Source organism: Thamnophis sirtalis, unplaced genomic scaffold, assembly GCF_051295495.1.
Source record: "Thamnophis sirtalis isolate CommonGarterSnake01/CBP01778 unplaced genomic scaffold, rThaSir2_p1.2 scaffold_2, whole genome shotgun sequence".
Lineage (NCBI taxonomy): Eukaryota > Metazoa > Chordata > Lepidosauria > Squamata > Natricidae > Thamnophis > Thamnophis sirtalis.
Genome location: NW_028261382.1, coordinates 124,383,880 through 124,502,509, shown reverse-complemented (window position 1 = coordinate 124,502,509; position 118,630 = coordinate 124,383,880). Strand labels below are relative to the sequence as shown.

At 37.7% G+C, this 118,630-nt stretch overlaps 5 protein-coding genes and 1 non-coding gene across 7 annotated transcripts; 3 read left to right on the top strand and 3 right to left on the bottom strand.

The window, feature by feature from the left end:
• The first annotated feature begins 3,329 nt into the window (after positions 1 to 3,329).
• On the top strand, positions 3,330 to 30,364 carry MATN2 (matrilin 2). The gene is made up of 18 exons (XM_087706828.1): positions 3,330 to 3,470; positions 4,558 to 4,721; positions 7,315 to 7,884; positions 8,661 to 8,783; positions 11,712 to 11,834; positions 14,398 to 14,520; positions 15,563 to 15,685; positions 17,101 to 17,223; positions 17,740 to 17,862; positions 18,623 to 18,745; positions 20,061 to 20,183; positions 21,614 to 21,736; positions 23,214 to 23,627; positions 24,392 to 24,544; positions 25,490 to 25,549; positions 25,906 to 26,013; positions 26,533 to 26,631; positions 29,521 to 30,364. Exons 2-18 carry the CDS (start codon positions 4,607 to 4,609, stop codon positions 29,571 to 29,573), a joined length of 2,679 nt encoding a protein of 892 aa, XP_087562954.1. The 5' UTR covers positions 3,330 to 3,470; positions 4,558 to 4,606; the 3' UTR covers positions 29,574 to 30,364.
• An 834-nt stretch (positions 30,365 to 31,198) lies between these two features.
• RPL30 (ribosomal protein L30) lies at positions 31,199 to 35,842 on the bottom strand. Its single transcript, XM_087706829.1, has 5 exons — positions 35,709 to 35,842; positions 35,545 to 35,595; positions 33,709 to 33,854; positions 32,719 to 32,849; positions 31,199 to 31,296 (listed from the first exon to the last, which is right to left on the bottom strand). The coding sequence occupies exons 2-5, from the start codon at positions 35,563 to 35,565 to the stop codon at positions 31,247 to 31,249; spliced, it is 348 nt and encodes a 115-aa protein (XP_087562955.1). The 5' UTR covers positions 35,566 to 35,595; positions 35,709 to 35,842; the 3' UTR covers positions 31,199 to 31,246.
• LOC148049149 (small nucleolar RNA SNORA72) lies at positions 31,437 to 31,570 on the bottom strand. Its single transcript, XR_015695746.1, has one exon. It is a non-coding gene; the product is annotated as a small nucleolar RNA SNORA72 (small nucleolar RNA).
• A 5,532-nt stretch (positions 35,843 to 41,374) lies between the features above and the next one.
• ERICH5 (glutamate rich 5) lies at positions 41,375 to 53,880 on the top strand. 2 transcript variants are annotated; one of them, XM_087706826.1, is made up of 5 exons: positions 41,375 to 41,589; positions 41,725 to 41,920; positions 44,659 to 45,150; positions 46,337 to 46,453; positions 52,938 to 53,880. In XM_087706826.1, exons 2-5 carry the CDS (start codon positions 41,830 to 41,832, stop codon positions 52,955 to 52,957), a joined length of 720 nt encoding a protein of 239 aa, XP_087562952.1. In that variant the 5' UTR covers positions 41,375 to 41,589; positions 41,725 to 41,829; the 3' UTR covers positions 52,958 to 53,880. The 2 variants fall into 2 exon arrangements, with proteins under 2 accessions (XP_087562952.1, XP_087562953.1); XM_087706827.1 differs by lacking the exon at positions 41,375 to 41,589 and having other exon boundaries at positions 41,657 to 41,920.
• A 4,419-nt stretch (positions 53,881 to 58,299) lies between these two features.
• Positions 58,300 to 72,031, bottom strand: RIDA (reactive intermediate imine deaminase A). The gene is made up of 6 exons (XM_014068329.2): positions 71,866 to 72,031; positions 65,530 to 65,635; positions 62,967 to 63,021; positions 61,419 to 61,487; positions 60,818 to 60,873; positions 58,300 to 58,889 (listed from the first exon to the last, which is right to left on the bottom strand). The coding sequence occupies exons 1-6, from the start codon at positions 71,928 to 71,930 to the stop codon at positions 58,818 to 58,820; spliced, it is 423 nt and encodes a 140-aa protein (XP_013923804.1). The 5' UTR covers positions 71,931 to 72,031; the 3' UTR covers positions 58,300 to 58,817.
• A 173-nt stretch (positions 72,032 to 72,204) lies between these two features.
• Positions 72,205 to 97,722, top strand: POP1 (POP1 ribonuclease P/MRP subunit). Its single transcript, XM_014068326.2, has 16 exons — positions 72,205 to 72,329; positions 73,354 to 73,500; positions 74,709 to 74,780; positions 75,298 to 75,473; positions 76,330 to 76,578; positions 78,517 to 78,604; positions 79,070 to 79,257; positions 80,839 to 81,089; positions 81,552 to 81,645; positions 82,262 to 82,373; positions 83,331 to 83,447; positions 88,441 to 88,553; positions 90,261 to 90,452; positions 91,773 to 91,927; positions 93,171 to 93,506; positions 95,999 to 97,722. Exons 2-16 carry the CDS (start codon positions 73,356 to 73,358, stop codon positions 96,651 to 96,653), a joined length of 2,943 nt encoding a protein of 980 aa, XP_013923801.2. The 5' UTR covers positions 72,205 to 72,329; positions 73,354 to 73,355; the 3' UTR covers positions 96,654 to 97,722.
• The last annotated feature ends 20,908 nt before the right edge of the window (positions 97,723 to 118,630 follow it).

Below are 118,630 nucleotides of genomic sequence, written 5' to 3'. Positions count from 1 at the left end.
TATTAAATACATACAAGTGAATGTCAATATCTATCATGTGATGACAGCCATGGCATATGTAACTTGGAATTTAAAGGAGGATAAATAATAGAGTATTAAACAAAGGAAACATAAGAAAAATAGATATTGTTTATGATATAATAAATATGAATAAAGGTAGTCCAAATCTTGTGAAATTGAAGTGTGCATGCTTGAAAGTGAAAGTACAGTTGAAAAAATTAAAATGGAGGATACCCTGATGTTTAGAAAAAAAAGAGGCTAACAAAAGACATGTTGAACACAATGCTGACTGATGACATGAACTAAGCTTCGAACTCAAAGATGTAGTTAGAACAATCCTAGAGAAAAAATGCTCATCAGGTCATGAGATGGAAGTAACTGAACAACACTTCTGGTTCACTGACTGGATTAGTAAGTTCATGAGTTCACATAAAATGCTACCTTTGATTAACTGGCATATTAGCATGCTATTTTAGTATTTCCTTAGTCTCAATTTTTTTATATTTTTATAAATATTATAAATTCCATTTCTCTTAATAAATGCATTTGCTACTATTTTCTTCTTGCTTACTGATAAATTGTATTGGTAATTATTGTAGCATATAGTAATTATGAACCAGTTGGCTTCTATACAAAAAACCTGTTTGTTGCAGCCACAGGCTCTACCTACAAACAATGTAAGAAAAGACAGGAAAGACGTTATCATTTATATTATCAACATTTATTCACTGGAAACTGTTAGACTTTAGCAGAACTGCTTTTCATAAAAAATTAAAAAACAAGATAAAATACAGGATCACAAAGAGACAATCTAATTTACGAATCACCATTTAAAATTTTATTAAAACAAGCACACGAACGCTTAATCAGTTAACCAGAAATGTTTCACACAATAGTTTTATGAACTTCTAACCTATAACCCATTATTATTAGAAAGCAACATTTCAAAGGCTCATGTTTTAAAGCTCTATAATTTATTGTCTTTTTAGGACAGGATAGTATTTTGAAGATGCTACTGCAAATAAAAGTGCTGTTTGTAGAAAGTAATCCCAATGTGAACCAACTTATACATACACAAACACAGACACAGACACACACACATATATATACACACACACATATACATACATACACACACAAACACAGAGAGATATCTATCCCAAGTTGATTATTTTCTAAACAATATTTGTATCAGGTTCAGAACTATAACATTTCTGACAAGAAACTATATTGAAATATGTAATCTTAGTTTAACATTAATGTCTGAATGCACGTGAAAGCATAAATCGATTTCAATATTGGAATATATTTAACATATTAGTAACCCAAGGTTACAAATAGGAAATGTAGATACTGGTACTAAATCTATTGTGCACAGTAATACTAAAATCCATGAAACAAAATTTTATTTTGTTAACCCGGGATCATTGAAGACTTGAAATGCTTGAGAGTTTTAACAATTAAAATTCTATATATACATATACATATGTGTGGTGTGTGTGTGTGTGTGTGTGTGTGTGTGTAAAATTTTAGTTGTTAACACTCAAGCGTTACAAGTCTTCAATGTAATATGTATACATATATAATAAAATAAACTGTATTTTTCATCTGAATGGCTGGAGCAGAAAAAATAAAATCAATATAGTCCTCATTTGTGGAAATGCTCAAATGTCTCTTGAGAGACAAGAAGCAAACTTGTAAATGTTTCATAATTGACAAGAAAAATATTTGGAATTATAGTTAATTCTGTTTTAGATGACCCACAAAACTAGTTTCTACAGACAGGAGTCCAATGATGAAGTATCCTTCTTGGCCCAAAAATATTAGCAAAAATTGTAACTTTGCATTCTACAACTAGTATGTGAGAACTAAATCATTATTAGGGATAATGGAAGCAAGGTAAAGGAAAAAAGAGGAAATCTGTAGATATCTCCATCACTCTTATAACATTCTCACTTGGAAAATACTACTTCAAGAAAATAAACAGTGACCACTTATCCAGTCTGAGAGGCTCCATTAGGCCAGTGGTTCCTCTCATATTTTCTTCTAGTAGTGTCTACCTCAAAATAGAAGAAAGTATTTTCCTAATGGAAGTGGAGATTAAGATAGATATCAATGGCAGTGACCATAGAGATCAAGGGGAGTAGACTGTGACATTTTTGTTATCTTCTGCAGTTATAACTTGAGGACAGAAAGAGTGAGTACCGGTAATCTGTTTTGCTAGACAACAGACTGGGAAGCAGGGAAGAAAAAAGTAAAAAGGAGAATCTGCATGGATTTAAGCCTAATGTTAATTGTAATGAAAAATAGAAACACCTCAAGATTATAGCTATTGTGTTGAAAGAAGGCTATGTTTCTTATACATATTTTCCAAAGGGAAATTCCTTAGGGTGCTGCTAATAAAACACCAAGAGGCTGAAAATGAACTGTCACACCCTATGAGCACCTGAATAAATAAAGTAGAAAACGAAGAATTGGCTCTGTTTTTTTGTTTTGTTTTTTTCAAAATGGTTGACCATTTAAAATAAACATATGTTGTTTCATTTCAGACAGCCAAAGTACTTGCTAACATTAGAACATAGGCAACTACAATAAATAAAAGATTTGGGAGGTTGCCATCTGTAGGATCGCTTTCTTCAGTAGGCTCTTCTTAGATTCTCTGTCCAAATTGGAGGTCTCTTCCAGATCCCTCAGATATAGGGACGAAGGTAAGGACCAAGAAGCAAGGCCTTTGTGGTGGCAGCGTCCCCTTTCCATGCAAAACCCAGGAGATCCCTTCACTCTTTGCTTTGAGTTGTGAAATGTTTCTTCCTCTGAGATATATCCCCAAAGCACCTGAGGATCTCTGGTTTAATGTCTGGTTGTTCTTTAGTTCTGCCCTCCTTTCCCCCCCCCCCACCCCCCCCAAAAAAGAATCCTAGATCTCATATCACTTGGTATTTCATGGTTGCCAGTAATCTTGGTTTCCTCTTGAAGAAAAGTCTGGATATTATTTTTCTGAAGAAGACGAAGTAAATAAACAAGAGAAGACTTAGCATCGCTGGATCGTAGCCTAGGAGCAGGGGAGTAAACGTCCCTTCGACGACAACCGACAGGCTCAACAGAAATCGAGAAGCCTCCGTAAAAAAATAGGACTCAGTCGGGCTTTAAATTCTTTAACGGCGAGTCTCCGCCGGGACATAAAAGAGAGGCAGGGACAGCAGGCCGCGCGGTTCTGGAGTTGCCTCTCCTCCCGTTTTCCAGCTCCCTGAGGTAGCGGCGCTACCCTTCCGCAGAGCCTCCCGGCGCGGCGGGGCTTGACCTCCGGCCGTCTCTCCTCCCCTTCGCTCAGATAGACAAGGGCTCAACGCCTCTCTTCGGATGGGACGGGGAAGGAATTGTGTCCCCGGCTCTGCAGGCGCCGTCAACCGGGCCGCGTATCGCCTCACCGTCGCCTCAACTCGGGAGCCGGGACCCACCTGGCGCGGCAGGTAAGAGAGGCGCGCGCGCGAAGAGAAGGGAAGAGATGTTTTGGCGCCAACTCCTATTCTTGGCGCTGGGACTTGGCTTTCCCGCAAATGTGGTTCCCTCTGGCCTGAAGGGGCACTTCTGGGGGTTGGAGAAGGGGTCCGTTGTCAGTGACAGAATAAAATCCGTCTAGTTACCCCAGCATAGGGGAGGCGGCAAATCAGATCCCGGAATGAATCCTAAACTGAAGGGAGAAAGGTTTTATGGGGTCGGTGGCCACTCCAGTCCCCCCCCCTCCCGCAATACCTTAAATCGAATCTGCTTAGAGAAGGGACAAAGGGAGGAAATGCCAAGATGGGAAAAAAATCAAGAGGAAAAGAATGACAAGGAGTATTATTACTGAAGCGGAGCAGAAGTGGAACTCGTATGAAACTTTAATATAGGTGATTCAAAGCGAAGGGGTAAATGAGAGTGGGTGGTATTTGAGGGGGGGGCTCTTCATTTGCTGCCATATCCTTTAAAACTAGCTTTGAATTGTCTTCCCTCATCCTCCAATAGGTAGTCCTGCCAGACTGTCCTAAAGGGATCTTGGCACTGTTCAAATATTTCCACTTACAGCACTCATTCCCACAGCCTTGTATCACTTATCTCATGTAAGAAGAATCATTTATTTCATTTAAAAATCTTCATAGCAGGAATAAGGACATGATTCTCCAACAAAGTTTTTAACCTCTCATATGGAAACAGTGGCATTTGTTGCTGCCTTATCTAATATTGAATGCCTAGTACCCAGTGCTTTTTTTCAATGCTGCCAATCAGCCTCCCAATGTATGTTTTTCAGTTTATTTTTTGATATATATTAGGTGCTGTCTCCAGAATCAAGAGTGGATCTCTTAATGAGATCAAATGGGTAGATACATGAATGAGATGTGAAAGGATCAGAGTCCCCAAATATCTGTAAAAAAGTATTTTTCTAATTCATTCTAAAGTTTCTGCTAATGTTATTAGGATGGTATATATGTTAAAAGAGAATGAGAAGCAAGGTTTATTTTGTTCTTCAGGCATCAGTGGTTTGGTGAAAAAGTTCATAATTTCTTTATCTTGTTACAGAGTTCTGCCCTGATTATACCTATTGCTCCATTCTTTCCTATTCTTGAAAATGAAAAGAATGATTTTATATTTCTTTTTGCTGGTTGGACTTTTTCCTGTTTCAGCCAGGGAACGACAGCTTCCAAGAATACCTTTAAGTCAAAGAAATGATGCTACTTTTCATGGTAAGTTGCTGTGAGTTTGTAAAGCAAAGAAATGTGTATAATTTAATTTTCCTAATCTTTGCAGATGAGAGGCATAGGGACTTAGCCTATATGTATGTGGAATAACTGATTTCAATAGAAAAAGGAATAGCAAATGAAAGGGAAGTTAAATATTTTACTGGACTGGTGACTTATTTTGAAATAAATCAGTAAAACATAGCAAATAATAAAGTTAGAGTTAGGATTTTGAGGAAACAAATTAAGAAAAAACTATATTGCATATAAATTCCTATAATATTTAAAATAAAAACCACTTCTGAAGAAGACATTTGAGTTTACAAAAATGTGTACATGACCATTTTCTTTACTATTGTTTTTCTTTTCTATATTTCAAAACAGCTTTTCTTCTCTTAGTTTTACAATAAAATTTAGAGCAGGAAAATAGGCAGAAAAATAGTTAATTTCCTCCATTCCTTCCACTGCCTTTTCAACCAAAATTTCTTTCCGGAAGTAGCTTTTATAATATAAAAAGTCATATTGGGATAATGTTTTGTTCATCTGTATGTAATTTATACATTTGGACTTCTAATGCAGCATGCATATTGGAAAATACTAGTCTCAGTAAGATTAATTGTCTATTTGTATTAAGTCTGAAATATATAACAGTATCTTGGAGTAAACTAGGATAACAAATCTCTGTTGGAAGCTTAACTGTATGACATAATGCATAATTTTTCTTTCCATTGCTTATGTATAATAAACGCTTGATTCCCAGTAGAGGTTTGGCCTCCAAATTACAACATAAACACTATTTTTTCCTCCTTCACCCTATTTTTTCCTTTTGAAATCTAGATTTAATGCACCCTATTTGGTGAAACTCCATTGAAATGGATCAAAATTCTATCAGGTGTCCCTGTGAAATAATAGATATGTTGTATCTAAAATAATGAAGCAGATATTATTAATTTTACATTAATATGTCATTTATGATAATTCACATCATTTATATAATGAATCAAAGCAATGGAAATTTAATTTTGTTAGAGCGGAAATATCAATAATGTATGTTGTCATTCTGTGTATTATGAATTAAATTGAACTGAAAGAAAACACTTCATGTCAGATCTTCTACTGTGGACAAGAAATCAGAGAAGAAATGGAGTAGTCAGTCCTTATGATTTATGCTCCAATTACAAATGCAGACAAAACAGAAATTAATAATTCTGTGGCAATTTGTAATGTAGAGGAACTGGAAATGTTGGCCTCCCATAAATGAGAGGGAACTGGTAGGTGGCAACAGTTTGTATCTTCCCTGCTGGGTTCCCCAAGGGACTTCCTTAGGAAACCAGGAGAGAAGATTGCAAATGGTGATCACATGATTATAGGTGCTTGGCAAACAATTGTAAGTCTGAGCAAGTTACCAGGCAGCCAGATCACAATTTCATGACCACCAGGGGAGGGAGTGAACAATGCTTTGTGATGGTCAGAAGCGCTTTATATGCCATAAAGCTGCCTTTCCAACACCATTGTTAATTTTAAAGGGAACAGCCATAAGTTGACTACCTGTACTATTTTTGTCAATGCAGAATTGATTGAGGCTAGTCCTTAATATACTGGGCCATTTGGTTATATGACAACTAAGAAGCAACAGTTAGAGTAGAACAACTAAATGGTGCAGAATTAAGAAAAAAAAAATATCCAGACTGTATATTACAAACATGACCTGGATGATTAAGAATCTATAGACATCAAGATTGTGTATTATATCTTCAATCGTTAGTTTACATGCAAGATATATTATGAGAAATGCTGATCTAGGGAAAATATACATTTTAATTACACTTGATAGGGAAAAAAAACCTAACAACCTTTGACATGCTGATGATGATTTTATAGTTGAAAGCAATGGATTTATTGTTGAAATTGAAATAAGAATGAGGCTTTTCATTTTCTACATCATATTTAAAAACAATTAAGATTATGCCAATATCAATCCAATGGATACAGGAAGAGAAAAACTAAAATAATAAAAGGGCTTTATCTTGCTGGGCTCAGTAATTCACAATGATGGTGAACTTTAAGAAAAAAATGAGAGAAAAATTATGACAGATTTGAGTCAGACATTAAAATGTAGAAACAAAGGTATATATTGTTTCCTTTTCTTTTTTTGACCATGTATTATTCAAGATAAAGCTGTTTAGAGGCCAGGGAAACTATATAAAAAATAGAAGGTAACTGGCTCCTTCAGTGATGTGGCTACGAAAATTCTTTATAGGCTTTTTTCAGTAAATTGTTGAAATATGTGACTTCTTAAAAATACGACACATACATAAAATACATAAATGATGGTGCAATGTTGCTTTTAAGAACAAACCTGTTTTTTAAGAACAAATACTTATCACTAGTTAGATCTATTTTTTAAAATACTAGCTTACAATATTCCATTCTAGTTCTATAACCCATATTAATTCTTTTGTGAAGAAATCCATTTATATTTTAATATTTTCTACCTGGAAATACAACTTCTTACACTTTTTAGACACTTTTATTTTGAAGATGTTTTGCTTTATAAAGCTGATTATATATATTTTATCTTGTTTTATTCTCATTCCAGAAAATGCTTGCAGTAATAAACGTCTTGACCTTGTGTTCATCATTGATAGCTCTCGGAGTGTTCGCCCTTATGACTTTGAAAAAGTGAAAGAATTTATCTTAACCATCCTGCAGTTTTTGGACATTAGTCCCGATAACACTAGAGTGGGATTAATCCAATATGCCAGCACAGTCAAAAATGAATTTTCACTGAAGACTTTTAAGAAGAAACAGGATGTAGAGAGTGCAGTAAAAAGGATGATGTATCTTGCCACTGGAACCATGACAGGATTAGCTATTCAATATGCAATGAACATTGCATTTTCAGAATCTGAAGGGGCTCGGCCACTCAGGGAGAATGTACCTAGAGTTATCATGATAGTGACAGATGGGAGACCACAGGATCCAGTTGCAGAAATTGCAGCAAAAACCCGAAATTCAGGAATCCTCATATTTGCTATTGGAGTGGGAAGGGTAGATATGAACACACTAAAATCAATTGGGAGTGAACCGTATGAAGAACATGTTTTTCTGGTTGCAAACTTCAGCCAAATTGAATCACTGACTTCTGTGTTCCAAACCAAAATCTGTGGTAAGGTATTAAATTATATTTAAAAGGCTGTGTTAGACATAATGATTTGGGGGCTGCTTCCTGTCCCACAAAGTAGGGCGCAAGGCGGACAAAGAGGCAGGGAGGAGATAGGTAGGTAAGGAGAGTTGGAAGCAGTCCCTTATTTTATTGAGGCTTGGGACTGGAAGGGACCAGACCTGGAATGGCTTGGATTGTGATGGTTGTTCAGCTAACAATGGCAATGGGGATTGTAAGGATTGCAGTTGCTAAGAGGTGTGGTCATATGATATCTCGCTCTACAATTGCATCACTTAGTGAGCAAAATTCTGGTCCTAGTTGTGGTCTTAAGTTGAAAACTACCTATAGAGAAAGGATTATAAAGTGATGAGATTACAGGAAGAAAAGTCAACATGAATGGAATGAAAATCATAAATGGGTGTTTAATTTAAAAAAAACATTTAATGCATGGAATTGGGAAATACATAATAAATTAAGCAAATCCTGCTGTGTTCCTGAAAGTGTAGGCCATTTCTTAGTTTCCCTACTCTTAAGAAATTGTAGTGCTTATCAATGGATTGATATTTATGCCTAAAATGTACAGATTTATGAAACTTACAATATATATATATGAAGTATCAAAATCAGTTTTGATCAGTTTTGCATATTTTATCACTTTAACATGCATATTTTCTATTCTGTTGATATTTTGGGGAGACATTCTTATGTGTTCATACATTGGATTTTGAAGTCACTTTTTGTGCTAATTTATGCATTGCTTCCCTCCCCCCCCCCCACAGTTCAGCATATGTGTAGTATAATTCAACATGGCTGTGATCATTTCTGCATCAACATTCCTGGCTCTTATGTATGCAAATGTAAACATGGATATATTCTGGACTTAGATCGGAGAAGCTGTAGCAGTGAGTTTCATGTATTACGTCTTTTATAGTTCACTATATTATAAATAGGACATGGTGGGAAGATGCAACATTTTGACCCAAGGACTGCATTACTTGCAGATTAGAGGTGTGCAAATATACCTACTGTATTTTTCAGAGTATAAGACACACCTGTTTCCCTCAAAAAAGAGGCTGGAAATCTGGGTGCTTCTTATACACTGAATACAGTATTTTGGCCTCCCAACCCCCCCCCCTTTGCAAAAATAGCCATGCACAGCCTTTAGGAGGCTTCCAGAGTGCTCCTGGGGCCTGGGGAGGGCAAAAATGAGCGAAAAATGGGCCATTTCCCCCCCCCAGCCCCCAAGAGCACTCTATAAGCCTCCTAAAGGTTATGCATGCTCTTTTTTTTTTCTTGACAAGAAAATGGGACCGTTTTCGTGAAAAACAGGCCATTTTTTGCTAGGTTTTTTTGTGGGGGGGGGCAGTCCCCAGAAGTACTCTACAAGCCTCCTAAAGGCTATGCATGCCCTTTTTTTTTTTTGACAAAAAAGGGCCCATTTTTGCAAAAAACGGGTCGTTTATGGGAGGTCTGCAAAGTGCAAAAACTTTTTTTTTATTTTGCCTCTTCAAAATCTTGGTGCGTCTTATACTCCAAAAAAAAAAACAGTAGTCACATATAATATACACACTTTAAAACAGTTAATAACCATAATATTTGCACCCATTTTCCCTCTTTCCAATATGTATGCTTCCAATTATTAGTTTCCATCTGCGATTATGAGCCACATTAATGGGTTAAAATAGAAAGTATACTACCTTGTCTCCTAATCAGTTTTATAATCTTTATGGAGTAATACCTTATTTATCACTTTCAAAAATATGATGTCTACTTAGACAAAGTATTTAACACAGATGAACATGGAAAATTGGACATTCTGTGGCCCTTGAAATGTTGCTGAACAACTACATTCTTTTACTATGGATTGGGGCTAATGGGAATTGACATTCAGCAACAATGGAAGAGTCACAGATTTCCCTACTTATGCACAGATTTTGATTTACAGATATTTTTATAGGTATAAAATATTTATTACCTACCTTAGAAATTAGAATAGATTTATATATTTGTTCTGTGCACTAATAGTTGAAAGTATTGACAAAATTTCACAGGGCAGAATTACATATTGCAGAAACATATTAGGCATATAATCGATATAACCATCAAGGTTCTCCTTCAGTAATGTCTATTAAAATATATCTTATGTCTTTTTTCTTGTTCCACATCACTGACTGCTTGGCAGCAATGCTGCAGTATGTGTTAGAGAGTTGACTTTAAGATCAGTGTTCTTTGTCCAGTGTGAATTGAAGAGCATTGTGCAAGTTTTATGTTATGTCTTGAATTAAGTTTTTTTTTGTAGACAAATGTTTAACTCAATTCTTTTCCTCTTTCTTCCCCAATTTTCATGCTCCTCAGCATGTTATTTATCTCAAAATAATAAATATCTAAAGAAAACATTGATTATAGACTCTAAATGTCACATTTATTTTGATATATAATTCTAAACTTCATATAATACCTATCACTGATGATTATATATAAAATGTAAATATATCTGAACCTAAATTTATAGTTTAAATAACTATACATGCGTTTGTAAAACAGCACTACAGCTGTTTTCTTTCCTTTTGCCATTCTTGGATTCAATTAAACTATACTCATACTGAAATCTGAAACTGCAATCCAATTATCTATGAGGAAATCCAAACAAACTCAGTTGGGTTTCCTGTTTAGTAGATTTGTATAAGATAAAGCAGTAAATAAATGAAACAATACTGTATACAGAACAGTATGCTAAATATTGATAGTACAGTGTTGCAGTTTCTTCTAACAGTAATGTTGTGAAGCTTATCCTTGCCTAGTGAATATTATTAGAGATGGCTTTGCACCTTATTAGTTAATTTAATTTGCAGCTGACTGACAAATGAAATAGTAAAGTCTAAGAATTTATTCAATTTTTATTCATCTTTGCTTTGAGCATTTTATAATAATTATGTTTTGCTTTAAAATGAACATTCAATATTTTAAATAATCTTGCTTCTGTCATTCAGTTAAAAAAATAATCCCAATCCCAGTTTGTGGTAACATCTGTATTTTGAAACTCTTTTCTTTCCAGTTTCTTCCCGTCTGGTATTTCACTCTAAAACAGGGGCAACCTTAACTGTTTTGTTACAGTTGATTTTTTCCAATTCCTCTGCTTAATCTTCGCAGTTGCATTGTACACCTCCTTTTGCATGTTTGTATTTGTATTCTGTACCTCTGTCAGTTGACCCAAGTGCAATTGTGATATGCAGTCTTGTAATGAAGTAGTTTTCAGGCTTTTTGCATTTGAAGAGCCAACCCTACATAAACTTAACTAATCAGCAATTCCTGTAGAGGCAGAAGACAAAAACAATTGCTACTGTGACACTGGCTTTGTCAGAGCAATTGAGAGTTAAATCCAAAGTACTGTCATATGAAGGGTTTTGGGATCAGTGTTCATAATAGACTTTACAATGTAATTCCAGATATAAATAATAATGACATCTCCAAGTTTTTGCTATGGAGCAAAAAACTATACAAACACTTTGGCTTTAAACCAGCTGATCTGAAATATTATCTCATTATAATATTTGCTGCAGATGGACAGAAATTATCAAAGGGTATGCCAACAAACAAAAAGTACAACAAAACATACAAAAATATGCGTATGTCCAGTGTTTCATTTTCTGAATAAAATGTTACCACTCAAATTTAATCCAGAAGCTAAAAGATTTATATTTATATACTAATATTATATATTTCTTATTATTTCATTATACTTTCTTAAACTCTCCTAGCTATCCAAATGAAATAATTACCAATTTCTTGCTTTATATAATAATATTTGATTGTTTTTATAACATTTCTAGTCCAAGATCTATGTGAAACTGAAAAGCATGAATGTGAGCACATATGTATAAATACACCTGGATCCTATGTCTGCCAATGTTATGATGGCTATGAACTTGAAGAAAATGGGAAGAATTGTTTCAGTATGTATTTGTTTTCAATTGCACTAATTCATAAAGTAGCTGACGGTTTCTGTTATTTCCCCTATATAATCCTGTATCATTTGAATTATTTGCTGTATTCAAATATTTCTGGTGAGAATGTTGACTTCTTGCTTTACCATAGTAAGTTCTTTATATTATATAAAATGTTGATATGAATGTCATTGAATATTTCAAAATAGCTTAAAATGGAATAGCATAGTTCAGAGAAGGAAAAAAGAATGAGACAAGGAGGCATGCTTTCCTTACGTTTGTTTAACTTCTACAATGAATATTTTATAAGAATGACAGGATTGGAAGAGATGATACTAGGAATCAAAATAGGAAGCTAAAATAATAGAGATATACCAAATCCTATCTCTTCCCTCATATTCTCTATGTACAGTTTTGTTCTTCCTTTTTTTCCCCTCTGCCTTTCCCAGCATAGCTTTATCTTCCTTTTGTCTCATTTTCTTATTGTACTTTTTTTCTGCTGTTTCTGGAAAGAGAGTTGCAGGAGGAGAGAGAGAATGGGTGTAGTCATGTATACTTCTGTGTATCTGTACTTAGTCATTCAATTAATATATTTTTGTCCCACCTTGTTCCTTTTAAGAGTGTGGTTGCTGGCAGGTATAATACAGACATGCATATATGCACATATAATATGCTGTATACACATATTTATTGAGAAGGGAAATAATTTCCAACCCTTTTTACTCCTTAATTTGAGGTAGAGTCGGGATGACTGGTTGGAACTCAGCATTTACTGACCGGATAGCAATAGCACTTAAATTTATATACCACTTTAGAGTTCTTTCCAGGCCTCTCTAAGTAGTTTACAGAGCCAGCATATTGCCCCCAACAATCTGGGTCCTCGTTTGACCGACCTTGGAAGAATGGAAGGCCGAATCAACCTTGAGCCAGTAACAATTGAACTGCTGCCAGTCAGCAGAATTAGCCTGCAATACTGCATTCTAACCACTGTGCCATCACGACACACCACCCTGCGTGACAGCAGGATGCCTTCCTGACATAACGCAGAGTTCGCCACAGGTATTTTTTTTTTGTGTCCTAGGAGAAAAATATCTGCCATTACCTAGGATTGTACTCTTAACATTTCAAGTAGTAGGCGAACATCTCTGCCACCACACCGCTCAATTTATTGAGGAGGGAAAAACCTCCAAGAATTATTTCAGCAGTTGACAAATTTAAAATATAAAGCAAGGTGCTGCATATGACTTTTTTCCTTATTATAATTAAACTCTTTCTCTATTCTTCCTGTATTGCTGTTATTAATTGCTTACTTGGAGGCAGAACTAGTGATATATTTTCTGTTAAATAAGTCTGTGTATAAATGAAGTACACAGATTTGTTTAAAATTGCATTACAATTTACTGTTTGTATTATTTCTAAATTATTTCTGTGATAATATGTTTTCCTATTGATTGGAGCTTTATTACTGTAACTAATCAATGAATCATCTCCTAAAATGTGGTGATCATAAAAGATTTGTGTTAATATTGCATCTCATGAAGCAATTGAAAAGGAATGTTGTTTAAGAGAAATTTGATTTGATTTGTAATTTCCATTAAATAATCCACATTTCTTCTGCTTGAGTATAACACAACAAGCTTGACATAAGAAACTGATGAAAACCTTCCAAATATTGTTCAGTATCAATTGCTGCTGTTTTCATGTCAGAAGCACCAAGGCACTTCTGAATTGAAAGAATTAGATGGTAATATCACTGTTGCCAGGCGATGCCCGGTTGGGGGCTCCTTTCATGCCCTGTTAATTGCCCACCAAAGTAGTACCGTACCTATTTATCTATTCATGATTATGCTTTTGAACTGGTAGGTGGGCAGGAGCTGGAGCAAATGACAGAGCTCACTCATCGCATAGCAGCACTCAGGTTTCAAACACAGGCTTGCAGTGTTTTATTCAGTTGAGCCACCACACTCTGTACTGTACGTTGTTTTGTGAAATGATGTAGGGAACTTTAATACTTAACTCTATTTTTTTCTGTAGTGTCATATTCTGATTTGTTAAGAATGAGTAATTTCAGTTCCATTAATTGCAATAAGATTATTTTAAATCAAAGTTCAGACCACACAATATGTGCCTTTATAGACTTCCAGTAGCGAGCTTATCTATTGCTCCATTTTTTTTTCTTGTTGTATGTATCTGTTTAACAGAAGTAGCAAACATACTGGGCTGTGTAGATTTCAGACAAACACTTAGGTTTATTGTAGTTACAGCATCTGATTTACAACAGTCCATGGTAAATTGGTAACGTGATAAGACTGTATTTTGGTTGAAGAATTACATTTACCTGAGTATGTTTTGGAATAGGTTGTTTCAATTCTTGATAATGACAATAATATAGGAATATGGATACATTTATAAATATACAATGCTTTTTTATTATGCCACTGAAATTTATATAGAACTTGGTTGGTATGTCAGCAGTAGGTGAAGAACTAGATACTATCAACATTCTATGCATTCAATTTTAAAATTCTGTATCAAAGTAGCTTGTCTTAAATTTATCTTGCTTGTGCTTCAGTTGTGGACTATTGTGCTTCGAATAACCAAGGCTGTCAACATGAGTGTATCAATACTGAAGATTCTTATTATTGTCAGTGCCATAATGGGTTCGTTCTAAATCCAGATAAAAAAACTTGCAAACGTAAGTTATCCACATCTCAATTCTGCTATTTAATACTTCAAAAGTTATATGTACCATCTTGCACACAAAGCAAGAAGATTACTCAGTATTTCCTTTGCATGCAGAAGGTTCATCCCATAACATCTCTAATAATTTCAGGTACCCTTTCCTAGGAAATACTTTTTGCAGAGTAATTTCTAATTCAGTTGATTTAGCAATAAGAAAAATATCAGGTGTCCAAATTGGACGTACAGAGCAATACTCATCAAGAGAACAAAGTCTGATATTCCTGACACTCAGGAGGATACACCTGAGTGTCAGGAGAGTGATAGTCCTGAGTGGCTATGAAGGCAGTGCCAGCAACTGGATGGACACAGACATGCCAACAGGAGATTTAAGCAACTAATAATACCTGGGAACATCTCTAACTCAGATTGTTCATACATAAAACTTGTGTCAGGAAAAGAGGGAAACAACCATTTTAGTTTTAGGGATGGAAGTTGTGAGTGCATGTTCCTGAGAATGAAAATTTAACCTGAGCAAATATTAAAGAAGTTTTATATGTGTAACAGAAAGGAGACTTAATTACAGGAAAAAATAGGAATAGAAAAAAAAAAACTAGTATCGACTAGCAACATCCTGTCAGGAGATTCAAAGAGTGTACGTTGCCTTGAGGAAAAGACAAAAGGATTTGTCTCAATATCTCTTAGACAGAGTGATGGTCAATAAAATGACATGCAGTAAATCCACAAGCCCATATCTACATTACTTTACATTATGATCCATGAAATGCTGAAGAGTCAGTTTTTGAATAAGATGCCCTTTTAAAATGTTGAGGCATGGTTGGAATATGCGGCAGGGGGAGTGAAACAACATATTCCTATGTTTCTAGGAATGCCTGTACATTTTATATTATGTAATTTTTATATGAAGAAAATGTTCTACCTCCAAATCTCCAAAGATAAAAAGTGTTCACTAAAGCCAAGGTGCTAATCTTCATTACATTCTGTATATTTGGTACTTTCCAGTACTGTTCTTCTAAGAGTTTATTCTCAATCTTCAGGACCAGACCATTGTGCTTTGAAAAATCATGGCTGTCAGCAGGAATGTGTCAGTACAGATGAATCCTACTTTTGCCAATGCAAGCAAGGATTTACTCTTAATCCGGATAAAAGAACTTGCAAAAGTATGTTGCCCTAAAAGTGTATAGTAAGTTCATCTGCTTTTATTTATCAACACATTGCTGTCATAACATATAATTTATAATCACTTCAATTATAACTTTAGAACATGCATATAAAACCTCCTCCTTCCTACATTTCTCTAAAGTGCTGAGTTCAAATAGTCATTCCTATCTACAGACAATGTTTATTCATTCAAGTACATGTGTATATACCTTTTTATTTTGTCAAAAGCTGTGTGCCAGTTAGAGTACAACATGTGCATAAGAAGGCTTCATAAGGAACAATTCCCATTTCTTTTGGAGTTCTATCCAAACCTAAACCTAAACACTTATGGGGGAAAAGTAAGTGTGATAGCCAAGGTCTGGATGATTAGAACAGATTTTACATTTCTTAAATAGGAAACTGATGCAACACCATGTAAATAAAGCTGATTGCCAGAGATGTCACAGACTTATATTAAATTGAAAACTCTAATAGGGTGAGGGGAAAGTGGGTCTTAAGACTATCTGTGACCCTCAGTCTAATTTATAAGCAATTAAAGCTCTCAGAAGAATTAACTATTCATTTTATACCTGTTTGTTTTTTAGAGGGAGAAAATAGAGTATTGAAAAGAACTCAAGTGCGATAAAAACAAGAATATGAGGAAGAAAATCTTAGAAAGATTAAGTCCCATTTATTATTTGCTATAGACCTGTTCATTATTTAAATGTTACTTGAGTCAGATTACTTCTGAGAAAGTGCTCTCAATAGATAAAAAATGCCTGCTCTTTTCTGTACCATATAAAAGTATTCCAAATTAAAAATTGTTTAAGTTTTGAATGGAGAACAGAAGCATATAATCTCTCTAATATTTTATACTGAAATATTTTCATAATCTATCTTACTTTTTTTAAAGTGTCCCAGTTCTAATTACTTATGTAAACAAAAACAAGGTAACTGCTACCGTATTTTAGTACTAAATCCAATATAGGCTTAACCAAGGTAGATTAGAGTAATGGATTTCCCAAGCCAAGGAATTTGGGACAAATAAATAGCAATTGTGGCCACTAAGGGCCTGAAGCAGGGCTGTCATCATGCCAATAGGCCTTATCACTAGCTATGAGTCAATTAATCACGTTCACTACAGTGCCAGCCTGCCAACCTCGGTAAAAAACTCAATTTGAAAGCCAGGCCTCAACTTTAAATACCAATCTCCAAAGTTTTGAAAACTCTAGTCCTCTTGATGCTCCTTCTTGCACAAACACAACTGTCATCAAGAGCCTAGGTAAATTTTTAATTTTGCTTTTGCTTTCTGGGAACATAAATGAAAGGTGCAGTTTTTAATAGCTATATATGCTGATTATTAATCAGTGTTTTAAAAATTATATTATTTTCCAGCATTTTTACCTGACATGTTATTAGTTTTCTCTTTCCATAGGAATAAATATCTGCAGTTTAGGTAAACATGGCTGCCAACATGAATGTGTTACCACTGAAGAATCATATATGTGCAAATGTCAAATTGGATACATTCTAAACCATGATGGCAAAACATGCAGAAGTAAGTTAGATTATTTGAAGGAGTAAATTGGCATATCAGAAATAATTTTCATATGAACAGGTGTCCCCTAGGAATATGTTGGCTATAACAATATTATGCCTTTAAAATTAACTTATTAAGTGACTTAATAAGTTTGCTTATTCCATATATAACAGATTTGCTACAAAGCCCCTAAAAAGAATAACACATTAATTCTAGGAACCTTATCTTTATTTTTCAAATATAGATGGTTGCCAAAATAGTGAGAATGCCTACAACTTTTTTGTTATTTATGTGCATCTACATTTAATTTTTTGGAATATCTCTGATACATAAAACTCTCTTGGTTTATGTTTGCAATTCTATATATTATTGGTAAGAAAGCTTTTTCATTTGTGACAGATGTTACTACCTGTAGAAGAGAAAATATAAAAACTATTTTGTATCTGGTTCTGCTTCTGAAGTTTTCATATCTGGATATTTTATAGCCTGAAAATTCAAGTGTTTTCTCTTTTACTGCTCAACACAACAATTCAGGAATAGATCACTGTGCTGAGTTCAATCATGGATGTGAACAACTCTGTCTAAATACCAGAGAATCCTACATTTGCCAGTGCTCTGAAGGATTCATCATTAATGAGGATCTGAAAACTTGTTCACGTAAGTTTCTTGCCCAAGATAAAATTAAACAAAATAATGCTTACACTGTTTTCCATAGTTTCTAGCAAAGCTTTATTCAAGTAGAATTTCACGCTAATTAGCAGTGATTGGATTAAATGGCCAAGAAAAGCATGTGTTGGCAAACTACTCAGAAAAGCAAAGGCACTGAGACATAGGGAGAGAGATTTTCCACAAAATGTGATTCCATTAAGAAAACACATCAGTAAATTTCAGTTTCATAGAAAGAAGTAAAATAGAAGAAAATAAATAGAAATAAAAAAGAGGAAGAGTGTATTTCAAAACAAAGAGTAGAAGTATTACTATTCGCTTTTGAATTATTGTAAGGAAGCCTTGTCACAGGTGTCAGTAAGTGCAGCTACTTGTGGACGTTTAAGCATACGAAACTGAGTGGTGGGTTGCTATTTTTTTTTACTACTGGTTTGCGTTTGTTTTCTTTTGTCTTCCCTAGGAATTTGTCTCTTTTTTGAACCAGAAAATGATAAACAAACCTTCAATAAGAGTTTAAGAGGAAATAGTTCACAGAACAATTACTTTAGCCCCAAATAAAGCAGGTCTGTTTGTAGCTACAATAAAGAAATATTATTACACCACCCCCCAACTCCCATTCCCACCCCAATCAGTTGTCTTTATTGTTCACATAACAAATAGGGACAATTAAACCAACATTTTTTAAAAAAATAGCATATTATATATTATGTACCTATATAAATTAATTAATTATGCTTAAACTGGTCCTCAGGAGCAGATTATTGTTTGCTGAATGACCATGGCTGCGAACATTTATGTGTGAACACTGGAACATCTTACATTTGCCAGTGCATTGAAGGATATGTGCTTCAAAGTGATGGGAAAGCCTGCAAACGTAAGCTTGCTTTTAGTTGAATGCTTCTGTATCTTTTTGCCCTTAAATATGTATTGCACAAAATAAATTAATAAACTTGTAGCATGGGTGAATTTACACAGTAAAAGTCTGAAAATTTCAAACATATTCTCCCAGAATACCATTGAGAATACTCATCCTTGTCCCACCTCTTATTCTGTTCTTCAAAGCTGCTTGATAATTACCACTGCTGCCATCTACAAAATCTTCTGGGGGTGCCATACTTGGCACTGGTTTCCCAGTGTGTGTATCAATATATCTCAAATTGATAAAATAGCAGTGAAAAAATAAAAATCAGAAAAAGAAAGAAAGAAGTGAAGGTAAGTAACTAGAAATACCAGCTCTTCAATTTACTTACATCACAGATAAACGAAATAAAACTTTATTTAAAAAAAATAGGTGTCTTTTTAAAAATTCAATCACTAAGGAAAAGAAAGGTTTTTAAAGCATGTCCAATGTTCCAGTTAGACCTCTAGATGGTACTGATCCCCTAAAGACTAGTTTACTATCCCATAGACTCCATAAAAAAGAGATGGATTATAAATGAAAGAAATTAAAAACTCTCATGCGAAATCTGAGGATACGCATAAAAGACTACCTGAAATACACAGAATTCCTGACCTTGAATAGAGAGATATTAGTAAAGACAACAAACATTAACTAACAATAGGAAAAATGTCTTATACAGGTTCCTGGCTGAAATGTTCATTTTTTTTCTTAAAAATAAATAGCATTCTTAGAACAAATGTTTTTATTGCTTTTCTTTATGTGGATTTTTCTTTCTTCCTGAAAATTTGAATTAGTTGATTCTCAGGCCTTGAAAAAATATGAAATTCCAATTTCTGCCTTTGGTGAACAATTTCTTTCTTTGTTTCAAATGGACTCAAATCTCCCAAATTCAACAGAGAGAAGAGTTTGGGAAATTTGATTTTGAATGTGACCAAGAAAACATATCTGTGCTTGTAAAGGTTGATAGAACTTCTGAGCCTGTCTGGCATGGAAATGTGTTGACTGTGAATGTCAGTGAAGCCTGTTGTTCATAACAAAACTGCAGTTATTGAATAACTACAGCCCCTATATAAATTAAACAGTATCTTATTGGCAGGAAATAGATTTTGACTTGGCTAAGGTTTTGTTTTGTTTTGTTTTGCTTTGCTTTGTTTTTTTGAGATTTGTGAAATAAGACAAGGAATAAAAATAGGGATTATGAGGTAGGAGCTGTTGGGAAGCAGAGCAATAGATGCTTATTTTAACATTTTTTGTCAGTTTAAAACATTGCATTGTCAATTGTTTTCAGGTACAGATCTTTGTAAGCTGGCGGACCATGGATGTGAGCAACTTTGTGACAGTGATGGTGAATCATATGTCTGCAAGTGTCATGAAGGATTCATACTAAACAAGGATAGAAGAACCTGCAGAAGTAAGCAAGCATCCCTGAAGATAATTTATCATGCTAAAAAAAGGAATGAATAATCAGCATCACTGATTAGGTTTCATGCCCCTAAAGAAGTCTATTTCACGGTTGAACAACTTTTACCAAAAACATTAAAGTCCAATCAAAATCTACTTCCTTAGGATTTAAACCCATCTTTTCCTTATCTGTCTTCTGGACTAACTCTGAACAAGTCTTCTCATCTTACGCATGTCATCCCTTCAAGAACTTGAAGAATGTTACTATATCATCTTCTAGTCTTCTCTTCGCCAAGCTAAACATACCCAGGATTTCCAAGCTTTTCTTATTGCTTTTTCTTTCCAGCCCCTTCACCATTTTGTTGCTCACCATTGGACACTTTCATTTTGTTTATGTCTTTGTAATGCCCAGAAATTGATACAATATTGTAGGTGCATATTATAATACAATATGTTAAGTGTACTCTAATCAACACAGTATGTAGAAGAAAATACTTTTATCTCTTTTAAATGCTTACAAAATGACTGCTTAATTATTTATTTGGTATCAGAAGTTTTGTTCAGTATTAGCAACAAGCCAACTTGCCTGTAGTTACCCAAATCCATTTTCCCCTTTTTTGAAGAAAGCAACAAGATTTGCTTTTTTCTATGACATTACATACCTCGGTGATTGCTCAAAGATCACACAAAAGGGCCCTAGGATAACTTCTTCTGTTTCCTTTAGGACAGTTAGGTATTAATCTGGTCTAGGAGATTTAATATCATTTGTGGTAGTTGAGTGCTACCTAAATGTCTCGTTATTTGCTTTCACTTGTTTATTCTCTCTTTGTGTCAATTGTTCTACTTAGCTTTATTTGAATACTTTTTCTTTTGGGAGAAGAACAAAGAGTTGAGGAGCTTTTTTATTATCTCCTTACATGTTATACCATTTTCTACAGATCACTGCATTGCTTCTTTTTTCTTTTTCTTTTACTACAAATATACCAAAAAACCAAAAACCACCCTTTGTTTAGCTTTGCTTTCAAGCCTAAATTCCTTTTATACTTTTGAACTTTTCTGGGAACATAGGCTACTTGCTGGTTTGCTTCCCTGGTGATCTTCCATTTCCTTTGCTTGGCTCTTTTGATTATTTAGGTCAAAAATTTCCTGTCCCTCTGAATTTCCTGTTTTCCATCCCATGTTTTTCCCATTAGCATGCTATATGATTATACACTCAATATCTTATTTTTGAGAAATTTCCAAGCCTCCCATGGCTTCCTTTGATCTGACAATTTCTGTCCCCAGTACTGGGCCTCATATCTCTCTAAATTTGTAGAAATTGACTTTCTTGAAATCCAGCTTCCATATACAGCTAAGAAGTGAAGTATTATAGAAAATAATACTTTTAGTATATTATATCCTTAGAAAGTTTTTACCAGAAATCTCTTTGATTGTAACCAGATCGAGATGTCTGCAAGTCCATTGACCATGGGTGTGAACATATCTGTGTTAATATTAATGATTCATATGTCTGTGAATGCCATGAAGGATTTATATTATGGAATGATGGGAAAACATGCAAAAGTAAGTAATTTATATTTATCACCCCATTATTATTTATTTTATTATTGGAAGAAGTCTCTCAAAAGACATCCTGACCATATTCAGATATTATAAAAGCTCAATGCACACATGTGCAACTTTAAGGAGAAAAAGAACTGCACTTGATATTTAAGTAATATTCTAAGAACTCTAGTTCCAAAAATAAGTAGAGCTAGGGGAAAAGAAGCAATACTAGGACTAAGTTGGAAACTGAAAGTGATTTTAATGAAATTAGAATTAAGTTACAGTAAGGTACGGTAATTTCAATTAACTTAGAACTAGTTAACATCGTTATTGTTGGCACTACCCATTCTTTAAAAAAGGAGCCCAAATAGCAGTTGGTGAGATGTGGCAGTGAAAGGGTTCATCGTGAAGCATCGGAGATTTCACTCTGCTACTGTATGAATAAGCCTTCACTAGTGGTTCGGTGCTACTTGGATTGAACCTTCTTTCAAAGCCATCTCTCTGAGCTGAGTTGCTATATATGGCAGATCTAAGAAGAGAGCCTATCTTGAAAGAGTCAGATTTTCTGACTGTCCAAAGCAGAATTATTCTGGAAGTTGACCAGAGGGAGGAGCTGTACTTGCAACACCCTAAAGCCATGATGGTGAACCTGTGGCATGTGTGCCACAGGTGGCACACAGAGCCCCCTCTGGGGGCATGTGAGCGATTGCCCTAGCTCAGCTCCATCGTGTATATGGGTGCACCTCCCACCGGCCAGCTGGTTTTCTGGTCTCTGCCACGCATACATAAGGGTGGGGCGCAGGTGGGAGACGTGCATGCATGTGCAAGGGGAATGCAAGGGGGTTGCGTGCAGATGCATGAGGTGGGATGTATGCGGGGGTCACGCATGCATGTGCAGAGGCCACATGTGGGGGGTTGCACTGGGATGTGTGTGCATGCACAGGGTGAGGCACAATTAGGGGGCATACATGAATGCGCGGGGAGGCACACGGGGTTTTGCACACATTGTATTATGTGTGTGTGTGTGCATGCGCTGTTGTGTGTGTGCGTTTGGCACGTGGCGATGTAGCTATCACTGCCCTAAAGTAATCATAGTAAAGCAATGTTGTAAGGTTAAAAAAAAAGTGTTGTGAAAACCCAGTTATTTCTTGCTAGATAGGCAACTATATAAATTTGATTAATAAATGAATAAATACTGCTTAAGCATGTTTTTCCTGTTGAAAGTATAAATGAGGAAAGGCTTTTCATTCAGCCTGATCATTTTTTTCTCCAGTCATCAGATTCTCATTGCAGAGATTAAAAAACAAGAACTTGTTTTGATGTTCCATCATTTTTAGCAAAAATATATTGATATTGATAACTTTTAATTTATTTTTATGTAAGTACCATTGCAACTCCATTGGACATTATGAATGTGATAAATCCTTAAGTTGGAGAAATAGATTCTTTCACTGACAATATTCCACTATTTCATTTGTTCATTTTATTTTAACAGGATGTAATGAAGGCCCGATTGATCTGGTATTTGTGATAGATGGATCAAAAAGTCTAGGAGAAAATAATTTTGAAATTGTCAAGGAATTTGTCTTGGGAATTTTGGACTTTCTTACAATATCTCCCAAAGCTGCACGTATTGGTTTGTTGCAATATTCCAGCCAGGTTCGCACAGAATTCACACTGAAACAATTCAACACAGCCAAAGATATGAAGAAAGCAGTGACACAAATTAAATACATGGGTAAAGGCTCCATGACCGGGCTTGCACTGAAACAGATGACTGAGAGAAGCTTTACTGAAGCAGATGGAGCCAGGCGCATCTCAGCAAATGTTCCCAGGGTGTCAGTTGTGTTTACAGATGGACGTGCCCAAGATAATGCTTCTGAATGGGCCGCAAAAGCAAAGCAAAGTGGTAGGATGAATATTTATTAGAAGTGTAAACAGTAAAAGAAATACAAAAGAAAGCTACAAAAGCAACACTGCTTTTACTAAGTTATGTATGATATTGTTTTTTTTAAATCTAGAGCTTTTTATTAACTTTTAGAAGAAGGATTCTGGAAAATTTCTAGGAGTGAAATACATAATACTTGTCTGATGTTAAGGAAGGTTTGTAAATCTTACACTGGACTCAATATAAATTTTCCTTTTCCAAAGCCACATTTCTGGGGATTTTTAATTCAAATGTATTTAGAGGAAATTAATTTGTAGAATACAGTGATCTATAACAACTAATTCAGATAAATATTATAAGCATGAGCACTTATGAATAAATGTGTCCATAGAATGCTAGTCCAAATTTCTTTACATTTGAGACTCCAGACTATGATTCTGCAATCATAGTAACAATAATAGGCAATGATTAAATACATACTTTTACACCAAAGCAATTAGATGTAATCAACTTGTAAGAAATGTGAGGGACATTATATTTTGGTTTTGATCATGATAAATAAAAATTATAGGACTTATCTTAATCAGAATTAATTTACCCAGTTGATTTCTGTGATATTAAATGTAACTCGTCTCATCTGAATTAGAACTCTTGCATTTTATTGTTGCTTTTGAAATACTCTAGATAAATTTTTGAATACAGTTCTTTTCTATTAATTAATAGTGCTTAAATGCTATATCTCATTCTTGAACTATATTATGAAATTAAACTTGTTTCATTTTTAGGAATCACTATATATGCTGTTGGAATAGGGAAATTGATTGAGGAAGAATTACGAACAATTGCTTCTGAACCTGTTGAAAAACATATTTTTTATGCTCAGGAATTCAAAGCCATGGAAGAGATCACTGAAAAACTGCAGAAAAGCATCTGTGAAGGTACTAAGTAAGCACCACATGATATTCTACACAAGGAACAATATAAAACTAACACAGATAGAAATTTGGGGATCCATTGGATTTGGATGACTAAGACATTAAAATAAATAATTCTGCCCATTCTTTCTGAACATCTGCATAACTGCTGGAATATATATAAAACGCAATGAGCAATACACTAGTAGGACAAATAATATTTCTGTAATCTATCACTTAAGAAGTGTATAACTTTATTTTAAGGCCAAAGTCATAAATTAAAGTATCTACTACTTCACTCACTTTAACAAAAATGACATGTAGAGCTCAAAACTCCATGAAAATCCTTCCCTTTTTACACACTGCATTATGATATATTGCTAAAAATTATCTAGGACTATTTATAAAAGTATGTGGGATGGATATTCATTAATAAAAAGAAACTTTCCATACACTCCATTTGTGCAAGTTTCTATGTTCTCAAAGCCATCCTTGGTCTAAAAAAGATTCATTTGCTTACTGAAGTCAGCATCCATCATCTCTGATCGTTGGTCATTCAAGCTGGAGCTAATGGGACACAGTCCATCTCCATGGACTGTCTTCTCATTCAATAAATACTAGAGTTATGGACTCTCTGGTCCTTCAGATTATTTCCTGTGTGCTTCCAAAGAATCATGAGGCGTTGTTTTTTTTTAAAGTTGTGTTACATATTTTCCATAAAGCTCTGTGATCCTGGAAACATTTTCCAATATCTAAGATTATAAAATCAATATGAATGACTCAGTTCACATCTGAATAGCTAAACATACAAATAACAAACCAACTATCCCTAATTTTATTCATATTCAAAACTTATTCTAGCAACAATTTTTAAATTATAAAATCTGTTGCAATATCTGGCTTGTTTGTAGCTCACTATTATGATCTGACTGCATTTGGCAATGTCTTATTTTATTTCATTTTTTCTAGATCTAAAGGATTACCAGGAAACAACAAATCGGCTTCATTCAATGAATTTACTTTCTGAAGGTTTGAAATTATCACTGTGCATGATGTTTTATTTAGTTTGATTCTTTTACACTCTGCCCTTGCCAGAAAAAGCTAACGTGTCATTTTTATTGTAATAATACTTCTTCATTGCAGAATGTGTAGAGAAGGTTAACAGTTTTAGTGACACTTTAAAAGCCATATTTACCACACATGTACTAATTCTACCCTGTCCAGGTTAATATTTCTAATCCAGAAATAATTATGCAAATCTTTATATTGCTTAATATCCATCAATGGGGGCAGGGGGGTTTCTTTTTGAAAACATACACACAAAGAAACCACTTCATAAGAGGATGAAATATAATCTCACTTCTGGTCTGTGTTGTCCTCTGTAGAACCTGAAACATCTACCTTAGCAATTACAGATGTTCTTTCCTGTTCCAATTTTGCTGTGCATCATAAATATCTTTTTAAAGAAAAGCAGTTATGGACAAAAGCTTCAGGTAAAATTTATTCCATTTAGACCATCCATTACTTTGTATAGCTATAATTTATTTTCTGTCATATTAAACAGTTGTACTATGCATCCACTTTGATTCCCTGGGATTCTTGGGATATATGTTGTAGAAAAAGGCAGTTTCCCACTTATTATGTGTCTTTTTGAGAAATGTGAAACCACTGAAATTACATTTAGTAATTTGAAACACTTGTTTATAATTAGTCTTCTTATCTAAACCTTGGGCAATTGCATTTTTATTATAGTGGTTACCATAACTCAGTATTAAAATACATGCATTGCATGGAACAATCCTCATTTTAATCTCACATGGTTCTGTTTCCCTACAGCAATTAAAAAGACAGAAACTTCTAAAATTATTTTGTCATTCATGAATTCAATATTTCCAATGAGTTCAATAGACTAAAAACAAAATTGTTTTGTAGTGATTGTGTTCTTTCAATGAAAATATATTTCTCCTTACTACTGTATTTAACCAAATACACTCCACTTGTTTTTTTCCCAGCAAATCCTTCAGATGACAAGAAAGACCTATGCAAATGTGAGAATCTTACGAATTTCCAGAATTTCGCAAATACTGAATTTAGGAAACTAATTCAGCAACATATCCTTTCTGTATATCTATTAATTTTTCATACAGATTTTCAAGTCAATATATTTGAAAATAAACTATATTTCTATTTCTGTATAGAGAAATAAAGTTGATTGCGAGAGAGGGGAGGGGGGAAAGAGAGAGATAATGTCTAATCTTTGTTACTCCATAGTGCAGTTCTCCCCATACCTGGCAGTTATGTTCCAGATTACTGTAGTTTTTGCTGGAATTCTGTGACCAAAAGAAGCCCAACTATCTGCTGATAGCAGGGCTGTCTTTGAATACAGGCATACACATTTCCTCAATCAATTTTAAAGTGCTAGTCTAGTCATCTGTCCAAACACACTTTGTCCCTAAACCCAATCCTGTTCCATGGAAAAGAGATTAATTAGTGGTGGTTACCTTGCCAGCTATTAATTATATGTAAGTGTGTGTGCCTTCAAAGTGTGTGTGCCTTCGACTGCCTGACTTCTATGTAACACAATACTTAGGTACTTACTCTATCATCTGTCTGTCTGTCTGTCTGTCTATCATCTACCTATCTATCATCTATCTATCACATTAATACCTACTGCAATTATATAGGAAGTTTAAGCAGCTGACAGAGCTAGTCTGCTATATTGATTAAGTACCAGGGTAGAAACCAGGAGACTGAGTTCTAGTCACAAAGCCAACTCAGTGGTCTTGGCTTAGTTACTCTTTCACAGCCCTAGGAAGGCAACAAAAAGCCATTTTCAAAGATCTTGCAAAGACAACTGCAGACTTATCCAGGCAGTTGCCAGGTATAAACAATGATTTGAAGGCACATATCCACAAAAAGGCAGCTCACAACAGAAGCAATTTAAATGTAATCCTAAGAATAAAAAATAGACAAAACTGTTTTAGAAAATGCACCTCCTGTAGGTTTAAATCTTAAAATGTTTTATAGAAAAGTTGTTTCGTTCTGATGGGTGGCTAGAATTGAAGCCAAGCATGCTTCTCATACAAAGCTGTTCCAGAGGGCTGGGCTAGCAATGGAAGTTCATTACTCTAACTTCTGAAAAATGGAACCACCAGCTGCTTTTCCTGGCATAATCAAACTGATCAGGCCCATTTCAGTGGATATGAAATTGGTCTTGAAGGCTTCTGTTGCCAAGCCAAATATAGTACTTTCTGCTTAGTTATTTGAAAATTTCTTGCAGAATTTGTCTGCTCGAGTCCAGTTGACCACTAGATGGTAACAAAGAGCTTATTTCTTTGCAATTCACTGGATTTTTGCAGCCCAAATTTGGCATTTCTAATTCTGCCCGCTGGCAAACTTTATATGGTTTATGTACAAATACCCCACTCATTTTCTCATATTCTGTTCTTGTTCCAATCTATTAGTGTTTTAATACATAGAGGGAATTATGATGATGAATAATGCTAAATCTCAGGATTGGTTTTGTTGTCTTTTCATGAATGGCAGTGCCATAAGTATGTGGCCTACTAGTACACTATAGCTAATGATTACTCTTTAAGAACATTAATGATGAAGCTGATGCACAGGCCCCCTCTAGCTGCAGTTTCAAAATACAGAACATGGATTTCACACTGACATCAAAAATATGTATTATCAAGACTCTTTATTTTTACAATTAGGCTTTAAAAGCCTGAATTTCCCTTCATAAAATATGAAACAAAATGCCTTAGAATTATGGTATCTGGAAAAAATGGTTGGGAATACTTTGGACATGTAATGTTAGGGCCATGGCCATCTAAGCCATCAAATTTTAGGAAGTACTAATACTGCCTCTTCTTTGTAAATCAATCTAAAAATACAAATCTCCACATGGATGGGAGGGGTCACCATCGGTCAATATTGCCGAGGGACACTATATACCTTTAAGCCCACACTGCAGCAAAAATCACTGGAAAACATTCCAAACATGATTCAGGCAGTTGAAATTGGCTAACAGAAAATATGTTGGGTAGATACTGCCAATGACAATAATGAGCTTATTTAAAGAAATAATAATTGGTAATCTTAATGATACCCATCAGGTTGCATAAGGAACCAAGTGAACAACAAACCATATTATATAAACTGCCATTTTATATTTGATCTAGAACAGCCAGACTCTCCCAAGTAGATATCTATTTTATGGCTAGACGTCAGCTCTGCACCGCCTCCAGTGCTGGCCACCCTCTCCCTGGCTTATGAAAATCTTCACTAAAGCTTATTTTTAGGCACACTTAAAAATCAGAGTAGGGTTTATTTTCAGGTTAGGTCTTATTTTCAGGTAAACACACAATTATAAAAAGTTGCTGGCCTAAATATGCCAAAAGGAATCTGCAAATTTCTTTTTCACAGTGATTTTATGTTCTTAAGAGAGACATCTCAGTCTAAGCCAGTTCTGGTTATTTTATAAGTACAATTAAAACCATTTAACTGCCAACATAGAAATGTAGAAAAGTGGTATTTGCAAGAACTTTTACAATGGGTTGCATCATAATTCTTTAGCATTCATTCCACAAGCCTAATTTTGTGTGTTTGTTTCATATTGAACATGACTGGATGTTTATCTTGTGTCACTTGATGCCTTTGGAAAAACCACAAACAGGGTATTACTACTGATGCGACTTGTACCATTTATTGATCATCATTAGCTCAGTAGGGATTTCTAACTCTCAGCTGTTTATTAAAAGCAAGAACAAAACACCTTCCCATTGCCAAAATGAAATATCCAAGAACTAATCAATACTGGATTTTTGGAAATACAATTATAGATACACAGCTAGCTTTGACTCTGACTCATTTCAGGGTTTTTCATTTTAAAAGAAGTAACTGTAGATTTCCCAAGCTTGTCCATTATATGTGGAGATATTCTTAATATTAAATATTGAAGCAGTTTAAAATTGTTTTCCTTAACTTGAAATTACTGGAAGAAATGTCAAAAAGAATAGAAGCATTGGAAAATCGATTAAGATACTAATAAAATGTCCTTAGCAGCAATATACCTTTGTTGGATAATTACACACAAGAAAATGTATCAAAGCTATGTAGGTAGGTATGTTTTGCACAAAAAGGAGAATTTATAACTTCAGTAATACAGTACCATGTAATGGTGTATTTTTGCATTGACTAAGATAAAATTACAAACTTTTTAGAAAACTATATTTTTTTCAATTGAGCAGCTGTATATTGTAAAATATTAGTATATAAAAGACAATTTTTACTATTCAGAAATTTGGAAAGGCCAAATATTGTTCACTATTCATTGTAATAATGTACTGAATGGATGTAGTCAAACGTTACGTTACAATGGTGTTCTTGTGCTTCTCATGTAGCGGTAATGCTAATATCCATAGTAATAGCAAATAATTTCTCTATGCTTAAAACTTTTCCTACAGCCAGCACTTCTTCCCATATGTGATTGATGATAGGGAAATTGGGTAGTAACCAACATATTTAAGGCACATTCCCTATGTTCATGTTAACCCTCTAGGTATTTATATGTGGGATAGGGTTTGTGGAGATAATGTATAAAATGTTATTTTATTGCTAGAATTATATACCAAAAAATTGAATATTTTTATAAAACAATTCTCAAACAGATGTTATCACACAAGTATTTTAACAGTGTTGGCCAACAGATACTTGGAAGAATGGATAATCATATGGGAAAATTAATTCATTACAGAATGAATTATAGTATTATTTCAGAACAAATTAAGAAGTGCCTTAGCTGAATTATCCCAAAAATAAATTATGTTCAATAATTTTTCCCATCATCTATTGTTTTTCTTTCAGTTGTTCATAAGTTATTCTGTTTGGCTTTCTTGCTCTAAATAAAAGGCTGAATTTGCTTAACTATATCCTTATTTACTATTAATGTGTGGAGGTTCCCCCAAGTAAGGTAAGGTCACCCTTACTGATAATACAGAATGTGGTTGCTTGTTAAATTTCACTTTTTCTATAGTATTTAAATAGAGCTTTTCTTTTTGCCCTCGCTTCAGCCTCAATTTTGTTTACTTTTTCTCTCTCTCTTCCTAGCACACTTATCATTTCCTTTTACCTATCTCTAGCCTAGCATTTTTTCTGCAACAGTGTTCCATTTTTCTGCAACAGTATTCTTCAGCAGTAGCAGCTTCTACAAAGAGTTGCAAGTCTCTCAGCACATTCAGAATTTTCCATACTGAATATGAAACACTTCATAGTCCTAATGAGAAGATAGTTGGTTGGTTCCCTCCTTCCTGCATTTATACAATTAAGTGACTCTAGATGGTTTCTAATCACAAAATTAACCATGTTTAAAAACTTGTTTTTCAAATGTGCTGTACAATATTAATATGTTTACATATGCACATACATATTTATGAAGTAGGTAGTTGATGAGAAATCTGGATATTGTAGATTGAATTTGGTGTTGTTGTTGTTTTTGTTTTGTTTTTTGCTATATCTCCTTTTCAGATAAATACAGAACTCAATCAGGGGAGCCAACTATGGTTATATTATTTAATCCCATTGATCCAATTTTATTTAGACCTTAACTATTTTATTTCTCCATCAAACTTTGAACAACTTGTTGTGTCTTACTTATAAAAACTCATACCAACAACAGATGTAAAGCCAGTTTTATTACACAAAATGTAAAGTTTATTAAGTTTACTTCTCACTGGTTTGTTCTGGCATGCTTCTAATGATGTCAGAGTCACCTGTTGGGGAAAACATACTTCAGTATCAAAATTTCATAAACACCATTGTCATGTACAGTATACTGTATTACAAAAAAATTCTTGATAACCTTATCTGAATATATTCCCAATGATAAATCATATTACAAAGTTCAATCAGTTAATGTAACTTGCAGGTAAAAATCAGAACTAGGAAGACCAACTAGTCCTGAGGACACAGTGCAAAGTAGTAATATAGCGAATGTCTAGCCTGCCCTGATTATTGTACAAACCAGAACAGCGAGAATATTCGCATTTAATTTTGCATCAAGATAAATTGACTTCTCAAATCCTATACATATAGTTTCAATCCTTAGCCTCTGATAAATTACTTTCTAATGCACTTTAAGAACCCACACAGTAAAGAATGAATTGTATTAGTTACCAGATGCTTAATTCTAAAATTATTTGCACCACTAGACCTACATACAGGTCAGGTATCAATTTCAATGTCCTCCTAACAAACATATTTTCTTCTGATCAGGAGAAAGTTTATTCTAGTGAGAATATTTTTTAAATATTTATTACATTTTAAGATGTTGATATTAGTTTATTAAAGTTTAGGTTACAAACTATCATGTTCTCATCAAAGTCACGAGTTAAGATTAGCAGGGAAGAATCTAATGGCATTGCAATTATAGCAAGTGTTCAAGGGGCAACAGCCAGAAGGTGACCTTTCCCAATGAAAATGCCTTAGTTATGGACCTTTCTCTCTAGTGTAGTTTGACAGTTCTCACTTTTTAGAAAACAATTGAAGAGATGCCAGGTATAACTACTACTCTGAGGCCATATTATCTTTAAGACTGCCTATTAAGGTTTTGTACAGGCAGCCCTCCACATATGCCCATAATTGAGCCCAAAATTTGTTGCTAAGCAAGATAGTTAAGTGAGTTTTGCCCCACTTTACTCTTTCTTGCCACAGTTAAATTAACGACTACTGCTGTTAACAACATGGTTGTAAAGTGAATCTAGCAACCGACGTAAATATGAGTCAATTGCCTAGCATCTGAATTTTGATCACATGACCATGGGGATATTGCAATGATTTTAAATGTGAAAAGTGGTATAAGTCACTTTTTTCAGTGTGGCGGTAACTTTGAATGGTCACTAAATGAAGTTGAACACTACCTGTATTTACTGATTCACCCATCATTTACCTGACAGGTGTACTGACATTTTACAAAATAACCCACTATCACAACATCTTATTTTATAGTTCTTAAACCACATGTGAAATAAGATTATACGATTTTTGCTTTACAAACACTACTGATTTTGTATTAGTGCAGAGTTTTCAATTCAATAAAATTGATAAGAGAATCCTAGTAAATAGACAAAGATAAAGGCAAATCCAATTTTAACAGTTTCATCCAGACACTGAAATATTAAATACTACATACATACCTGGGTCAATAATAGCAAGTGTACATACTCTGTAGTACTTTCCACAAGCTGTTCCCAGTTCAATATTGTTGCCACTGTAGTGATGCACACCAGTTTTGGCCAACATAGCATAGTACTCAATTTCTGATTTTCTAAAGGTACAGAAATAAACATAGTGTACTTATTTGGCTTTGTTCCACATTAAGTCACATTTTACTTCTATGGAATCTCCTGTTAGGATATTAACAATTAATTTTTATTCATTTCATTTATTTATTAAAACATACAGCCACCAGTTTATCAAAAGGAAATCTGTACAGTGAACAAAATAAACACGCAATACAACTATTTAATTTAATCTCAATTTACACTGCATTAATTTTTATGGGACTAATGTATTATGAAGACTAGATTTTATTTTAACATGCAATACAGGTAGAAACTTAGATTTGAGGAGTAAACTGAGTTTCTCCCAATTATTAACCAGACACCACTGGTGCTGGCAATATTTGTAATATTTTTGCAAAACAGAACCTCATAAATGCTTATACATTATATATCCATAATTTCTATATGCAAGCAGAACATACTTTATAAATTCTAATACACGAGTATAATACATTTCCCAGGAGCATATCAACCTACAAAGGGATCATAGTTTTCTTCCATTATATATATTCAGAACTTTTATCTTCACATTACCCTATTACATATAGTAGTCTTCCTGCTTTTTTTTCAAAATCAAATTAATAACATACAAGATCACAAAACTACAGTGTTGGAATGTCTCATCCAACCTCCCTTCATTGTTGAAATCTAATTTCAGCAAAAAATTGATATCCAGTATCTAGTTGATTAATATATTTGAAAACCTATATAAAAAAGTAAAAAATATCTGTAAGTAGATTAGATTTTTTGCATTTGATGGTAAAACATTTTCATTAATACTATAAGAAAACAACTTTTATGTGATCCTTTAATAAAACTACTAATCAAAAAATGCACACTTACCTCAAAGCAGGACAGTTATTGGCTAGGATAACCAACTTGGCTTTGCCCTGTCGAATCATTTTCAGAGTTTGTTTATATCCAAGTACATATTTACCACTTTTCATAACCAGCTGAAGTCTAGAGTTTATGGACTCTAAAGACTTTTTCTGTTTTAAAAAAAAACAGTGAATGAAGAGAGCGTTTTCTGCATTCCTTAAATTTTTATGCTGCCCATCTCACTGCAACATTGAGCAGCTTACAATATAATAAAAAGTAAAAAAGATTACAAAAGGCAATTAAAATTAGGATAGTTAAATGGGAAAGCTAAAACCCAAGATGATGGGCAACCTGCAGTTTGGGATCTTCTCTATGCCATCAGCCACCCTCAACATAGCACACTCCATTGGGGCCCTAGGTCAGACAGCAGAGCCCAAGTTTTCAGGCTCTGGGAAGAGCCTGAAAACCTGGGCTCTGCTGTCTGACCTAGGCTTCACCTCCAGCAGAACATTCCAGAAGCCAGGAGTCATAGCAGAAAAGGCCCTTCTCCTGGACCCTGCCAATTGAAATTCTTAGGCAGAGGGCATCAAAAGTGGGCTCCTACTGAACCAAGCAGGGTGGGCTATTCCCATCTGGATGACATGGCTCTTCAGAGACCCTGGAGCCATTCTCATAAAGGGCTTTAAGTATAATGATCAACATCCTGAATTAGACCAGTGTACTATATGCAACTGACAACCAGTGTAATATATGAAACAGCAGTATCCCATGTGCTATTAAAGAGGCCTCCAGAAGTGTCCAGTGCCGCATTCTGTACCAGTTGTAGCATCTGAACCCTCTTCAAGAGTAGCCCCACGAAGAGCATGTTGCAATAATTCAACCTAGAGAGGATCAGAACATGAGTGACAGGCCACAGGGCTCATATTCCTGAAAAGGATGCAACTGGCACACAACACCAAATTGTGCAAAGACTCTCTTAGCTCTTCTATTATACATAATGTATCAAAATACCTTGTCTACTTTCTCCTAGATCCTGGCTCTGTATGTTGACATCACCACAAAATGTAACATTTTATTCAATATTAATAGTTAATAGAACTAGAATGCAACCAAAATATCTAAAAAGAACCCCATTTAAAACACAACTAATATTTGTTGAATTTTCTTTCTCAAAAGCTCAGTCAAAAGTTATTAGAATACAATTGTATCTTCCAGCCTTAAAAATTAAGTGGTTTGGGAGCAAAAGCTAATTATGTGTATAATTCTATTTGCCACTACACCCTTATTTTAGTTGACTATTGATTATACATATTTTAGGACATTTTAATGTATATTTTACCTTTACATTATGCAAAGACTTAAGCAATCCAAATTTATTTAAACAGCGGTGGCAAAAAACCCGGCAACAAACATTTCTCACAACTGCCACAAAGCTGCGATCTTCCATATAAATCCTGTCAGTATGTGCGCATACTCAGCACAGACGGTACCAGCACGCAAAACCTACGGCCATCACCCAAAGATCTACAAAGTGATTCTTACATGATTCTACATCTCATAGCATCTGTCTTTGCCACTCCATAAGACACCCGGCATGGGAGCAATAACTAGGGCAGAAAGCTCCGGAATGGACCGCGCCTTCTAGGAGGCTGAAGAAGGCCCAATCGCTATTGCCTAGGTGTTATCCGTGCCTCATCCGATGAGCACCCCTCCACCCCGTTTGATCAGAAATTTGCCGTCTCAGGTCAGAGGCCTCTCCAATCGTTGGAGCGCTGCTATCCCCCTCCACAAGCGCTTGTCTCTGGCCTCGGGATCCCCTTTTATCGCCAGGTCAGCCGGCTGGCTGGCACGCTCACTCACCGTCTTCTTGGCGGCCACCATCTTGCCGGCTCACGTCGGCCCTGCCGTTGCCTGCACAAAAGGAAGAGAGTCAACAATGCGGCCGAGCACAGCCGTTTCCCACCCGCCAAATGCACCTCACCCTCAAGGCGGCCCCCTCCTCCAAAAGCCCAAATCCCGCTCACCAGAGGAGCCCCTCCAAGATGGCCGGGCAACGAGGAAAGGAAGGAAGTCTCTCGCGGCAACGCGGAGGACCCACGCGGGTCAGCGACTCTCGCGAGAGCAAACAACTCACCCCTCCCCGTCCGAAAACCCTCGCGGCTTTCTCGCTTACATTGAGGATGCGCGCGCAACAATGGCGAGACTGCCGCGCTTCATAAAAATAGCGACTTTTCATAGGTTTATGCGGGGCGGGGGTTTTATCCTGGTTCGCAGTATAAAGGGCAAAGCAGTGTTTCTCAACCTTGGCAACTTTAAGAATGGACATTAAGAAGAATGAATAATCAGAGGATGTCAGTTTGGCTGTAGAGAACTGCTGCATAAAATTTTAGGGTTCATTAGCATTTTAGCATAGCATCTTTGCGTCCTTTTTAACTTTAGGAAACCATGCTTTTCCTTTGAGCAAAGCAATGTCCTTTAATGTACAAAAACTAGCCCTTTCAGGAACTGTTAAGCAATAGGGCTGTACTGTATTCTGAAGTCCTTCATTACAATTGCAAGCTTAAAGAAATAGATGGGAAAGGAGATGAAACATTTTAAGTGTGGCTGTCTTTTCTCAAGTCTTACAAAGGAAGGTCTTTATTGTACATCAATGTCTTTTATAGCTTGATTTGTTTCTTTGACACATTACCTACATTTCTCCTGCTTGAACAGGGGGCTTGGACTAGAAGATCTCCAAAGTACCTTCCAGCTCTATTCTATTATAAATCTAATGTGTTTCATTTGTTTCTATACCGTATAAAAAGACTTCACCTCCTTAATGCCTTTTGCTTTGCCTCAAGCACTTGTGGTTTGTATGGTAGGTGGTGGTGATGGAAAAGCTACTTTACAAAGATACTGGGTGTATTTCTAATTCTGAGACTAGGTACTTTTTAACTCCACATGAACTTGCATGCCTGAGTTTTATGGGTAACAATTGCAGGTAGAGAGTTTTGTCTTTGGAGGAAGGAAAGTCCAAATTGATAATGCTGTATTTGGAATCCTGAATATTTTCAAATGAAAATTAGCGCCATACTCTTACTTGGATTATTATCCCAACAAACTGGGTCAATTAACATGCAAAATGTAAATCTCTTTAAAATCTTTAATTTGCAAAATAGAGAGCATTTGGATTGAGGGACACGTGCATGGATTTATTTTAAAGAGTGAGTTTTAAAGCATTGCAATGGGAAAATTGTGACATTAACAAGTACTGTATAATTTCATTGGTAAACAGTTAAAAACACATCCAAAATGTGGATACCACCATATAAACTGAAAGGTAAACATACAAGATGGGCGTTGTGATTGCTAGGAAAAGATAATCCCAGTTTCTCTAACTTTCATTGATAAGGCACAGTTTTTAGGGGAAAGGAATTTCGGTAGCAAAGTCTCTAATTTAATTACCGGTATCTGCTATGTTCCCTATCTGCTTTGATCTCAGCAACTAGGGAAAGTCCATTCTAGATCCATACATTTCTGATGCCTTCTTCAAATTAAGCTTAAAATTACCATTCCACCAGGCTCTTACCTTGAGTAGAACTACACAAGTTTTTGTCTCAACAAGTGTTACCATGTTGGAGCTTTTGACCACGGAGGCTAAGTGGGACCAGCTTGGTAAAGAAACAATGGGTAAACAGCAGTTTTCCAGACTGGATTGAACAATGAAAAGATAGAAAAAGACAATGGCAAATCTGTGTCATGTTGTTCCAAAAACTGCATGTTTGTGATAGTGTAGAAACAAAATTATATTTTGGGGTGGGTGGGTGGAGGGAAGGATAATAGGGATGGACTAGAAAAAGTATTTGGCAAGTTTCATGAAAATCAAAGAATGGAAACATAATGGGGAAGGTAGATGAGCCACTTTGAAGAGATTATTGTACTAAATTGAAGAATAAAACAGTTCTCTATGAAATAGTGAGAGCTGAGTTAAAGAGATCCATCAAACTTTGGTCCTAGAACATATTATTTTTATAAAATAGGGATGAATAATAGATAACTTCGACATTTTGGAATGTAAAATTTGTATTGTCCAACTTATCAAAGAAGCACCTTTGAACATAAATGCTAACCACCATCCTATTTTGTAATCCATCCTGGATTAACAATGTGTCTTTCCCACCAGATTTTTTGCTGTTCACTTTGATTTAGGAAATAATCAGTGGATCATAGCTATAAATATTTATATGCAGAGGATTTCTAGACATAGCTTAGCTTTTTGAGATCAGCCAGGTGTTGGCTAACTGCTGCCCTCTAGTGGGCACTGATTTCTTAATATAGGAAGATAAATGTCTTACCAGTATGTCAGAGACCTGATTGATAACTCCCCTTATTTGATTGTAGTAACTGAATAATGAATAATAAAGTTTGATCAAGAGGAATAGAATAAATATACATGTCCAAAGATTGCCTTGTAATTTTAACTAAAGCTAATATAATGGATCTGTTCAAAATAAAGAAAACTGCTAAGTGAAAATGGCAAAATGCTAAAGGATGATTCATTTGGATTCCTGCACAAGGATGGTAGTTTGGACTCAGTCTAAATACCTTCCACTAAATGTATTAATGCATATCCTGTCCTGGTCCTTCTACAACAGGCTACCACATCTAATAGTGTGGCAGATATTCTATTATCATCAAAGTAACAGTAAGGTTTGATGATCAGTCTACTCAACTTTTATATATAAAAGGGGAAGAATCTTTTTTAAAAATTCAGGCAACAACATATCTTCATTCTATTAAGACAGTTGCATCTGCACTGAGAAGATGAGGCTATCAGGTTATTTTTCTCAAATCTATGAGACTCTGAAGTCTGTTAGTTTGCAAATGGACAAGTATGTTGGTGGTGGAACCAAAAGGGCTGTTTAAGTTAGTTGTATTATTTATTCATTTGATTTACAGATAGTCCTCGACATTTAATCATTTATTTAATATCAATTTAAGGTTACTATGACACTGAAAAATGTGGCCTATGACCAGTACTCACACTTATGGTTGTTGCAGCATCCCCACATTCATATGATCAGAATTTGGGTGTTTGGCAATTGTCATGTATTTATGATAATTGCAGTGTCCTGGGGTCATATGAACCCCATTTCCCAGCCAGCTTCCAACAAGCAAAATCAACAATGGAAGCAGAATCCATTTAACAACTGCATGATTCACTTAACAACTGCCTTGTTTAGAACAGAAAGTTTGGTCCCAATTGGGCTGCCTGTACATTTACCTTACTTCTGCTCCTTTTCAACTCAGCTTGGTATTTTATCACTGTGAACATTGTTATCCTAATACCATAGTCAGAACCTCTCAAACACTCTGTAAAAGTAGCAGACGTTGGACATTTCTTTCATGCATTTCTATCATCAAACAAGCCAAAGGGCTTTATTAAAATTCCATTTTGGCAACCACACTAATTAGTTTTCTTCCTATAGGATTAAAAGTGGCAGACTGAGGTTCATGATAAATTATCATTTATAAAAGAAGTGTAAACATGCTCATTCAATTACCTCTGATGCATGTACTGCTCTATTCACTTAGGGTCTAGAAACCAAATAGACTTCATTGTTCCAAATAGAACACAATGAGAATTTTGGAAGGTTGCAATCTGCTGAATCAACACTGACATTTTTGTCATTCTATCACCAGTCAGGAAACAGATTTTAAAAAACTGATAAAACAAAGACTGCAGAAGTAGAGACAAAATCTACAAAAAATATTAATCAACTGCTAGTGCCTATCTCAAAACATACATATAAAATTTGATATAGCAGTTAAAGTGTTGGACATGAAACTAACTGTTCTTCCTTTGGCATGGAAACCAGTTAGTGACTTTGGATCAGTGACTCTCAGCCCAACCCATCTTAATAGGATTGTTGTTAGGAAAATAAAAGGAGTCAACATTATGTACATTGCAAAAAATAATAATGTGAAATACAAATCAAATAAATAAAATACCGTCAATAGATGGATAATGCAACCTAACAAATACACGTTCATTTATTTAGAGCATATTAAACCTCTTCTAATAGCTTCTGGTGAACTTCTAGAATATAGAAGTCACCAGAATATAGAAGTCCACAAGTTAAAAGCATTATTAAACCAAAACAATGTATATTTTCAAATAATTAAATTGTTTTGAAAAGTTAAGCAGTTAAAAAATTAATATATTTTGAGCCAATTTGTAAACTCTAATTAAAGGAAAGGACTTGTTGGAGTTCCAATGCCAGTTTGTTCCACAGTATGACCTACATAATGAATCAAGCACAATTAACAACTGATGTCAGATTTATCCAAAGGAAGGATCAGCAAAATGTGTTCCATTGAATTAGAGGTGCAGAGTGAACACTATAAAATTGGTTGGTCTGTTACCCATGAAAAAACTATTATGAGCAACTATTTGAAATAGGCTTCAAATTCACCTCGCAACATAGGAAGTCAACTGTGGCCTTCAGGAACACACTCGCAGTCTCAAAAATCACTTTTTAGCTCCCTATAGTAGAAATATAATGAATTATATCAGTCAACTTGTAGAATCCAACAGATATTCAGTAGATATTTAGATAACTTCTGTTACTTTTTATGTTTTTGACTACATACATCTGAAAGAGCAGTGTACTTTGTACAGTATTCGTAATGTTTGCATTGCATGTGAATGTTTTGTAATCAAAAACAAAAACTGTTTGCCTTGGATTAACTGTTTTGTACAAACTTGCTTCCAGCTCGTGTGTTCTACACTTCCCATCTGTTTGCCTGATAAGTAGCTACTGTTCAGAAGGTTAAACAATGACTAGCTGCATCACCCACATGGACCACCTGATGCAACAAGCTATTTAAGATAATTAAAGAACCTGAAATATTTGATTTGCTTTTCTTTCATCAGGAAATAAACTAGTTTTCAAAACCTAAATCATAATGGTTACCATGCCTGAGCAATGCAGACCAAGTCACCAAACAACCAAGTAAATGTGTAACTCTTTAAATCAATAGGCCTATTGTCTGAATCAGGGGCAAATGGCATCCCACCACAGGCACTTGCCATCAAAATATGATAGGGAAAAAAAATAAGGAAAGAGGAAAAGTAACAGTAAAAGGTAGTATTGGCCTTGCCAAACATAACTTTTATGGGCTCCCCAAGTATCCTTTGTTGCTAGTTAAGGATTGCACTACCCACATGCAGGTCAGCCCCAAATAATTTGGGGCGTTTTTTGAACTGCATTCACCACCATGGCAGCCAGGGGCGTGCATAAGCGCCCTACTGTCCCCATTTATTTGTACTCATTCCCTTCGTTCATATCCATGTTTATATTTATACCTGTTATCTTGTACACGTGCGACAAACGAAATAAAAAGGAGGACGTTTGGCACTTCGGCATGCGCCCTTCCAGGCTGAGGAAATACAGGCCCACCTATGTGGCAGAAAGTTGGGTTATAGCTATGGAGGCATAAGAGCACACGGACTGAAGGGACGGTTAATTCAGATTATCTGAGGCGTTATGAAAAGGCAGCGAAGAGCTGTTGAAAATTACCCCCGTCGGGTCAGAAAGGATTTGGGGATTGTGTATGCCTCGATTGGAAGAACCCACACAACTTGGATGGGGGTTAGAGGAGGGGCCGCTTGGCGAAACGTCCCAGGCAGGGTATAAGCTGCCTTCAGCCCATTTAGCAGAACCGCCGCGTGTCGCTCCCATTAACCCCCTCGCTCTCCTGCCGTCCGGTCTCTGGCCCGCCGCAGACGCGCCTGCGCCCCGCACCAAGGCCGGGTATGCCAAAAATCTGAGAGGAGGCTTGTTGGAAACTACCCCTCACTGAGCCGTTCTTATGGCAACCGAGCCGGAGCGATAAACACTCTCCCGCGCGAGCGGACACGGGGTGAGTTGCTCTGCCTGCGCAACGCGGGAGGGGAAGGGAGGGAGGGAGGGGTGCGCTTTGGCTGGGCTTTTCTTCTTCTTCTTCTTTTTTACGGGTCAGAGGAGGAACCACCTGTGCGTTTTCCTTCCCTGGCAGGAAGCGGAGAGCGGAGCTCGCCGGGGTCTCACCTGTAGCCACAGCCGAGAACGACTCACCTGGATACCTGGCGCCCTTGGGAGCCGCCGGTGCTATAACCACGCCATGGGGTGCTCGAGCAGCGCTCAGACCAAAGTCAAGGAGTTCGGCCGACAAACTCCCAAATCCCCGGAGGCCAACGGGCTGCCCCAGTGCGGTGAGTTGCTCGGCGGTTTTTTTTTAACGTGCGCCCGAGTGGAGGAGTCGCCCTCGCAAGCGCCCTCGCCGCTTCAAGAAGTTTGAGGGAAGGGGTGTGTGTGTGTGTGTTAGGCATTCAAGGCTGGAAAAGAGATAATCTGAGAAGAGCTTATTCTGGCCGAAGAGAGAGCTAAATCAACGCGGAGAAAGTACGATTTTAGGAAATGCAGCCTCCCCCCAACGTCTGCAACTGAAGAGCTGCTTACGTCGCCTTTATTGCTTCAGAGTAGCCTGTACTTGGCTGCCCTAGTTGACTTCCCCTTTGTGTATCCCATTCCATCATCGGAGGGCAGGTAATTTCCAGGCCCCCATATTGCAAAATTAAGCCTTGCTCTGCTCCCTTCTCTGTGGCACATAGAAGAAATCTGAAGAGGAAACCATTTAATCATTCGTTATGGGTGGACCTAGTCATAAAATGCCATTCTAGAAGAAACGTGCAAGACCCTGAGGAATGAATGCTCTTTTGATTGAATTGAGTCTATTTAAACCACTTAGCATAGGGCTGTTATCCTTATTTCTCACTAATCAATAATGACATATTGCTCTCTTGCAAAGTTGGTTTGTCCTTGAGTGTTTGTTTTCAGCATTTTCTGCCAAATCAAGAAAAACAATGGTTGAATTGGAATTGCTAAAATGTTGAGATGAATTGTGCTGAAACTAATGAGGATTATATAATAGTTTTAAAGATAATTATGTGAAGATATGCTTTCTTCAAAATCGACTTGTGTAGAAAATGTTGACAAAAGCTGCATTTTTGTGTGCAGCTTGATGTGACAAATTTTAAGTATTTCTAACTAATTTTAAGGTGGTACTTTGAAACAAACATTCCCCACTTTTGTATTTTAAAGTCTTGAATCAGTTTTGTCATTTCTGTTTTTGAGGAACTATACAACTAGTAATATGTGACAATTTTAGTAAAGTTTTTAAATGATACCATATTCTAACTCTTCTAAATTATCTCTTAATCCATCTGACATGCTTTGATAATATATTACATGAAGGACCAGTGTTACAATATATGCTGTTAGGTCTAATCATATTTTTATAATTGTATAGTCAAGAAAACAGCAGCATTGAAATGTGAAGCAAAGTCTGCTAACCAGTGCAGTTTTTTAATGCTGATCTCAGAATGGTGGCTATGCTACAGGCGACTGGGCAGTTTACAAGCCAGTAATCATTGAAATGATAAATTGAAATAATAATAAGGTAGTATTTGAATATATATATATATATATATATATATATATATATATATATATATATATATATACACACACACACACATACATACATACATACATACATACCCCTGGTATGCCCAAATGGTATGCCCAAATATGGGAGGAAGTTCACTACTTCCATTCTCTGTCCATCGGCTCGTCATAAGAGACCATACAGACAGAAACCCAATATTTTTACTATTGCCTTTGTTACATTTGTGTTGTATTTGTGCTGATAAATAAAAGGCTTAATGGTTAACACATCTGCCTAAGATGCAATACAGCACAGGTTCCAATCCCAGTAAGGGTATGGCTAGCTGATGATAGCTAAATAGTTTGAAATAGATCTATACTAGTCTCCCTTTATTTATTTATCAGCACAAATACAACACAAATGTAACAAAGGCAACAGTAAAAATATTGGGTTTCTGTCTGGATGGTCTCTTATGACGAGCCGATGGACAGAGAATGGAAGCAGTGAACTTCCATATTTGGGCATACCAGGTTGTTTAAAGGTTGTGATTTTTTCCCTGATTTTGTATTTTGTGGGAAATGTAAGATTCCTCCATTATATCCCACCACAGTGAGTGAATGTATGTATGTATGTGTGTATGTGTGTGTGTATGTATGTGTATGTATGTATGTATGTATGTATGTATGTATGTATGTGTATACCGGTGTGTATGTATATATATATACATATATATATACAGAAAATAAACCTGCTCATATGGGACCTGCAATAAAATATTGGGCTATTAAGTGATTTTGATCAGCTTTCAGATAATTTAAGTATCTCTTCTCTTAAGATAGTTGATTCTGTTTCTTTTATTATTTGGATTTCTATCCACAGCAGGTGATAACTTATATGTATGAAAATTCTCTTTAGGTTGCTTTTTTGCCTCTCCTCTTCAAGGATTTTTTCCCTGATTTTGTATTTTGTGGGAAATGTAAGATTCCTCCATTATATCCCACCACAGTGAAATGGCTTTTGGTAGTTAACATGATATAAAGAAAAACTATAAGTAGGGATAAACACTAGATAACAGGGAAATCAAAGATAAAACAAACATGAAAGCACAGATGGCCGAATATTCCTTATGGAATAGTTTCGGCATTTTTCTGAACATAGGAAGAGGATCAGCCTGATGTCCTCAGAAAAACCTAGCCTTAGCTCATTTACCTATTTGTAACCACAGTGATATACATGTATTTAAAATACATACAGTTCTGTCTGTATTATTTCTCAGTGATTATGGCAACATGTGGTACCTTAAAGAATAACCATTTCATAAGTTTCATAATATATCATATGGGTAGGATGAGAGGTGAGTAAATAGCAAATTCAGAAGGAAACAAAATGCAAAAAAAATTCATAGAAAGATAACTTCATTATTAAAAATGGACATGAATATTTATTTCTGTTTCTCTCTTTTTCTTCTTTAAAACACACATTTGATCAATACTGGGAAATCAGATGACAGCTTGCCTATCACAGATAAAAATGACACAGGATCTGACCAGACTAAACTTGAACCCCTAGAGGAGGTGAAGCTTGGATCTTCTTGGAAAAAAACAGATGAGGATCTCTGTAAAGAGGAGTCTGATGCTTTGATTCAGGAAATAACAAAATGTGACCTTTCTACTTGTCACAGAGTAGATCCTGAGGGTACAGAGCCTCAGCTAATGGCACCAGAAGAAAAGATTGACAGAAGTCAATGCTTATCTTTAGACTTCCTTGAAGCTGGTGGGCCTCAGGCTGTGGAGTCAACAGAGTTGGCTAGCAATCCTCAAGTTGCCGCAGAAGCTGCTGGTTCTTCACCTTCAGAATCTCTCCATGATAAGAAGCCTGAACCTAGCGAAACCTCAGAAGGGGGCACACCTGAGCCTTCAACAGAGGAAATTCGATGTTTTGTAACAGAAATTGTGACGGAACTGCTTATGGATGAAGAGGAACAGCTAACAGATGGTAATAAATATTCCTTTGCAACAATTTCAAGGGACAGGTTCAAACAATTATTTTTATGTGTGAATAGCAATAGTGCTTACACTTATATATTTGCTTCACAGTGCTTTACAACCCACTCTCTAAGCAGTTTACGGAGTCAGCATATTGCCCTTAACTTTCTTGGTCCTCTGCTTGGGAACAGAAAATTTTGCTCAGTGGATTTGAGCAAGTATTTGAGTATTTGAAAGTAATAACAATAATTTATCTTGGAAAAGTAATATAAAGGTATAATAGCTGTTCAAGATTAAATGACCACATGCTATCAAGTATTAATTTTTCCTTGTTTGTTCCTCCCTCCAATAACTTACCAGATAAAGTGGTAATTAGATAGTAATTTTAGGTGGGAAAGCTCTATCTAGCAGTATATTTAGCAAATATATGCAAATAGGAGTAACCATCTCTAATATGGAAATGGATTTGCTCATTGCTAAGGATAATATTGTATTACAGGTCAGATACAATTATTCCCATGCTTGTATGAATTGTTGACCCAAAATATATGTGTTGTTTCGTTTAGACTACTGGAATCTATTTTCCTCCAAAGTCCCATATTGCATTGATTTATGGTACATCTTGTTCACTCTAAGAATGCATAGAAATTGAGATGATCATGGAAAGGAGGAAGTAATAGTGATCCTGCATTTTTACATAAGACCCAACAAACTCTTTTTTAAAGATAATTGTGGCCTACAAATATAGATTCTTATACTGTATCAGTATGGCTGGATCTATGAAAAATGTGTTCTGCTGGAAACAGCATCTGTAGTATTTTATTGAATTACTTTAACAAAGTAGATACTTTTTTAGGGAATGGGAATTCCATCTATATGTATTTACATATTTTGACTTAGAATGCCAATAAATCAAAATGGTTTAATATAGCTTTAGTAATTTAATTTCTAAGTAGTTTTACCAATTTTTTCCAGCCACAAAAAAGCTAAATGAAGGATACAAATAGTTGCAATGATAAAAAAGAGCCTTTCATGACTGAATTTCTAAAAAACAAATACCTATATCTCAGCAGCAATACTAGGTATCTCTTGTACTTTTTCCTAGTTAAAGAAAATCTATAGCTGACAGAGTAACATCTGTAGTTTGTTGAGACATTTAGTGCTCTTTTCAGTGTTCCTTGCCTTGATCTCTATAGTTACTGTACCAGGTGAAGCAGGAGAAAAGGTGGAAACTGAGACGCACCATGAGATAATACCTGGGGCTTCGGAAACAAAAGAAGAAACCAGAGAAGCTACACTGGTCACGGAGATAGGTATGTTGATGGAGAACACAAAAAATGTAATACAATGTAATATATTACGAACGCAGTATATTGTATTGATATTCTCGTGTGTTCTACAGCAGATAGTCAGGTAGCAGCCTGCGAATTGATATGTACATTTGCTGGGAATTTCTTTGAGAAAGTGTTTCAGAAGATATGATAAATAAGCATATTCAAAAGAGAACTAGAGATATAGGATGAATCATAGATGGAGATGACCTTAAAAGTCATATGGTCTCACCTCTTGTTCAGAGCACTACAAATATATCTTTTTGCCCTGTTTAAAGACCTCCAGCAAAAAGATCATCACTTTATGTGATAGCCCAGCAATGGCGAACCTTTTTTGGCTTGCGTGCCATAAGTGGGGGGAGCGCAGGGGGGGGGTGCTACCCCCCATTTTTTGCATCCTTTTTTCGCCCTCCCCAGGCTCCAGAGGCTTTATAGGAGCCTGGGGAGGGCAAAAAAAGCCTCCCCCGCCCCCCTGGAGACCCTCCAGAGGCTTCGGGGACCTTCAGGAGGCTTCCCTAAAGCCTCTGAAGGGCAAAAAAAAGACCCTACGAGCAATGTTTCCTCTAATTTTTTTTCAGTGTGTGTGGAAAAGTATAGTGTTTGAGCGGCACATTTTCATGCCTGAGCACCTGAATTTTTTTTAGCCATAATTGCCATCAGAGCAGATGTTGGGGAGGGGGGCAAGGAGGAAAAGGGTCCCCTCTCTCTCCCTCAGATCCCCAGGAAGGAAAGGAAGGGAGGGGGAGGGAAAGGAAATGGGAAAGAAGAAAAGGAAAGGAAAAAAGAAAGGAAGTGGAAAAGAAGGAAAGGAAATGGGAAAGAAGAAAGGAAAGGAAAGGAAAGAGAAAGGAAAGGAAAAAGAAAAGGAAATGGAAAAGAAGGAAAGGAAAAAGGAAAGGAAAGAAGAAAGGAAAGGAAAAGTGAAAGGAAAGGAGAAAGAAAAGGAAATGGAAAAGAAGGAAAGGAAAAGAGAAAGGAAAGGAAAAAGGAAAGGAAATAAAAAAGAAGGAAAGGAAAAAGGAAAGGAAATGGAAAAGAAGGAAAGGAAAAGGAAAGGAAAAGGAAGATAGAAGAAGGACAGAAAGGGAAAGGAAAGAGTGGAATGGATTGGTACTGCTCAAAAATCAAGTCTCAAGATCCCATGGACCCCTTTGGCTCAGGCAGTCCAACTCCACGCTGCTTCTCTCTCTTCCCAAAGCAACGGGATCGCAGAAAAACTGCTGAGCCCAGAACGGGGCTTCAGATGACGCAATGCCTGAGAAATCCCGGATGTGCAGAGAAACGCAGGCTACAACCAGCGAATCCCATTTTCCCAGGAACCGACGAAGCCCTAGAGGACCAATGGGAATTCTTCCTTCTGCAATGTCATTGGTCTCCGGGTAGAGTCTTCCTTGATTTCACCAATCACCAGATGGAGGAGAGAGTTCAGTGCAGAGAGAGAGAAGGGAGGAAGGGGGGATAGTTTCAGTCACATTTAAAGACATTAAAAAACACTGCGCTGCAGTTTGAAACTTGTGCGCAGTGTTTTCTTGTTACCTGCGCGGCCGCACAGGCACGCAGCTTAGAGGGTACATTGCCTATAAGCAAACTGGAAATGATTTTGAGCACTCCGGAAGCTTCAGGGACCTTCAGGAGGCTTCCCTGAAGCCTCAGGGGCACTTAAAAAGATCCTCCGAGCAAACTGGAAGTCCGTTCCCGAACTTCTGGTTTGCCCATAGGGTCAGTTTTTTGCGCTCCGGAGGCTTCAAGGAAGCTCATGAAGGGCCTTGGGGTGGGGGGAGGATCTTTTCACCCTCTCCAGGCTCCTATAAAGCCTCTGAAGCCTGGGAAGGGTGAAAAATGGCTTTAAAAAAGGCTGAACTCAGCTGGCCAGCGTGCACATGCGCGCTGGCCAGCTGACAGGGCAGCGCCTCGTGCGCCATAGGTTTGCCATCCCGGTGATAGCCTATGTACATTCAGAAATAGCCTTTTCATATCTGGTTTGAACCTCTTTCCTTGTAGTTTTAACTTACTAGTTCTGGTCCTGCCCTCTGAGGCTAGGGAGAACAGGTAGGCCTCAACTTGTGACTGCTTGCTTAGTGACCATTCAAGTAAGTAGCTCGCAGACTAGTTACAACCTAGATTCAAAGTTCTAACAACTGCCATTCATCCCACTAACTCCAGTCACATGACTATTCTGGGCACTCAGTAATTAGTCCACATGTATAGATTTTGCAGCGTCCTGCAGTCCTCTGATCACAATTCACAATTTATTTTTTACCAGAAACTGGCATTTACTTTAGGTTTCTGGCAAAAAATAGGTTAACTTTCTGACTGCAGCATTTGTTTAATGACTGTCACAAAAGAAGTCATAAAATCAGTCACGGTCACAATCTGCTTAATGACCAGCACAACGCAATAATCATAATTCACTCAACGCTCAGTAACAGTCATAAGTCAATAGCTGCTTGTATAAGTCCATTACCTCTTCTGTGTGACAAGTTTTTATTTGAAGACTGCTGTCATATTTTTCCTAATCTATTTTTTCTGTAACCTAAACATTCCCAGACCCTTTAACTCAGAGTTGTCAAACTCGCAGCTTACGGGTCGGATGCATCATGCACTGGCCATGCCTAAGCCCATTTTAGCGAAGGGGGAAAAGTTGTGATATGTCATGTGATGACACCGTGACAACATGAGTTTGACACCCCTGCTTTAACTGTTCCTCAAAATGCTTGGTTTCAAGACTCCTCACCATTTTCGTAGCCTTTCTCTGAATTCATTTTTTTTTAACTGGGGTATCCAGAACTAGACAAAAATTCTAAATGATGTCTGAATAAGGTAACGTAAATGCTACAATTAAATCCCAATGATGTAAGCTTTTAATGCTCCTGTTAACACAGGAATTGCTTTTTTTTAAAGCAGTGCAGAAGACTGCTGGTTCATGTTTGACTTGTGACTTGTTAGCCCCTTCAGATTTCCACCTTCCTTTACTCGTGTCATTCCTTTCACCCCCTATAATCCTCCTAGTTACTCCCCTCCAAAGATCATTGTTGAAATTTTTTAGCTTAATTTTCTGCACTATAGGAAAGAAATACTGTAATGGGTATTGGGGAAAGGCTGCATCAAAGCAAGCTGCAAATTGGACAGATTTAGCATTTGGTTCCTACACCTTTACACTATTGTTCAGTTCAGGATGCTGTTTTAAAAGTGAAAGCATAGTCTTCTGATGTAAACCAACTAGCTGATAATAATAGCGGGAAGTACTTGGAAAATGAGATGCTTAATTAAACACTCTTAATTCCATAGTTACTATTTGCCAAACTTGTTTTAGAAAGAATCAGATTGTTGCTATAGCTTTGAGATTTCCCATTCTCACTCATCTGACTACCTGGAAGTCAAAGCAAATAAAGACAAACAAAAAAGAACAAGCAGTTCTTGTTCTTTAATATCTTTTTATTGCTTCTGACAGCAAAGGTTTCCTTCCTTTTAAAATTATTTTAGGGAGGAAAAAAGGTAACTGTCTCCCATCAAAGTACTAACTAGGACCCATAAGGGTTGGCTACATCCTACCGCAGTGCTGAGATACATACACACATGCACATACAATTTTATTTCAAATTTCTTTTTAATGAACTACAACCTGGATTGTTTCCACTAGACTGTCTTCTATCACTTCCTCCCTGAAGGAGTAATCTCCTTTACCTGGTGAGAGCATATAGTCCTCCAAAGTAGAAATTGGTCTTTGGTTATGCTGAGTAGACTGGAGGCTGGAGTTCATAAAATAATTTTTGGGGGTACCTCCAAATCTGTGCTAACTCCTAACAACTGCCTGAACATGTCTCTGCCATTTTCTTGGCAAGATTTCAGAAGTTATTTGCCATTGTGTGCTTCCTAGGGAAGAGAGAGAATGACTGGTCACCCAGTCAATTTTGTGCCTAAAGTGGAACTATAATTCAGTCTCTTGATTTTTAGCCTGTTACATTAACCTTTACATCAAATTGGTTCTCTTTTAGGAATGTTTGGAGTGCTGCAAATTATCCATCCTTGATCTAGTTGGATTTCTAGATTATCTATTCAGTTTTAGAATATCTTTTCTTTCTTTTTTAATAAAAGTTTTATTTTCAAACACAAACACACAACACATATAACATAAAAGCCTCTTCAACTACATAAAGTGTGTCGATTTGTTAGGTGGTCTTTATGTGTCCTTTCCATAGTCATCACTTGAATTTTATCAAAATTTACATATTGTCAATCAAGATATCTTTGTATACATTGTTATTATGCTTCCTTTGTTTGATTATCACTGTTGTCTCTCCATTTTAGGCAGGGAATTCTAAATATATAATCATTAATATTATAATGATTCATCATATCATCTTCAATATATCCAATAATAGTTATTTTTTTATCCTATTCTAAGTATTCTATTATTTTAGCATTGATAACATTCTCTAATAATTTTCAATTCCATGTTTTTTCCCATTATTAGTATCATCAATCTAATGTATACATGTATACAAATTGTTATAATTATTAAACATCCATTAATCCTAGCTATTATTACTTCCTTTCAACATAATGCATATTAAATTTGAAGTAAATTTATATTATGACATTTTATTACATCATTCTGAAATCATCCAGTGATATTACATCTTTATATTCTATATAGAATTGTTTATCTTTTATAAAAAGGCTTTTCAACATCATCTCCATAATCCTCACAGTGTGTAGAAAATTTCATATTATCAATCTAGTATATATAAATGCTTTATCATTATTAATCATTTATTTGACTATAGTTATTATTGTTGTACATAGCACTCAAAATTAACTACATTTAACTAAAATTTATTGTGACATTTCATTTCATCATCCTGTATCCTTCCAGAAATAGTGTAGTCCAATATCTCTTGCCATTTGTAAAGTCTCTATTCTAAATGTTTTCTTGATAAGTCTTACGTGGACTTCTCTTAAGAACTTGTCGTTCATTGCATGTCTTATAAGGATTCGAAACCCTCTATCTGCTCCTTTTATCAGCTTAACTTTTATTATCATTAGTGCTTCTGCCGACATTACTCTCATTATTTCTGCCAAATTCTCTCCTTTCTACATCTATGTTCTGACATCTGAAATAAAGTTCCGGTTCATTGATCTATCCTTTCCATATTTCACACTTGCCATTTTCCTCCACTCTCAGTTTGCTGTCAGTGTCAACAATTTTCTTACCACTTTCATATGGCTGTGATTTTTCGAGCTCTGTCCTCAAACTTCATCACTGTCCCTGTACTTTCTGTATTTTGATCTATAATTTCAAGTCTCTTTTCAATTGTCTCTGTAATTATTAAAACTTTTTGAATTTCTAAGAAAATTCTTTGCAAAGTTAGTGCCTTTTCTTCTTCACATTGTGCAATTTTCCAGGTTATAAACACTGCCAAAACATTCAAGACTTTTTAGGTTTCAAACAAATTCAGTGGAGTTTTTCAAATCAAAGCTTTCTCTTTCCTTCAAAGGAACACCTGTATAAACAAAATGTTTTCCACTGACCCTTTCAGTAAACAAAGCTTATAGCTTTGTAATATCAGATATTGCCAAGCCTCTAGTCACTAGATGGCAGTGTTACTTCTTTTCCATCTGTTTTTGCCTCTCTCTGTAAACTCCAAGCTCCGGAAGAGGAAAAAAATGTTTAAAAATTACGCTCCGTCCAAGCCTTACGAGAGAAGAAACTTTTAATCCACAAATACAAAAAATAGAAAAAGTATAGAGGAAGAAGGGGAAAAAAAGTGACCAGTCCAGTTTAAAAGTAAGAGGCATTTATAAAAAGTCCATCCATAAAAAACAAAGTTAAGGTAGAAAAGATAACATGATAGTTTTAAACCAGGGTTAATTCGCCGCTTATTTCCTTCTGTTTTCAATTTTATTTTAAAATCCAAGTCTTTGGGGTTTTCCCTTCTCTAATAATAAAAACAATTCTCACCATTTCAACACACTGTCTCTCCTGCACTGCTTCCAACCTTGTCCCAACCTTCTGCAGCCATTTTGGCTGCTTCTCTTGTAGCTGGCAAAAAGAGCTTTCTCCTGGATCAATTAGGGATTTTGCGATGTCCTTGAGATCAGTAGGACATGCTCTTCTCTATCACTGTTCCTTCAGAACAGTTTAGGTCCAAAAGGATTGTCCAGGAACAGAGATATCGACAGCAATCCTGGAGTCCCAAGATTGCATGTCGTGTCATTGCGACATCAAGCCCCGCCTCCAGAATCTCTTCTTTCTGTTCAGCTTTAGAGTCTAAATTGTTTTAGGATTCTATTCAAGATCTCTATTTCCAATCTGAAATTAATCTTTTTAAAAAACTTATTCTATTATTATTATTTTTACATGAAAAGCACTTACAAATTTTCATGGTATGTGGTATACCTTTACTTCAAAAATTATTTACTTGAAGATTTTTATCACTTTTTAAATTTTGTCTTTATATTACAGAACAAGCCAATGAAGAATGACCCAGGGCTTCTGGCTGCACTTCATGGCTAAAATTTATGGCTTTTGGCTGGACCTTATCCTTGATCGCTCAGTTAAAATTTATATTCCTGTTTGACAAACAAAAATCTAGTTTTTATAAAAGCTTGTATAAACCTATCACAACTACTGAATGCTAAGTGAAAACCATTTTAAGAAATTTTAAAGGAAAAATCAAGTTGCCAAGGCACCACTGAGGAACTCCATTGTTAAACCATCACACCTGCCAGAAAATGCCTCCTGCTATTGTTTCAAATGGAACTACAAATTGCAGAACACTTTTACTTGCTTTAGGTAGAAAATAAATATGAAGGATAATATAGCACAAATAATATAAATTGCAAATGTGATTATAGATAATCTTAGATCTAAGAATGTATATGGTCTAAACTAGGGTGAAAATAACCAAAATCCAGTGGAGTTTTTTCAGATTAATTGCATTAAATTTCTTAGATGAAGTTTCTTGTAAACATGTAAGAATTGTAATTCTTATCTTGAAGGGGACCAGATGGGGTTAGGCTGATTTATACATGGATCCTATTCCTTCAATATGGTATAGGAAAGAAAATACAAATTTCATTTCCTGAAACTAATGAAAATAGTTATTGTGGTCCTCAAAATACTTAGATGGGCAGTAGTATGAATGTTGATATTTAAAAATTAGAGGAGATAGCCTACTATAAAAACAATTATATTGCAAATGTCAGGCTGAAAATGAAATAAATGATTGATTACAGTATTCTTTAAACTATGCAACCAATAAAGTGAGCAGAGCTGTGCTTCACTCATTTTCAAAAACACATTTATTCTTTGCTGCTATTTGTGTGATATGGCTGGTCTCATGAGCCTTCTCAAACGTCTCTAAAATGTAACCTTAAACTTTGAAATAAATAATATATTTGTGGAATATGGTAATTTTGTCCAAATATGGGTAAATATCTATGGGTATTGAAGAAAATGTATTAACTTACACATTTGGTACAACATAGGAAAGCAGAAAGTTTTTGTAACTGATAGATTTTAGAATCATGCAATTTATGAAAGGGAAGGCATCTTATAGGTCAGTAATGGCGAACTTTTTGTGGCTCATATGCCATAAGTGGGGGGAGCGCAGAGGGGTCATGCGCGGGTGTGCCGCACCCATAATGCAATGCATGACCCCCCAGTGCGCATGCCACATGAAAGGTGCTCCCCCAATTGTTTGCATGCTTTATAGGAGCCTGGGGAGGGTGAAAACACCCTCCCCCCCAGAGGCCCTCTGGAGGCTTCAGGGACCTTCAGGAGGCTTCCCTGAAGCCTCCGGAGGGCAAAAAACGACCCTACGAGCAAACCATTTTCTCAAGGCCGTTTTTAGTCCTCCGGAGCGTTCAGGAAAGCCTCCTGAAGGTCCCTGAAACCTCCAGAGGGCTTAAACCGACCCTACAAGCAAACCGGAAGTCCGTTCCTGAACTTGCGGCTTGCCCATAGGGCCGGTTTTTTAAAGCCTCTGGAGCTTGGGGTGGGTGAAAAATGGCTTTAAAAAAGTCTGAACTCAGCTGGCCTTGCGTGCCCTGACAAATGGCTCCATGTGGCATGCGTGCCATAGGTTCGCCATCCCGGTTATAGGATATCCAGTCCCGTTCCTGCTCAGTGCAGGAATCCAGTTAATTATTGATGTCCATTTCCCCCCTCCTTCCCATTTGAAAACTTCCAGTTGGAATCGCCACTAACAATTGTGTTAGGAAATGCTTCCTAATATTCAGTTTTAATTTCAACCAGTTGTCATTATCATGCTGTGTGAAAAGAGAAAGGCTCTGGATACAATGCTTTTATCTAGGAACACAGTGGCTCAGGGACTAAGACGCTCAGCTTATCGATCAGAAAGGTTGGCAGTTCAAATCCCTACTTGTCCCAGCTTCTGCCAACCTAGCAGTTCGAAAGCACGTAAAAATGTAAGTAGAAAAATAGGGACCACCTTTGGTGGGAAGGTAACAGCGTTCCGTGCCCCTTTGGCATTTAGTCATGCCAGCCACATGACCATGGAGATGTCTTCGGACAGAGCTGGCTCTTCGGCTTTGAAACGGAAATGAGCACTGCCCCCTAGAGCTGGGAACGACTAGCACATATGTGCGAGTGGAACCTTTATCTTTTATTCTCCAAATTATGGTGCAGAATTTCAAGGTGATATCTTCTCATCTTTCATCTAAATCCAAGATATGGGATCTCACATTTCCTCTCTAGTTAACTCTTTGACATGGTTGCTCTCTTTCAAAATGCCTAAAAGCTTCAGTCAGTTGACCAATTCTTTCTTGATCAGGATTAGGTCAGGAGAGTTGACGACCTTATTTTGCCTTCGTTCTGAAAAATTAAACTGTCAGCAAGAGAAATCAATCCCCCGCACCCTTCTAGTTTAGTTACTTTTCCAGCAAATTTCAGATTATTTGAAGAATTTTACAGGTAGTTCTCAATTTACAACAGTTCATTTAGAGACCATTCAAAGTTACAATGGCACTGAAAAAAGTGACTTATGACCGTTTTTCAGACTTAGGAGCCTTGCAACATCTCCATAGTGATGTGATCAAAATTCAGATATGTATGTATATGTATAATCTTTATTGTCATTGTAAATACAACAAAATTGGTTTTAACTTCACTGGTGCAAAATTATAACAGAAACGAAAAAAGAAAGAAAAAGAAAAAAAAACTAGTGTGTGCATGGAGTGATTGTGGTTGTATTTAAAAGTCTCACAGCCCAAGGATAGAAACTATCTTTAAACCTGTTTGTTTGACTGGCTATACTTTGATGTCTTCTGCCTGATGGTCGAAGTGCAAAGAGACACTGACCAGGGTATGAATCATCTCTGAGTATCTTCCTTACTCTGCTAAAGCAGCGAGATCTGGCGATGTCATCCAGTGGTGTCAGAGGGCAACTAATGGTTTCTTGTGCCGAATTGATCACTCTCTGTAGTGCCTTCCTGTCCGCAGCTGTTAAACCAGCATACCATACTGTAATACAATGTGTGAGGACACTTTCTATGGTGGACCAATAGAAAGAGGTCATCAGCCGTTGATTTTTTCACAGGACTCTAAGGAAATGAAGACTCTGTTGGGCCTTTCCAATCACCAGAGACATGTTGTTTTTCCAGGTGAGATCTTGACTAATAAGCACTCCCAAGAATTTAAAAGAGGAAACCCTCTCCACACAGCCCCCCCCCCCCCATATACAGTGAGGCCGGTCCCTCTGTGCTTCTGGAAATCTAGCACCATCTCCTTTGTCTTACTAGTATTTAGATGTAAGTTGTTTCTTGAGCACCATGCGGAGACCTTCTGGACTTCTTCCCTGTATGCTGATTCGTCCCCTCCAATTATGAGACCCAGCACTGTTGTGTCGTCTGTAAACTTTATTATGATGTTGCATGGATCGGAGGATATGCAGTCATATGTATATAGCGAGTACAGGTATGGGCTGAGCACACAGCCCTGAGGGGAGCCTGTGCTGAGCTTCAGCGTGGAAGATGTAAAGGACCCAACCCTTACTGTTTGTGGATGATCCATCAGGAAGTCTTTGATCCATTCACAAGAGAGGGGAGGGAAATTCAGGTCAGTCAACTTATGCTTGGCAACTGACTCATTTATGATAGTTGCAGTGTCCCAGGGTCATGTGATCACTTTTTGCAACCTTCAGACAAGTAAAGTCAATGTGGAAGCCAGATTCACTTTAATAACTGTGTTAATATTTTAACACTTGCAGTGATTCACTTAACAACTGTGGCAAGAAAAGTCGTAAAATGGGACCAAACTAATTTAACAAACATCTCACTTAACAACAGAAACTTTGGGCTTAATTGTGGTTGTAAGTCAAGGATTACCTGTATTTAGGAAGATATTGTCTACAACCTTTGGGACATTAGTAGTAATCTTTGGTAATGATACCCCTTCTGTTTCTTATACTGTTCATCTTCATCTGTATGCTTTGTACAGAATTTCCAATATTTAGGAACAAGAATTCCCCAGATTTGCTCACAAACTGCATCCCTTTATGCCAGATCTACGGTAGACCTCAGTTAATGACTGCCCTGTTTAACAACTATTGAAACATACATTGGCATCCAAAATATAGCTTTCAACTAGTCCCCAAACTTATAACCATTGTAGCATCCCCAATCATATGACCACCATTCAGCCATTTGGCAATTAGCATATAAGACAATTGCAGCAGCCTGCAGTCACATGATCACCATTTGAGTTTAACAAGCAGCTTCTGACAACCAGTTGAGAAGCTGGCAATAATTTGCAAATCACAGTCATGTGCTATTCCATTTAATGATAGCAAATTATTTGCTTAACAGCCACAGCAGAACGGACATACGTTCAGCATTGTCCCATGATGTTTCATTTAATTAGTTGTTGGTCCCAACTGAATACTATCTATATTTGTTTATATGACAGCCAGTGTGGTATAATGATTAAAGACACCAGGCTGGAAACTCAGAGACAGTGAATTCTAATCCTGCCTTATGGGCAAATTACATGTAAAGACAGTATTAGTTTTTCTGACATTTTGGCCTGCATGTTCCAAGTGCAACCAAAGCCCAGTTCTCCCTCATGCTATTCTATGCAAGCTGGAATTTGGAGACCATTTTGTAAACCAACATGCTATTGCTTGCATATCAATAATTATGAGGTAGATACAATAAAATCATGAAAAACGTTGCATAATATCAGTCCCTGGTTTTAGTCATATGAAAGCTGGCAAACTTGTTCTCCTAGGGAGTATCTAAATACCTTATTGCAAAATTTGATCATTTAAGAGAAATAGGGTGCCTAGCATAATACTACTGCTCTGTTTAAAATGCCTGTTTGTCTGGAATTTGTTGTAAAAAGATTTGAGACAATATCTAGTAAGATCAATCAATCACACACAGAATTATACCAATTTGTTGTGGAGGAAAAAAACATTTGAATATTTCTGAATTGACATTCTAATTTGGACAGGCAAGCTGTTTTCCACTGTACTGAATTAAGATCCAAACTGAATCTTCTTAATAGAGCACATGCCTAAATCTGAGTATTAGAAGGTCTACTCAGAAAGCCCAAACACACTTTTACAAATAAAAAAAATGTGATGGTGTTATGTAATTATTATTAAGCATTTCCCTTCAAAAGCCAATTAGTTGTAAGAAAAAATATAAATACTACACAAAATGTCTTGTCATGTTTTTCATTACAAAATTTGTAACAGCTTTGAATATTATCTTGTGAATCAGGCAAAATGTGAACTGGTAAGTTTAATAGCTAATTTTCCCAAAAGAAGAAGACGAAGCCAAAACAGATTTATCAACACTGATCAGTGTTATAGCAATTTGATTTATTCTTCATAGATTTTTATCCTAATGTTTTAAAGTATACAATTCTGCTTAATGTAGTATACAGCTAGAGGTTAACCTTGATTCCCAAATTTTAGAAAATCTACTCTCTTACCTATGACAAGTTTATCTAAAGTGTTCTATTGCTTTTTCCTCCTCAAAATATGCTTTCAAGCAGCTTGCAGTATTTAATCTTGTAATGTCCTTTACTCATACTATACTCCAATGTTTCTCAACCTCAGTGATTTTAAGATGTATGAACTTCAACTCTCAAAATTCTCCAGCCAGCACACAGCTTAAAGTCACTGAGAATGAGGAAACTGCTATACGTGAATAAACAGACAGTCATAATGATGCAGTGGTGCCTATGAGTCAATCTGCCCACCCAAATAAATGAGCCAGATTCACAATTCAGGAATAACATTCTATAAGAGAATCGGTAGCAGAATTGAATTGATAGCAGAAGTGAGAATGATCATGGCAAAAGAAATCAGAGCTGCTAGATTTTAGCTGGTGAGGCATCTTGAAGGGGTCCCAAAATGGCAATAGCTTCAATCTCCACACAGGCATCCTGGAAGGAAGAAATATAACATATAAAATCAGGGCAGAGTTGATTTGTTTAATGTAGGGCTCCTCAAATTCTTCAGCTCATGATGTTTTAAATCAATGTTTCTCAACCATAGTGAGTTGAAGAGGTGTGGACTTCAGCTCCCAGAAATCCCCAACCAGCCTTGCTGATAGGGCATTCTGGGAGTTATGTCCACATTTCTTCAGGTTGCCAAGGTTCAGTGTTTTAGATTATGCATTGGCACCTTCCCCCAGAAATTTAAAATATGAAAATAATAAATGCTACTTTGCTATGAATAATAATAAGAACATTGTCAAGTACCGGAGAAATCAAGAAATCCAGGCAGTTCAAATTAATATAAATGTTTATTTCAAGCTTAAGCTCTCTACAAGAATCTGAACTACTAATGTCAAAGCAAATTGGCAGTAGATAAGATTGGGATGGAATTCAAAGTGGGCTGGACTTAGATCTCTTGTGGCCGGGAAGGGACTAAAGACTGATGATTGTTTGACCCCTCCCTTGGGCTCAGCCTGGTTATCTCCTACAAACATTAACCCCTAGGATAGTCCCATCAATGTGTATGTGTGTGTCTGGGGGGTCATTATTGACTACTTTGAAGAACCCTGGTTAAAATTTTAATTAAAATACATTTGAGTTTACAAGGATAGAACACTTTCAGAATAAACCCTAAATTAATCAATATCTCCTCTCACAAAATCACAGTAATATGCAAAGCAAATCAGCAAAACATAACTGGTGACAATTACGCTCCGGAAGCCATCCAAAAAAGCTTGGTTGTATCAGTTTCTGGAAGGCTATTATCAAAGACTCATCTCCCTTCTGGGAGATGCTGTGCATTAACCAAAATGTAAAATTTTCTGACCTCAGGTCTCCTTAGTTCATAAAAATGGGACATCACTACTGGTTTCTCCTAGAAGACATCTCAGACTGACACAATGTGGGACAAGAGTTCTGAACATAGCTTGGTACCAAGCCATATTGGACTTCATAGTGAAAACTAGCATTTCAAACTGTACTTCAAATTCTATTGGCAACTATTGAGGGCCTGCAAAACATGGGTAATAATTTCAAAATAACAAGGAGCACTTAATAAGTACTAATAATAAGTTGATCCAAATAATAAGTTGAACCAAATGCAGCTTTTGTATGGACTTCAAAAGTAGCCTTACGTTTATTACAGAAGTTCAATCAGATAATGGTAAGTAAGGGCATGAGTCACTGAACCCAGGTTCTTCCATTCCAGTCACACAGCTGGCGTACCAGCTATACATCCAGCAGAACTATGAACCTGGGTTGAAGGCCTGGTTGCAAAGAAGCAGTGCCATCACCTTAGAAAACCCTGGAGCTAACAAAGGAACAGCAGCAACTTCATCTTTCTTGGGTTCAACTTTAACTTGTTTTGACCCATCCAATCTCCCTGTCCTGGGACATAAATTTAGCATTTCCAGCCAAATCTGAGATAGCCAGACAAAGCTAAATATCATAAGCATATTGATCGCTCTGCACCTCAGTTCCCAACACAGCTCATCTAAAAAGCAGAGGGTAGAGTGATCAATCTGAGCACCCCAATTTGGCTTCTCTCTCTTATCCTTCCAGCCAAGTTTATATGAATTTAATTCTCTCTTTGCTGGTGAAAATCCAGGAGTTATCCCATGCTGATGTTGCAATTACAGAAAATATTATGTCTTGTGCAAATTTGAGGAAGTCCCTTAATTCAAATGAGAGGAGGCACAAAAAACAGCGCACAATCTATGAAGAAACACAGACAAGACTACACTAACAAAAGACGTAGCTAGTTTCTGAACATTTAAGAACATAACAAAATGCGACAAAGGTTTGCATTTTTTCTAATCTAAAAAACATTACATTCATTCCCAGTGTTTATAGAAATAAGAACTGATACTTTTTACCTTTGGAAGAGCCACAACCTGATATGCAGCTCGGGCTGGAAAGTTGTACTTGAAAACTATATGGAGTAGATAAATAGCTCCAATTAATAACTAATTGCAGAAGTAGAGAATTGTATTTAGTTGAACTATGATAAACAGAGTTATAAAGTTAGGTAAGGAAAAAGCCTCCTGATTCTATATAAATTCATATAGAATGCAAGTGGATAAATCAGCAATCTAAGAATTTAAATTCCCATTTTTTTTTCAAAAGAGAGCATGTTCCAAAACAAATGTGTTTGCTAGGTATAAACATACCAAGTGAGACCTTGTAAATCATGAGGATTTATAGAAACAAGCAATAGTTTTAGTCCCATATAAAACACTTTCTAGCTAAAGGATAGCCAAATGAAAGAATTTGCATGCTTTTTAGCAGATTATAGACTTCAAATGTTCCTTTACAGTCTCTAGTACTGCTTTGTACTTTGAGATAATATAATTCATAAACTTCTATATCGTAGTTCTAGAAGAAGCCTAAGTACATATTTGAATATATCTCATTCAAACACAGAATAAGGTAAATACATTAAATATATATTTAATGTATTTCAATAGCCATACTTACATTGCTTGTAGACTTCATTAATATCATTAAAATCCTTCATGTCGGTCATCAGTACAGTAGTCTTTACCACTAAAAACGAAGAAAACTTGTCTTCAATTATGCTTTACATCACCTAGCTATAAACATTTCAGCAGTCAATAAAATTAAGTCTGAACCTTTGTGCATCACATACACACTTCAGAGTAGGTTGGCATTTCTTCTGAGCAAACCTTCATAGAAATGTGTTGCAAGGGTCTTATCTGGCAAGTGATTTGGAATTGTGATTCTTTTTTTTTTTATGAGTAGGCCACCCCATTCCAAATGGTCCCCAGAGACTTCCAGAAGTTATTAACTGACTTAATCAAACTGAGTGTGCTGAGTTAGGTTGCAGTGGCTGAGTTAGGTTGCAGTTGCTGACCTAGAAACCAGGAGAATGTTCTAGGGCTCCCTTAGACATGAAAGCAGGGTAGGTGACTTTGGGTTACTCCCTCTCTCTCAACCCAACCCAACTAGTAAGATTGCTAGTTTGAGTTACATAAAAAAGTGGGATAAAAATATCATCATGCAGGGAACAATGATAGTGGACTCAAAAATGGTCACAGAAACAAATTTTAATCACTGTATTTTTCGGGGTATAAGATGCACCGGACTATAAGATACACCAAGATTTTGAAGACGCAAATTAAAAAAAAAAAAGTTTTTGCACTCTGCAGACCTTTCAAAAACGGCCTATTTTTTGCAAAAATGGGCCTGTTTTTTTGTCAAAAAAAGAGGGCATGCATAACCTTTAGGAGGCTTATAGAGTGCTCCTGGGGGGGGGGGTCAAAAACGAGAAAAAACAGCTCATTTTTCACTCATTTCTACCCTTCCCAGCCCCAAGGAACACCCTGGAAGCCTCCTACAGGCTCTGCATGGCCATTTTTGCAAAGGGGTCAGAGTTTTGGGAGGCCAAAAATGCTGTATTCAGTGTATAAGATGCACCCAGATTTTCACCCTTTTTTGAGGGAAAAAGGTGTGTCTTGTACTCTGAAAAATACAGTACCTTTCAATGTTAATGGAGTGAAATGTTATGTTATCTTGTCATAAAGGCCAAATGTGATTCTTGACCCAGAAAAAATAGTATTATGAACATTAATTCTGATTGTCATTTAATCTGACAATCTAAAAAACAGAGAAAACCCTTAAGAAAGAAAAAGTGTACTAATAATCTCCTAAACTTCACTATCTTGGAGGGGAAGGATTATCAAAATACCCGTAGTTTTACCAGACAGAAAAGTTGCAGCACTAATCCACTATTCCAAGAAATGACACAAAATATGTACTATTTAAATTACTTATATACAACTTTTCTTCAAAAAGTCTAGAGATATTTTAAAAAAAATCTTTAAAAAACCCAGCATAATAAAATCTTTAACACAATAAATATCAAAATTATACAGAGTAACAGCCTGGGTTCTAGTTATCCTGAACAATCTATTAATAACTGTTCTTTCTCATTAGGCAGAAAACATCTTTTTCTGTCCATACATTTATAGATACGCTCACTAATTTATTTGAATGTAAACATACCATTAGAGGTGTCACAGCCAGCAGCTTGCAGAATTTCCCAAATGTTTTGGAGGGCCTAATGAGAACAATGTTGAATTTATTTGAACATGACAACATCATCCCTTGAGCTCAGAACAGGACACAATGGTAATCATATGCAAACACAAAAGTAAAACATCATGAAATATATGCAAGAACAGCCTATGGTAATGAAAACATACTATCTAGGAAAACATGAAACGATGGAAGTCCCAGTGCAGAGAGATTCCGTTACTAATAATGGAGAATATTTGTAGCTCAGGGTTGAACTGAGGGGTCCTTTGTGCTTTCTGAGCATGGCTGTTCTCTTGCAGATGTTTCATTATCCAAACTAGATAACATCATATGACTAGCATCTGATTCATTACCTACCCTGTTTCCCTGAAAATAAGACCTCCGCGGATAATAAGCCCAATTAGGCTTTTAAGCGCATGCACTAAAATAAGCCCTCCCGGAAAATACTGCCACAAACAGCAGCCATGAAGTGACCACGCTTTCTGCCTCCTGCACCTCAAAAATAATAAGACCTCCCCGAAAATAAGTCCAAGTGCTTATTTCGGGGGTCAAAAGAAAATAATCTTATTTTCAGGGAAACACGGTAGTTTGGATAATGAAACATCTGCAAGAGAACCATCAAGCTCAGAGAGCACCAAGGACCCCTCAGAGATTCAATTACTTCACTGAAATTAACTTTCTCAAGCTAGAAAAGTAAGTGTGCAACAAATGGCAATTACACACAGTAGCAGCTGAATTCTTTTCCTTATGCTAGACTGCCATCCATAGGGCAATCCTGAAGGAAACACAATTTTATACAGAAATGGTGTGGAAAAGGGCAGGTATTCTACCCTGTGCTAGAGTTTGCAGTGGTTCCTGGAAGATATAGAATTAACTGGATCTTTATTTTACATGGCCAGTTCAATTGTTTATTTGCTTGGCATGCTCCTGTATGCATTTTATATGTATACCTTTTCATTTAACAGTCTATTATGGCACCCATCATGTAGTGTTTGCTTAATGTATTTACCTTATTAAAAGCTTTAGGGAAATTATATTAATACCCTGAAAGGTTTGTTCATAAAAAAAACACGACACAGGATGTGATGCTTCTGTCCTATGCCTTTCAAGCTGAACTGAGCCAGCATAATTGCCCTTTCACAACCACAATATCAGAAAGGTCACTCGGTTTTAATTCAAACATTTGTTGGCGGATAAAAGTTGATGATTTTGTCAATGGAAGTCAGAAGGCAGAAGGAATTAAATATTTGGCACTGGTGAATGGCGGGACTTAGTTCAGTCACTCTTTTCTTTTCTTTTTTGCTGAGAGGATGCCTATTCTCTGAAATTGCAAGTAGGGATGTGTTTTATTTCAGCTCTATTGAACCCAAATAATGTCATCTATTTCCATAATGAAATATAATACCAGACCTTCTATTTTGAACTTTGTGAATCTGTTCTTTTCATACAACAAATGTTACATTAATCATCATCAAGCAACAACATCTGCTTATCTTATCTCACATCCTAAATCCAGTCTAAACATCTGGCTGACTATATGACCAGCCATAATAGAGTTTTTAGTTTTATAGAGTTTTATTAGAATTTGTAGGCCGCCCTTTTCCCTGAGGGGACTCAGGGCGGCTCACATAAAACTGGGAATGGGGGAATACAAACATCAAGATAGAAACATATAATAAAATGGTAGGCAACACACATTCATCATCCGGGAGGGGCAACTATCCTTATCCCCAGGCCTGACGGGCGAGCCAGTTCTTCAAGGCTATGCGGAAGGCTTGGACGGTGGAGAGGGTACGAATCTCCACGGGGAGGTCGTTCCAAAGGGCCGGGGCTACTGCTGAGAAGGCCCTCCTCCTTGTAGTTGCCAGCCGACACTGGCTGGCCGATGGGATACGGAGGAGGCCTAGTCTATGGGATCTTATTGGTCGCAGGGATGTAATTGGCAGAAGGCGGTCTCTCAAGTATCCAGATCCACTGCCATGTAGGGCTTTATGGGTGATTAATAGCACCTTGAAGCGCATCCGGAGATCGACAGGCAGCCAGCGCAGCTCGCGGAGGATAGGTGTTATGCGGGTGAATCGAGGTGCACCCGCAATCACTCGCGCGGCTGCGTTCTGCACTAGCTGAAGTCGCCGGATGCTCTTCAAGGGCAGCCCCATGTAGAGCACATTGCAGTATTCCAGCCTAGAGATCACAAGGGCCCGAGTGACTGTTGTGAGAGCCTCCCGATTCAGGTAGGGCCGCAACTGGCGCACCAGGCGAACCTGGGCGAATGCCCCCCTGGTCACAGCCGTTAGGTGGTGGTCAAATGACAGCTGTGGATCCAGGAGGACTCCCAAGTTGCGAACCCTCTCTGAGGGGTGTAAAATTTGACCCCCCAGCCTGAGTGATGGAATATTTGTCAAATCTTTGGGAGGAAAACACAACAGCCACTCGGTCTTTTCTGGGTTGAGCACAAGCTTGTTAACCCTCATCCAGCCATAATAGTAATATTAGACTTGCTAGTAGAATAAGTGAGGTCACATTTCACCTGGTGAGTTTGTTCCTTTGCACCTCCTGGAACAAGTTCCCCACTGGAGGGATCCATACCAAGCTGCCCTGCGATATACATAGTCCGATCTACCAACACTGCTTGGCTAAGATAGTAAAAAGAAGGAGAAAGAGAAATCAGAAAAGAGAACAAGACATATTGATTGATTTGCTGTTTGAATATCTAAATATTTATATATTCATATAAATAATTATATTCATATAGTATATGACATTCATATATTATATTATTACTAGTAACCAAAAACCTTGCTAGGCAACCTTTAGAAGTCTGGTTTATTTTAACCACTTTCTTACTCTCTCTGGACACAGGTAGCAAATTGCATGGAGTTTCCCTCCATAGAGGAAATCCAGAGAAAGCAATTTGGATTTTTATTTTGAACATGTACATTTGTTCAATGCTGAAAAATAAATATTTTGGCTTATAAAGATTTCTTTGTTTGTTCAATGTCAATTTCTACGCAGCAAGAATTTAGTTCAAAAGAATATGAATCAAAGAATATTAAATGATGCATCAAAGTTATTACTTAAAAGTTGTTAATACGTTAATAACCTCCTCCCAAACTGGAACAATTATAGGTTACTCTATAAATATGCTTTTAAATATAGCATTAGTCATATTCCATGGCTAACATGGCAAGTTAGCCCTCGACTTACAACTATTTATTTAGTAATCATCCAAAGTTACAATGGCACCAGTGGTAGGATTCAATTTTTTTACTACCGGTTCTGTCGGTGTGGCTTGATGGGCGTGGCTTGGCTTGGTGGCCGTGGGGAAGGATACTGTAAAATCTTCATTCCCTCCCTACTCCAGGGGAAGGTTACTGCAAAATCCCCATTTCCTCCTGATCAGCTGGGACTCCGAAGGCAGAGAATAGAAGGGGGCGGGGCCAGTCAGAGGTGGTATTTGGCGATTCTCTCAACTACTCAAAATTTCCGCTACCGGTTCTCCAGAACTGGTCAGAACCTGCTGAATACCACCTTGAATGGCACTGAATCAAGTGATTTACTGATTGCCTTTAAGACCTCTGCAGCATCTCCACAGTCACATGATCAAAATTAGGGCACTTGGCACTTATTTATGGTTGCAACATCCCAGGATCTGATGATCACCATTGGCGACCTTTCCAGGTGGCTTCTGACAAGTGAAGCCAATAGGGAAAAATGGATTGGCTTAACAACTATGTTATCCACTTAATATCTGCCCTGATGCACTCAACAACCATGGCAAAAAAAATCATATAATTGGGCACAACTCACTTATCAATCACCTTTCTTAACAATGGAAATTTCAGTGAATTATGTTGTAGACGATTCTCTGAATATCTTTTCTTTAAAAACACAATAGAACCATTATTATTATTTGTGTTAGTTATTGGGGGAGAGGGGCTTGGTTGAATAAGACCTAATCTAAGTTCTGTTGAAGTTTTTGGTATTGATGTTAATGCTGCTGAAAAGAAATAAATGATGCCAACTAATCAATAATCTGCAAAATTGATGTTAACAGGATTGGGATGGGTTTAAATATTATGAAATTAATAGACATTAACCAAATGGCTATTTGGGAAGTAAATTCCCAAGTCTTCTTATAGATCTTCTGACTTGATTTCTGACTATTCAGTAACACACCTTAACTCACATGCCAGTTCAGCAAATACCTCTTAAATTCTTTAGTTTAGAGGTATTAATTTGTAGCAGCATTTTGCAAGGGAAGCTTTCAAGTCAATTTAAACAAGATAAATATAGACTGAGGCCAACATTTGTGTTTACATGGCCGCCTACTGAAAGTTTAAAGTAATTTTTTGTGATATCCACAAAGTCAATTTTGTATAGGAAAAATAAAGTCTCACTAATGAATGAGCTTAGCTTCTAATTACTTTCAAAACATGTTTTTGTTTTTATAAATGTTATATTAAGCTATTGCTTTCCCATTACCATTTGTCTTATCTTATTCCTATTCAGTATGGAATATATCTATTTCAATAACTTCTATTTTCTGATGTGTCTATTAATACAACTTCTGATTCTTCATTTTTTCTTAGTTATGAATATTCTCTAGCTATTGAACCCTCAGTGAAAAATATATCATCTTTGTGTTTTTTCTCTATAACAAGTGTGTCCAACTTGTGGACCTGGACAACTTGTAATGTGGCCTCGCATGATTATTACAATTTGTAGTTAAAGCTATATGAATCAGGGACGTGCAGTCAGGACAGGTAGGGGAGGCAGAGCCTCACCACTGTCATCATGAAAAGGAAAAAAAATGTAAAAGGAAAAAGGCAAGAGGTGAGGTGAGGCTGAGATAGTTGCTGCCAGAGTCATCGTAGATGACTCTGTTTAGTGCTTAACTGTTTAAAAAAGCCTCTAAAAAAGCACCCTCTGCAGGAGGAGGCAGGAGAACGACGTGCCTCATCTAGTCTGATTTTTTATGATCACTTGAGCAGAGTTAAGCAAGGGTTAAAAGCTGAAAAATTCCTGACGTAGATGAGGCATGTCGTTCTCCTGCCTCCTCCTGCAGAGGGTGCTTTTTTAGAGGCTTTTTTAAACAGTTAAGCAGAGTCATCCACAGTGACTCTGGCAGCAACTAGCCCAGCCTGACCTCAGCTCCTGCCTTTTTCCTTTTACATTTTTTTTCCTTGTGTGTGTGTGTGTTTGAGAGAGGGGGGTGGGAGGGAGAGAGGGAGGAAGGAGGGGAAGGGAGAAGAAAAAGAAAGAAGGCAACTTAGTTAGCAAAGGAGAAAAACAAATGCTGTCGCTTTAAATCGGAACTGAGCATGCCTGGCTGTGGAATTCTGGGAGTTGAAGTCCACAAGTCTAAAAAAATTGCTGCCTCACCAGCCATAAACCTCACCGCACGTCACTGATATGAATGAAATTTGTTATTTATATAAATTAATATTATATATTTTGTATGGGGCCTAAGACTATTCCTCTTCACTCAGTGTGTCCCAGACAAGCCAAAAGGATGGGTCTGCTTGCTCTATAGGTCATATCTTACTAAATCGGGACAGCTTAATTGAAAGTCCAATCATCTCACACTATTTCCCATCTGGCCAAGAACATACTAGGGCTGGAGTAAGAGCCCAACTTTATACTATACCATATATCTGATGAAGTGAGCAGTGATGAATTTCATAGTAATTAATGCCTTTTAATAAAATCTGTTACTTGGAAAGGACGCTACCAGACTCCCGATTTTTGGTTACGATAGACTAATATTGCTGTCTTCCAACATCCACAAATTGTTGGCAAAAGTTTCTGCCATACAAGCAACTTCTAACAATTTTTTTTTAAAAAAACCACTAGATCCCATAAAAGCCTTCTCCTGAAGGCTGTGCCTTGAGAAAAGATTAGTCCTTTTTTACACATTATATTTTACAGTAATTAGTTTTTTGAAGTCTGGGCAGCATTTGTAGAGATGACTAAAAATGCAACAACAGCAGGCCAGTACTCTTACGTAGTGAACTAATTACTAGCCCAATTTATCTGCTTGTGCAATTTTCCATTCTACAATTTTAAGAAATTTTGTCAGTAATGATTAAAATTCACACATAGTTACTGGAAAAGTTAGAAATAAAGAAACCAAACATGAATTTGGGCATCCTTGAGCAGGGGGAAAAAAAGAATTTTGGATGAGAGCCAATTTGGAATCTCACCCCAAAGCAAATATTGCAGAAGGTGGGAAATGCTATGAACATGTGTTTTTATTAGTTACTTGAACAAATATTTAAAATGTTGTAGCTTGAACCGAAAACAATGGAAGTGACAAAAAGGTATAACTATTATTATATTCCAGACTAGCATTTACAATTATTACATAGCTGATTCATGTTTATTATAATGATTATTTACTATAATTAGTAGTTTTGTCCAAGTCTCTTTATATACGGTAATAGTCAACCAATGCAGAAAAAAAGTAAAGTGAATCCCAAGTGAATACTCTAAATTAAAATCACGTCTCCTCTTAGGTGAGCAAAGCTGCTTCCTACCAATCTGAATAGTTTGTAAGTCCTATTCTCTGACTGGCAGTCACCTCCAAGCATTTAAGCTCATTCAGTGCTGCTATGCAAAATCCTTAGTTTTGCATAAAAGAGGATATTGCTAATCTGAGTTCTGTTATTTTTATATGAAGTGAATTACAGATTTCCTTTGAACTAAGCATAGAGTGAGCTTCTACAATACATTGGTTCGAGGGACTAAAAAAACCAGTAAAATAGTAATATAGTATTAGAATTATTTTAATAAACATGAAAATAGGTACAGTATTGTTTTGCAAGTTTTAATTTGCCCACTTCAAAAAATAAGACCCTGAGGAATTTGAATTCAAGCAAATAGGAGTAGCAATCTTTAACTTTACAGTATTCATTAACTATGTCAGTTGAGCAATTGTAGGAAGGAAAAATCCACCCAGTTCATTTCCAAGCTGGGAGAAAGGTGTTGAGGAAAAAAATGGAGGCTGATTGGAAAGAAAGTTTATTGACAGCATGCAGTTCTGGAACAGCTGACCAAATGGAGTTGAGAGTGGGTGGGTTTTTATACCTTCTTTGGGCTTTGTATTTGAGCTTCCTGTTCCTGTGCAAGAAAATGAACTTTAATATTGTAATGGCTGTTGTCAGATTCCTAGTGGGGTCATGGCTGGCTCTATAAGCAGAAGAGGAAATGCAAATCCTGGGTGTTTGTTAATCTTGTCAACCTTAGTTGCTTATCTGGAGTTTCTGCCTGACTCAGTCTTTCTGAATGGATTACCAAATCTGAATTTCTAAAAGCTGGATTCCTCAGTTACTGCTTGGGGCAGGGACACTGGTGCTGGTTTCTGCCTCCATTAAGATTTTTTCCCCCATTTCTCCTTTAGGAGAAATATTCTATCCTGCCTTTTAATATTCCCCAAAATAATTCATTCTCTAGGAGGGTAGGTGGGTGTTCCCTTTCTACACAGCTCAAGAATTATTTCGTAAAAATGCGAAGTAAGAAGCAATGAAAATGTAAAATTAAAAAAAAATGAGTCGGAGGTTATACATTTTTTTCTCATATTGTGACCCAGATAGATAATAGTTTATTTTGTTGATTCAACCATTTAACAAGAATAACAAAAATGTAGCAAAGCTTCCAAAACCCTAAGTAAATAAACTTGTATCTGGTCAGTAGATACACCTTAAAGCAGGTGTCCCCAACCCCCAGTCCATGGACCTCCACCGGTCCACGGCATGCCAGCAACCGGACCACACAAACAAGTGAAGCCCCATCTACGGGATGCAGCCAGCACATAAAACCAATACTCCTTCAGTCCACGGAATAACTTTTCTCCATGGAACCAGTCTCTGATACCCAAAGGATTGGGAGCCTCTTCCTTAAAGAATCTACAATGCTACATTGAGGTTATAGGAAAAATATATATATCACAATTTAAAATTTAATGAAATTTACGTTTTGTGGCATTCCTAGCAACATTGATAGAGCATTCCTATAACTGCGCTCAAAAATTAAAATTTACTACTTCAGTTCAGCTTCTCTCAGAAAAAAGTTTGCAGTCTTAGGGATGATGTGCTCGAAATAAGGGCAAGGCTGGTCTTGTTCATTCAGTTGGGTCCAATTCTTCGCAACCCCTTGGACCATAGCATGCCAGCCTTCTCCCCATCCAGTCCTTCCCAGCTCCCTTGCCCTGCCCAAATTCATTTTCATTGCGTCAATGATACTATTTAACCATCCCATCCTCTGCTGTCCCCTTCTCCTTTTGCCTTCAATCTTTCCCAACATCGGGGTCTTTTCAAATGAATCTTCCAAAGTAATTGAGCTTTGGCTTCGGTAGCTGCCCTTCCAAAGGAATTTATTCAAATGTAAAATTTATTGAGTCCAGGAAATTTTGCTCCAAACAATTTGGTATTGCCCCTCAGAGAAAACAGAAAACAGACTCCTGGAAAGTCTTCAAGAGGCTTTTTAAACATTGTTTGATAGATATATGCTTAACAGTCACCTTATCCATTACTTATGTTTTATACCTATGCAATAGCAAACCCATTTTTATTCCTATTTTTTACTATATTAAATATGGACATATTTTAGATGTTGCAATGTTTTTGAGCAACAGCTGGAATTGCCAAATCAAGTTATTGTAGACTACAACATGCTCACTTTCTTCCCACATTGGGGAAGAAACTTTAGCCCATTTGACATTTCTCCCTGTGCAGAAGCTGCTGTAACCCGTGCTCTCCCCTCTGGACCCGGGAAGAACCAATTTGGGCAAAGCTCACATCTAGTGGCAGTGAGTTCCATAGGCTAAGTTATGTCAAAAAGCACTTTTCACTCCCCCCCCTCTTACCTGTAAGGACCCATAGCAGCGGGAGCCCTTGTAGTACTGATGATTCTCTTCACTAACGTAGCCATAGCGGCAAAAACAGCGGAACAGGTACTCCTTCGGCAACTGGCAAGCCAACAAAGCCGACGCTTCGCTGCTCCTGAACTTTTACCCGCACCCAACTCAACCCTGCCCCGCCTCCCTCGGCGACGCCGCCCCCTCGTCCGACAGATCGAAAAAGCGGGCGCGCTTTTTCCCATGAACCATTTTTTCGAGCCCTCTTCGCCCACCGTAGGTGCCGCGAAGGATTCTGGGGGATGTGGTCTTCAAGGTAAGAAACGTTGCAGGAGCTGGTCTCGAAGGCTGCTGCTTTCAGGCGGAAGCGGCTACCACGCGATTGGTGGAAAGAGAGAAAAGGATCCCAGAGGGAGAAGCGGCCCCGCCTTTTTCTGTCCTGCTGGAAACCGCGTGCGCGGAGAACGCGGAGGGTGAGAGGCTCTTTGGCCCCCGGATTGGCAACGTCGGTAGGGCGGTTGAAGGAGAGGGAAGGTTGGCTCGGGGGCACAATTGAAGAACTTGTGCGCTGGGCCACGAGGAATGGAGGCTTGGTTGCTTATGGCAGGCTGAAGGTCCGCCGCCGAAAAACACTGTGTGTCTGGGAAGGGCGCATTGCTCTTTACCCCTGAACTGTGGGAAGCTGCCTCTTGGGCGAGTGAGAAGTGGGATTAGCAGAGGTTTTTAGGGCTTGCCTACGTTCCTGAATTGATGCCCGGTTTCAGTTGAGAGATTGTCCTGTGCAATAATGTTCATTGTGGCGAGTCCATTTTCTTCCGGGTTGATGGCTTTTTGGGTGGTAGAAAATACCTTCATTTAGAATCCCGCTGGAGTTCTGTTGGGTACACAGCGAGGCTGCAGAAATTTAAATGTTAATGCTCTGCGCCCCGTTTTGAAGCACCAGTTCTGACGATTGGCAAAATCCTTCCTGTTGTTTCTTCTTGGTTAGCATTACTAAACTATGCTTGTACCAAAGCAGCAAAAGTCCAGCAGCAGCTTTTGCGCAGCATCACCGTGACAGATGCTGACATATTTCACTGCAGCTTGAGGGTAATGCGTGTAAATGCAAAAGATTTTTCAGTGCACCTAACTGCAAGAGTTTATCATTCGCCACAGCTCATTTTTTTAAATTTTATTTTTATTTTTGTATAAACGTTTCTAAATGCTTCCAAAGATGTGAATAGAAAGCAATGTATGCACTTTACATATGTATAGTTACATATGCATAATGAATTATAACATGTTTGCACATTGCTGTTGTGGTGCCATTCAGTTTTCAGGATAGGTTGTTAATGTTAATTCTGTAATAATTTTTTAAGTTACTCTTTTAGTAAAGAATGCTGAAAAATATAAATAATGAGCAGTTTTAAAGCACTGCATGTGTGTTATGACTTCTGTTGTGTTTTTCAAACCACTGGAGATAAAGGCTATTTTATTATGCGGCATTTTCCACTGCAGAAATGTCAAATGCAAAACAAAAAAGAAGAGGCAAGAAAATGAAAAATCAGCCTGCTAGTGTGACCTATCCTTTTGATGCTGGGCCAAGTCACAATGAAGCATATTTTTGGAATGGAGGTGAAAGAACTCCTCAGCGGAAGAAACAAGGTATTTGTTACGTTTAGTAGCTAAATCTTTGAACAGTGTTGGGGCTTCTTAAAATAAATCTAAGAAATTTATCAAGAGGTCTGCTAATGGTCATTACAGAATAATAATATTATTTATTGCTTGTTATTCAACTTCACTGTCCAGCTTATAGTCTTGGAATTGCAAGTAGATCATAAAGACCGAGGTATTGCCGCTTAGCATTCTTTCCATTTTCAAGTTGTTTTTAAAACTGTAAGAACAAACACTGATTTTCCCAAGTTTATATAGAGTTCCTGGGAGTTTATTGATTTGTTTGATTTGATTTATATTCCACCTTTATTTTGTACAACTCAAGGTGACAGACATAATACTCTTACTTCCTGTTTTCCCACAACAAGACTCCTATGAGTTGGGTTGAACTGAAAGAGAGTAACTGACCCAAAGTCACTCAGCCAGCTTTGAGTGTAAGAGTGGACTGGAACTCATGGTCTCCTGGTATCTTTGCACAGACTTAGAAGGTTGCAGGCTAAACCACACCCTGGCCCCTAGCTGTTTCAGCTCCCATTGGCTGATCTTGTTGCTATGCCTTTTCTTTGGCTGACCTTGTTATCATGTCTCTCCTAGTCATGAATATTCTAATAGATTTGCTATCGTCTCCTTCCAGGATATTGTTGTTTGTTTGTTTGTTTCCAGTCTAATTTACAGCCTTAGAATACTTTGGAGGGTTTCTTATCTAAGTTCTTATCCAATCCAATCCTGCTTAGCTTTTTAGATCAGTCAAAATTTGGAAGTGGTTTGTCATTGCTTGAAGGTTAGAGAAAGTGACTGGTCCAAGGTCACCCAGATGGTTTGGGTCTAAGGTAGAACTAGAACTCCCAGTCTTCCCATTTCTAGACTGGTACATTAGCCACTACTCCAAACTGTTTCTAATAGTTACTACACCACAGCTGGGCCTAATAGTTATTCTTGGTATTAATACTATTTACAGAATCTGTTTGATCATTGCTGATAAACATAACTTACATGTAAAGGATACTACTACCATACAGGTATTTTCTGTAGTGTGGCAACACACTGAAGTATAAATAATCTCAAACCTTTTTAGAAAATGATAGAATATATTTTTATATACTTAATTTATCAAATAGACATTTGCCGCTAAATTTTTATGTACACTCCTGACGTTTTAATCATTTTATAATATAAAACTTTCCCCAATTTATCAACAGAGTTGCATTTTGAAACTTCACAGCAAGGCTTCTATCAAAAAGTTTCCCATGAAATGCCAAAATGCATAACAGGTGAGTATCCAAGAGTAGGCAGCCATCTATGAAATGCTACATTTAGGTGCTATAAAGTAGGCAAGAGTCACTTTTAATATGGCCTGAACTGATCTTAGACTTTGCTATGCAGTTTGTCTCCACTCCCCTGCTGTACTTTATCTCTAGACTTTCCTTTGTGTTGAACTGTAAAATTATCCATAGCAATCCTTGAGCTCCTCCTTAGGAGGCCCACAAAAAAAATATTGGAAGTTTTGTTCCTAGTTTTGACCAAGCAACGTAGTTTGCTAGATTCTATATTCTTCAGTAAGCTGATTCTTAAATTATGCAAATAGCACCCCCCCCCCCAAAGCATAAGCAAACATTGGCATTGAATTTGCAGCTGCTTAAACCAGCATTGTTAAATTGTAAATAACCAAAAAACAGAAGTAAAAATGAAGAAATTGGCAGGTCAGAGGATCTTTTTGTTTGGGAAAATCTGCTTCAGAATACTGTCTCTTCTTCAAACTGAATTTTTAAGCAAAATGTCTTTTTCCAGTGTCTCCTTTTGTGCAAGCCCGAGCTGCTGAAATTAAGGCTATGTTGAAGGCTGTTAAACAGAAGTCATCCAATACTTTGGTGTTTCAGTCCTTGCCTAGACACATGAGGAGGCGAGCTATGAGTCATAATGTTAAACGTTTGCCACGACGTCTCCGTCAACTTGCCACAATAGAAGTGAGTTTCTTTTCCTTACTTACCCGCTTTAACTTTCTTAATATTTTGCCTGCTAGGTAACCTGTGCACACTAGCAATATGGCTAGTTGAAGTCCTCACAGCTTAAAGCTGCCAAGTGTTATAAGTATCGATCTAGATGTCCTCCGAGGGATGTGGTGGCTCAGTGGCTAAGATGAGCTTGTCAATCAGAAAGATTGGCGGTTCGAATCCCTAGGGCCGCGTAACGGGGTGAGCTCCCATTACTTGTCCCAGCCTCTGCCAACCTAGCAGTTTGAAAGCATATAAAAATGCAAGTGGAAAAATAGGGACCACCTTTGGTGGGAAGGTAACCCTTGGTGTCTAGTCACGCTGGCCACATGACCACGGAGATGACTTTGGACAGCACTGACTCTTCGGCTTTGAAACGGAGATGAGCACCGCCCCTAGAATTGGGAACAACTAGCACATATATACAAGGGGAACCTTTATTTTTACCTTTAGATGTCCTCCACATATACGGGACTTCACTCTCTAGCATTCTCGAGCCAACATGGCCATGTTTAGAATTCTGGAAAATGTGGGATTTCTTTAAAAAAAAAATTACACGATTCCTTCCCCCAGTAAATGTTATGGCAGAGTTTTATACTCTGTGAGGATAAAATATTCAGATATTCAGATATCCCCCCTCCCCCCCAATTTCCCTCCCTTTATTTTTTGCTAACAATTCTTGAGATTTTTTTCCCCCAGGATAATCCTTTTGGATCTTTGGGTCACTATGTCTTCTTCCCGTTCCTTCCCAAATCACAATTCACAGGTTATCTGAATTTAATAAACAGTGCAGTGAATGGTAGTATTATCCTTTGCTTCAACAAACTAGGCAGAGAAACCGGAACATCAGAAAAAAGCACTTCCAAAGAGCAAGTGCCGTAAAGCCAGGCGCCGTCATATAAACCTGGTACTGGAGTTCAACCGCAGGCAGAAGAAGAACATTTGGCTGGAAACACACATCTGGCATGCCAAGCGGTTTCACATGGTGAAGAAATGGGGATACTGCTTAGGAGACAAGCCCACAATGAAGAGTTATAGAGCCTGTTACCGAGCCATGACACAACATTGCCTCCTTCAGGTACTATGAATGCATCCATTCTTAGTTAGCTAATCCATTTGCTCTTGTAGAAAATGGCATTCCATGGGTTCTTTCTTTGCCGTAGTCAGCTATACCTGTTGGGCAATAAAAAACAGAAGTAGGCTGGTCTGTATGAGAAATTCTATGTACCGCTGGTTTCTTTCAGATCTTCATTCATATTGGAGATAGAGAGTGGTGCGGTGGCCTAGAGGTAGAGCTCTCGCCTCACAATCAGGAGGCTGTGAGTTCAATCCTTGGTAGAGGCAGATACGTATTTCTCCTTCTGGCACGATGAGAATATTTGTTGGCATCCTTCAATCTCAAAAGACTATGGTATCGTGCTCTGGAAAGAGGTCCTAAAACAGCCTCTGGTGTGGCTAAAAAGGATAATTTGGGAGTGGCAGTCCCTTCCACACTGATGGCAGATACATTCTGTCCCCTGCCCAGCCCCCAGATTTCGCTGGTTCCGGGACTGCCTCTTTGCCTCAGCCTGCCGAACAAGTGTCTCTTCGAATTGGAGAAGGCCATGGTGTATCTTTAGCAGTGGTGGGATTCAAATAATTTAACAACCGGTTCTCTGCCCTAATAACCAGCTGGGTAGGCGGGGCTCAGTGGTCATGTGACCGTGTGGGCATGGCCAACTCAATGTCACTCAGGTCAATGGGCGCTTCACCTTAGCTGTTACAATGTCATAAGGGTTAACCGGACAGGCAGTTTCTGTAAGCAGGGCAATAAAGATTAGGCTAGAAACAGAATGTTTCCTTCCTGCCTTCCTTACAGGATTAGCCCTGTAAAGTGGGGGAAAAAATTAAAAAGGAGATTTCTTCCAACAACCAGTTCTCCGAACTGCTTAGAAAGTTAACAACCGGTTCTCCCGAATAGGTGCGACTGGCTGAATCCCACCACTGCTCTTTAGCCTCCAAGCTGAACAATCAGAGGTCAAGTTTTCCCAGCTGTTAATGTCCATTCCCAAGGCCTTTAGATCCCTCTTGCAGATATCCTTGTATTGCAGCTGTGGTCTTCCTCTGGGTCGCTTTCCCTGCACTAATTCCCCTTACAGGAGATTTTTCGGAATCCGACCATCCAATGAGAATATATCTGCTGAATATAACTCCACATTGGCGGCAGGAAAGGCATCCAACTAGTAATCGCTCGGCTCCATTCAGTTGCCCACACTCCACCTACAAGGGATTTGGGGATCATTAAAAGAGGATGATTCATACTGAATATGGAATACTCAATATAGATACTCCTCAATTTACGACTGGTCACTTAGTGAACATTTAAAAATAAAATGGATTAAAAAAAGAGGTATTTGCAATCTGGATCCAGAGTTACGACAGCCTCCTCTCCCAACCTGCAATCATATTTTGGGCATTCTGCAACCGGCCTGCATTTATGACTGTTTTCAGATTCTGCAGTCACATGACCACAATTTATGATGTTCTTTTCCTGGAAACCAGCATTTACTTCTGGGTTCAGGCAAAAAAAAAAAGTCCATTCCGGACAATGGGTTTGCTTAATGACCATGGTGATTTGCTTAGCAAAAACTGTAAAAAAATGTAAAGTCAGGTTGATCATGTGGTGTCCCCCTTAACAATTGGCATGACTTATGACTGTAATTCTGGGCTCAATTACAGTCATAAGTTGAGAACTACCTGTATTTAAAAAAACCGGAATGTTTTATTCTTATGGAGCCAAAGCAACTCAATTAACATTTGGCCTTTATAGAACTTGTAAAATAGTTTGATGTTTATTTGCAGCAATTCTTCAGACTTAACCATCTCATCTGAATCTGATAAGGACATTAAGCTGTATTTCTTCAGTAATCAATAATAAATTAATAAAGGCAGTAGACTCGAGTGCTTGCAGTAGGAGACTGGAGGAATTTTATTGGGATGCCTCACCTGAAATTGAGTGGTTTTTCTTTTGTATCAGGATTTATCCTACTACTGTTGTCTGGAATTGATTGGAAAAGAGGAGACACTTTTAACAGCTCTTGCTCGAATGTGCAATGTAAACACAGGTAATAATTCCTTCAAACTATTAAAAACCTATCCTAAAGGATATCTTCAAGAATTTAGCAGCCTAGTTTGTATGAATATTGTTTCTAAGGAAGAGCTCAGCTTATTTTCTATAACTCTTTGCATTCTGGTATTTATCCTTATTCTGAATCATTAATAGAAACTGGCTAAGAAAATAACTATTTAGTAATACAACTTTAGAAAAAGAGAGGGGAAAACCTCTCCCATTCCCCATGACTCCTTCCTCTCTTCAAAAATAATTTGAAGTGGAGTCTATTAAAAAAGTGGGGCAGGGGGGGGACAATCCCCCCCACATGTTGTATTCCTTTTCTCCCCTGGCCCTCCTTTACCCTGCATTTGAACATGTAAGGGATACTTTGGGATGATCATTTGAATCTAGACAGGCACCATTCGCAGTACTTAAAACATTATTTTGAAGTGTGCTTACTTGATGTCCGCTTTTCCAGGGCCGACATTCGCAGCTATTTCTTGCCTATCTGGAAAGCGTCAAGGTTCCCTTGTATTATACCAAAAGGACCGGTATCCTCAGGATACACTTGGTCCAGTTACTTTCCTTTGGAAACCCAGACATGGGTCTGATGAGACTTCTGAAAACAGGCAACTGTGGATATGGACACACCCAGCTTTTAAGCAGGTACAAAGCTCACCATGTTATTCTTGTGTGAAATATTACAAATATGTAATGCTTTGGGCTAGTTCATTTACCGCATTTTTCAGACTATAAGACGCACCAAGATTTTGAAGAGGTAATTTTTTTTAAAAGGTTTTTGCACTCAGCAGGCCTCCCAAACCCTCTTCATCCCTCATTCTTTTGTGCAGAGAGTTTGAGAGGCCTGCAAAGTGCTCCTGGGGGTACGAGGGGGCAAAAAAACGGCCTTTTCGCTTATTTCCTCCCTTCCCAGCCCCCAGGAGCACTATGAAAGCTTCCTAAAGGCTATGCACAGTGAAGGGGACGAGGTTTCGGGAGGCCAAAAATTCTGTATTCAGTGTATAAGACGCATCCAGATTTTCACCCCCTTTTTAGGGGGAAAAAGCTGCGTCTTATATTCTGAAAAATACGGTAATTAATTTGGTATTAGCCTTCCCTCTGAGTGAAAGACTGATTATTATTATTTTTCTTCAGAGGCTCATGTTAGCAACCAGTGACGAGAATGTTACGTGCATATATTGCAAAGGGAATACTTTTATTCTTTGCTCTGCCATTTGGATAGTTTCACTGGAAGTTGCCTTACCAGGTCAGGGAATTAGCGATCCAGCCAAGTAGTAGCATCTGTTCTGGTTGCTAAAAGCTGCCCAAAAGTGTAGGCAATTTTGCGTTTCACCTATAGGCTGATGCATTTGACCGCCCATCTTTGGTCACCTTGGATGTTCCTAAAGGAAATCTATCAAAAGACCTTTCGATGGTCATTTGGATATATGACATTACAAATAGCTGAACAAGGCTGAATACTAGTCATGAGACATTTTTGAGAGGTCAATCAAAAGAGTTTGTTCTCTCAGAGGAATGAAGAGATATTGTATAACATTTAACCCCCTCCCTCCCTTTGATTCCATGTCTTAAAAGCACAGATTAATTCTGAAATGAATAGATCCTTGTTAAGGAAGTAATGAGGACTGAAAAAGTTGTGTTCTTTGAGCCTGAGGCATGTGATAGAATCAAGTTATCTATGCATAATGATGGATAATAGATAATTGCATACCAAAACATCTGTTCTTGTTTTGGAAATAAATATGAAGAGGAAGGCCAGAAAAAATGGCACCAGCTGACAAAAAACTGAGGGTGGCAGAGTAAATATTACCCTTGTGAACTATAATCTCTTCTGAAATAATCAAGGGGAAAAAAACAAATGCAATGCCATTTTCTCTTCTGGTGTAATGTTGCTGCTGGTTTTGAAAAAAAGGTGTTTTATTGTCAAGTATCAACTAATTGCCTTTTGGAAACATGGATTAGTTTGGAGCAGGCTTGGTAGGCTAACTAAGAATTCTGAGAATGAAGTCCTTAGGTCAGCGAATGCTGGCTGGGGAATTCTGGGAGTTGAAGTCCAGACATCTTCAAGTTGACAAGGTTGAGAAACACTGACTTAGGTACTGTAGGTCTTTCATTTTCAACCATTCCATTCCTTCCAGTTCATAGGATAGTACTGTTTCCTTGGCAGAGATACATTAAAGACGATTCCCATATTTAGACATCCTTTTTTTCCTTGCTTTTCCGTAGGGCATTCTTGCTGAATTAAAATCAGTCTTCCAGTGTTCTGAGCCTGTGGAAACCTGTAAGCCTGAACCTGTGGCTAATTTTACACAAGAGGAAGATAAAACAAACATTCCTGAACATGTTGGCCACAAACGGAAAAGGAAAGATAAAGCAGGAGAAACAGTTGTTCCAGTGAAAAAGATTATTGGTGATGGAACCAGAGATCCAAACCAACCATATTGCTGGTCATCACAAACTACTGGAATTACCATAAGGTAGATGTAGATCATGGCTAACTTTTCATGACTGTTTGCAAGGTTCCACCACAATACCGCGAAGCCCTTATCCGCGGAGACATAAGCGCAAAGGGCTAATCCACGCCGTTCAAAGCGCTAAGGAAAAACGCGACCCTACCGCGATGACATAATCGCTGAGGGCAAATCCGCGCCTTCCGAAGCACTCAGTACCCTAACCCTAAACCTAAAGCAAACCCCTAAACCTAATCCTAACCCTTACCTTAATTTAAATCGGCTTTCTGCCGCGGCACCGTTTTAAAGCACCCTTCTGTTGCCGCGCTGTTGTGGTGGTGGTGATGACGCGCGGTGATGACGTCGTGGCTTTAGCGACGCGATTTTGTCACCGCTATTTTGACTAGCGCGGTTTTGTCGTGCCACAGCTTGCAAAGGTAAGCTATTTAAACTGCCTTAACAGTTACATTGATTTCTTACCTCTTTCAGTGACTTGACAATGGAGATTCTCCGATATCGTTTGATAGGTCCCCTCTCACATTGCATCCTTACAGAGGCACTCAAAGTTGCATTTGTCCATACAGTAAGTAAATCAGTAATTCCAGTAGGTTTTTTTATGTTCAAGATACTATTCAGTTATGATAATCAAATGTAAAGTTCAGCATTTTATATCCCTAATTATAATTATTGTAGTACAGAAGCACAAGCCAAATTGTCTCAAGAGCTCTATGTTATTTCAGATTATCTGTCATGCTTCTGGCTTTTGAAGGAATAGAGAGTAATGCATTGTATAACACATTGAACTCTAGACCATTGTTTTTCAACTTTCGCAGCTTGAAAATGAATTTAACTTCTAAAAATTGCTGGCTGGGGAATTCTGGGAGTTTAACTCTGCACACCTTCAAACTGCCAGGATTAAGAAACAGTGCTCTAGAGTTTTTATTTACAATCTGCATTTCAGATTCAAAGGACTTTTTTTTATTATCAAATATTTTTTTATAACTTGGGAAGTGAGTATTTATTGCTTTCCTTTATCATGTGCATGATAAAGGCCCATGGATTTTGTAATGCGATATAGCTAAACCAGTACTTTTGCTCATATACTCATATGCTGCTTTGTATCAGAGAGAGGAATTAACTTTGTTAGCTGATTATATTTTCTGTATTATTCCTCTGATCACTATTCTTCTGATCACTAGGACCTGGATCCTACAGATCCTGAAATCAACAGTTGGTGGGTAGAAAATTGCAAAAATCCTGATTGGGTATCTCTCCATCATCGTCAAGAGTCCCACTTTGAAACAATGCAAGGTAAGGTTAATAGTATTCCTTATGATTTTTTTTTCTGTGAAGCCATTACTGGATTTAAGACACTGAACTTGTCAATCAGAAAGGTTGGCAGTTTGAATCCCTAGTGCCACGTAATGGAATGAGCTCCTGTTACTTGTCCCAGCTTCTGCCAACCTAGCAGTTCGAAAGCATGTAAAAATGCCAGGAGAAAAATAGGAACCACCTTTGATGGGAAGGTAGTAGCGCCCTATGCACCTTCAGCGTTTTGTCATGCTGGCCACATGACCACGGAGACGTCTTCAGACAGCGCTGTCTCTTCAGAAACAGAGATGAGCACCGTATCCTAGAGTCAGGAACGGCTAGCATATATGTGCAAGGGGCACCTTTACCTTTTTAATAGCTCCCATGTGGAGTGCATTATAGCAATCTATATGAGATGGCTAAAACATGTGACAAGGAGCAAGATCTCATGATTGAGAAAAACCTGAGGTCTAAGATAAAGCTGTGCAAAGGCCATCCTAGCTACATTTGCGATTCAAGGCAGGAATTGTGAATTCAGAGGGATTCCTAGATTATGAACTGATTTCTGAAATCAAAAGCTTTCCATACTTTAAGCTACTCTATTGCTGGGATTGAACCTCTCTTGAAATAATTGAACTGCAGACTAAACCAATTGGGATTACTGTTCTGGGTTTAATTTTGGAATAAGTCTTCAATCTCACAGCAAGGCGAAAGTTACTTATCTGCTCTTCATATTTTGCTAGGTACAATCTATGTCAGTGTTTCTCAACCTTGGCCACTTGAAGATGTCCGGACTTCAACTCCCAGAATTCCCCAGCCAGCGTTCGCTGGCTGGGGAATTCTGGGAGTTGAAGTCTGGACATCTTCAAGTGGCCAAGGTTGAGAAACACTGATCTATGTAATGTAAAGTTGACAAAAGTTTATCTTTGAAGTTTCATCTGTTTTGTATACTTTAAGGTTTAGCTTCCTCAGACATTCCATCAGGTACTGTACTGGGTTTGACTGTTGGGGATCCTCGAGTGAATTTGCCAAAAAAGAGATTGAAAGCCATGCCGAATCCAGCAAAATACCAAGGTAACGTGTCATGTCCATAATTTAACAAAACCAAACTTATATCAGGTTACGTTTATGTGTTTTTAAAAATTGCCATGGGACATCTTAAGACTTGGGATTCAACTAGATGTGTTCAAGCCAATAAGCATTATGTAGAGAATAGAACGGTGAGGAAGGGGTGTGGCACCAAACTGGTCTTGTGCTCAATGGAAGCCTCTGTTAAATGATACAGATGATCCAGGTTCGAATCCTGGCGAGGCCAACAGGTGCCATCACCCAAGATAATAACTCTTTGTTTCTATCTGTTTAAATTATTCCAGAAATAGATATTTTAAGAGAAGTCTTAAGAGTTCCTGGCAGACAGTGCCTGCTTCGCTGTAGAAACTTTTTCTTTCTATAATTGGAGTAATAATCATAGGCTGATAATTGCAAGTTGCAGCTTGGAATTGGATTCTTAAGATTATGAGTTCACTTTTATCACTTTTGTTTGCTCGTACCTCACGGTTATTTAGCAGCGCAGTTTTAACAATCTGTTTACCCTTCTGCATTTTGCCATCTGTCTTCCTAAAGGTATCTCTACATTACTTGATATAGGTAATCAATAATCCAACCCAATTATACAGTGAAAATTGCAATGCAATCATAAAGATTGAAGGAACCATTAAGGTTGTCATGTCCAGCCCTCTGCTCAGTGCAGAAGTAGCTGAGGATCCTAACTTGATGGCAGTCTAGGTTGTGTTAAAAGTCATGCAATCTACCTTTCCAGCAATGCTTTACATCAGCATGCTGACTGAGGAATTCTGAGAGTTGAGTTCCACATGTCTTAAAATTGCAAGAAATATTGAGAAATATTGGTTTACAATGTGAAACTGCTTTTAATAGTTCAGAAGCTTTCCCCCACTAAGATTCTACTGGAATCAGTTTTCTTACATCTTGGATTGCAAACTTTTCAGACTTGGAACCTGCAATTTGTTCCCCCATCCAGCTAGAAGGGCAGAACATTTTCACCTGTTTTCAGGGGGTTGAGAAGGAGTGGAACCCCCCTGGAAGGCAAACAACTACCATTTCTACTCTTTTAAAAAAATCTCCCAAATCAGACTATTAGCACAGTCAAATTCTAAAGGTGCATTTTGAGTCTGGGTCAGTGGTGGGTTGCAGGCAGTACGCCCCGGTACAGGTGCACTGGAGCCTGCCCGGACCACCGGGTACCGTTCCGGTATGGTGCTCCAGAGGGCCCATCCGCCTGCCCACACTCCTTACCTGTCTTTAAACCCTTCGGCGCTTCATGCATGTGCATGGCACGTACAATTCCTGCGCGATGCTCTGCTGAGCAGCTGGAGCATTGCAGAGGATAGCAGAGGTGTCGCTGGAAGATAAAATGCACACCGTGCCTTCATGTGGAGGATGCCGAGCCCCGTTGCAACCGTACCGGGATCCAGAACCCACCACTGGTCTGGGTGGAAGGAAGTTTGAGCATATAGTGTAAATTGGAGTGGCTTAATTGCCCAATTATTATTCAAGACAAAAGCACCAGGGAAATCTTGCCTTTTGCTGCCACATATTAGCTGTGTGATTTGAGACGTCAGCAAGGCTGCAGCAGGCCCTGTGTTAACCAACTTGGTTGATCTTAAACTATTATTCCATTTTATTTCCTGTAAAATGATAATACAACAGGCCTTAGCATCTTCATGATACCTTTTGGGGTATTAAATTTTTTAGCAAAGCCCTCTTCAGTTTTCTCATTATTGGTTCCTTCAATCTTTTATTTAGAGCACTTCATTTCTAGTCTCCAAATCATCTGAATTACCATTCTTTGAATCTATTCCAGTTTGTCTGAATCTTTTTTAAACTATGGTGCCCAGAACTGGACACAGTACTTGAGGTGGGTTCTAATCAATGCCAAATAAATTATGAATCTCACTTTCAAGAATTGGAAATTGCACTTCTATTACTGCGGCCTACATTAGAATTTGCTCTTTTTGCAACTTATTTTGTTATTCAATCATCTTAACCACTATTTCAAATTCTTTTTCACAAGTGACTTTCTCAAGCCAAGCATTCTGAGTCCTAGACTTGTGCATTTGATTTCTCTTTCCTAAGTAAAGACTTGGTGTTTGGCTCCATCATCCATTACAGTAGTCCTCAAGTTACGACTGAAATGGGGCTGTAACAATCATTTTATGAGTGTTCTTGTGATGGTCATTAAATGAACGCATGGTTTGCTATGGTATGGTTTTGCCAAAAATTGAAAGTGACAATTTCTGGCAAAACTGTTGTAAAACATGGTCGCATGACCATGGAACACTAAACAACTTTACATGTGGCTGTGTTGACATATTTGTCAAATGACCATGGGTATAACTCCAGCCATCAGAAATTCGGATCCAAGTTGCAAGTCCCCCTTTTCACGTAGGTCGTAACCTCGTAATTAGTGACCGGTTATTTAGTGTAAGGTTGTAAGATACCTGTATTTTAGTCTGTTTCTCCAAGCAGCAAGATTGTTTTAAATTTTATTTGTTCCTTTTGGAGTATTAGCTGCCCCACTTTATTTTGTGGCACTTCTAATTCTAGTAGGCATTTTGGCCATCTCCCTCTCCAAAATCATTAATAAAAATACAAGAACCTGACTCAGAGCTCTTCTGGAGCCTGATTTTTTACTCTTCTGTGTATCTCTTTAAATGTCATGCATCCAAGCCCATATCGAACTAGTTTGCTCATGCTAATTTTGTGCAGGATTTTGTGAAATGATTTGCTGAAATTAAGGTGTTACAGCATCCCCACAGTCTACTGAAAAACTCACCTAAACCAAAAATGAAACGGGTGCAACAAGACTTGTTTTTGATGATTCAGGCATATTTTTATTAAAAACTATGTGCTGATTGATTCCTTTATTGGCTTAGAATTTGCTGAGATATATTGTCAGATTGATTGGTCTGTGGCTTTTCAGATGTTTTCTATTTTTTAAGATAGGGACAACATTTGCTCTCCTCCAGTCATCTGGCATTTCACTCACTCTCCATCTTTTTGCCCAGAAGCTTTCTTAGCTCCCTCATCTGGTATCCTTCAACCCTGAAAAAACAAGGCTGAATACTTGATTTTTCTACAGCAAACATCTCTATTACTTCCAGCAGCACTGGCCAGATGCAGCTTGCCTTATGAAACCTTACTTTCTAACTTTCAGTGTTGCCCAATAAAGTGGGTTTTATCCATTTGTCTAAAGTCTGACCCTGATTGATCTAGAACTGTGATGGCGAACCTATGGCACGTGTGCTGCAGGTGGCACATGGAGCCATTTGTTAGGGCATGCGAGACGTTGCCCTGTCAGCTCCAGCGTGCATGCGTGTGCTGGCCAGCTGATTTTGGCCTTTTAAGGCCATTTTTCGCCCTCTGGAGGCTTCCTTGCACCTGGTCTAATTACCTAGTCTCTAAATGCACTGGGGACTGTTGCATATTTAATGTCAGAAAGTCTGTATTTTATCTTAGTATGAGGCAATTATGGATGCATCAGGTTTTTTGCAAGACTGGTGTGACTCAGCCTGGATGCATTTAAAAATTTAAAATATATTCTGTTTTTGAAGAATGTATAACTAGAATATACTAGCAGGCAACCATTAAATCTGTGGTTTATAATAGAAGAATTAAGGCGAGAAAAAGAAAGTCTTAAATGCACATATTTCTCTAATGCAATGGTTCTTAACCTGAGATGAATTTCCCCTAAGAAGATAATTTGGGCATATCATTGGATAATGGAGCCATTTGTAATTGATTGATTGTGAGTAGAGGATCCAGTTTGGAGTCTGTTTATGGGTTAGTGAGACAATCTATTTATTCTAGACTGGAAAAGGGGGTAATTGAAAACCACGATGGTGCAGTGGTTAAAGTGGAGTATGGCAGGCAAACTGTCCACAACCTGAAGTTCAGCCCTAATGGGACTCAAGGTTGACTCAGCCTTCCATCCTTCTGAGGTTGGTAAAATGACCCGGATTGTTGGGGGCAATATGTAAACAACACTTCTACCTTGTAAATCACCCAAGCAGTGCTGTAAAACACCATGGGGAATTTTTATATAAGCCTAAATGCTATTGCTAAATGGGCCAAACAGCTTTAGAACATTGTTCTATTTTATCAGTGGTTAGATAAAAAAAACATGGAAATGAAAGTTGTTGGAGAATTTTCATAATATAAGAACAATAGAATGATATAGAATGTATTACAAAGGTACATTATTATTGACTAGATTCAGGATGATGTAATGAAAAGTTATAACATAAATGAATCCAATACCTAGACCATTTTGTTCAAAATGAAGGAATAATAGTTATAGCTAAACAAATGATGTATAATGATAATAATGTATACATATATACTAGATGGATAATCTGTGATTTTATATACAACTGAAAGTGGGGACTATGGAAAGGATGCACAAAAGCCTTGTAACCAAACAATATGCTGTATGTAATTGAAGAGGGTTTAATGTTTTATGTTTTGTTTGACTTTGTCTAAAAATAAAAACTTTTACAAAAAACAAAAGAACTATTGTTCTACTCTAAAGAATGCAGGCAACATTGGATTTTGTACACAACTTCGGAGCATCTGTAAATCATAGTTGAAATGTTAAAAATCCTCTTAATGACAGAGTATTCAATTTGACTATGCAATTAGGAAAAATGCATATAGCCTTCATATCTTAAATGTTGAAAGGCAAAGAGGCAGTACTTTACTGGATAGGGCTAAAACTGAAGTCACAATTTCCCATTTTATAGCTGCAATTGAAAGTGTTATGTAGAATTTATTCTAACTTTAGAGTGCACGGTAATTAAGATGTCAGTTCTACAGAATCCTGTAAAGATTTTGTGGAATTAATGAGGAATATATTAATGAGGACTGTAGTAGAAATACATATATTAGAATTATTTCTCCCAGCTACTAATTTGAATACTTTTTTACTTGTACAATATAATGGTAGCCTTTCCACCATGACAAGATCTTTTTTTTTCTTTTTTTCTTTTAGAAGATAAAGTTAAGCAACTGATGTTAGAAGGTGTATCTGAAGAATGTGCTCAGAGCTTTCTTTGGGACTCCAATGTTCGTAAGAGTGTCACAGACCATAAAATGTCAGAACAGGTAGTTTTCGCTATATTAACAAACCCCCATTCCTAAATCTCATATGTTTATGCAAAAAAATTATAAGCTGAATTTTTTTCCTAGGCTGTTTGCATTTATGTCCAGGGGTGTTGCTGTAATAGATCATTGAACTTATATTGAAAAAAATTACACTAAGAATCTTGCCTGGTCCACCAGATTTCCTTGGGTGAATGAACTTGAATTTTTTTTAGCTCCTAAAATCCTGTGTGAGTCTATTTTTAGGTGGGAAACACACCAAAGTTCTTTTAATGCCATTCATGCGTGACATGGCTTGGTTCAATTTGCATGTTGTCCCACTTTCTGTGGGTCTTTTGTATCTTCCACAACATTAAATACTGATTGAGACTTGCAATGTCTAGTAGTATGCTTATAAATCAAAAGTTTTTGATGTATTTTACATGTAGCGGAGGATGTTGACTAACCTATAGGAGGATGTCCTTTCAAGAGTGATACTGCTCCTCTGATCAGTTGGTTAACCTCCATAAAATGAACTATTTCTGTTCATTCAAACAAACAAAAATTGCATTCCTTCTGTCTTGCCTCTGCGGACTCAAATAATATATATATATATATATATATTATTATATATATATATTATATATAGGACATCTAGGCAGTACAGATAACCAGACCCCTACCTGCTGAGCTACAACATCTCATGTTCTCCCCATCTATGTTTATGTTAACATGAAAATTACATACCACAAAGGACAGTTATGTTCGCTGGAGGACTGCCATGGATGGCAACTACATTCCAACATATATTTGCAGTATTTTGTTCCCTTTCTCTCTCATTTATATTTTGCAGCCCTCTTACAGATAGTCTTCAACCTTTGACCACAATTGACCCCAACATTTCTGTTCTTAAGTGAGACATTTGTTGAATGATTTCCCCCATTATAGGGCGTTTCTTGACACTGTTGTCAAGTGAATCACTGCAGTTATTAAGTTAGTATCACGCTTGTTAAGTGAATTTGGCTTCCCCGTTGATTTTGCTTGTCAGATGGTCACAAAAGGTGATCACATGACCCCAGGACACTGCAACCGTCATAAATAGGAATCAGTTGCCAAGTGTTTGAATTTTGATGATGTGATCATGAGATGCTGCAATGGCTTAAGCGTGCCAAATGTTCATAAGTCACTTTTTTCTTTGTCATTGTAAATTTGAATGGTCACTAAATGAAAGGTTGTAAGTTGAGGACTATATTAACTACACTGTATAATTCTGGGAGTTGCAGTTCTCAACATATCACAAGAAGGTTGGGGAAGGCTGCTCCAGTCAAACCAGCCTAAAAACATTTGTAAGTGCCTAAAAATACATTTAGCCACATGCAAATGTTACAATAAAAACCTGCTGATTTTATTTTCATACAATGTAGCTGCTGATCACTATTGGTTCCCAGAAAATACAGTTCTGCTTTTTTTTGGTGCCCCAACTTCTGAAATTGGCTTTGCTTTAACTTGAGCATCTCAGAGGGATATCTATGATATTCAGTATCTCTTAAGAAATTGCATAGAGGACAGAGGCAAATGAAGATTTGTGTGCTTATCTGCCACTTCAGAGGCCTGGTTCCTGTGGCCTGGTAATGGTTCCTGATACACAGCTCACCATAACAAGATCTGACTTATTCTTGAAATGCCTTTGAATCCAGACTTCACAGCACTTTGTTCTCCTTTTTGTCCCAGGATTTGAATCATCTGAGAAGTAAACTTTTGGTACCAGGATCGCATCTTGATTTGGGCCTGGGAGAATCCAAGATTCCTATACTTCTGGTTCAACAGCCTGGAAAAATGCTTGGGGATGATCGATTGGGATGGGGAAGTGGCTGGGATATTTATCTCCCCAAAGGCTGGGGCATGGCCTTCTGGCTGCCTTTTGTAAGTAATGTCTCAAAGTGAAATAAGGAGAAATTAACCTAAATTATGTATTATATAACCTCATGCTTGGTACCCCAAGAAGAGTTTGCCTTACATTTTCCACTGAAAGTTCATATATACTTTTATATATAACTGTAAGTTATATCCAATTTTGTTGTGAAAACAAAAGGAAGTACAGTCTAATATGCATACATGCATTCATGCATGTATTTATTTTCTTAAATCATGTTGTGCTCCTTTTTCCAAAGAAAAATATAGGGTAACTTTAAATTACAGATGTCTTGTAAAAATTCTTTACATTCAAATTCTATTTTCTCTTAAAATTATGAGGGAATTCAAAAGTTATTTTTATAATATATGGCATATACACAATGCAAATATTTATTGGCAAGCTATTCCTCTGGATATCCATATTTGCAAATTCGTTAGTAATAAACAAATGTGATTTTTCCCATAAGATACAAAAGAGCTCCTGTATTTCTTTATCTCACCCATGCTTGCATATAGATATTATAGTGTAAGTTCATGGAGAAAACCTAAAAGTGCAAAAATACAACTCCAACGTAGCAACAGATATAAATCTAGAATAACTGTTTTTAATTTAAATACAGCATTTTAAATGTAAACAATTGTACTCAAGAATGTAAGTAAACTGAACATGTGAAAAATAATTTTTCACCACATTTTTTAACCTTCGCCCATGGAACATAGGTAAGAAAACCAAAAGGGAAAGTATTTTGTTGACGCTATATACTGTATTTTTTGGAGTATAAGATGCACCTTTTTCCCTCAAAGGCTGAAAATCTGGGTGCGTCTTATATACTGAATACAGCATTTTTTGCCTCCCAAAACCCCGCCTCTTCACCAAAATGGCTGTGCAAAGCCTGTAGAAGGCTTTCAGAGAGCTCCTGGGGGCTGGAGAAGGCAGAAATGAATGAAAAACGGGTTGTTTTTTTGCTCAATGTTGACCTCTCCAGCTCCCAGGAGTACTCTATTAGCTTCCTAAAGGCTATGCATGCAATTATTTTGACAAAAAACGGGCCCATTTTCCTGTAAAATGGGTTGTTTTTTGCTCTCCCCCCCCCCCATGAGCACTCTGCAAGCCCCCTAAAGCTATTCGAGCCTTTTTTTGGAAGAAAAACAGGCCGTTTTTGGGAGGTTTGCAGAGTGCAAAAACTTTTTTTTTTTAATTTGCCTCTTCAAAATCTTGGTGCGTCTTATACTACGGTGCATCTTATACTCCAAAAAATACGGTAAACTGAATGAGAATAACTTTTATCTGACGAGCATCCAAGACCATGTCATTGTCTTGCCTTGTAGATATATCAAGGTGCAAGAGTTGGTGGATTACAAGAAGCTTTGAAGCACTCCCTGTATAAGGGGACGCCCCATGTTCCTCATGATTATCCAGACTGTCCTGCTGGTAGCCAGTTTGCAAAAGAACTAGAGGAGAGTCTCCTTGAAAAGTTTAAAAGGTAAACATCTCACTGAGGTGTTGCAATCAACAAATCCGGTCCTGCGATATGCAGTAGCATTTTATTACTTTGTGTGCACTGGAGGAATGATGGTGATGTTTATACTTTTTTCCCTTCCAAATAAAGATCCCCAAAGGGGATAAAGATAAAATAAATGTAGACAGGCATATTATAGAATGGTATCATGATTACATTTATTTGGAAATTAGTCTCTCAAATGCACTCATTTGCAATAAGTAGCTGCAATTCTATTTTTTCCTAGTCTGTGAGTGCATGGAAGCCCACCCTTGAAGCTATTTGGGGATTTTTGGACGTAGTCTGTTGGGTACCATATGATGCAGACATAACTCCTTTTATATTTGCAGAATTTATTTGAGGGTGCAAAGTACCCACTGTATTTTTTATAATAGAGCCATAGAATTAGTTTGCCAAGACATCTAGATTCAGCAGCTGTTGGGATCAGAGATGATTTGAATGAACCATAGTAGTAAGGAGTGAATTTATTCTGGCATACTTGGAAGTATCTTAACATGAAAGCCAGTGATGGGATAATGAAGTCTCATCATTCATCACAGAACTAAGATATGTTGAAAAACGTCCAGTGTTAATAAAGCTTCTGATTTTATCAGGTAGCTGCATGGAAATGAAAAATTATTTTTCATTTTTTATGATCTGTTATACATGCAAACTTGAACCTTGCAGCTCAGTATGTAACTGAAGAGGAAACAATTTTAAAAATAACATTTTTGTAGGAACAGATAATTTCATATTATATTATGGGCTTTTCTCCTAAATAGAGAATATTTTTGTCAAGAGTTTTTTGTTTGCAGCAGCATATACAAGTAAATTAACTTCACATACAAGTAAATTAACTTCAGCGGGATTCAATTATATATAAGAAGCTTCTTTATATACAATACCAAAGAGTAGAATTCAGCATACAATATCAGGAACACAGAAGCAATATTCATAGAAGCAAGTCATTACAGAGTAGAGAGATACAGAGACCTATATTGTACAGAGGCCAAACCAACTCTTATATACAGTTCAGCAAGTCTAAGTCAACCCAGACTCCAAAACTATCTCTTATGGCCCTATACAAACAAATACTACTTTTCAGTATTCCAACAGTCCCCATTGGCTGATCTATTGCCATGTCTATTCCAACAGTCTCCATTGGCTGACCTGTTGCTATGTGTATTCCAGTCTTTGAACATACTCTGACAATTTTTTTTTATCATAGGCGACCTCCTGCAAAAAGAGCCAATTATATTAAACACGGGACCTTGGCTCCATTCCTCTGTCCATGGGATAAACTCACACAGAATTGGGAGACTAGATACAAAGTCAATATGGAATCCACACAGTTATCAGCTTTGGAGAGGGAAGACTGTGTCTCTGAAGAACATGTCCTTGGTGGTCCCAGCTCTACAACAAGTGCGGTCGATGCTCCAACAAGCAAAGCAGACCAGCAAATAGATACATGCTGCCAAATTATGCAGATGGAAAATGAGGAAAAGGCAATAGATCCATGCAAAACAGATGAGGTCATTTCAAGTCAGGCCTTCTGTATTCTGAGGTATGTAAAATAAATGTATGTCTTGTCAATCACTCTTGGATAATTAACTTACAAGCAATGTAAATCCCTGCAATGCATTTGTCTTGAAAGAAAAACTAGACATAGAGCAAATCATCATCTTCAGGATATAGAATTTTCACTTTAGCCAAGATAGAGCTTTCTGCTTATTAATTTTTCTTCAGTTGTTTGAATTACAGGAATTGGTTTTAAATGTTGTCAATACAGTACAATTGTTGAGTTTCTGCATCTCCCTGCCGTTCCTTACGCACATAAAGAATTACTTTAGGGTGGGATGTCAGCAGAAAAAACTACATACTCTTTGCTACTCCTTAGATGTTTTAAAGGTTGAGCATGCCAAACTTTCACCCATTCACTTTACTAATTCAAACACATAATTAGAAATGTGAACTTCATTTGTGCAAAAAGCATATAATATTATTTTGTCATTTACCATGTATGTTAGTATAGTTCAGAGTATAGTACATTTTACCATGTATGCATGTATGCTAGTATAGTACAGAGGAAAACAACATGCAGGTCACACAAAGCCCTGACTTTCCCACATTTGCCACCTCCAAGCCCCTTAGGGTGGTGCAGCTGGAGGTTGATGGAGGAAGGGACCAACATCACAAAGGAGTCACTTTACACATTGATCCAGAAATTAATGATATTTTTGCCCAACATATTGTGTGGACCCAGGCTATATGTTTGTTTATTGGAATTTATTCTTGGAACACCATCAAACCAGAACATCTGCCTATCCTAGGTCCTTGGGAAGGACTTGATAGGTGGGTAATAATGCCAAATCCAGTCTAAACATCTGGTTGACTGTACAACCAATCATAATAATACAGTAGTAGTTATATTTTATGTTTTCTTCAAGAATTCAAGATGGTACATAGCATATTTTCCTCATTTCGCACACCACAACTTATGAGGTAATTGGACTAAGAATAATTGGCCCAAAATCTTCTAGTGATCTTCTGTGCCTGAGGTGAAACCACTCTCCCTGGTCCTATATGAAACCAGACAATTAAATTAATTCATGTGTCTTGGTTTAGTTAACATTGGTTTCAACAAGTTAAAAAAAAATCAATGAAATATTTTAAACTTTGAAGAAATTGTTCCATGATGTCAAAGTAAATACAGTCCACACATATGTAAAACTTAGAAAGTTCAGAAGAAATGTTGTAACAATCTTATGAATAGCAATATACTGCTTCATAGTGCTTTACACCACAGCACTCTCTGAGCAGTTTATAATGCCAACATATTGCCCCCAACAATCTGGGTCCGCATTTTACCAATCTTGGAAGTAAGGAAGGCTGAGTCAACTTTGAACAAACTCTTGGTAGGTGGGCAGAGTTTGCCTGCAATATTGCATTCTAACCACTGCATCCCCACAGCTCTTATGACTGTCTCATACAATGAATTAAATGATCTTGAGTGCTCATCCTTTTATTTTACTTATTATTTTGTAACCAAACTGGCATCATTAAAGAAAGAATTGTTAATGGAGTATAGAGCACCTAGGTTTTCCAGAAAAGAAAAAAATACTTTACATTTTATTGCAGTGTAAGTGCAGTTTATGTGCCACTCAATCTCCCACAAGGTTTTAAATAATTTAATATATTTGGGTATAAATGCTATACATGAGAGTACATGTATTTGTATGTCTAGGAAGAAGAAAAATACAATGAAATGAGAAGGTGGAAATGTGGAATAAATTATTCTAGAAAAACATGACTGAGTATTTGGTTAGAGTCTGAATTGAGAGCATTCCATTCCAAAGTTTTTAATGTTTTACTTTTTTTATAAACTAGAAAAATATAATTACTAGCTGGATACCCGTGCTCCGCTATGAAACTATGTGTTCGGGCTTGAAAAATTGACACTTACAGGTTGAAAATTAATAAGTGGTTACAATCGGCCTCTCCTCTCCCCTTCTCTCCCTCAGGCTTGCCCCATAGAAGCCTCTCTTCTCCCTTTCTCTCCTTCAGGCTTGCCCCACAAAATCCTCTCCTCTCCTATCCCCCTTCTCTCACTCAGGCTTGCCCCACAGAGGCCTCTACTATCTTATCCCCTTCTCTCACTCAGTCTAACTCCTTAGCATCAGAGCGTTTTTCAGGTGGGGAGTGGGAGTAGAATGTTTAAACTCGCAGCCCATAGGCCAGATGAGTCATGTGCTGGCCATGCCCACACCCAAGTGGCAGTTAGAACAGAATTCTTTTGAGGTGGGGAGGGGGAGTAGAAGGTCTAACTCCTTAGCATCAGAGTTCGTTAATAATAATATAAGAAATACTAATGATCTGATGGTCATTTTGAAAAATCCTTCCTTAGCGAGCACCTAGAAACCAAGAGGAACATATGTGCCAAATTTCAAATTTGTAGGCTTTACAGTTCTGGAGATTTCATGATGATGCGTGAGTGGTATTTTACTTTTATATATATATTAAATTTATATATATATATAAATTGTATCCTTTCAACAGGACCAGAAAATTATTAAGGCAAGTATCATTTTGGTGTCATCCTACATCTGGCAAAAGGCGGTACCGACAGCATCGTGCTTCCAAGATGAATGAGAAAGAACTGGCTGAAGATACTGTAATGTGTATTAATCAGCATTATCCCAGGGCCCTAGTATGGGTGAGCTTGTCCCTTCTCAGAAAAGGAAATCCTGAATTGCACACAATGATTTGCATTCCAGAAAAGGAGGACTTGCTTCAGCTCGACAAAGACCAGCATTTTTGTGGTCCTCAGGAACCTAAGCACAAGGACCAATTTAAAAACAAGCTCCCGAAGCGAAAGGGAAGAAGAAAGAAAGCGAATGATGGGAAGGTAACAGAAAACAGTGCCTTAAAACCCATGGATGTAATGGCAGATATACAGGAAGACCTAGTTTTGGGGTTGTGGCCTCACCCTCTACCAGATGTTGTATCTCACTGCTCCAGAGTTCTCTTAGGCTTTGTTACTCAAGGGGACTTCTCACTGGCCTCTGGCTGTGGTGAAGCTCTTGGCTTTGTAAGTCTGACAGGTTTGCTGCAAATGCTGATTGATCAGCCGGCAGACAAGAAGGGGCTTGTACTGTTGAGAAATCCAGATTCATTACAGTACAGATTTGCTAGGCTTAGTGTTGAAGTTTAATTTGCCTTGAACTTCAATGTAACATTTAAGGGGTACTAAAGAAAATGTGCAGTAAACACACACGCAGTTTTCCTCATTTAGAGTCAAGTCTTCCAAAAACGAATGCCACCTTTGTTTATATGTAACACGAAACAGGCTTTAAAAACCTGTGTTCGTGGTTGATTCAAGTACCCATTTCCATTATTCAGGGGGATATAAAATTTCTGAAAATGTATACATACGTTTAAAAGTTGCTTTAAAAGCAACTGGCATTCACTGTATGTTTAAACAAATTGCCTGAAACTGCTAGCTTTGACACTTTAAATAATATCCTTTTGAATATATTGCTGGAGCTGGCAGTGGATTATGGACTCCATGTTAAGAGAGTTGTACCCGAAAATAGCACGATGGTACAATATTACTTTCCATGCTTTGTCTGAATCTGACACGACATTGAATGAAATCAAAATTAATAAGGCTATGGACTGCTAACTGGATGAAGGATTGGGCTACCCATTTTAGCCTTGGCTGTTCTGAGCAAATTATACTTATATAGTTATCTTGTACTCTGAAAGGCTTCACAATGTTCAAGAGAAGATAATTTGGTTTCTCTTTCAAGCTGTGCCATTTTTCATGATTGGAAGGTGGAATTACATTGCTTTGCTTCAAAACAGTGATGGGATTCAAAAAAATTTACTACAGGTTCTGTGGGCGTAGCTTTGTGGGTGTGGCATGGCTTTGTGGGCGTAGCAGAGGAAGGATACTGCAAAATCCCCTTCCTCCCTACTCCTGGGGGAAGGTTCCTGCAAAATCCTGATTCCCTCCCCACCCCACTAACCTGCTTTCCAGCTCCGTTCTCCTGTTCAAGGCAACAAAAGAAGAGAGGCTGGGAAGCAATGGGGATGGGACCAGCCTATTTGACGGTTCTCCAAACTACTAAAAATTTCCACTACCGGTTCTCCAGGATCTGTCAGAACTGGCTGAATACCACCTCTGCTTCAAAGGCGTACTTTTTGATGTAATGAGAAGTCCAATTCACCAGTCAGCATATTAGAATGTTTTTAAGGCAATAAACATTCTTACAACAGAAGATTAGTGTCTGTGTCTGTTTCTATATGTGTTGTATTTGAATTCTCACGTGAAGATAAATTGTGAAGTTTTCCCCTTCCCTCCCAGGATGGCTCTGTTACTTGGCATAGACACGGTTGAATTCCTTATGTGATTTCGAATTGTTGAATTCAGATCTTAAATAATATTTGAGCTTTTGTTTAAGATGTAGTAGAATTACTAATAACATGCATGTGTGCCTGAAGATTTGCATCAAACCATAATGGAAAATACATAGTAGTGGCACTGTTGCATTTTAACCCTCAAAAAGAATGAAAGAAACCCTTCTATGATGTTGGGAATTTAAGTCTTACTTGAATCATAAGCTTTATTTTATATGAAGATGGATAACAACACATATGCATGGACTCTTGGTTTTAAATATTTACATTCATTTTGATGGATTTAACTTTTTTGGCCTTGATCTTCCTTTGATGAAAGAGCCACTTTTTCAAACAATGTTCAGCTATTTTTTAGTATAATTCTGTAAGGACATGTTTTTTTCATTGACAGCACAAATGTATGTTAAGACAGTACATGAAACAGATGTATCTTGTTCTCTATTTTAAGATTCTATTCAATATTTTATTATTTAAATAGCAGAAATTTTGTTTAAATAGCTAGCACTTTTTGTAAAAAGTTCAAATTATTATTATTATTTTTAAAAAAACAAGATAAGTAAGCTTCCAAGCTTTGAGCATAAAAAAAACAAATTTGCTTATGTTTTTTCCCCAAGCGTTTGTAGTGATTTATATGGCCCTCTCCTTTTTTCTGTGTAGCAACAATTTGTTACAATAGGAAAGATTGGCTGGATTCCAGTATTCTGCTAAGCCATAACAGCTTTGCTTGGTTTTGACTTCCGTGCTCTATAAATTGTGGTTTATTGCTAAAGTGTGTGAACCTAGTCAGTTGTGCATTGATCAGTGAACCATGGTTTAGAAAGCGTAATGTGTCCAACATGTGATGGACTATTGGTTTAAGGACAAACAGTGGCTAAATGGTGTTTGGAACATTTTGCCCAGATTTGAGGTTGGTCCTTCCAAATGTATTGGATTTCAATTTCTCCAATTTTCATGCTGTTTCAGAATTAGGCTAATTTAAATCCCTCACATCTCAAGAGAATCAACTTGGGGAAAGCTACCTATATTCCATAAGCTGAATCAGAGTTTTTACTGTTTGAGCTAAAGGTATTGTTTCTTCATATTTTACTTGCAATTTTTAAAAAAATGTGCAGATATTTAAAATCACTTATATAATTTAAAACTCTGCTATAGATAGACTTTAAATGTAGGCCAAAGCTTGTAATGAAATAAATGCATTCTAGGAAGAAATTATTAATAGTCTTTTCCAGAGTCTTTCTCTGTAATTTTCGATAAGCTTTTTAGTACAATTAGTGTCTGCTAATTAGCTGCTTTATTTTTAAGAAAAATGTGTTTTTCTAAGTAACCAACTTTTCTATTTAGTTCATAGAAGGATATTTCTCCTTGTGATAAACCTGTCACAATTCTATAGACAATAATATAAATGAGAACATTAATTATGCTAATTTAACATGATTTGCATTAACAATATAGGTAGTTGCAAGGGGGTATTTTGGTTTTTTTTTCTTTTTACAAAAGTGGCAATAAGGTGTTCAGTGCACTTTCATGCATGTACAGATGAAACTTGAAAAATTATCGTGCAAAAGTTCATTTATTTCAGTAATGCAACTTAAAAGGTGAAACTAATATATGAGAGAAACTCATTACATGCAAAGCAAGATAGTTCAAGCCATGATGTATCATAATTGTGTTGATTATGGCTTACAGCTCATGAAAACCCCAAATCCACAATCTCAGAAAATTAGAATATTGTGAAAAGGTGCAATATTCTAGGCTCAAAGTGTCCCACTCTAAGCCATGACACCTGCAAAAGGTTTCTGAGCCTTTCAGTGGTCTCTCAGTCTGGTTCAGTAGGAATTGTAATCATGGGAAATACTGCTGACCTGACAGTTGTGCAGAAAACCATCAATGACACCCTCCATAAGGAGGGAAAGCCTCAAAAGGTAATTGCAAAAGAAATTGGATGTCCCCAAAGTGCTGTATCAAAGCACATTAATAGAAAGTTATGTGGAAGGGGAAAGTGTGGAAGAAAAAGGTACACAAGCAGCAAGGATGACCGCAGCCTGGAGAGGATTGTCAGGAAAAGGCCATTCAAAAGTGTTGGGGACTTTCACAAGGAGTGGACTGAGGCTGGAGTCAGTGCATCAAGAGCCACCACACACAGACAGATCCTGGGCTTCAAATGTCGCATTCCTCTTGTTAAGCCGCTCCTGAACAACAAACAATGTCAGAAGCGTCTTACCTGGGCTAAAGAAAAACAGACCTGGTCTGTTGCTCAATGGTCCAAAGTCCTCTTTTCTGATGAGAGCAACTTTTGCATCTCATTTGGAAACCAAGGAGCCCAGAGTATGGAGGAAGAATAGAGAGGCACACACTGCAAGATGCTTGAAGTCCAGTGAAGTTTCCACAGTCTATTGATTTGGGGACCCATGTCATCATCTAGTGTTGGTCCACTGTACTTCATTAAATCCAGAGTCAACGCAGCTGTCCACCAGGAGATTTTGGAGCACTTCATTCTTCCTTCCACAGACAAGCTTTATGGGGATGCTGACTTCATTTTCCAGCAGGACTTGGCACCTGCCCACACTACCAAAAGCACCAAAACCTGGTTCAATGACCGTGGGATTATTGTGCTTGATTGGCCAGCAAACTCGCCTGACCTGAACCCCATAGAGAATCTATGGGGCATTGCCAAGAGAAAGATGAGAGACATGAGACCGAACAATGCAGAAGAGCTGAAGGCCGCTATTGAAGCACCCTGGTCTTCCATAAAAACCTCAGCAGTGCCCCAGGCTGATAGCTTCCATGCCACGCTGCATTGAGGTAGTAATTGCTGCAAAAGGGTCCCAAACCAAGTTCTGAGTACATATGCATGCTTATACTTTTCAGAGGTCCGATATTGTTCTATGTACAATCCTTGTTTTATTGATTGCATGTAATATTCTAATTTTCTGAGATTGTGGCTTTGGGGTTTTCATGAGCTGTAAGCCATAATCATCACAATTATGACAAATCATGCCTTGAACTATCTTGCTTTGCATGTAATGAGTCTATCTCATATATTAGTTTCACCTTTTAAGTTACATTACTGAAATAAGTGAACTTTTGCACGATATTCTAATTTTTCGAGTTTCACCTGTATTGTTAATTCGTCCAATACTGAAACAGGCCACAAGGTGTCCCCATAGGAAAAACAATGCCCTGCACAGTATTTTGCCTCTCATGTTTGTAGGCAAATGCATCAAAAAGATGTATGCAAATAATTTTTTAAACATACTTTAATATAGTAACAATGATTGCATTCAATTAATATTCCATATTTCATTTTACTCATTAATGGTTCTTTCCTTCCTTCTTTCAACTAAGGACACTTTTTTAACTTATTGGCATGTACTCAGAATACACTGAGATAATAAATCAAGAGCAGTCAGTTATTAGATTATTTTTTTTCAATTTACTACCTTACAGAGGGATTAAAATAATTTTTAAGGCCTACTGCTAAGTTTTTCCCTTCTTCCTTATTAGCCAACTCTCAGTGCAGGAATGGATGACTTGAAGTAAAGGAAACAGTGAAGGCGAGATAAAGAATAGGATTGTTTTCCCACATTTCTCATATATGTCCTATTCGTTGCATTTATTCCACTAGCTTACTTTCCCCAAAACTGTTCTTCTTCAGGTATGTTATAATTTATATCATTCAATTGAGATTCTACCCTGCTTTATAATTTTTCTTAATTGAAAAGATTGGTTAAAGATATGCAGAAAGAAGTTAATTCATGTAAACTTTTCCCCCCTCAAATGTCCTCTGCTTTTTTGTTGCAATTTAGTGCTGACTCACATTTTTACAACCCAGATATGGAAGTCCTATCTCTTTCATTTCAAAATGTTGATTCCAAAATTGGTAAAATATAAATATATGAGTGCTAATATGAGCCAATAATGATTTATAGATTTAGGCCAAGGAAGCTTAAATCTATACATAGATATTCCCTCCCTTATGCATCTTAATTGTAAAGTCTCTAGTAATTCACATTAAGGATTTCTGTTCTTTCAGATCATGTAGCACGATGATTCAGAGTTGTTGTAGGTAAACGAGATTTCTTTTAAAAGGTATCTTTTTCCGGGCCTGAGCATTAGCTCTGATCCCAGAAAAATGTATGTTTGAAGTAAGGATAAATTATTTAAATTTCTTTAACTTTATTTTCCTAATGTTCTTTGGAAGCTGTTCAGAAGTTTATTTTCTTCATAAAGTATCTGCAATAATATAACTACAAACGCTGTAAAGTTTCCAAACAACCATTAAGTGCACATCATTATTTTTTTAAAAAATATTCAAAATCTTGTTTAATCCGTCATATAAAAAGTAAATCCTTGAATGATGTATTTAAAAGCATCTTAGAAAAATAGGATTTTTAGTATAATAACTGATAACATTACTGGGGCATTATCAGATATATGTGTGCATTCAATTAAAGATTAAAATATTTTTAAAAATAATCCAGCTGGGAAGAACTCTGATTTGGAGCTGAGAAAAAAATGTCTTTGTGGTGAAGGATTTAAAAGTCTCATATCTTGCTAAGCATTTAATATGTAAGTTTATATGTGATTTCCATGTAATGGAATTAATTCAATTGGAAAATATTGTGCTATAACACAGGATCATCACTTGATTAAAATCTTCAAGTAAAATGAAGACAAACATTTAAAATAGCTATGTTGAAACATCTGGATGTTCCTTTAGACACAGTAATTCAAACACAAGTATGGTTATTAAAACATTCAATAATCAATAGTAAAAAGATGTCCTTCTAGACCTTTTGTTGTTTTACCATACATTTTAAGGCTTGTTAATCAAAATTACTATATCCCTGGCAGAATTTGATTTTCAACTAATATATATGTGATAAGTTCAGCTGCTAGCCAAAATTGATTTTCCTGTGCAGAAGCATATTCATTTCTTCTTAAAAATAGAAAATCCAAGATTTTCATGTTTAATTTACCCAGTAAGTATCTTTAAAATAAAACTTTAGAGGGAAAAAAATCAACAATCTATAGTAGTCTTTTTTAAAAAAACTAAATAAACACAACCAACACACACATACACACACACACACAAAAGAAACAGTAAGTTACTACTACTAGAACCCCTGGATGAAATAAACTGAACATAGAACTGAAGAAGCTTCTTGGGTGAGAAGAGAAACATTTTCAAAAAACAAAAAGAAGAAAGTCCAGTTGCCTTTTAGAAACAGCACTTTTGGGACAATTCCAAAATATTTGAGCCAGATTAGAAGAAACTATCCTGGATTAGCTTCCAGGCCCAATTTTATCCTTTATCAGTGGCACAGCTGATGGCTAAGTCTTCAAAGAATTCTTTTTACAAACTGGCACCTCTTTCACACTGGTTCTTTTAAAGTGAGACATACTACATGATACCACAATGGACTTTAAGGCCAGAATATGATTGCAATGCAGAGTTTAGGCTTTGTGTTGCCCTTCATGTACTGTGTAGTATCCCTCATGCACATATTGATTTTGAACTCAGCTTAAGCAGATCAGTTTATCTGATTTGAACGTATGCTTTCTTTATTTGGAAGTAGTGCTTTTTTTTTTTCTGGAGGTGTGCTAAGGCCAGGACCTGTGTTAGTATTTTCAAACATATCGTGACTTTCTAAAAGACGTGACTGCCTTCTGTACTATTGCAGAATTGTGGCGTTCTAGTCGGCTGCTAGATTAAAGAGTTAACAAAAGCTACAACTTCTTTCTGCAAGCCATTTTGTCAGCATATTAATTGTATCCAGGCTTTCTAAATACTTTCAGAGTGCAATAGCTCTTGTAAGTCAGTTGGCAAATATATCAAGGGTCTCAAAATTGTATCTCAAAAAATGTATCAAATTAGCTAAGAACTATAACCAGATCTTTCCAAAAGAAAGCAGATGAAAAAAGGCATGGGAACATTGAGGAAAGCCCAGGGAAGCAGTTCAACATATTCTGCAATCAGATTTTTTAAATCTACTTTTAATCCTACAGGAAGTATGCTGATTGTAGCTATGAGCAACCTTTTAAACCCGTTTGTTGGCCCATTATCCAGGGGGACTTGACTACTAATGTCAAATGCATGTGGAATCTGATTAGCTGAGTTGTCTTTATGAAATCTATTTGTTTGAGGTAACTTTGTACATTAATGGGAACAAGGTAACGGATGTGCATCCATCCATTGCTTCCCATCCATGGGCTGCCATCTTCTGCTGTACCAGAAGGACAGATGTAAATAGTTAATGACTCTGGTTTAACTCATTAGAGGGGGTCTCAAGGGATCAGATTGATGGACTAAATCATATCTCTTTCTCAATTCCCATCTTTCTTTACCAGCTCTTGCAGATTAAAAGGAAAGTATATGACTGTGAGGTTGTTAGACTGAGTCTATATTCCAATAAAATAGTAAGCATTAGGTTAATAGTAGCGTTGAGAGTAACAAAGCAATAGGTTAGTGATAGCATTGAGGATTACACATGAACTCAGGCAAAGAATAATTATGACCAAAGAGAATTAGGATACCAGAAATTATGGATTGGGTTGGAGCATTACATAAAGGTGACAATTCATGTACCGGTATGTAACATAATTTAAAGAATGTTTCATATTTCCCATCTGTCCATTGTTATCTAACAAGGAACAACACTCCCAAAATGTCTTCACAAAGGCAGAGCTTTGTTGAGAGACAATTATTAGTGTTCCTACATACCAACTTTTCCAGTTCGGTGCTCTACAACTTCCTCTACTCCAGCAACTGAACTCTTATTCTTTTTCTTCCTCCTCCCTCTCCCTTAATAATCTTGCATCTGATCCATTTATTTCTCTTGAATTTTTTTCTTCTGTTTGCACACCATATCTAATCTTGGGTTTGGCAATAATAATAATATGCATTTTTTAAAATCTTCTAACAAGCTGCACAAAAGAGCCTTAAGACGGAAATAGGCTACATATATTTGGCTACATACAATGGGCAATACAAAAAACCTCAACTTGTTCTAGTTCTAACCTTGAAGGGAAGAAGTGCGTTAAGAATATGAAAATAGGGTCATTGCCCAACTTTCATATAACACTTAGATATTTTGGAACTGAAGGAGATGATCAAGCACGAAAGACCAGGTACAAACTGAAGGTTCAATTAAACTGATTTAATTGCAATGGGAATCTTCTCAGCTAACAGTCAGTACCTGCTTAGAGTTCGATAATGGTTACCAGCACTCAAGGGAAAATAGATTTAGTTCCTCCTTGGCTAATCCCCCTTCTGCTTCCAGGTTCTGCCATTCTACAGAGACGTTCCAATATTCTATGTCTTCAGATTAGAGATTCTGAAAACTGTTTGAACTCACCTATGCCTCTGTAGGTCCATTTTCCAGGAAAAGTGTGCAAGAAAGCACAAGATGGACTTTCTCCACCTTGTTCAGTTTGCCAACAAATTTAAGAAGCAGGAATAATCTACAAACTGGGGAGCCAGTTTGGTCCTGTGATTAAGGCATCAGCCTAGAAACCAGGAGACTATGAGTTCAATGAAAGCCAGGTCCTTGGGCCAGTCACACTTTCTTAGCCCAACTTATCTCACAGGATTGTTATTGTGGGGAAGATAGGAGGAAGAAGGAGTTTTAGATAGGTTTGCCAGTTTGAGTTGTTTATAAAAATAATAAAGATGGGTCATAAATTAAATATATAAATAAATAAATACAGTGGTTTTAGAACTATAGAGGTAAAGGTAAAGGTTCCCCTCGCACATACAATATGTGCTAGTTATTCCCAACTCTAGGGGGCAGTGCTCATCTCCATTTCAAAGCCGAAGAGCCAGTCGTCTCCATGGTCATGTGGCCAGCATGACTCAACGCCTAAGGCACATGGAACACTGTTACCTTCCCACCAAAGGTGGTTCCTATTTTTCTACTTGCACTTTACATGCTTTTGAACTGTTAGGTTGGCAGAAGCTGGGACAAGTAATGAAAGGCCACTCCATTACGCGGTGCTAGGGATTCGAACCACCGAACTGCCGACCTTTCTGATCGACAAGCTCAGTGTCTTAGCCACTGAGCCACCATGTCCCTTATTAACTTAAAATGTAACAATTATGACTCACTTAACAACAGTGGCAACAAAAGTCATAAAACGGGGCAAACTTCACTTAACAAATGTCTCACTTAGCAACATAAATCTTGGACTCAATTGTGGTTGTAAGTTGAGGACTACCGTACCTGTGTGACACCTTTGTTTCATGAACTACCTTGGCTGCCAATATACTTCCGGGTGCAGTTGAAGGTATTGGTCACAGAAGACATTGGGTGGGGTTATATGAGGAACCACCTATCTCTCATAATCTCAGCCAGGCTGGCAGCAATAGTACCATGTATTGGGACTCAGAAAGCCTGCCACATCTGTTGCAATGCCTGCCCTCTGGAATGAGAGCTCCCTAAAATCTGTGTGGCTCCCATCCTGCTGGCGTTCTGTAGAGCCCTAAGGACTTGGGTTTTCTCCAAGGCCTTTGATTACGTTGGATGGAGACCCTTGTTGGATGTGTTTTTGTTTCTGTGTGGAGTGACCAGATCTCATCTTGTTTTATTTTGAACTGTATTTTTTGTTCATTATGAGTATCCAGAGTTGGACGGCACCTGAATTTAAATAAATGAATAAATAGCCATGGTTGAATCTTGGCACCAGTTTAGAGATCTACATACTAGTGGAACCTGCTGCTTGCTAATATAGATGGTTTATCTACATCTGCTGGGGAATATGCAAAGTAGTTCTTTATTATTGCATAAGCCTCAAAAACATGTAGATTTTAAATTCCCTGAAGGCCAGGAATGGTTTACTTTGAAAGGATAGATTTGATATAAGCCTTCTATTAGGAAAACAGGCTTTTTTAAAATTTAGAAGTGGAATTTTAATTGTGTACTATATTTTATCTTGTAAAAATATCTCCATTGGTTCTCTTTCTTTTTTATTAACACAAATGCATCAATACTGCCCGCGGCTACGTTGCTGAATAATATTGTCGATGAAGCAAACAGACAAACAGAACACATCAGAGTCGTTTTTTATGGCTAGAAGCAGCCAGGGAAAAGCCGCACTCAAGCACTTCCATCATAAATTTTAAAGCAAAAGCATTAAAATACTTACTTGTCCCAGTTGTGCCTTAGAACTCTGGAGAAGGGCAATGTTAGCATATGTAGATAGGTCTGTCTTGAAAATGAGGCAATGAAATACAGCAAAAGATTGTTCTCATCAACAAAGGCTTTTAGGGCCTTCTAGCTGCTTTCCCTTCAGGTTTCTAAAGTTAATGGAGAGTCCAGTACATGTTATAGATTCCTCATCTGGGACATTCTTAGGATGTAAGGAGCACATATTCCTCAAAAGGACTACCCCGTTTCCCCAAAAATAAGACCTCCCCAAATAATAAGCCCAACCAGGCTTCTGAGTGCATGCAGTAAAATAAGCCCTCCCCTGAAAATAAGCCCTCCCCAAAAACATTTCAACACAGCAGCAGCCATGAGGTGACCACACTTGACTCATGCACCTCAAAAATAAGACCTCCCCAAAAATAAGGCCAAGTGCCTATTTCAGGGGTCAAAAGAAAATAAGACCATGTCTTACTTTCTGGGAAACACGCTATATATTTATGGATGCAAAGAATAAAAGGTGCCTCAACCTATTGTCCAAAAAGTATGTACATCGTAACAACAATAAAAGAGCAAAAGGCATATGAACAACATATATATCAGCAGCAGTAAATGAGAAGAATCTAAGTGTTCTAGTACAGGGCTCTCCAACCTTGGCAACTTTGAGACTTGTGGACTTCAACTCCCAGAATTCCTCAGGCAGCAAAGCTGAGGACTTCTGGGAGCTGAAATCCACAAGTCTTAAATTTGCCAAAGTTGGAGACACCTGTTTAAGTGGACCACCACTTAAGTATGAGCCCGCAATGTGCTGCAGCTGCCAAAAAAAGCCAATGCAGTTTTAGGCTGCACCAACAGAGGGATAGCATCAAGATCACAAACAAATGATACTACCGCTTTATACTGTGCTTGTAAAGCCACACTTGTCCATTTCTGTTAATCACAATACAAAAAAGCCTTTGAGAGTCTAGAAAGAGTTCAAGGAATAGTAACAAAGATGATTAGCGGGTTGGTGGCTAAACATGAATGGTTTCAAGAACTGGGAATGACTAGTCTAACAATGAGGAACAGTAGCATATTTCCCTCTTGATAGCAGTTTCCCAATATTTGAGAGGCTGTTACAGAGAAGAGTTGTCTGTCGATCTGTTCTCTAAAGACTCGAGGGCAAGTCAAGAAGTAAGAGATGGAAGCTTAGCAAAGAGAGATTGTAGATTCTCCTAGAATTAAGGAGAAATTTCCTATCAGTGAGAACAGTTAACTGGGAACAGCTTAACTCCAAAAGTTGTGGATGCCCCATTGCTGTAGTATTTTTTTTTACAAAGAGATGGGACAGTCATTTGTCTTGAATGGCATAGATCTCCTGCTCAAACTGGGGTTGGACTAGAAGACTTCCAAGGTCCCTCCAACTCTGTTATTCTGCAACTTCTGAAATACTATGATGCGCAGAGTAGCATCAAGAAAGAACTGTGCATGTTACTAGTTGCTTGTGTTTGGACATGCTGGTGTTATTACAGCCCTATTAATTTGGGCCAAGCTCAAATACACCCCTTTCAAGTCAATTATTTCCTCATCGCCTTTTAATCAATAGTATTTAAAACAGATGGATAATAGTTAACCTCTCCTTTTCCAGAGAACATTGGGAAGGGTGGAGATCCCTTGAGATGGAAGCCACTATGTTCCAAAGGCCTGGAGATCAATGGGGAGATTTGTTTTCCCTTCCCACTACTGTGTTGCAAATAAGTATTCTTATACTTGTCTCACTGATGTACCACAGAAGCTGGAGACACGCTGGGGATAGTGAAGGCTCCCAGTACATTCAATTTGACTTCAAGCACCTTCAGAATATCAATAGAGGAGAACAGTAACTCCAGATGTTATGGTTGCTGCTATGAAATCTTTGGTGATGGATTCCCGTTCCAACCCCAAAAATGTGAAGCGTGTAATATTGTCTCAAATGTCCTTCCAGAACTAATAAGCAAAAGCAGATTTTAGGTCCTGGTCTCTTCACTGAAGGAGAGGAAAATAAGGACCTCTTAAGGCTGCTGGCTGAATAATCTATGGCAGCCTTGAATTCTCTTACCTTAGCATTGCAAACCTGCTCTGCTAACCACCTATTATACCTTGAGGGTTCCCCCCCCCAAAAAAATAAGGCCCTCTTCCTCTTGAACACCCAGAGAAAATGTTCTCATTTCACATCACACTTTATCTTCTCACTTAAGGTAGTTCCTATTTTTCTACTTGCATTTTTATGTGCTTTCGAACTGCTAGGTTGCGCGAAGCTGGGACAAGTTTAACGGGAGCTCACTCTGTTACACAGCAGCTCCGACGATCAGCTGGGAGCGAACCTGTTCACTCCCACGATCAAATGGGCTTGCCTGCCCTCCCCTGCGCTTTACCTACCTTTATCTTCGCAGCTGAGTTGCGCAGCAGAGTGAATTGCTGCGCCTCCACTGTTTTCCTTCCCAAGCAGCAATCTGGAAGGTAAGTATTTTCTGAATTGTGCATACACACGCAGCGCAAAGCATGTGCTCAGAGAACCGGTTGTTAAACCAGTAGGATACCACGAGTAGGATGCCCTATCCCTCTTTTCAAGAAGTGAATGAAATGCACAGTGAGTTGCTGTACAGATCAGCTTTGTCATTTTGAGACAATGCTATGTTTCACGTTTGAGTCTGCTTTGACTCCTTTTTGTGAGATTTCCTTTGTTGTAATCAAACTTGGCATCTATATTTGACACTCCCTATCAGGCTTTTGAAGACCAAAAATGCCTAATCAAGCTTTCGGTGGCAGAGAATAACAATGTGGCTCCCATTATTTAGTCTTGCATAGTTTTTTTGAAGACTGAGTAGATTATCCCCTGCTGATCATTTTTTTAAATTCTATTTTTCCCCTCTGGAAATATATTTTACAGAGAGCTGGGAATACTAGCTAAACCTATGTAATTGAGAGGATGATAAATGTTCTCAGTTTATGAATGGCCAAGAAACTGGAGGGTTTTTTCCCCAGAAGTTTTTGTGTATATTTTTGAGCAGCTGTGATTTTGAAGCTATTAAATAGGTTACCTTGGCTACTGTTTGGGATGAAATTTCAAAACCAGGATCTGTGCAGATATTGTAGGTACATGAGTGTAACCAGAAATTTTAACTGAATCAAAGCATTTATTCATTTTTAGTACACAAATGGTCACTGGACAAGATTAATTTTTAAACCATCTGGTTTCCAACTATGGTCTCTCTAGATCAGTATTTCTCAACCTTGCCAACTTTATAACATGCTGACTTCAACTCCCAGAATTCCCCAACCAGAGTAACTGGCTGGAGAATTCTGATAGTTGAAGTCCACACATCGTAGGTCTCCAAGGTTGAGAAACATTCCTCTAGATTGTTGTAAATCAGCTTCTGAAATGATCAAAAACAACATCAGTAAACCATTTCTGACATACTGATTGATCTAAAATTATTATGTTAACATTCAAGCAAATTAATCACAATATTAGGTTGGATATAAAAATCCAATCTGTTTGCCTGATGTAATATAAGAATAATTGCTCTTCTTGATTGCATTTACATACTAATTAAAATTGTTCTACTGCTGATTAGTAAGTGATTTACACTATCCCTTCCTTTTCAAAATAGTGCAGTAAGTATCTTCATAGAATTGGCATTAAAATATTTGTTGTACTAAAATGGCTCCAAAAAGCATTTTAATAAAATTGCCGTTTGGACAAAGAACTGCAAGGGAAAGGAGGGTAGGAAAAGAAAGTAAAATATTGCTGTCCGTAACAGTGAATCTTTGGAGCTTTCAGTCTGCTATTTCTCTTTTCTTTCCAGCAGTAGCAATAGCATATAGACTTATATACTGCTTCATAGTGCTTTTACAGCCCTCTCTATACAGTTTACAGAGTCATCCTATTGCCCCCAACAACCTGGGTTTTCATTTCACCCACCTCAGAAGGATGGAAGGCTGAGTCAACCTTGAGCCGATGAGATTTCAACTGCAGCTAGCAGTCAGCTGAAGTAGCCTGCAGTACTGCACTCTAACCACTGTGCCAACTTGGCACAAAAGCAAAGTACCTTTTAACTGGTAGAAATTTGGAACAACATTTGATCTGTAAATAGAGTGTCTTGTGTGGATCAAGATAGGAATCTGTGCACCAAAGAAAAGACATGTTCTAATTCATTACCTTCATCTAAACCAGGCATCTCAAACTTGATTTCATTGAGGGTCCCATCCGGGTTGTGTTTGACCTGGGGGGGGGGGCAGAGTGGGCATGGCCAGGATGGACATGGCCAGCTTGACATCACTTGTTTCGGAGGTGCCTGTGGTGGCCCAAGTGCTCTGCCAGCGAAAACAGGCTCCCGATCTCCATTTTTGGCTGGGACAGCCTCCTGCAACCCTCTGCCAGTGAAAGCCTATCTCTGTTTTTGCTGGCAAAGTGTTGCAGGAGACTGTTCCAGCCAAAAACGGAGCCCGGGAGCTTGTTTTTGCTGGCAGAGGCACCAGGGGCCGGTCCTTCACTGACTCCAGATCTGGCCCACAGGCTTTGAGTTTGACACACCTATTCTAAACTGATGATTCTTTTTAGTTTGATTTCCCTTCAGAGCATGAGGCACCAGCCTGCTCTTTCTTGATCTTGAGAATGTTACTAGCTTGCGAAGAGAATTTTCTTAAGTGTGCCATCTTTGGTTGTCTCCGAGCTTGGTTGTTTGCTTGTAGATGTTTCATTACCAAACTAGGTAAAATCATATCTATTTTGATGGTGTTATCTAGTTGGGTAATGAAATGTCTGCAAGCAAACAACTAAGCTCACCTACAGCTCCCCAGTTCAATTCTTCTATTAGAATTATCTAAAGGTATGAGATAAATAATAAAATATATGCCAACTGCATATTATTCCATGGTAGTAGCAGAGATATTTTGGACATTGTAACCTTGTCATTACTATAATGGTTGGAACTTATGGGACTTCCTCCGCCCCAACATTATAATATTGATATGCAGTATATGTAGGTAGTTTACATGGACATACCATGTTTGTAATATTTATATTAAGGGAAATTAGCTTTGGTAAAGTGGTGCAGGGAATATATTCCATAATAAATACAAATTATTTTAGAACTAGGTAATATGGTGAACATTTCTATTTATGATATTCTTAACATATTAGCAGACTTCAGAAGGATGTTAGGCAAAGGTAACAGTTCCCCTTGGGCATCTATACCAGTCATTTCTGACTCTAGGTGGTGCTCATCTCCGTTTCAAAGCCGAAGAGCCAGTGCTGTCCGAAGATGTCTACATGGTCATGTGGCCGGCATGACTAAATACCGAAGGTGCCCGGAACTCTGTTACCTTCCCACCAAAGGTGGTTCCTATTTTTCTACTTGCATTTTTACGTGCGTTTGAACTGCTAGGTTGGCAGAAGCTGGGACAAGTAGCAGGAGCTCACTCCATTATGCAGCGCTAGGGATTCCAACTGCTGAACTGCCTACCTTCTGATCGACAAGCTCAACCTCTTAGCCACTGAGCCACTGCATCCCCTTTCAGAAGGATGTTATCTTGGCATAAACGCTTCATTAATATAGAGAGAGCACTTTTGGAAATGTAAAATGGTCACTTTTTCAAAACTGCAAATCATGGTCAATCACAAATTTAGTATTATCAGAGTTTTGCATCAAAATTCCAGCTGACTGTGAGATGGCAATAAGGAGTTTTCTGCACTATTCTGGGAGTGTTATTGCTTTTTGCAGTCAAGATCTGAAAATCCTGCTGGTCTTCCAGGTGGCCAGCAGGGGACTCTGCTTCTCAGCCCATCTGGCTGGCCTTCTAAGAGATTCTTTATCCACTCAGCTTACCTCTGGCACCAGGCTGCCAGCACCCACCATTTCTTCTTCTTCGGGAATGTCTCTGGAGTGTACGTGAAGCTTAATGGGATACCTGAAAATCAGCGGCTGAAGTTTTATTTTACAAGATCGTGTCAATAGCTGGAAACTAATCAAGAGAGAAGCCATCTAGAACTAAGGAGAAATGTCTAACAGTGAGAACAATTACCTGGTTAATGAGTGGAGGCTTTTAAGAAGTGACTAGACAGAAATAGTATAGGGCAGGGGTGGGAAACGCAAGGCCCAGGGGCCAGATCCAGCCCACACGGTACTTAGATCTGACCCGCAGGGCTTGCCCACAGTGCTTCTGCCAGTGAAAATGGAGCTTGGGAAGGCCACAGACGACCCTCCCGAGCTCCATTTCAACTAGTAGAGGGTTGCAGAATGCCATTTTAGCTGGCAGGAAGCCGTTTTCCTGGCAGGAAGCAATTGCAGCCGAAAACAGAAGTCGAGATGGTCACGGGTGGCCGTCCCGAGCTCCGTTTTCATTGGCAGAGGGGTTGCAGGAAGCTGTCGCAGCCGAAAATGGAGCTCGGGAGCCTGTTTTTGATGGCAGAATGCTCGGGCCACCACAGGTGGCCCTGACACAAGAGAGGCCAAGCTGGCTACACCCACCCTTGCCTCGTCTAACCTAGCCATGCCCCCGCTGCCCGCCCAAGGTCAAGCACAACCCTGATGCAGGCCTCAATGAAATTGCGTTTGACACCCCTGGTATAGGATCTCCTACTCGAGCAGGGATTTGGACTAGAAGACCTCCAAGGCCCCTTATTATTCTATATTATCTTGCTTATTTATTTATTTGCAATTACAATAGCCTAAGGAATTCTACCAAATAGAGTGAGTATTGTAAGAGTATAATGGGTGCTAAATTAGGCTGCCCAGGAGTAGCTCCTTCTCTTCTAAAGAAACTTAACATTCAGTGTAGATTACTTTTCATCTAAATTCAACCAAAACAGGGACTTCCCCTCTGCCATCATTGGGGACATCTAATTTTGTTCCCCCCTCTCCCCTTTCATTCTGAGAAGTAAGCTATCTTATGCAAAGCAGCTCTGCAGGCTTTTTTGCAGGTGGGATACCTTTCCATTCTCTTCCCATGCAAAGAGTATGCGCCAAAGGCAGCACCTGTGGCCTCACAAAGGTAGCCAAACCCACATTGAAAAAATCTTCAAGGGAGCTGGCCTGAAATGGACATTTGGCACTTACTTACTGATTAGCTTGCATTTCTAAAAATAAAACATTGAAGTAAAAGTCAATTTTTGGTCCCAGGCCAGAAACAAAATACAAGTTAGATTAGTTTAACAGCTTGGTTCACTACCTCATGCTGCAAAGTGTGGGATATTCATTCTCCCATCAGTCTGTTTTTATTTGCCATATATTTTCTTAGGTTCTAGAACGGTGACTTGGGGAAAAGGAGAAAGAGAGAAGCAGGGAAATGCAAAAGCTGTTTGCTTTTGGCATTATTCAGACCCCCTCCTCTGTTTTTGTTAGCGGGGGCAAAAACTCCACCAGAGACCACAGGCCTTTGTGGAGAGAACAATAAATGGCACACCAGCAAATGGAGTTGAAAAGAATGCCAAGGTTGTCACTCCCCATCAGTGGTTTGGATGGATTTCCTCCTCTGAGAAACATTTCGAATGCTTGGGGCTAAATTGTGCACAAGCAACAGGTGGTTTGCTTTACCAAAGGGCATGTGTAATGCTTAAGTGAACAAGAGCCAAGTTCCAGCAGATGGGCTCTTGCTCACTCGGCTCTGTGGAAGGATATTTTTCATGTTATGTGTGGAAAAAGAGCAGTAACCCTGGTTCACTGGAAGAGGTCTTGGTCGCAAAAATAGCCATTAGCTAATGAGTCATCCCAATCAGAGTACAAACCATCTACGCTCCTTCTGGGACGTAGGCTAAGCTAAGCTTCGTGCACACAAGAGCACTTGGGAACTTAATCAGAGCAAGGATGATAGGAAGGGGGAGAACCAATTGCTGATTTAAATTATTTGCATGGTAATCCCGTTGATTCCCCTGAACTTTCAGTGATGTATCTTTAGAACTGTAGACACAGGCTCCTAATCCACTTGGAGATGGGGAAGCTAGCTATCTTCCTGCATCCATTCCCTTGGTGCTGGTGCTCCTGTTATTAATAAGCCAGTAATATCATAACCTGTTATTAATTTGCAATACTTTTATAGCCCACCCTTCTTCTGGGAACTCATTAGTTTTCTACTTATTTTATCCCCCACAACAATCTTGTGAGGGCCAAGGTCAACATGGTGTTCTCCATGGACAAATGAGGATATTGTCAGGGTTCCAAGAAACACCCCCCCCCCAAATAAAACTCCAAGATCTGAAATTCCTCAAAGTTCCACTTTATTAGATGTCATGTTGGCATATCTGGGGAAACCCAAATCTGAAAGCTTCCAGGCTTTCCCTACCCAGTTGAAAGTTCACAACCTTTGCCCCACACCCACAAGTTCATCACATGGTCCAATCCAACGTTCAAACATAACTGGAGACAATCTCCAACCACTCCCACCCAGGTGCAGGCAAGTGCCCTTGGTTCCCAGAAGAAAGAATGTTGTTATGGCTAAACTCTACCGCTCCAACCAAATCCTCCCTCCTCCCAAATTCCCAGGCTAACATATGTGGCAGTCAGGAAGCTGCAAAAAAGGAAAAATGGCTTCCACCCTGAAAGATATGCTCTGGCACGTCCCAGGTTCCCATCCTATACTTTAATCCCTACACCAATGCTGCTTTTTTTTTTTTTAACTCAGTTCATAAAATGTCAAATGTGAACATGAGCCAGAAAAAGATTTGGCTCCCCTTGATGACAAAGTTGGCAAGCCATGGCCCAGGATGAAACGACAATGAGCCCAGGATTGCAATAGAGTCTGGGCATCTGGCTTGTGAAGTTTCGGTGTTTCTATGACCATGGAAGTACTATGGGCATGCAAATATGATGCACCCATCCATGTTTATTTGGGTTGAAAGCTAATGAACAAAATTGATTGATAGGTTGGGGAGGATATAGAGGGATATCGGTTGAAGCAACCTCAAATCAAAATCGTTCTCTTTTTATGGTCATAGGTCTTAAAAATGGCGAGATACAGTTAAAAAATTAAAAGGTTACATCATAATCTAAAATAATTTTAAAACTAAAAAAAAATAGTACAAAGTATATATAGAAACAAAAGTAAAATAGTTTAAAAAGAGGGGTAACGGGATTAAATGGGTGTAGGGGACCATAAAGGTTAGTATGTGACATATATATCAAATTACAGAGCATTCTCTTATGACAAACTGGTGCTCCTTTAGCCTGATTTATGGCAGCAGTTGTCATTGACAGATTTTAAAGGCTGCTGTGCAGAACCTAGCAACATTCTTTGTTATAGCAGGAATAGAATAGAATAGAATAAAATAGAATTCTTTATTGGCCAAGTGTGATTGGACACGCAAGAAATTTGTCTTTGGTGCATATGCTCTCAGTGTACATAAGGAGGATAAAATACATTCATCAAGAATAAAAGATACAACACTTAGTGATAGTCAAGGTTACTAATAAGCTATCAAATCATACTAAGAAACAAATAAAAACAATATAAATTGAAAGATACAAGCAACACGGTTATAGTCATAAGTGGGAAGAGATAGATACTAGGAAGGAAGAGAAGAATAATAGTAATACATTCTTAGTAAATTATTAACAGTGTTGTGGGAATTAGTTGTTAAGCAGAGTAATGGCATTCGGGGGAAAACTGTCCTTGTGTCTAGTTGTTCTGGTGTGCCGTGCCCTATAGCCTGGTTTTGAGGTTAGAAGTTAAAACAATTTATGTCCAGGATGTGAGGGGTCTGTATATATTTTCACAGCCCTCTTCAGATTAGTATCTGAAAGTAACAGGGAGGTGTAGTCTTGCTCTCTGTGCCCAGAGTATTGGTGCAGTATTGGTGAAGTGAGTCTAGTACAGAGGTTTCTGTAACACAGGCATTGGAAAAGCACATGCTCTGTGGTTTCTATGTTCCAGGAGCCTTGTGTCTCTGGGTAGGGAATCTTCCTATATCAGCCTTCAAGGACAGTTGAGGGGAAGAGCATGACATTGTGCCAGAATAAAGGCCCTCTGGTATCTAGATACTTTGAGATTACTTATGTACGCCGTGGGGAGGTGAGAAGATTACTATTGGATTCACAGGCAATTAAGGCTGAGAACCTGGCTAGATCTGATGGACACTCTGTGTCTGCTACACCTTGTTAATGAATAATTTGGCCTGATCATATCCCATTCTGAGTAGAAGACTGGAGAAAAGCCCAAGGACAAGATTTTAGTTGCTATTGCCTGTTTCCATATGGACAAAAAAAAGCATCACTCATAGTTAGTGTACCTAATGCAGCAAGGCTAAAGGGGCAAAAAGGATAATCTGAGCCAATAACTGAGTATGGTTACCCACACTTTACATTTCACTTTCATGAGGCTTATCTCTAATCTCACGGTGGCATTAGACACACTTTGGGTCTTAACTGGCCAATCTTAGAAATTTGGGTTGTACAAGTTCTAATTATGCAATTGGAGAAAAACTCCAGCTAAACACCCTAAAGAAGAGCTATTGGCTTGGCCTTGAATAATTTGAATGCTGCAGGTATAGAGTGACCACCTCTTATCTTAAGGAATTTAAGGATAGTTAATGAGCTTCTCTGTGCATTTTCAGCAATGCAGTCCTTGTAGGCTTTCCTACTGCCAGCAGAATGAAGAACGACTCCCAGATATTTGAAACAGGAGATCTGTTCAATCTTGTGCCCATCTATGCTGCTTGAGTGGCTCGAAGCAACATCTGTCACTGCCTCTGTGCTGTACCCCATCTGATAAATCTAATTGAAACAACCTGTATCCATAAATACAATCAATTATGCATGAATTAAGTAGAAAAAAATGTTCACGGGGAAAAAGCATGCAATACAAAAATAAAAACTTAAGAGATGATTATTTGTCAAAATTGGTCAAGGCACTAGGTTTTCCTTTAGCTGTTTTTGAACAGAGGCAATTTGGATCAAAAATGAGACCTTATACCAGTGATGGCTAACCTTTTTGTTGTGTGCTGAAAGTACATGCACGCCTGCATCCTTAATGCAATGCGTGTGTGATACCCACCCCCTGTGCTCCCGCAGCAATTACCCCCCCCTCACCCATTTTTGGCTTCCAGGTTGGTGCTGGAGGCCTTCCAGGCCCCGGGGCGCTGCACGAGACCCCAAAATGCAATGCGAGCGTGCACACACACACACACACACACACACACACATGTGCCCCACCCCCTGCATGCATGGCAGAGACCTGAAGACCAGCAGGCCAGCGAGAGGTGCGTGCACATGCACGGTGGAGCTGGGCTGGGGTGACAGCTGGCGTGCTCACAGAGAGGTACCATAGGTTCGCCATCACGGCCTTATACAATAGTCAATCACACCAGAACTGTAAATTAACTTAGGAAAGAATATTACATATTTGGATAATCTACCATGTTGTAACTTTCTCCTTTGGGAGAAGTTTAGCTATGAAAAAGGTAAGAGGAATAATCAGCCCCAGAAAAATTATGCCTGTAAATTAGTGACTGTCAATTCTTCCTTTTGAAAATAATTTGCGTGCAGGCTATTATTAGACAATAATGTTCAACTTCTAGTTTTTGCAGAGCAATCTGCTTGACATAGCCATGCCCCCCCCCTTATTATCTGAGAGGTTTATTTTATGACATCAGTTGCAAAGAGGTGAGTCAGTC

Bases quoted from the DNA above. Each gene is read 5' to 3' on its own strand.
- MATN2 (XM_087706828.1), top strand. From the start codon at position 4,607: ATGAAAAGAATGATTTTATATTTCTTTTTGCTGGTTGGACTTTTTCCT. The intron at 15,686-17,100 runs GTATGTTGCCCT...CTCTTTCCATAG, and splicing joins GGATAAAAGAACTTGCAAAA to GAATAAATATCTGCAGTTTA. The intron at 18,746-20,060 runs GTAAGCTTGCTT...AATTGTTTTCAG, and splicing joins TGATGGGAAAGCCTGCAAAC to GTACAGATCTTTGTAAGCTG.
- RPL30 (XM_087706829.1), bottom strand. From the start codon at position 35,565: ATGGTGGCCGCCAAGAAGACG. The intron at 33,855-35,544 runs GTGAGTGAGCGT...TTTTTAAAACAG, and splicing joins TGGTGGCCGCCAAGAAGACG to AAAAAGTCTTTAGAGTCCAT. The intron at 32,850-33,708 runs GTAAGTGTGCAT...CTGTACCTTTAG, and splicing joins AATAACTGTCCTGCTTTGAG to AAAATCAGAAATTGAGTACT.
- ERICH5 (XM_087706826.1), top strand. From the start codon at position 41,830: ATGGGGTGCTCGAGCAGCGCTCAGACCAAAGTCAAGGAGTTCGGCCGA. The intron at 45,151-46,336 runs GTAATAAATATT...TGATCTCTATAG, and splicing joins AGAGGAACAGCTAACAGATG to TTACTGTACCAGGTGAAGCA. The intron at 46,454-52,937 runs GTATGTTGATGG...TTTATATTACAG, and splicing joins TACACTGGTCACGGAGATAG to AACAAGCCAATGAAGAATGA.
- RIDA (XM_014068329.2), bottom strand. From the start codon at position 71,930: ATGGCTACGTTAGTGAAGAGAATCATCAGTACTACAAGGGCTCCCGCT. The intron at 61,488-62,966 runs GTATGTTTACAT...CTTCGTTTTTAG, and splicing joins TGGCTGTGACACCTCTAATG to TGGTAAAGACTACTGTACTG. The intron at 58,890-60,817 runs GTAAAAAGTATC...TCTTCCTTCCAG, and splicing joins AGGTTGTGGCTCTTCCAAAG to GATGCCTGTGTGGAGATTGA.
- POP1 (XM_014068326.2), top strand. From the start codon at position 73,356: ATGTCAAATGCAAAACAAAAAAGAAGAGGCAAGAAAATGAAAAATCAG. The intron at 81,090-81,551 runs GTAGATGTAGAT...TACCTCTTTCAG, and splicing joins ACTACTGGAATTACCATAAG to TGACTTGACAATGGAGATTC. The intron at 83,448-88,440 runs GTAACGTGTCAT...TTTTTCTTTTAG, and splicing joins GAATCCAGCAAAATACCAAG to AAGATAAAGTTAAGCAACTG.